The sequence below is a fragment of the Arvicola amphibius genome, chromosome 1 (assembly GCF_903992535.2).
Source record: "Arvicola amphibius chromosome 1, mArvAmp1.2, whole genome shotgun sequence".
NCBI classification, from domain to species: domain Eukaryota; kingdom Metazoa; phylum Chordata; class Mammalia; order Rodentia; family Cricetidae; genus Arvicola; species Arvicola amphibius.
Genome location: NC_052047.1, coordinates 198656211 through 198800389, shown reverse-complemented (window position 1 = coordinate 198800389; position 144179 = coordinate 198656211). Strand labels below are relative to the sequence as shown.

The window sequence follows — 144179 nt, the reverse complement described above, 5'->3', positions numbered from 1 at the left end:
CTGGGCATCGAGTCAGTTGCATCCTGTGGGTCGAGCAACTCACTAAGAAGGGCCATGTTGAAGGAGATAGGAACCAGCCCACACGTCTCACATGAGGGGCAGCATGTGAAAACAGAAAAGAAAGAAACTAATGGTTATATCCTTAGGGAGTTTCCCACAGCCTAGTAGAGTAACTCTTTAGTAAACATAAAACAGACAGATTCATTAATAGGAAAATGTATTAGTCCTACTGTTTTTACCCAGTTGGCAGAATAGATAAATGAAAATATAATCTCATTAAAATAATTTTGCAGCTATCAAATACCATGAAGAGATGGGGTCTGTGTTAGGAGGAAACTTACTCTAATTTATACAGGAATGGTTCCTTTGCCACTATCCCCTTCCACACAGAGGGCTGCGGTAGACATCACTAATCAACCGCTTAGGGCTGTGATAGACATCACTAATCCATCACGATGCTATACTCACTCTAAAAATCTTTCTCAACTCAGCATTCTAGTCTTCCGCCACTAATTGACCAAAGCTGACGAGAGACACGGGATGCCAGCTGGGTGTTTGAAATGCACTGCACAGACTCCGTGTGTTTGAACACTCCGTCCTCAGATGGTAGCACTGTTTGGGACATGGGCCGTGCTGGCAGTAGTAGCTCACTAGTTGGCAGAGCATTGAGGGTTACACCTCTTTCTGGTCCTGGTCTCCATCCTCTGCTCCTTGCCTGCCACCAAGATGTGAGGAGTCCCAGTCACATGCTCCCAATATCAACCTTTGCCAGACCTTCCCTGACAAAACCTGTAAAACTGTAAGCTAAGGCCAAGCCTTCCTCTCTTTAAGATTTTTTATCTGGTATTTTGTCACAGCTATAAGCAAAGTATCCAATGCATTCTTTTTGCTTAAATCCGTACTATTAAACCATCCTTCCAAAGCCCAAATTTTTGGATTAACATGTACATACATACACACAGTTGAAGCCCTAATGAAGATGACATGTCAGACATGGTCCTGCAAAATCAGATTTATAATGGAAACAGAAACTGACTGTGGCTGTGGCAGGGAGTTCTGCTGTTGTGGATTGTTTGAAAAGAAAGTAACTGCATGCGAGAGTTGGCATGTGGCATCTCATAAAAGAGAGACTCTGTCGCCCTTGACATAGTTTCCTCATGAAAACTCCAATTACTTGGTGAGATAAGATAAAACGTGTACAGCTGGAAGTGGGCTGCTATACTCTGCCTCGATGCATGTCAACCCCTCCCAAACCTCCCTACTGCCCAGTCTGTCTGCCATCCAACCGGTAACACAATCTGGGAAATGGATCTGTGCGTGTAGCATGTGTGTCTGTGTGTTTGTGTGTCTGTGTATGCCTGTGTGTCTGTATATGTCTGTGTGTCTGTGTATGCCTGTGTGTTTATCTGTGTGTCTGTGTATGTCTGTGTGTCTGTGTATGTCTATGCGTCTGTGTACGTCTATGTGTTATAGCGCATACATGTGAGTGTATATATATGGATGCCTTTCACACGTGTGCACATGCATAGGTAGGCAGAGGTTGATACCAGGTGTTTTCTGCTATTGTTCATCTTATTCGTTTGGGAGGAAGACTCACTGACCCCAGAGCTCGCACTCTGGCTACCCTAGATGGCCACTGAGCTCTGGCAAGGCTTGTCTGATTCCTCAGCACTAGAGTGACAGACCACACCCAGCTTTTACATCAGTGCTAGGGATTCACACTCAGATCCTGATGCTCACACAGAAGGGACTTCACTCCCTAAGCCATCTGCCCACCCCTGGTAAATACAGCTTCACAGCTCAATGGAAGCCTCCCAAGGAGAAGAAAAAGACAGAGGGAAGATAGAAACATATAAAATGGTTTCTGCTTCTGACTCTGGGCCGGCACCAGTCGTGCTCCACAGTGATCCCAGGAGCTGCTTCTCGTCCTTCCTACGCCCTGGAACTCCACTCCTGCCTGCAAGCAAGAGAAAAATATATTGGCTGGAAAAGACTGGAAGGAGCTGAGTAGACCAGAGGATGCTAACGGCCTCTGGATTTGGGATGTGCGGGGTTAAAAGTGTCTGGGAGCTACCTGCTGTCAGAGGTCCCTGCACATCCCTGAGCCTGTTTGTTTATGACGTGGGAGCAATAACAAGGGTGACCTTGACGAAATGATGAGGTCAAATGCACTGGAGGCTCCTGGTCACTGCCACCCCCACGCCAGGAGACGGCAGCACAGTGTGACACAGAACAAGACAACAATTAGTTTTCCAAATGCCAGCCTTCCAGTTCGCTCTAGTGTGAGTGAGCTATACAGCTGCCCACCTCTGAATGGCAGTGCCCAGGCCTTGGTGGCCGTAACTGGACTCCATGCCATCAGCTGGAAAAGCACTGTAACCCACCACACTCAGAGGATTTTTTTAAACGGTTTTATTTATTTGTGTGTGTATATATGTGTCAATCAGTCTGTCCGTGTCTGTGTGAGCATGTGCACATGGAAGGAGTGCACACAGAGGCCAAAAAGGGAGCCAGGGATGCATCTCTCGGATGTATCTGTGGGTTGCCCTGCTTGTTACCTGCGTGCTGGGGTCCTTGCCACTGTGCCACATGCGATCTTCAACACTGAGCCACCTCTTCAGTCCCACACTCAGGGTTTTGAAACAATTCTACAAAGAAAGCATGAAGCCATAGCATCTCGTGCTGCATACAAGGAAACAGAGACATGAGGTGAAGTAAGTGATGTGAAGTTTCTCGGCTAACAGCAGCTAATCCAAGACCCCAAGCCACAGAACTTGCCTCCCGTGGCTTTGACTACCAGGCTATTCTGTATCTCTAAGAATGGAGACGGCTAAGAAGAGGTCTCTCTCCCTGAGCTTCTTACACTGTGCAAGCAGGGTTTTCAGCCTCATGCTGCACTGGAATAATGAAGCAAAGCTGCTAAAAAAAATCCCACTGGTGAAACTCAACTCTAACATCATTGTGTCGAATGAAGAAAAGAGAAGAAAGATCCATTATCACTACCTAATGCTTCTTCCTTCCTTCCCCCCTTCCCTCTTTCCTTCCTCCCTTCCTCCCCCTCTTCCTTTTTGCTTTGTGTTGTTGCTGTTTCTCAAAACAGCGTTTCTATGCATAACAGAACTGTCCTGGAACTCCCTTTGTAGACCATACTGGCCTCGAATTCACACAGATTCACCTACCTCCACCTCCCGAGTGCTGGGATTGAAGGTGTGCGCCACCAGCACCCGGTCCTTTTTTGCTTTTTGAAACTGTCTCACTCTATAGCCCAAACTGGCTTAGAGCTCATCACTCTATAGCCTAGATTAGCCTCAGACTTGAGACAATGCCCTCATGCCCCCACTCCCCTGTGTAGGGATTGCAGGCTCAACTGTCCTGTCCACTCATTTACACGAACTTTTACAACACACAGAGGTGGTATTACGAAGAGTATCTTACTTGTAGAGATAGAGACAGCACCAAGACGTTCCTGGGCATGAGGAGCAGCACTGTCATGATTCATGCAAGCAGGAGAATGTACTATGATCTGAATGTGAACTGTTCCCTGCAGGCTCACTCTACCCTTGGTCCCCAGGATCTGAGGAGGTGGAGCCTTCCGCAAGAGAGTGGGCAGGCCTTGGGGGTTACTGGGCTCTATTTCCTATGCACCTTCTGCTTCCTGGTCCCTGGAGATGTGGGACACCCCAGATCCCATGCTTGGCCACCATGAAGTCTGCCTTCCCAAGCTCTGTGGGCTGTACCTTCTCAACACTCCTCTCCTAGTCATGGCAGTAAGAGTAGCAGATATGGGATAGTCCCAAAGGTTTCAAGGATCCCTGTAATTTTAGGTCAACTTGAATGGTAGGGGTGTGAATAGCTGGTAAATTTCTCTTTAGGCCTTTCTGTGTAACTGGAAACACTTATTAGAAAATACTTTTCTAATATTAATATTAATATTAACACTAATATTGTTAATATTGTTAATACTAATATTAACATCCCAGAGTTGACATCTGGCTCACCTGTCCTGATCTATATTACTTCCATCCTCGTATCAGGGTGTGGTGGTATTACACGTAATTCCCGCTCTCCAGAAGCTGAGGCAGGAGGATCACAGGTTAGAGGCCAGCAAGCAGCACAGACTACATAAAACAATCTTCTTGAAAATAAGTAATTAAACTAAATGGACTGTAGTGAAGGCTGACCCTGGGGTTACTCTAATACCTATCGTATATTATATTTTGAATAGAAATGTTGTACCATGTGTGGTCTCTATCTCGACAAAGCCGCTTTGTTAAAGGTGTAGCAAATGGAACTTTGGTGGTGGGAGAGGCTCTGAGCCGAGAAAGACCTGCAGCTGGAGGCTGCAGCCAGGTGAGGGCAGTGCACAGGTAGGAGGTTTGACTTCAAAGCTTGACTGGGAAGAGGGGGAAACGGGGTTTTAAGTCTGAATGGAAAGGATGGCAGGGAAAGTTAGGGGCCAGAAAGAAAGCCAGTAGGCTAGGGTGATGTTCTTATCACAGCAGTAACCATGTAATAACATCTCTCTCTCACTCCCCTCCCCCTCTTACTCCCCCTCCCTACTCTCTCCCTACTCTCTCTCTCCCCTTCTTTCTGTCCCCCTCCCCCCCTTCTGCCTCTCACTCTCCCTGTCCCTCTCCCTTCCTCACCCTCTCTCCCCCTCCTCCTCTCCCTCTCTCACACATACAGAGGAATTACGCTATTACTTGTCTTTCTCAACTTGTTGGCCTCGTTCCTATGTCTCCCTCTGATCTATCAGTCATCCACATAATTGCTATCATACTTCTGTTCCTGTGAAATTCTTTTGCCAGGACCCAAGCCTTTACCTGAAGATGGCTGTGAATGTGGAAGATTGCCCAACCTCTCTGTAAATGTGTCCATGTCTTTACCCGAAGACTTAAGCTCTCTGACCCACTGTCCAGGGAAGCCAAGGCTCTGTCACCACCCTCATCGTAAGAAAAGTCAAATAATGTGGCTGCTCAGGCCTAACTTAGCAGAAAAACAAAGTGCATTGAAGAAGAGTAGCTATGAAAGCCCCCCCCCAGGTTCTGTCTCCACATTTACCAGAAGAGGAAATGGGGGCTTTCTGCCTATCACTAGCTAGAAGAAGAACAGATGGTCGTCTCTCACCTGGGAGTTCCCCCCACATGATCCACTAGCAGTTTGATGAATCCATCCAGATCCACTCTGAAGACCTTTCCAGGTCCTAGAACAGCTGACTCAGAACTCACCAAGTGAGCATCCACCAGTCATAGACCACACTGCTTGGTCTCATTCGATGAGCATCAAGCCCCTGATGTTGTACATACCACACTGTAGGTCTGGGAAGCTTCCATAAGTCAAAAAAGCTCCCAAAAGAAAAGGCATGGAAAGGCAAGGCTCATATGCCAGTCTGGAGATATCTGGCTAAGTGCGACTCCTCCTAGTTCACAGTCCTGGTTGCACAGTTCCATGAGCTTGGGCAGAAACACCATGTCATTGGAAGAATGTGGCGGAGGAGATTCTTCACCTCCTAGAAGACAGCAGATATAAAAAGAGGAAATAGCCAAATCCGGAATAACCTTCAAAATCCCAGTGACCTACTTCTGACAGTCGGGCTCAACTCCTCAAGTTTCTGCAAACTCCTAAAATAGCATCACAATCTGAGGACCAAGCATCCAACAGCAAGCCTGTGGGTGACACTTCACGCTCACATCCTAGCATGCACCCCTAAAGATGGGGTCCAGAGAAGCAGAGGAGAGAGGGGGCCAGGGAAACCCAGAGGTTATTTAGAATATGTAACTGATGTGCACTTTGCCTCAGGTCAAGGCTCCTCTCGGATTCACTGGAAACCCTGGTACAATGGGCTCTGCCCACCCCACCAAGAGGTTCAATTATCAAGCACAGAGCAGTGCTGACATCCAGTGGTCATGGAGAGTTATCTGCTGGAAGCTGCATCTCCCTTCCAGGACAAGTGGGTGTTCAGATATGGAAGGAGCGGTGGGTGAGCCACTAGTGTTGTTTCCTTTAGAGAGCTTGCACGCCTGTGGCCCAAGGCCAACAAGCTCAGGTTTATGTCCTGACAGTTTACAAGATACCAAAGGTTATTTGAACACTGACCTCAGATTCACAGGGATGTACGGGGCCATTACTAACAAGGGAATAAGTGCATAAAGAACAAAATACAACCAGTTATGTAGCCCTGTGGGAGACACACTTAACTTGGAGTTAAAAACCTTTATTCAGAATGTGGGGCAAGAGCTACGCCTTACAAATCACTTACCTTTTCCTTCTGAGACAGGGCACCTGCTCCCTGGTCTCAGGGCTGTGGGGATAACAAACGAGAATGCACAGAAAGGGTATTGTAAACTGTGAAGTGCTGCACAGCACAGGCTTCAGGGATAAGATGCTGACAATGGGTGGGACAGGACAAAAGGGAGCTGGAAAAGGGGTGCTGAGAGGTCTTGTGAGTCTTGGGGCTTGGAAAGATGACAAATAACACATCCAGTTTCTGGGCTTATATTTGGACACCAAGAGCCTCACGTGTGCTCAGAATGTCCCCATTTCAAGCACACGCGACTCCCTGTCCCAGATTTTTGTGTTGTTGTCATTAGGACTCTCTCCATTCGAGGTTTTCTAAACTGCTTAATTCCTGATGTACTTGTTGGAGACCAGCTGTCCCCACAGTCACATCGATCGCTTAGGACAACTCTTACCTGTCCTGCTCATTGCAGGATCCCCAAACAGAGCTGGCGTGTGGTGACCCCTCAGCAACACTTATTAAATGGCACTGAACACAATCCAGCAACTGAAGAGCTGTCAGATCACGTGGTCTGCTTTCCCTCTGCCGCCGTCCCGGCACTTCAATTTAGAGCTTTGTTCCCAATAAACTCATGAGTCATGTATTAGCATTCTCCTCCCTTTATAGATGAGGAAATAAACTCCCAGACAAGGCTCAGAGATTTACCTGACGTCATGTGACCAGAAAGGGACAAAAGCAGGACTCCCAGTCCAGTGTTCCTCAATCTCAACTCAGTGCTCCCCATCCCAGCCTATGCTCCTCAAGTTAAGCCTAGTGCTCCTCTACACCACTCTAGTGTTCCCCAAGTCAGAACAGGCATGTCAAAGTCAGATGGAGGGCTGCAGAGCAAAGGCTGCAACAAGGAGGTTTTCAGAACAAGGCGGTTATGAAATATCCTCAAGTCGTACTTTGTTTCCTGTGAGCTTCATGGAATCTCAATGTGTATGGTTCAAAGAGGCTGAACCCCTGCAACCATTTCCTTCAGAAGCAAGGTCTCTCTTAAGGTCCAGGGGCAGGTAGTGGGACTGAAAGTCTATGACTCTTGGTCTCCCACGCGCTCAGGAAGGTTTTGTTTCCGTGAGTCAGCGCCGCATGGTGTGGCTGCTGCTGTTTAATGTGTATGGGTGTTTCACCTGTATGGACGCCTGGTGCCTGTGGAAAAGGCAAAAGGAGAACATTGGATCCCCTGAAAGCGGAGTCACAGACGGTTGTGAGTCACCATGTAGGTGCCAGGAATCTAACCTGGGTCCTCCGGAAGAGCCGCCGATGGCTCTTAAACACTGAGTCATGTCTCCAGACCCTGTGGTTGGATCTTAAATCCCCATCCCAAAAGTTCGTATGTTGAAAGCTTGATTCCCATCTGGTGGTGCTATTGGAGGCGGAAACTGGAGGTGGGTAGGATGAATCATGGGGTATGCCCCCAGGAGATTGGGACCCTAGTTTGTTCTCTCTCTCTCTCTCTCTCTCTCTCTCTCTCTCTCTCTCTCTCTCTCTCTCTTTCTTCTCTCTCTCTCTCCCTCCCTCCCTCTCCTCTCTCTCCCTCTCTCTCCTTCCCTCTCTCTCTCTTCATCATCCCCCCTCTCCTCCCTCCTTCCTTTTCTTACTATGTTTCTGCCTCATCCAGGCCCAAAACAATGGGGTCAAGGGACCATAGACTAAAACCTCTACAACCCTGAAACAAACCAGGCATTTTCTCCTTCTGGTTGACCTTCTGGCCTTCTGGGATGTCTTGTCATGACGGCAGAAAGATGACTAACATAGCGTACTTTGGTCTGAAGTAACAGAAGTTCAGTTTAAACAAGCTCGGACCAAAGGTGTCTCACCCACACACGAAAAGATGAGTGGCAGCTGGGTCAGAGAAGCAGATGAGAATGACTTCACAGCCTCTACCTGAAGACTTCCCCGATGTAGTTGAGAACATGCCAAGCCACGGCTTCCAACTCTCATCCCTGCTCCTCTTACCTCCAGATGTCCCAACATGAAAACTCAATAGGGGAAAACTCTGGCCGGTTCCACTCCAATTGGGTGCCCACCCGTGAGCCAGGCAGAAGCATTAGTGTGTCGTGAGAGTATGGGGTCACATATCCCAGCCTGAGCTCTGCTCTCGGGTGTCTGAGCCCCCCGAGAGAAAAGGGCGGGTGTTGTAATCTAGACATTCAGCCATCAGAATCCCTGCAGTCTGGCACCTGCTCATTCTGATTGCCTTGTCGTCTCTTAAATTACCTTCATGATGCTAAGAGGTTCTCACTCTTCATAAATGAAAACAGAGAGCATTGTGTGGTGAAGCAGAAATAGACCGACCAACCTCTCAAGTTCCTGTTAACGCCTGCTCAGCTCCAGTTTCCGGGTGGTGGCCTCTCCGCAGTTCCAGGACGAGCCTATCGCTGCTCTCCTTACACCCAGACGGTTGGCCCAGAGAACAAACTTGCCAGGTTGGTTGCACAATGGTCTGCAGGAGGAAACATCAGTACTACAAACACACCCTGAGCAAAGTTCAAGCCTCTGAACTCCATGCCACCAAGTCGTGCCCTTGTGAGCCCTGAGCCTGGGGCCTCTCTGTAGCAGAAGGAGACTTTTGCATGTGCAAAGCCCATCTCTTCTGCAGAGGCATTATGATCCACCTCTCCTGGAGGAACCCAGTTCTCCTCCACACACAATGCTTTCATTGGCTTGGGATGGACCTTGTGAAAGGTTTGGGCTCTACCTTTACTTCTGTCTTTGGCTCTGAGGAACAGAGACAGGACTGACACTAAGAAAGCAGTGGTGGCTTCCCACCAACAGGGGGCAGCACACAGAAGTCACTGTTGGGTCTTAAACTGAAAACAAATGAAACCAATTGTTCTCCCTGACTGTCTTGCTGTTCAGAGAGGCCATGCTGACCAATCAAAGACTGAAACTCATACTGGTGCCTCTGTGGCAGGATACCAAGGTCAGAAATGAACCCAGTACTCACCACTCCTGAGAACTGCCCACATCCCAAGCTCCTCACAATGGGCCTTGCTTTCTGTGGTTCATAGCACTAGTATAGGTTAAAAAGTAGATGCCTGGGGCTGGAGAGATGGCTCAGGGACTAAAAATACTGGCTGCTCTCCTGAAGGACCAAGGTTTGAATCTTAGCACCACATGGCAGCTAACAACTGTCTGTAACTCCAGTTCCGGGAGATCCAACACCTTCTTCTGGCCTCTTTATACACTCATACGGTGCACAAATATGCATGCAAACGAAACATCCACACATAAAAATAAATAAATAAAATAGTTTTACAGTAGATGCCAACAGATGAGCGATATGTACCTGGATTCCGTAGGGCAGACAAGGCAGGACGTGGGGATGAAACCAGAGAAGGCCTCCCCAGAGCAGGGAGGGAACGGGAGAGCTAAGGCTTACAGTAATTACTCAAAGAAAGGACAGGCAAGAGAAGATTTTGTATGGGCATGGAATATTCCAGAAAACTTACTCTTAACTTAGGCTGGAAGGTCAAAGGTCAGCTCATGGTGATCTGGATGTCTCCTGAGGATTTTATATCTGTGGCTCTGGGACAGGGCAAGATGGTGAAGAGATTCCTCCATCTTGTAGTCTTGATGAGGCCATTTTAGGTTTAACCGGAATCCAGTCTCCTTGATGGAGAATTACATATTACCCAACTGTGTTCAAGGAACCTGAGGTCAAGATGCCACAGTCAACATAACTTCTGCTAAACAGCTTGTTTGTGTAAAACATCCCTCTGCAACTGGCAAGCGAGATACCAGGATGGGGTTTTTGTCTTTAACAACCCCTTACCCAAAGCACTACATACACTTGGCCCCAAATACCTGAGTATAGTCCCAGCTAGGTAGAATATCAGGTGAGTATCAGCTGTGCCTGAATGGTCTCTCTGGTGGGCTTCCTGTAATAGATCTCTTTGCGTAGAAATGCGGGGACCTGAAAGATCCAGAGCTGGTGGGCCACACAGGTGGCCTAAACCACCCCTTTTCCTCAGAGCATCTAGCAAGCCCCATGGGTGCCCAGCCTGCTCATTCCCAGTTTCCCTACCACAATAGGCTGTGGCGGAAGTGAAATATCCAAAGCCCAGGGTGACAAACTGACCAGGGCATCCAGATAACAATATCAAAGCTGGCCCTACTGAGCTGCTGGTAGCAGACCAGGCCAAGATTAGAAAGAAAGATCTCTTTCTGTCCAGGAGGCACTGTGCGTCCTCAGCGAGTCACACAGGGAAAGCCACGGGGCCATAGTGTATCATATGTGGACCAGGGGAAGCCCCTCCTTTCCTGTCCTTGGGGAAGGTCTGGTGTGGATGAAAATCATGGAGAGCAGCAGCCTAGAAATTTCCTCCTTCTTGGGAGCCATGGGACAGCAAGAGAATTAGTCTCCAAACCAGAAGTCTCATACCCTGCCTCCACCCCTCTCTTTAGTAGCAGGCAGCTCTCCTGATTAATTTCTGGGTGCCTGTTATTGTCTCAGACTGGCAATCAATCCCCAGGTGTGCCAAGACGCTTCCTCTTTCCTTAGAATTACTTGCCTGGGCCTGCAGAGTCCGCAATCCTATTAGCAGGATTTGTTTTCACTGTGTTTGTGAAATGAAATACAATAAGCCTCTCTCCAGTTCTCTGGGCCCCTGTGTCTCGGAATGCCACCATTCTATGGGGGATGGTAAGTTCTTCCTGAGGGGCCAGAGGTACCACCTTCTGTCTCTTTGGTGTTGCATTGCTGGCTCCTCTACCAGGGACAGGCAAGCCAAAGTCCATCTTGCCTTCAGTGAAGAAAGAATTCTCGTGCCCCGGGGGAAAGAGGTCTGTGACAGGCCAAAGTAGAGACATCCTGCAGCTGAGCCACAGCCAAGAAACTGGGATACAGGTCAACAGAACCCAGGTAGAGAGAAGGGTTCGAGACAGAGTTCTGCCTCTTCCTGGTGACCTGGAGAAATGATTCAGGCTTTCCATTTGCAGAGTTGAGGGAACCGTTTCTTCCTAATGAGGGAGAATAGGATGAAATGAACTCTTGTATCTTCAGGACTGGAGCCTCAACTGTGCCCCTTCAGTCTCTCCGGTCCCACCCTAGCTCGTCCTCACAAGTCCTCTTTGTGCACGCAGAGAGGGGAGGTGGACATATATGCACACGGGTGCAGGTGCACTCATGTGGAGGCCAGAGGTCAACCTTCAGGCCCTTCTTCAGGTGCTGTCCAGCTGTTTTTTTTTTTTTCCTTCAGACAGGACCTGTAATAGGCCTGATTCTTGTTCACTAGGCTAAGCTAGGATAGCTGGCTAGCGAGCCCCAGAGGGTCTCTGCCTCCCTGGTACTGGGATTGCAAATGCCCCTTACCACACTCCCATCTTTTAGACTGACTGAATTCTAGGGATCAAACTCAAGCCCTTGTGCTTACAAAGGACTATCTGAATCATCTAAACCAGCTCCCCAGCCTGACTTCCTCCCTTTGTCTCTTTGTCTAGAAAGAAAAGCAGCTTGAAATCCTTGTAGCCAACCCATCATAGGCAGAACAGAAAAGTTATTTCTAAGTCATTAGGAGATACATAGTTTACTGAAAATCTGTTTCTTTACAAACATCCCAGTCCAGTGCTATTTTAGGAACAAGCTACAAAGACATCCTCACAGTCCTCTGGAGCAGGTATATGGTTTGATTTGTGACTACATTTAAGTCTTTGAATTATCCAGTGGCCGCACGAACCTTGCAGTGCTTAAATAGAAGCCTAATAGAAGGGCTTGATCAGAGCCTTGAAAGTCATCTGTTCCTGGAGAGTTCAATGATGGGCTTCCAAGGAGCAATCGGCTCTTTTAAGTTTGTTTCTTCCCATCTCCCACAGGAGCAGCTTGGTTGGGGGTTTTACTTCCCTCTCTTTTTGTTCAGATATGGACTTGTGTATTATTAGAACCCATCCGCAAACATGATCTGAAATATTAATGGCGTCTCTCGGCTCTGCACTCAAATGCATTGTCTCTGCAGGCTTCTGAAGTCGAGATCACGCTGAACGTGAAGTGCCCAGCAGCCTTCAAAACACTAGTCTGCAAGTCACCATCTGGGGGTTGAGGATGGCCTTCCTCCTGTCTGTAGAAAGGCAATCTGGAAGCACCAGGCAGCGTCCATTCAAAACACTGGTTTAACTGAGCAGTACAGAGCCAGGATGCCCCATGGGGTGCAGTAGAGAGCACCCCCAGGAGACAAAGGTTGGACCAGATGGGGCCTCTCCTATTCCTCTGCAGCCCAGCCCTGTCGGGAGCCTGAATAGAGAACCCCCACAGGCAGTAAACAGACCACAGGCTCTGCAGGCTCTCTCCAGACACCTCCTGGGTGACCTTAGGCAAGGAGTTCCGCTTGCTTGTTCTTCTGTAAGAGGGAAGGAGCTTGTTAGGAAAACGTTTTACACAATCACAGCAGAATGATGATTATGTAAGAAAATGCCTGTACCTTAGAGATACAGGGTACACAGAGATGAAAGAACTCAAAATCTGGGATCCACTTTAAAATAATTTAGCAAAAATAAAGTGGGTGATGATTCGTTAACATCGAGTTCAGGAACAGGCAAGACTAATCTATAGTGACAAAAATAAGTAAGAACACTGATTTCCTTTAGCAAACAGCACCAGAGAACTTTCTAGAATATGGAAGGTGTTCTACGACTCAAGTAAATTTGAATGATAACATGGCCGTAAACCTACAAAAGGCACAAAATAAATAACAGCTCTGTGTACTTAGAAACAATGTTAACAATTTCATGTCTGTAAAATGAGAAAACACGTGTAGTTAAAAATGTTAACATTGGGGGGAATTTTATTCTAAAAATATGAGAATTCTCTGTATCTTTTTTTTTAACTTCTAAATTTTAAATTATTTTGATGTAATAAATACTTTTAGAAGTCATCAATCCGGTCCACTCAGCTTGGCACATTTTGCTGTATATAGATTACACATAAGGGAGGGAAAGATGGGCCACCATAAAGGGTGGATGATTGGCAGGCGTGAGTGATAGACACGTGACGGTTCTGTCTGCCTTTTCTACCTTGTCTGACCATTTTCATTATGTGCAAGTGTTTTTGTTGGTTTTTGTTTTGCTTTGTTTTCGAGACAGGGTTTCTCTGTAGCTTTGGAGCCTGTCCTGGAACTAGCACTTGTAGACCAGGTTGGCCTCGAACTCACAGAGATCCGCCTGCCTCTACCTCCCAAGTGCTGGGATTAAAGGTGTGCACCACCACTGCCAGGCTGGTTTGTTTGTTTTTGAGATCGGTGTTATGATCTTCTGGCCTGGCCTGTCACCTGGGTACCCTGTCCCTTTAGAGACACTCCCAAAACTCCACTGAGTCAAGGGGGTCTCCCAATTCCTCCAGCTGTCCCTCTTCTGAAGAGGTAACTACTATCTCTCTCTCTTCCCCCCCTTTGCCTCTTTCTCTTCTTCCCCCTTCTCCTCTTCCCACCTTCCCTTTCCCCTCCATAAACCACTAAATAAACTCTATACCCAAACTCACTCTGCGTGGCGTATCTGTCTGTCTCTCACCCACTGTGGTCTCCGACCTGCCAAGGGGCCCACCAAGGCCTCTGGAGACCCGCCAATGCCTAGGGTGTCCCTGGCGGGGGAGGACTGCTACCCCTCGGACCGGTCTCCCACCACCTATATCTTTATAAAAAAGATTAACAATAGGGTCTTAGCAGCCCACTATAATGGTCCAAATGAGAATAACTCCCATAGGCTCATAAATTTGAATGTTTGGTCCTCAGCTGATAGAACTGTTTGGGAAGGATTAGGAGGTGTGATCTTGCTGGAGGAAGTGTGTTACTGGGGGTGGACTTTGATGTTTCAAAAGCCCATGGCATTGACATTCCTGGTTAGCTGTCTTGCCTTGTGCTTGTGGATCAGGGTGGACGCTCTCAGCTACTGTCCCGATGCCACCACGCTGGCCTCCTTGCTGTTGTGCTCTGTCTTGATGGGGTGAACTTGTACTCTGAAGCTGTAAGCTCTGGGGCCTAGGTCAGCCTGGCCACACATCACAAAGGGCCCAGGCCACACAGCTGCCATGGCAGGCAGCACCAGGTTCCAGGAAAAGTCCTAAACTGGCACCACCCAGGGAGGGCCGGCAACTGGGCAGTACCTGACATTCCAACCATTAGATAAGATTAGATAAGTTCACCAGACGTTCTGAGCTCAGGACTCACCTATTCCCCTTTTGCTAAGCCCCCTAGACAAATGTCAGCCAACCAGGGTCTTAAACCCTGGAAATCCCCTCACCCCAACCTCTACTATAATAAAAACCCTGTTTCAGCTGGGCTGGGCACTCTGTGCTCTCAACTGCTGTGTCAGACAGACCGAGAGTCCAAGCTTAAGTGTGAATAAAGGCTGTTTACTTTTTCATGTGAGCGCAGACATGGTGGTGGTTTTAGGGGGACCCGCCATCTGGGTGTAACATAAACCCCAACACCAACAAGTGTTCCTTCCATAAGCTCCCTTGGTCCTGGTATCTTAGCACAGGAATAGAAAAATGATTAAGACACCGGCTCTGACCCTTGAACTCATTACGTAGTCAAAGATGACCCTGAACTTCTGACCTTCCTACCTCTCTCCCTGAGTGCCAGGATTACAATGTGACCACTGTGTCCATTTTACGTAGTGTAAACGCTGGACAAGCACTTAACAAACTGAGCTATATCCCCAGTCCTGTGCAAATATTTGTTTGTTTTATGAAGCATTCATCTAATTAATCTTTACCAATAAAAATCAGGAGTCAGATATCAGGGTGAAAAGCTGGAAGATCCGAGAACAGGGAGCAGCTGCCTGTTGTTTCCTGCCCCTCCAGTTCAGAGATCCTGTCCCTACCCCACCTTGTCACCTCTTGTCTCCTCTCTGTGTGACCTCCAGACCTCTGTAGTCCACTAGTGGCTAGCTCTGCTCCAACCTCTAAGTCCAAGCAAGCTCTGACTTCAGAACACAAACAAAATACCACACAACAATAATCATAATTAAAACAAAACAAAAACATCAGCATGGCCCCTGGCTCCCAGCTGGCTCCCTACCACACTGGGAAAAGCACCCCCAGAGCTACCTACACCTTCTGTCTGGAACAGTCAAGATGTGACATACACGCCTTGCTACTGATGCTGGCGTTGCTGTGATCATTCTAGACCCAAGCTATTTTCCTCTAGCCTCCAACTATTGTAGAAACAGATATACTGGTTGGCTTTTTTTTTTTTTTTGAGGGTTTTTTTTTCCTCTTGACAGTGTCTTTTTCTCTAAGCAGCAGCCCTGGCTGTCTTGGAACTAGTTTTGTAGACCAGGCTGGCCTTGAACTCACAGAGATTTATCTGCCTTCGCCTGCAGCTATGTACCGTCACCACCTGGTGGCGATAAGGGTCTTTTCCAAATGCTCACTTCGGTGAGGCCCTTCGGCCCAGTATCTTCTTCCCATAGAAGCTCTACAGGAGGCAACTACACAGAAGTCACAGAGAATAGATACAATCCAATACTCTGCAAGACAGTTGGGAACCACTCAGGATGGAATTTCACTTTGGCCAAGAAAACATCTGCTCTGCCTGAGACCAGAGGGGAAAAGTTAAGGCTAGTAGTTTTTGTTCTTAAAAAGATAGTAGCTGGGCAGCTGCCCGTAGCTGCGGGGAGACTCGTGGAACACGTGTGACCAGGGCGGCGGGTGAACAGGCGGTGCAGCGGCCGGTTAACGGCACAGACACAGAAAATAGACATAAAGCTTTATTAAAGGAGAGAGAGAGAGAGAGAGAGAGAGAGAGAGAGAGAGAGAGAGAGAGAGAGAGAGAGAGAGAGAGAGAGAGGAGAGAGAGAGAGGAGAGGGGGGGAAGCAGAGAAGTGGGGAGAGAGTGAGAAGCGAAGCTGCCTCTCCCAGAGGAAGATGGAAAAGAGAGCAAGCTCAGGCCGGAAGCTGAAGCTGAAGATCAGCCTGCCTCAGCGGATGGGGAGGGAGTGGGTGTGGCTTGTCTCTTAAAGGGACAGGGACCAAAACCACAACAGTAGTGACCTTTCAAGTAAATTGAAGACTTTCTACCACAGCTGGTGTTGAAACAGGGGTCCCATTCCACAGACCAAGGCTCTTTCCTCACCTGCATGACTGGTGACCCCTGTGACCTTGGCCTCCTGTCTCTCCTGATGAATGAGTTGCTTACATCAAACGAACTCTTGAGGACAGTCTGTTTTTGTAGTTCCTTGAAGCAAGAGAGAAGTGTCTGGTGAGGAAGGATTCTAGGTCAAGGAGTGGTGAGTTTCAGTGACTTCCAGAACCAAGGGAGGATACAGGACAAACTGAGGCTGTGTGGCCAGAATCTCCAAATCCTGGAAAGAAGTTGAAAAATCTAGATTTATTCCCCCCATACAGTTTTCTCATTTTAAAAATGACAAAATTTATTTAAAAGTTTTTTTTGAAGTGTTATATGAGTCAGACAAAAATGTTTGTGTTAGTTCCCAGGCTGTCTTTGGTGTGGTGTCACTGCCCCCACCCACCTAAGGCCCCCGATCTTTTTAGAATCAGAATTGGGGGACCTTACTAAGTCTCTCAGAGACCTCAACCTCACAACTGAAAAGAAATGCTAATGATAAACACTTTAACCTATTAACTCATAGAGAAAGACTGCTGGGACCGTGTTTGAGGCTGCCGATGTCAGCGGCTGAAGATGTGTGCGCGTGCGCGTGCGCGTGTGCGCGTGCGTGCGTGTGTGTGTGTGTGTGTGTGTGTGTGTGTGTGTCACACAGAAGAGAGTGGCAGATCAGCGCTCCTGCTACACGCAATGAATGTCGAGCTTTTCCATTCTGTTTCTTTTGAACACTGGTGGTGACAGCCCAGGAAGCTGAGTTCTCAGACTGTGGTGGAAAACATTACTTTGGAATTTGTATTTCCTGACCTCCCATCTAGTCTCCTCTCACCTTCTCATGTAGGAATCTTCACCTCTGCTTCACAAAGAGATAAAGAAATCTTGAGCTTCAGCCTCTGGGCCCAGGCTTTCCTTCTCTAGCTCTATTGATTTATCTACTTAGTTATTGAGACAGGGTTTCAGAGAGCCCAAGCTGGCCTTGACCTTGATTCCTGAAGTGCTAGCACTCTAGGTGTGGACCACAGGCCTGACTTCTCCTGTTCTTCTCAGACAGAAAGGCAAGAAGGAAGGAAGGAGACTTCAAAGGGCCAAGTCCCAGAGGCAGCTCACTCAGTCAAGGAGAACCTTGAGGACTGAGACTGTAGCTCAGAGGTAGAACACTCGTCTAGTGTGCCTGAGGCCCTGAGTTTGATCTCTAGTCACTGAAGAGACAAGAAAGGGAAAGGAGGCTGGGGAAGGGAAAGAAAAGCTTTGGGAAGAACAAAAAAATTCAAACAATGGGACGCCAATGATAAATGACAAGGAGGACATAATCACTCAAGAAGAAGGTGGAGGAGAAGGTTGTTATTGTAGATAAGAGGGAGCTGCAGTCAGAGGCGTCAGGAAGAGTCCGGCCTTAATTGGGCCATGGGGCGGGGGTGTTGAGCAAGATAGGAAAAGAGAGAGGGAACAGAGAGCATACGAAAACCAAGAGACCCAAGAGGGTGCATAGCCAAAATGACCGAGCTGTATAGGAGTCAGAATAGCTAGGGGCATGGAAGTGAAGCTCTGGGGCTGGGAAGGTTTAAGGTGGGGGATGGGGTATGCCATCCGAGAGACAGATACTTGTGGGTAGGGAGTGGGGGGCCTAGAGGCTAGCACAGACCTTGAGATGCTAATAGGCACCATAGGCTAATGGAAGAGCTACAGGTCCCTTTGCCAGCAGGAAAATGGCTCCTCTTAGCATTTGTCTTATCTTCTTAAGTCCCTGAGGGAATGCTGACTTCTGTCTACACGCCAGACTTTGGGAAAAGGAATTTCTCAAGACCTAACAATGTATATTTATACTACAAACATTGGAACAGGGAATGTGGGGACCTCTCAGCCCTTTGTCTCTCTGCACGGTTCCTGTGAGGATTGTGATTGGAACCTTCAAGGAAGAGTCCAAGGTTATTCATGTGGACTAAGGATAGTTGGAGGGAGAAACAGTTGGGTCAAAAACTGAGAGGTTACAGATGCTCAGGTCAGTCATGAACTTGTATCTTTAGGTCCCAGACTTGTTGCTACAGGGGACTAGAGCTTACAGGGGAGAGGGAATGGGTAAGAGTCAAAGCCGAATCTATTTGACAGTCAAGGCTGGCCCAAGAAACCTTATCTCTGAACATGATGGTTCACTTCATTGTTGTTGAATGATAGCAGTCCAGAGCCTTCTCTGTGGGCAGAGATCACAGAGAACAGGCAGAGTTGCCTACAGGGGTATCAGTGTTGGGAGCTGTGAGACCCCAGATCCTGAATTTCTTGTAATCCCCTGATCTGAGTGCCTACAGCTGCTCTGAACACGAGACCTTCAGGAGTTCCTGATGGCAGAAGAGTGGTTTCTGGTGGGTTTGACTGGGGCGTGGCTATCTCTAATAATCTGCCCCTGAACTAAATAAAGGGGGCATTCTTGGGGAATTCAAGGATGACCTGTGTCTCTGTCTCTCTGTCTGTGTGTGAATGTGTATTTTAACCTCCTGCCCCTTGCCCGAATCTTGTGAACTGGGTGCCAGCGCACTGAACGCAGACACGGGGGCGCGGTGTGCAGCATTTCAGTGAACAGTGTTTACGGGGTATATTTGCTTTTTGTTTGCTTGCTTGTTTGTTGAGAAGGGCTCTCTCTATGTAGCCCTGACTGATCTGGAACTTGTTCTGTAAGAGAAGCTGGCCTAGAACTCACAGAGATCTGTCTGCCTCTGCCCTCAGAGTACAGAGAAGAAAACTGTGTCCCACCTTGCTAGAATATATGTTTTCTTTAAGATAAGTGAGTATAGCCCCTAATTGGGCCCAGTACAGAATCTAATGGTATTGTTTTTAACCAATCTCGCCATAGCCCTCAGTTCTGGGGCAAGGAGCCTTGCATCCCCAAGCAGGGCCTTCCCTGAGAGCGTATTTGGACTATTCTTCCATGGTCGAGTCTCTCCCTGTCTCTTTATTCTGTTCTTTGTCTCCAGATTCATAAAGAGAGACGAGGGAAGATGGGGTGGGTGTGTCTTAAAAGCCCCAGCAGTAATTTCAAGCCCCAACTCCGAAGCCTTTTGGCTTTCACTGTGGAATAAAGAGCTGCTGAGCCATGTGGAAAGCCTTAGATTAGCATCACAAAAGTCAATTAACAGAGACAATTTCTTCTTTGATTTGTATTTGTATATTATTAACAGCTCCAAGACCTCTTAGTGCAGTAAATTAGCCTAGGTAACCGGGGAGCAGAGTACAAACAATTTTCCCCCTTTAATGGCCCTAAAGATTTATCTCATACAGAGAAAACTATATCCAGGCCCAGGGAGGACTCGCTGCCCTTATACACAAGAAAACACATGGGAGCCGCTCTGATAAATATGATGTTTGTTTATCAAAACGTTACAGACCATCCTGGCTAGCTGCCACCCTCTCCCACCCTGGTGCTGTCTTAATGACAGGACTCATCATGCAAGAAGGAGATAGGGGAACCTCAGCTGCCTTTGCTAAAAGATTCGCAACCTTGGTTTTCTAAATGTTAACAATAGCAATAGTAATAATGAGAATGGGAAGGCTGAGGAGGGAACCAGCGTCTTAAGTCTTAATCTACAGGCGTTGGTTCCAATGATAGAAGCTGTGTCCTCCTTTAATGAAGGGCACTCTCTCTGCTCTTACATGCAGAGAGGACGGTAATTGGAGACTATCTTTTTCACTGAAATGACTATCTTAGGGAGGTCTGGATGCTACCCCTTGGTGCTGTGTTCTTCCGAAAGGAATGCCATTAAGAATGAAATAGTGCCACACATAAGTTCCAGAATATTAGCATGGGGCATTTATAACTGCTGTAAGAACTGTATGGTTAAGGGGGCGGTTTTATTGTAGATATTAGAGAGAGGGATCTGGAGCAGTCCAGGACAGAGAGAGGAAGTAGAAGACAGAACATGGCCAACAGACTGGACCTAGCCATGAGAGGAGCACGAACGGGGATGGGGGTGAGAAGAGAGTGAGAGATGAAGAGGAAGAGAAGCAAAGGGGAGGGCATAGGGGAAATAGCAGGGTTATAAGAATGAGTTAACTGGTCTTTCTCTGTAATCACATTGGTGAACACCCCAACTATCATCCTAGAGCCTTCATCCAGTAACTGATAGAGCCAGATGCAGAGATCCATAACCAAACATCAGGCCAAAGCTCTGGTAATCCAATCGAAGACAGGGAGGAGGGAATATATGAGCAAGGGAAGTCAAAATCATGATGGAGAAATCTACAGAGACAGCTGAACCATGCTTGTGCAAACTCATGAACTCTAGACCCATAGCTGTGGAATTTTCATAGGACCAAACTAGGCCCTCCATATTAGGGAGACAGTGGTGAAGCTTGGGCTATCTAAGAGGCCCTTGGCAGTAGGACCAGGATCTGTCCCTGGGGCATTAGCTAGCTGGTTGGAGCCCATTCCCTATAAGATGCCATGTTCAGCCTTAATGCAGTGGGGAGGGAGTTGGTCCCGCCCCAACTTAATGTGCCAGATTTGTTGACTCCCTATGGGAGCCCTTACCCATTGGGAAGAGTGGATAGGGGTAGGCTGGGCGGAAGTTAACTGTTGGGAGAAAAAACTCAAGAGCTGCAGAAGTTTAGGGTTGGGAAGGGGTGAAAAGAGCTAGGCACTTTTGGTACTGGAGTATCCAGGAGGCCCAGCATGCACTTTGGTTTGCTGATAGCCACCACATTTTTGTCCCTTCCACCAGTGATAAGAGAAATGGCTCCTTTTGGCAGAGGGGAACTGCCTTGTCAAGTTCCTGAGGAATGCTGGCTTTTATCTATCATAGAATTTGGGGTAGCAGAATTTCCTTTGACTCTGACAACTGCCCATTCAATAAGTTACCATGGACCTGACTATTCACAAAGCAGTGGGAAAATACCTGTAATCTAATAATTCTATTTACCTATTTCTAGGCAACTTGGTTCAGCCTCGAAAGGTTTGGAGATTAAAATAGGATGCAGATTAAAAAGGTCTCTGGGGCTGGGCAGATGGCTCAGTGGGTAAAGTGTTAGGCGTGCGGCTGGGGGTTCAGATCACTCGCATCTTTATGCTAGGTTGTGACACACACACACCTTTGATCCCAGCACAATGAGGGAAAAGTAAGAAGATCTCTGAGAATTTGGAGCCAGCCTGGTCTACATGGCAAATTCCAGGCTGGCCAGGGTCACATAGGAGAAAGCCTGTCTCAAATATAAATAATGTAAAAGACAGACTTGGTGACATTTGTCTGTAATTCCAGTGCTGGTTGCCCAGGGACAGGGAATGTGGGGCCCGGGGAAACGGTGAGTAGAGACAGGTGGTCTCCAGAACTCACAGGCCAGCCAGTCTAATCAAATCAGTGAGCTCTGGGTTCAATGACAGACTCTGTCTCCAAAACTAAGGTGGTGGTAGCACATGCCTTTAATCCCAGCACTCAGGAGGCAGAGGCAGGCGGATCTCTGTGAGTTCGAGGCCAGCCTGGTCTACAAGAGCTAGTTCCAGGGCAGGCACCAAAAACTACAGAGAAACCCCGTTTCAAAAATCCAAAACCAACCAAACAAACAAAAACTAAGGTGGAAAGCAATAGATTAAGACATTTGGTATGTCAGCCTCTGGCCTCCACACATAAGCATGTCAACACACATATGAACATGTACATATGCATATATCACACATACACATGATAAAAATGTGTGTTTATAATTGCAACAAATACTTATTGGATCCTTAACATGTATATGCCAGATGCTAAACATAAAATATAAACTGAAAAATACAGGTCCTTCTGATGGAGGAGTGTCTATGTGTTAATTTCATTGATTAATAAAGAAACTGCCTCGGCCCTTTAATAGGACAGAAAATTAGGTAGGCAGAGTAAACAGAACAGAATGCTGGGTAGAAGTTGGCAGACGCTTCAGGCAGTTGCCATAGGCAGTCACCATGCTTCTCCTCTCCGAGATGGACGCAGGTTAAGATCTCTCCTGGTAAGCGACCACCTCATGGTGCTACATGGATTACTAAATATGGGTTAAAGCAAGATGTGAGAATTAAATAAGAGGCTGAAACTAACGGGCCAGGCAGTGTTTAAAAGAATACAGTTTCCGTGTAATTATTTCGGGTGTAAAGCTAGCCGGGTGGCAGGACGCGGCCCCTGCCACTCCATCTACATCCTTCAAAGAACCCTGTACCCTTCTGGAGGGAGAAGGTAAGCTCATAAGACCTCAGAAGCTAAAGAGACACAAGGATCAGGATATTTAGGTTATAAGACTCAAGAGGCCCCTCCCCAAGGCTATATAAACAAACTATAAAAAGAAATAGTTACAAATGGAGGATACTATCTTCAATGGAACCGTCTGCAAGTTGAGCAAGGAACTCCAAAGATGTAATTGTGTGAGTGATCACTCATGTTGCAGTGACCTTTAGGTGATACAACTGCCTTTGCACCATCAGTGCTCCGATAACTCCGAGACACTCATGAGTTCTCTGGTCTAGACGTGGGTGGGGCCATTTGTTTGCTCTTTGTCGTTGTTTTATATGGGGTAAGTAGACATTAGTCCCAGCCCCTTAGGAAAAGTCACACATCAGATTGGGACATGCCCCCTAGGTTCCCTGAACAGAGGGAATGGTGTGGTCCGTCGGGAATGCCCAGGATGGTATCCTAGGGAGCCTTCTACTCTTGGTCTCTGCTTTCTCCACATTGGTTCCTGTGCCTGGGTGACAAACTTTGTCCTTCAGGTGGCTTTCTTGAATGACAGGCAGGCCTTAGCCGAGTGGGCTTCAGAGGGATAGAGGTCAGAGGTAAAAGCCTTAGTTGTACATTTCTCTATACTCAAAGAATCCCATCTATTTCCTTCATTGACAAGATAAAATAATATGAAAATTACTTTTCTCTCTGACAAAGCCTACTATATTCTGGTTGTTTGCCTCTCTAGACAGTCTCTTCATGCACCGTGGTTAAGGCTGACCAGAGAGAGCTCTTGGGACACTACCGGTCCCAGGATTCCAGGACCTCTTCAAATCTAGAAAGATCTACATGTTATTAGAGGCAGGTGGACAACTTCAAACAACCTCATCTACCTATAGAACCCAACTGTGGGCTGTCCCAACTTTCACAACTCCATGGGTCTGCAGGAGCATAGATGTACACATTATGGCTATCTGCCTGAATCGAATATCTGCATTCAGTGTTCCCTTGGCTGGAAAATCTTCCCAACCCCCACTTTCTTTCCTTCCCTCAGTGAAACACCCACTCAACCTTCGGATCTCCTTCCTGCCCCTGGAGCTGTTGCCTGTGGTGTTTGCTCTCACCACGTCCAGACACCTGTCTGCCATGACCTTCTACAGTTTGCAATTATGCATTCATTTGTGTCATTTCCTTTCATCTCTCCTTTCCTCTTCCAAGGTCATAAGCTCCATGTGGGAAATACAGCACAGAGCTGATTCATCTTTATGACCCTCACATGCTAGCTCCCTGCCTAGCACTTGGTAGGCGCTCAGCAAATTCTCCTTGGCTGGTGAATGAACACAGAGAAATACAGGACCCCTCCCTAGGCTCCGATTATGTCACACCCCCAGATGGCCTGGGTTCCTATTAGCCTGGAAGCTTTGTCAATGAAAGGCAGGATAGCCAAAGGTAAAGTCCTTTAAATTTCCAATAACTCAGGTACCACTGACCCACAAGGAGCTGAGGGAAAACAAGTGTGAAAAAAATAATGAACCAGAAATTGTATTAAAGTCTAAGTCTTAAAAACAAGGCAAGTATTAAATCAATAGTGGCACCCATGAGCTGTTTCAGGAGGACAGGAATAGGTAAGAATCAATACTGTTTGTTTTCCAATTCGCTTCATGTTTCAAAGAGGAAGAGAATCTGGACTTCTTTCTGTTGCTCTTTACCCATTGTTGATATGATATTGTTAAACCAGAGAAAAGAACTCAAGGCACGAAAACTTAGAAAGCCAAGGACTTCAGATTATTCATGAGAGAAGATTCAAGAAGGTTAGGCTCTTACCTGTCAAGCTGGAGGATAGAGGGAGCTTAGTGATTAGCTGGCTGCCCTTCAAAACTATCTTTAGCATTCAAGAAGAAACTGGAGATATCTACAGATAAAAGCGACTTGAGATGTTATTCCCTTTTGGAATAAAAAGCATGTAACTTGTTAGCTTACAGAAGCCCACAGGTATCCCTGGGCCATATAAGAAAGGTAACCAAGCATGAGCTTTCTCCTGAGTCATCAAGCACATTCCTCTGGTTTCTGCTATACTTTACTGGCTTTGAATAAGTTCCCTGGTCAGAGGTAATGTGTGTGGGAGAACATTGGACTGTCTTCCTGTTCCTGCCCAACTTGCCTCAACATTGTGCTGTGACCTGAAAGTATAAGTCAAACAAATCCTCTGCTCCCACAAGTTGCTTTTGGTCAGGATGCTGGTGTGTGCTACAGACCACATTACTGAAGACAATAGGAACTTTGGTGTCACCATGTGCTGCAGGTTTGAAGGCTGAGGTCAAGGTGTCCTCAGTCAGGACCCCCTCTCAAGCATCTAGGGGAAAATCCTTCCCTGCTTTCTTCAATATTAGTTGGCTCCCAGCATCCGTTGGCTTCATCATGCTAGTATTTGCCACGGACTCAGATGGCCCTGGGGGACGGCTTCTTACCCCTATCACCAGCAGTCTGGTGCAAGGGCTCAGAAGTTCATAGTCATCCTTGGATATAGCAAGGTTGAGGCCAGCCTGGGACATATGAGGCCCTGTCTTTAGAAAATAAAGTTGTATGGCTAAAGCAGAGAGAAAGGGATTCTTGTTTTCTCAGAACACTGTTCATATAAGCTTAGTGTATGATCTCTGAACTCGGAGATAAAGTCATTTATGCTGGTTTTTTGGTTAAAAAATAATAATAAGTAGTCCTCTGAAGGTCCTTGGCAAAGTAGAAGATTCATAATCTTCACATGCCACCGGAAGTGTGTTCATGAGAATAAACCAATTGTGTGTAAAGTATGGTAGCAATTGTCTAATCAGCCTTTGTCAAAAAGACAGACAGGAAAGGACTCCCTCTGTGTCATTGCCACGGACACTGAGGTCAATTGAAAAACATGGAGGAAGAAGATTCTGCCTTGCTAAGCACTGTTGTGGTCAGGCCCTAATACCTTCCAGCCTGGGAACACTTAATTACTCCCATGCTGACTGTGGGGATGCCTATAAAAAGACACCTGACATAAAGACAGCAGGATCAATCTCAGGCCAATGCCAGGTCTCTTTTTAGCCCAAAGATATTTTTGTCTAAGCCAGAAAGTGAGAAACCTGAAGTATCTTCAACTAATGACCCAGAGGTAGCAAAGGATGCAAAGAACCAAGCGTAGCTTGAGGAGCATGACTTTATGCAGAGGATACCAGAACTGTCCGGTGGATGCTCAAAATCCAGCTCAATCCCTATAGAGCTACAGGAGAAGAGTTTCAACAAACATGCATTTATCAGATCAATGAATCCAAACACTCCAATTCAGATCATGGGTTCCTTTTGAACATGCATTTGCTAAGCTTCACGTAGTTCCTAATAAACCAATGCCAGCCAATGATCATCAATTCTTCACTCCAGTTTGTAAGAGAAAATTTACTTGCCAAAGTGCCTCTTATGATTAATGTTTAGACATTTTGAGTTTCTCACTTCTGCAGCTCATGTATACCAAAGTGCCCAGATTATACACTCAACACTCTTTCTTTTATTGTGTGTTTCTTTATCTTGAAACAGTCTCCTGTATCCCAGGATGAATTCACAGGGCCTGGAGCAGATAAGGCTATAGTTCCTACTCTGAGAACCCCAATCTAGTTGAAGTGACACACATATTTGCACACTAAAGGGACATGTGGTGTGACAGAGGTAAGAAGAGAAGCACACAGAATGATGGGGACCACAGGAGGGGTGGTCAGAGTGCCTGGGTAAGAGGCCTAGCCTCTTCAGAAACAGGGAATATGGAGATGCCTGGTCAGTAAGGTGTTTGCTGTCCATAAATAAGGACCAGAGTTCTGATGCCCAGCACCCACATGAGAAGTTCAGCTTGGCAGCAAGAGTCTGTAATCCCTGAAACACAATGGACAGACAATGTAGCTGAATCAGTGAAGTGGACCCTGCTTCAGTGTCTCAAAAGATAAGTTCAAGAATGATAGAGGCCAAAGAGGTTCAAGAAAGATAGAGGTCGACCTCTGGCTTCCACACTTATATGTACATAGGTGCTCATCTGTGTGTCTGTGTGTCTGTCTGTCTTTCTGTCTCTGTCTCTCTTACACACACAACGTAGTAAAGGAGTCAGTGGGGGAGAAGGATAATGAAAAAGAAAGGCCTCCATTATAGTTATTCATATTTTGCTCTCTATTTTAAAAGTAGATGGTCATGAGATCTCTGGGTAAATATGGAAGATTGATCTCATTTACCTAATTATTTCTTCTTTGAATGCATAAACCAAATTGTATATTCACACATGATGGAGTATGATTGGACCATAAAATGAATCTGATACACATACAGCATAGTAAGCCTTGAAGACACTGAGCTAAACCCAAGAAGCCAGTTGCAAATGACCACATAGCTGGTGCATCCAGATTCAGAAAATCCACACAGACAGGAAGTGATGAAGTGCTTTCTGAGTTGAGAGAAACTGGGAAGTGTCTCGGTGTAAATGGGTTGCTTTTTAGGGTGTTGAATGTGTTTCTAAATTTAGACTGGGGTGACACGACTCTGAATATATTAAATACTAATGCATTGTACATGTTAGATGGGTAAGCTTTATGGTACAAAAAAGTCTTAACAAAACTGTTTATAAATCTCATTCATGAAAGAGATATTGGCAAAACAGAGCTGCTACTAATATTTCTGCAATGCCATGACACATTTCCTCATATTATGATGCAAGACCATTGGGTACCTTTTCAACTCGAAGTAACCCTGCAAGGCCTGTTGGCCTTCGAGAGATGAAAGAAGCCAGCACTTTGTAATTAGAGGTTCTCTGAAGTTCAGCAGCCAGTTTTTACTCAACTGAAGAAGTAGGTCAGCAAACATTGCTTTATGATGTCTTCTGGCCTGGCTCTGTCATGCAAGCTTATTAACCATTCACAAGGAGTTAATAAGACTCATTTGTCTCTTGGGATGAACTTGAAGAACGGGCAGGGGGAAGATGACTGGCCAGTGGTCCCGGGGAGATTTTGGTAATGTTGATCATCTGTATCCTTTGACAGTGATACTGTGCCACACTGCTGACAAGGCCAGTGTCTGCACAGGTAGACAGGGCACCAGGCTTAGAGCACTACCCTCACCACGTAGCTTGTGACCTTATGCAAGCCACCAAGCCTCTCTGTATATCCATTTCCTTCTCTGTAAAATGAGAATTCTATACTTTTTTAAAATGATAGCTTAGCCTGTTGTCACGTGCCTATAAAAGCCTATTTTTAAAAGGCTCACCATAGGTATTTATGAGTTATCTTGGTGACTTTTTTTCCTTGACTTTAAGAAAAAAGTTTGGGTTAGGAGATAGCTCAGTTGGTAAAGTGTTCAATGCACAATCATGAGGGCCCAAGTTAAACCCCTAGTACACATGTACACACATGTACATGCACACACACATGCATGTGCACACACACGCTGAGCTGGATATGGTAGCATTTTTTTTTTTTTTTTTTTGGTTTTTCGAGACAGGGTTTCTCTGCAGTTTTTTTAGAGCCTGTCCTGGAACTAGCTCTTGTAGACCAGGCTGGCCTCGAACTCACAGAGATCCGCCTGCCTCTGCCTCCCGAGTGCTGGGATTAAAGGCGTGTGCCACCACTGCCCGGCTGGTAGCATGTTTTTAACTCCAGTGCAGAGGAGCTGGAGACAGGTGGATCCCTGGGGCTGGCCTAGCTTGTTGGTGAACTCCAAGAGAAAGACTCTATCTCAAGCAAACATAATGGCTGGGTAGGTGAGATCACACAGTGGGCAAAGTACTCGCTGTATGAGTGTGAATAAATTCAGCTCAAATCCCCAGAAGCCACACAAAACCCCTGGGTCTTTTAGTGCATGTCCGTAATTCCAGAACTCCTACAGTAGAGACAGGAGAATCCCTGGGAGCCTGCAGACCAGCTGCCCTGGTGTGTGCAGCAGCGAACAGTAAGTGATTCCCCCTCAAGGTGGAAGGCCAGGACTAGCAAAGGTCCTCTGGTCACACATACAATCCTTTGTCCTTTGGGGGAATGCGTTCATAGACACACACACACACACACACACAACGTGGGGAGAGATTTTAAGGAAAACAGGGTGGACTGTGCCTTAAGAGGGATGGCAGAGAGTGTCCCCTAACATCAACACACACGTGTGTAAACACGCACACACACAGACTTGGCATTTCCTGGAGAATGGACTCTTTCAGTTTGTTTTCATTTTGATACATTTATTACCAAGTGGCTTGTAGAGTTCTCACCTGAAAGTGTCATCAATAGGCCAGGAATTTAGAGCCTCAAGTACTTGGTTTTCAACCAAGTGTGACTGGACTGCTTAGCTAGAGTATACCAAGTGCAGAGTCAGCGAGAACTGCCCAGCTGCTGAACTTCTCACCCGGGTGGGTGTCATGGCCAGCAGCAGAAGTCAGGGAAAGCAAGAAGCATCTCCTCAGCTCCAGTTCACCTTCAAAGGTCCTGTTCATCCCAGAGTCTCATTGGAGGCTCGGTAGTGTTTGCTCACAATGCAAACAGATACCTCAGTGACCACCTTCCATCACCCAAAGAGCTGCTGCTTATGTTTCCCACCCCTCTGATCCGCTGGTACTTTCTGCACCCCAGTCCCTCACATTTACATGCCTTGGAGATCACGAAGGTGCATTTATCTCTCGGCTCCTGCTAACACTGGCGTCCACTCCTGGATGCACCCCTGGTCAGGCCCCTAGAGGAAAGGTCTGTGTGTTAGTCCTGCTCCTGTCAGCACCGGACGCTGTGAGAGGGCACGGGGCTGAAGGATTAGGCGCCCTTTGTGAGAAGAGAGGCAAACCACACAGGCTGTTGGTTTTTCCCAAAGACCAACCAGGTGGATTTAGGTAAAGTCCGGTATTCGGCCTGTAACGCTGAGAAATTTTCCTCTTTATCTTTGCTCCTTTTGGGCTTCCTAAAATGCTTAGGAATTAGTATATCCACAAAAGTAGGGTGACTATGAGTAGCTGGAAAAAGTACAATACTATTTTAAAAATCATATATATATATATATGTATGTATGTATGTATGTATATACATATATGTATGTATTTATTTATTTATATGTCTAAGCATAGCACAAGGGAAGCACAATGCTGGTTATTTAAACTGGCAGCTAAATGAGGAAAATGCAGGCTAGAAATGGGGACGCTTTCTTTTTTTCTTTCTGGAGACTGAGTCTCATCACATAGTCCACAAAGGCTCCGAACTCGAAATCCTCCTGCATTCCGTCTCCTGAGTGTAAGGATTGCAGGCAAGTGCCATCATGCCCAGCCTTCTTAATAAAAGCATTTTAGTTTTTAATTCCACTGTTGGAAGCTTAAGTAATGGGCCCCCCTGGATGGCTCAGCAGGTAATGGCATCTGGCACATGAGCCTGGTGACCTGTGTTTGATTCCTAGTGCCCACGTTAAAGAGGAAAGAAAAAATTACTACACAAAATTGTCCTCTGGTCACCACAGTGTGTCATGGACAGCATGCCCACACACACATCATGGATATGTGCACAAAGAGTGCACATACACAACATAATAATACATAAAAATGTAAAAAAATTAAAAATTTTAAGTTTAACTAAAATCCACAGCTTTATTCAAATAACATATTTTGCATTTACTAATAATAATTTATACTTTGATTTTTTATAAGGATTTCACATTTAAAATTTTTTCTTCTTTCACATTTTTGATGGAAATATATTCAAATTTGATACTTATGAATATAATTACATTATTTTAAATCTCACAGGCAATTACTCTGAGAACCACATAAATTATTTATATACTTTGATCATAATTAGTATTTTTTTAAAATGACAAAAAATATGGGATGGGTATTCATGAAATACATCTTTATCTTTTCATTCATTCAAATACACCTGGGCATTATTCATAGGCACAGGAAAACTCAAATTCAATTGATTTGATACTGAATTTACAGACTTTCAATCATTTTAACTCTACAGCTTCTAATTTTAGAATATTTGCCTTTACAGAGTCATACTGTGCTGATGTAGAGAGAGAAGGTACCTCCTAAGTTTCATAGTTGGCACAGGGAAGTAACACCATCGCAGAGTGCTTGCCTTCCAAGTACAAAGGCCCAGCTGAGTTCAGTCCCCAGAAGCCACAATAACACAAAGCTAGGCATAGTGTCCCGTGTTTGTAATCACAGCACCAAGAAGGTTGAGACAGGTGGATCACTGGGGCTCACTGGCCAGCTCTAGTGTGACCTAAGTTCTAGGCTAGTGAAAAATTCTGTTTCAAAAAGAAAAAACAATCCATGAAGCCTGACATTGCCCTCCAGCCTCCACACGTGGGCACACAAACACACAACTATACAAAGCTTAGCGCTTTCATTTATAAATCCTTTTTTATTTATCTATTTTATTTTTTAAAACAATTTTTATTTTACATACGAATCCCAGGTCCCTCTCCCTCTCCTCTTTCCCCTCCTGCTTTTTTCCATCCACCTCCCTCCCCAGCCACTCCTCAGAGAGGGGGAGGCCTCCCACGGGGAGTCAACAAAGTCTATCACATCACTTGAGACAGGACCAAGCCCCCTGCCCCTGTATCTAGGCTGAGCAAGGTATCCCTTCATGGGGAATGAACTTCAAAAAGCCAGTTCATGCACTAGGGATAAATACTAGTTCCATGGCCAGGGGTCCCCACAAACTGCCCAAGCCACACAACTGTCCCCCACATTCAGAGGGCCTAGTTCGGTCCCATGCGAGTTCCCAGCTGTCAGTCTGGAGTCATTGAGCTCCCACTAGCTCAGGTCAGTTGTTTCTGTGGGTTTTTCCATCATAGTCTTGACCCCTTTGCTCATATTATCGCTCCTCCCTCTCTTCAAGGGAGTTTGGCCCAGTGCTTAGCTGAGGATTTCTGCATCTGCTTCTATCAGTTACTGGATGAGGGTTCTACGATGACAATTAAGGTAGTCGTCAATCTGCTTACAGGGGAACTCCAGTTAAGGCATCCTCTCCATTATTGCTTAGGGTCTTAGCTGGGGTCATCCTTGTGGATTCATGAAAATTTCCCTTGTGTCAGGTTTCTCGCTAACAACATAATGGCTCCCTCTACCAAGATATCTCTTTCCTTGCTCTCCCTCTCTGTCCTTCCCCCAACTCTTTCCAATCCCTTCCCAATCCCTCATGTTCTCTCCTTTCCACTCCCCTCCCCATTCTCCTCCCACTCCCATTTTACTAAGGAGATCTTGTTTATTTCCCCTTCCCAGGAGATCCATGTATGTCTGTCTTTCTTAGGGTCCTCCTTGTTTCCTGGCTTCCCTGGAGTTGTGGACTGTAGCCTGGTTATCCATTGCTTTATGCCTAATAGCCACTTATGAGCAAGTACATACTGTGTTTGTCTTTCTGGGTCTCGGTTACCTCACTCAGGGCGTTTTTTTTTCCCCTAGTACCATTGGTTTGACTGCACATTTCAATATGTCATTTTTTTTTATTGCTGAGCAGTATTCCATTGTGTAAATATGCATATATATTCATCCATTCATTCATTTTGGTTTTTCAAGTTTTGGCTGAACTGGAACTCACTTTGTAGACCAGGCTGTCTGGCGTAACTCACAGAGATCCGCCTGCCTCTGCCTCCCAAGTGCTGGGATTAAAGGCATGTGCCACCACAGCCCGAATTTTGTTTGTTTGTTTGTTTGTTTGTGTCTTTCAGTGCCACATTATCTTTATCCACTCTTCTGCTGAGGGACACCTAGCTTGTTTCCAGGTTCTGGCTATTAGGAATAATGCTGCTATGAACATGGTTGTGGTATGAGTGTGCATCCTTTGGGTATATGCCCAAGAGTGGTATTGTTGTGTCTTGAGATAGATTGATTCCCAATTTTCTGAGAAACAGTCATACTGATTTCCAAAGTGGCTGTACAAGTTTGCACTCCATCAGCAATGGAGGAGTGCTCCCCTTACTTCACAATCTCTCCAGCATAAGCTGTTTTTTGTTGTTTTTGATTTTAGCCATTCTGACAGATTTCTTTTGTATCTCAGAGTTCTTTTGATTTACATTTCACTGATGGATGATAAGGATGTTAAGCAATCCCTTAAGTGCCTTTTGGCTGTTTGAGAGTCTTCTGTTGAGAATTTTCTGTTTAGATCTGTACCCCGTTCTTTATTTGGATTATTTGCTATTTTGATGTCTAGTTTCTTGAGTTTTTGTATATTTTGGAGATCAGTCTTCTGTCAGATGTGGGTTTGGTGCTAATCTTTTCCCATTCTGTAAGATACTGTTTTGTCTTGCTGACTGAGTCCTTTGCCTTACAGAAGTTTCTTAGTTTTAGAAGGTATCATTTATTAATTTGACAATAAATATCTATTCTACTGGTATTATATTCAGGAGGTGATCCCCTGTGCCAATAAGTTCAAGGCTACTTCCCACTTCCTCTTCTATGAGGTTTAGTGTGGCTGGATTTATGTTGAGGTCTTTGATCCATTTTGACTTGAGTTTTGTGAATGGGGATAGATATGGATCTATTTGTATTCTTCTTACATGTTGACATCCAGTTATGCCAACATTATTAGTCAAATATGCTTTCTTTTTTCCATTGTAAAATTTTAGCTTCTTTGTCAAAAATCAGGTGTTCAGGCTGTGCAGTGATGGCACATGTCTTTAATCTTAGCACTTGGGAGGCAGAGGCCAACAGATCTCTGTGAGTTTGAGGCCAGCCTGGTCTACAAGACCTAGTTCCAGGACATCCTACAAAGCTACAGAAAAACCCTGTCTCAAAAAATAAAACAAAAACCATAGTGTTCATAGGTGTATGGGTTAATGTCAGGGTCTTTGATTTGATTCCATTGGTCCACCTATCTGGTTTTTTTGTTTTGTTTTGTTTTGTTTTGTTTTTTTCGAGACAGGGTTTCCCTGTGGTTTCTAGAGCCTGTTCTGGAACTAGCTCTTGTAGACCAGGCTGGCCTCGGACTCAGAGATCCGCCTGCCTCTGCCGTCAGAGTGCTGGGATTAAAGGCGCACCTATCTGTTTTTATGACAACAAGTTGTTTTCATTATTATAGCTTTATAGTAGAGCTTGAAGTAAGGGATGGTGATGCCTCCAGAAGTTCCTTTATTGTACAGGATTGTTTTGGCTATCCTGGATTTTTTGTTTTTCCATATGAAGTTGAAATTGTTCTTTCAAGGTCTGTGAAGAATTTTGTTGGGATTTTGATGGGCATTGCATTGAATCTGTAGATTGCTTTTGGTAAGATTTTTACTATGTGGATCCTACCTTGATCCACATAGTGGATCAAGAACATGGGAGATCTTTCTATTTTTTGATATCTTCTTCAATTTTTTTCTTCAAAGACTTAAAGGTCTTTCACTTGTTTGGTTAGAGTTATCCCAAGATATTTTATATTATTTGTGGCTATTGTGAATGATGATGTTTCTCTGGTTTCTTTCTCAGCCCATTTATCATCTGTATATGGGAGAGCTACTTTTTGTCATCTTTTTAAGTTAATCTTGTATCCTGCCACATTACTTAAGGTGTTTATTAGCTGTAGGAATTCCCTAATAGAATTTTTGGGGTCACTTATGTGAACTATCATATCATCTGCAAATAGTGAAAGTTTTACTTCTTCCTTTCCAATTTGTATTCCTTAATCTCCATTTATTGTCTTATTTCTCTAGTTAGAACTTTGAATGCTATAGTGAATAGGTATGGAGAGAGTGGACAATTTTGTCTTGTTCCTGATTTTAGTGGAATCACTTTGAGTTTCTCTCCATTTAGTTTGATGCTGGCTGATGGAGTACTCTCATTGGCTAATAAAGAAACTGCCTGGCCCATTTGATTGGCCAGCCCTTAGGTGGGCGGAGTAGACAGAACAGGAAGAAGGAAGTGAGGTAGATTGCACAGTCAGATGCCACGCCTCTCCTAAATTAGCAGACTGCAGTGCCTCTCCTCAGGGAGAGAGATGCCATGAAGCCAGCCGCCAGGACAGACGTGCTGAAACTTTCCTGGTAAGACACCGCTTGTGGTGTTACATAGATTATTAGATATGGGTTAAAGCAAGAGATATGAGAGTTAGCCAAGAAGAGGTTAGAAATAATGGGCCAGGCAGTGTTTAAAAGAATACAGTTTCCGTGTAATTATTTCGGGGCATAAGCTAGCCGGTGCCCAGGAACCGGGCGGCCTGCATGCAGCTCCTCACTACAGCTGGCTGTTGGCTTGCTATATATTGCTTTTATTATGTTTAGGTATGATCCTTGTATCCCTAATCTCTCCAATACCTTTATTATGAAGGAATGTTGGCTTTTGTTAAAGACTTTTTCAGCATCTAATGAGATGATCATGTGGAGTTTTTTCAGTTTTTTTTTACATGGTGGAATATATTGACAGATTTTTATATGTTGAACCACCCCTGCATCTCTGGGATGAAGCCTAGTTGATCATGGTGGATACTTTTTTCTGTTCTCAGTTTGTTTTCTTTATTGCCTCTACTTCAGTTTCAAGCCTTTCTTTCATCTGCTTGTTTTTCTTGGCTTTCTTTGCTTTCCTTAAATGATTTGTTGATTTTTTTCTATTTTTTGTCTTTTCCTCCATTTCTTTAAGGGAATTTTTCATTTCCCCTTTAAGGGCCTCTATCATCTTCCTATAGTTATTTTTAATATCGTTTCCTTCTGGTTTATCTGTGTTGGGAAGTTCAGGTCTTTACGATTTAGAACCACTAGTTTCTTTTGTTCTTTATGGTGTTGAGTGTATTCTTACACTGTTATCTGTCCATCTCTTCCTCAAGGTGTAGGTGGGGCCTGTGCTTCAGGGAGTAGTCCATCTGCCTCCAATTGGTGCAGGTATGGCCGTGTTTTAGGTGGTCACTCTTCCTCCAGGTGCAGGTGGGAGTGCCTCTGGTGGTCACAGGTGCGGCTCTGGGGGCTCCTCTCCAGGTGCAGTCATGCTAAGGCCCCTGTGGTGGTTGCAGATGCAGTGAGGATGGTTGGGGGTTTGGGAAGCTGTTCTGTCGTCTCTGGGGCTTTGGTGGGTGGAACCAGGCAGCAGAATGTGCCTCCAGGGCCTAGACAGCAGGGCCCTCTGGCTGGGAACCCAGACACTCACCTCTCCAGGGCAGTCAGGGCCAAGGCTTCAGTGATCACAGATGCAATGGGGGTTGTGGGTGTGGGGAGGCTGCTCCAGGGTCTCTGGGGCTCTCCAGGTGCAGTCAGGGCCAAGGCTCCAATGGTCGCTGATGCTGACTTATAAATTCTAAAACGTTCAGTCATATAAAATATGCCAGACTGAGGAGACTGCTCTGACTCCATAAATGTTAAACATGAGGCCAAATGCTTTACTCAAACAACGATGGCTCTGTTCCTAAACACTTAACCGACAGTAACCAACCTTTTGTCGGCTGACACATGCCAGGCCATATGTTAAGCAAAGTCTTTGTGTTACCAAATTCTTCCGAGAGCCCTATGTCAGTAGCCCACTTGGCATGAATTAACTGAACCTTGAGCATCTGTATACCTTGTCCCAGGTTGCACAGCCAGCAAGTCCTAGATCTGGCATCTGACCCCGGGAAAACTGTCTTTGAGCCAGGCCCTTGGGGAAAGATGACTTCAGTGGTCCCCTGAGAGGAGAACCACAACCCATGAGAGGAGACGTGTGAGGTCATGGTGTTGGGGGAAAAATGTTGCCAGGTAAGGCCTACACTTTGCTCTTGCCCCACAGTGTGACCAGAGATTTGCTCTCACCCCCAAAGAACACTGTCTGGGTCCTAACCTGAAGTGGCTCAGAAGGACGGCTAAGGGACACCTTGTGCCGTCCTTCATTTCCTCCTCACCTCTGTGGGCGGGCAGGAAACGCATCCCATTATTGCCGCTCTTGAACACTTAATCATCTCGGTCCTTTCAACTGGCAAAAGGACCTATGCCACCCTGTCCTCCTTTCCGTCTCTCAGCTCCCTCCCTCTCCTTCCTTCTTTCCTATAAATACCAGCTGAGTTAGCACTCTGCAGACTTCACTACAGGCAGGGAAGCTTACTAGCTAGTGAGGAGACAGCAAACAATACAAAACCTACAACCTGGCAGTGAAGGAGGGGAGAGAGTGCTTGGGGTGTGCTTTTGAGGGGAATTTGGCTGGGCTGTAGACATCACAGAAGAACTGGACTAGAATACGGCACAGGAACAGTGTTCTGGGTGCTGAGTTAGAGTTGACTGGACACAAGCTGAGGAATCCTCTCAGACTAAGCTTGGAGATTGAAGATTCTGAGAGGAGCCAGATCGAATAGTTGCCATGGAAATGTAGGGAACCACGAACCCAAAGAGCTTCCACCTCCCTTTCAGAAAACATCTGGGAGACCCCTGACCAAACAGTAGAAGCCAGATGTTGAAAGCCAGTCAAGGACCGTGGCCTTATCCTAATGACGGTGGGATCTACAGGAGTACTTGAAGACGGAAGAGGATAGGCATAATGTGGCCCAATTTCACAAGAAACATTCAAGAATCTGGTATGCACTTTTGTAGGAAGGATATCCCAGGTAAGATCCCTCAAAAACTCCTGCAAAGAAACCCTGTCACATTTCCTTGTAGGAATGGCCATTACGTGCTTTCTTGTGTGTGAAAGTGGTCTCAATCAACTTCTGCCTGACCTACCAAATCTGTAAGTCAGATTCATTTGGAAAGACATTTCAAGCAGGGAAAAGAACACTTTTGCTTGACAACAGAGCAGAAAAGAATGGGTGGAAAGTTGGAAGTGATTAGACCAGTTACAGAAGCCAGTAAGAATTTAGGGGCGTCACGGCAATTGCAGTACATTGAGCTCCGTAGAGACAGGGCAGGGGCAAGCAAGAGCCGGGTGGGCACTGGGCGACTCTGTGCTTCCCGGACAAAAGTCAACTAAACATGGGCAAAGGAGGTCCTAAGAAGCCTAGAGGCAAAATTGTCCTTGTATGCATTCTTTGTGCAAGCTTGCCAGGAGGAACACAAGAAGCAGCACCCGGATGCTTCTGTCAACTTCTCAGAGTTCTCCAAGAAGTGTTCAGAAAGGTGGAAGACCATGTCTGCTAAAGAAAAGGGGAAATTTGAAGACATGGCCAAGGCTGACAAGGCTTGTTATGAAAGAGACATGAAAGTCTACATCCCCTCCAAAGGGGAGACCAAAAAGAAGTTCAAGGACCCTAATGCACCCAAGAGGCCTCCTTCGGCCTTCTTGTTCTGTTCTGAGTATCACCCCAAAATCAAAGGAGAACACCCTGGCTTATCCATTGGTGATGTTGCAAAGAAACTGGGAGAGATGTGGAAGAACTGCTGCAGATGTCAAGCAGCCCTACGAAAAGATGGCTGCCAAGCTGAAGGAGAAGTACAAACAGGATATTGCTGCTTACAGAGCTAAAGGAAAACCCGATGCAGCGAAAAGGGGGTGGTCAAGGCAGAAAAGAGCAAGAAAATGGAAGAGGAAGATGGTGAGGAGGACGAGGAGGATGAAGAGGAAGAGGATGATGATGAATAAGTTGGTTCTAGTGCAGGTTTTTCTTGTCTATAAAGCATTTAACCCCCCTGTACACAACTCACTCCTTTTAAAGAAAATTGAAATGTAAGGTTGTGTAAGATTTGCTTTTAAACTGTACAGTGTCTTTTTCTGTATAGTTAACACACTACCGAATGTGTCTTTAGATAGCCCTGTCCTGGTGGTATTTTCAATAGCCACTACCCTTGCCTGGTGTCGTCTGAGGGTTATAAATTGGCATGCAAATTTAAAGCAGGTTCTTGTTGGTGCACAGCACAAATTAGTTATATATGGGGACGGTAGTTTTTTTCCGTTTTGTTTTTGTTTTTTTTAATCTTCAGTTGTCTCTGATGCAGCTTATACAAAGATAATTGCTGTTCTGTTAACTGAATACCACTCTGTAATTGCAAAAAAAAAAAAAAAATTGAAACTGTTTTGTTGGCATTCTGAATGCTTCTAAGTAAATACATTTTTTATTAAAAAAAAAAAAGAATTTAGGGGCAAAATGTAATGGCCCAGCCTGAACTGTCCTAGCTTCAGGGCATAGACAGAAGTGAACCTGCTTAGAGAGCAGTTGAAGAAATACACAAAAGCGAGTTAAGCCCTTGTCTGTTTAAAGAGGATTTGATTAGAGGTGTCTGAGAAAGGGGACAATCAAGTTGACTCTAAAAGTCTCAAAACTGAAGGATAATTTCTGTTTCTGAACAGTAATGAGAGAGTCCACAGCCTTAAATGAAAGATAAGAAGTTTGGAACTGGGCTTGTGCCGTGATTAAAGTGCAAAGCAGAAAGAATTTAGTGCTATTGTTAGACTTGAGATGTATTATTAGAAGCAGTTTTTCATTCCCACTAAAAAAGAGGAAACAATCAATCCTGTTTCCCTGCTGTTCCTTGAAGTGTCCTGTGGTTCCCAGGGAGAGGGGAACCACTCCATCCACAAAAGAATCTCCAATTGAAGGTGACAAACTTGGCCAGTTTGCCCAGAACTTTTTGATTTTACTGTTGAGGGTCTTACTCCCAGGCATTGTCTCAGCCCAGAGCACACTGGAAAGCTGGGCACCCCCACCCAGGGCTCTCCTCAGGGAAGAGTGTTTTCTGTTCCTATCTCTAGCCACAGAAATGGTCAGCAACTGCGAAGGGGCAGCTTCTCTTGTTGATAACCAAAATCGAGGAATAAGCTTGAAGCCTGACGTTACTTGGCATTCTGCACAGTCTTGTCAAGGGAAGGAAAGGATTCATGAAAAGGGGAACGTGACCCATATTGCCAGGGGGTCCTCAGAACTCTGATGAAAGATCTACAAAGGCATTGCCAAGAACGGGTTCCTGGAGGTGGGGTTCCTGGAGGTGGGGTGTCCTGTTTTCATTTCTGTTGCTATGAAAAGTCACCCTGACAAAAAATATTTCAGGGGAGGAAGGGTGGAGTTGACTTAAAATTCCAAGTCACAGTCCATCATTTTGAGGAAATCAAGGCAGGGCAGGAAATGGTCCCATGCATCCACAGTCAAGAGCTAAGAGAGTGAACTTGCTTTATTGCTTGCTGCTGCTCAGCTAGCCCAAGCTATACAGTTACACAGCCCAGGGTCCCAAACCAGGGCACGAACTTCACACAATGGGCTAGGACTTCTCACATTAACAATCAAGGACACCTCTTCTCCATCCCACAGCATGCCCACGGGCCAATCTCATGTAGATAATCGCTCGTGGAGACTCTCCTCGGTCTGGTGATTGTGGGTTTTGTCAGTTTAAAACTGGCAGCGCATGGGGGGGTATTGTTCAGACAGAAGTAGGACCTCTGTGGATGAAGGGACGAAGGAAAGCTGCAGTCAGAGTGAACTGGCTTTACTCTAGATAAGAGAGGCTAAGGAGGAAGTTGGGGAGCTGAAGGTAGGATGCTAGCGGGGATTTTGTTGCATTTTCTAAGCATGCAGGAAGTGGTGAATATGTGGAAGGAGAGGAGCTGGGCCTGCAGGAGCAGGTTCCACTGCATGAGCACAGTTTTGCTTTATTTTGTTTTGTCTGCTGTATTCTGGGGTGAGGGTTGGGTGGGTGGAGTATGTGGGCACGTTCTTGTATGTGCAGGTACAGGTATGTGTGCACACATGTAAAGGCCAGAAGTCCTCCACTTTTGTGCTGGGGAGGGAGCATAGGCATAGAAGTCAGAGAACATGAAAGGGTCAGTTTTCTCCTTCCACCATGTGAATTCAGGAGGCTGAACTCAGGACCACCTACTGAGCCATCTCCATCACTGGCCCTCTACCTTGTTTTTTGAGATAAGATCTTTCACAGTCCTGAAGTGGACCAAGTAGTCTAGGCTACCTGCCCAGTGAGCCCCAGGGAAGCACGCTATCCACTGAACTTCTCTATATTTTTTGCGGTGATTATTGTGGCCACAGAAGAGAGGCTTCTGTCAGCAAGTAGCTGTCAGGGAAGGAAGGACCATGGGCCAGGTTACCCGATAGGCCTCCTTTTTCTTCCCTGAAATGGAAGGCTTTGTCTTCCCTTGAGCATCGTGGGGAACAAGAGAGGGTCAGAGGTGAGAGACTGGTCAAAATCCGAGGGCGGGCACTTTGTGGGAAATGGAAGAGATGCTGACTACGATAATGGAGGTGTGGGAAGGGGATGATGAGGGCTCTCATGTGTGTAGCACCATTAGTGCACAGAAGCAGAGAGCGGAGGCCGTAATGAAGTTTGACGTTTTGTCAGTGGGGGTGGAAGAAAACGTGTTGTTATATTCTTGCTTAAAAAAACAAAACAAAACAAACAAAACAAAAACCTTTCAACACTACAAAGTTAGCAAAATAGAACTGGACCTCTCCCTAACTCAGCTCACATCCCGTCCCTTCTTTCACACTGGTCAGCCCCAACACTTACTCATTCCACCTTCTCCCCGGCATCCTGTCCCAATTTCCCTGAACTACATTGGATTTCCAACGTGGGAGGTTTTATTTTTTACTCTGGTAACTCCTCCAAGAAACCACCAAAGGGAATTCTATTTGCCCCAAAGCCTCCCATATTCCCCAGAGAGAATCCATTTCTTGTCTTGTTTCCTATTAAACTAGAATGACCCAACATTTTTTCCCTTTTTCTTTTTGATTTGGTTTTTTGAGACAGGGTTTCTCTGTGTAACAGAGCCTAGCTATTCTGGAACTGGATATGTAGAAGAGGCTTGCACAGAGATCCACCTGCTTCTGCCCCCTGAGTGCTAGTATTAAAGGTGTCTACCACTACACTGGACAACCCATCATTTTTTTAATTCCTCTTGGGAGAAATTGCCTCATTCTGTACTGGCAAGCCCAGGGGTACAAAGGATTGATTCAGTGTGGTTAATTATGGATTCCCTCCCAACATTTAAGATTGGGCTAGAGGTGCACGCTGGCGGCACCAGGTGCAGCAAGCACTCTCCAGATTTGGGTCCAGAGCTGATGCTTTCTCAGCTCCTTGCCTGAGTCCAGAGCGGGGACAGGGACAAAGAGCAGACATCTCGACAAGAGAACAAGGTGAGGGTGAAGGATGTGAGAAACAATCCTGTGCAGTGACGGTTCTGTGCAAGACCCAAAGGAACATCACGCAGCTGAGTCCTGGAGATCTTCCAGCACCGTTACCGTGAACTACGCGGCAGTGGAGTTAGCCCTAGGCAGTTTCTGTTCTTTGCCCCTGGACTAGAAGGCTCTGTTCCCACAGTTTCTGCAGTGGCCTCTGCTGGAGCAGCGACTGTGGGTGTCTGCATCTGCCAGGGCCTGCAGCCCTGAGGGCAGGAACTCTGCTCTGCTCATTCCTTACAGGTATATGTTGAATCCTCAAAAAATTACTGTTGGATTTTTTTATCTTCACAGTTCACAAAATGATTCCGTGTATTATTTCTTAGCAGATATTATAAACTTCTCGCTGCTTTGCCCTCAATTTTGCTATTGTATTGCTTTTCAAAGTTTGTGACAAATACCAGATATAAGAAATTTAAAAGAAGCCGGGCGGTGGTGGCGCACGCCTTTAATCCCAGCACTCGGGAGGCAGAGGCAGGCGGATCTCTGTGAGTTCGAGACCAGCCTGGTCTACAAGAGCTAGTTCCAGGACAGGCTCCAAAGCCACAGAGAAACCCTGTCTCGAAAAACCAAAAAAAAAAAAAAAAAAAAAAAAAAAAAAAAGAAATTTAAAAGGAGGATTAGTTTTAGCTTATGGCTTCAGAGGTATCTATCCATCATGTCGGGGAGGGCTCGGCACATCAGAGACAAGCTCATATCCCAACAAACAGAAATCAGAAGATTTGGGGGGGATGTTCAAAACAAGGTTTCTCTGTGCAGTTCTGGCTGTCCTGGAACTCTGTAGACCAGGTTGGCCTTGAACTCAGAGATCCACCTGCTTCCGCCTCCGGCGCTGGGATTAAAGGTGTGCTCCACTACCAACTAGCCAGGAGAATAATTTAGAAAGAGGCCAGGACCAACCCCCACTGACCCACTTCCTCCAGCCAGGTCTAACCTCCTGCTTCTCACTACCTTCCAATGATGTCATCATCTTATGAATCCATAAAGGGATGAAGGCAGAGTCCTCAGAACCTAAATCATTTCTGGAAATGCCTCACAGACACTCTTAGAGGCACTTCAGGCACTCTCTAGGTGTTTCTCAATCAATCTACTTGACAAGGTTTGCATTATTTTACGTAAGTTTCATTAAATTGACTTTCATATGGTTCCAACCCCTCACCCCCCCCCCCCCCGCTGATGTCAGATTTCATAGGCTTCGAGTCTCTCCTATTTGGAGTTCAACATAAAGGATTCAGAGTACCGTGACATTAGAAAGCTCTGCCTCTCTCTCGGTTGGTGAGGTTGTGTCTTTTAGTGGTCTTTAGCTCAAAATGGATACTTCCCAGGAAAGCTGCTGGGGCAGCTTCCTTCCTTTATTTTTCCTTTTATTGGAAATAGAGTTTCTCATATGCTGCATCTTGATTACAGTTTCCCCTCCCTACTTCCCCTCCCCCCTGGATCCACTCCCTCCCTGTCTCCCATTAGAAAAGAACAGGCTCCTATGAGACAGCAATCAAACACAACAAAATATAGAAGATAAAGCAAAAAGCATCATATTGAAGTTGGACACGGTCACCCAATATGAGGGAAAGAGCCTCTAGAGCAGGCACAAGAGTCAGAGATGTGCTCATTCTCACACTAAGGAGTCAAAGGACATGGTGCTGACCTGTGCAGGCCCTGTTCTTGCTGCTTCAGTCTCTGTGAGCTCAAACACACTTTGCTTAGTTGATTCAGAGGGCCTTGTTCTCCTGGTGTCCTCCATCACCTCTGGCTCGGATTCCCTGAGCTCTGAGGGTATTTGATGGAGTCGTCCTACTTAAAGTCTCTCCCCATGTAATGTCTGGCTGTGAATTTCTGCATCTTACCTCATCTGCTACCAGAGGAGGCTTCTATGATGACTAAAAAAGGCACTGATCTATGAGTATAACAGAATATCATCAGAAATCATTTGGATACTTTTTTTAAAGACCAGTAGGGTTTGGTTTTACCCTAGGTCTCTAGGCTATCTAGTCTCTGGTTCTTTGCTCTTGGGTAAGGGTTCCTTTTCATGGAGTGGACTTTAAGTCAAATCAGACATTGGTTGTTTACTCCCACAAGTTCTATGCCAACACTGGGCACCTTAACCTCAATGATGTCATCTGAGGCACATCAGTGGGTCATTAGTGCATCTCCTTCACATCCACTCAGAATCTCAGATCTCCAGAGTCAAGGACAGTGATCCCCAGACTTCAGATCAATTATAAACCAGCATTATTATTAAGATGAGGGCTGGTGGATTTATATTCTCCTAAGAATAGCATTTAAAAGCACCAAGCTTCTATTAACACAGCATAAGATAAAGGGCATACCACACCCAAATTATGTGAGCACTACCAACTAAATATCAAATACATATGGCTATAAAATCATTTTTATTTATAAACTTAAAGATACATTTTTTGGGTTTTTTTTTTTTTTTTTTTGGTTTTTCGAGACAGTGTTTCCCTGTAGTTTCTAGAGCCTGTCTTGGAACTAGCTCTTGTACACCAGGCTGACCTCGAACTCAGAGATCTGCCTGCCTCTGCCTCCCGAGTGCTGGGATTAAAGGCGTGTGCCACCACCACCCGGTTAGACCCAGTTTTTTTAAGTGGATGCTGGGGATCCAAACTCAGGATCACATGTTTGAATGGCAAGCACTCTGCTGATAGAGCCATCTGTCTATCCTCCCTTTTGGAAGTTTTAATATCTCACTGATGTGGAGAACTCCCCACTCCACCCCCTAGTGTAATGTTTGGTACAGTGGTGTAAGATTTCTGGTGAAAACTGAGAAAGGGCTTATAGCTCTCACTGGGGTTGAACTAATATATCTAAGAAGCCAGCCCAGAAGCAGAAGCAGAGGGTGACCATAAACATGGAAGTTGTCTGAAACTTCTAGAAATGTCAGCTAGGTTGCTCAGCAAACATCTGTCTTATAGACGTCTTCCCATTTCAAACACCATTCTGGTCTCAGACCTGCCTGGCCCAGGATAAGAAACATGAGATCAAATTGAGTCCAAAGCTCTATACCTGGCCCAGTTGGGTCAGAACTTTGGTTTAATTCCAGAATCACGCAGTCAAGACAATTTTTGCTCTAAAATGTTCAAGGGCCAGAAACAATACCTGCACTGGTGTCTCAGAGCCAACTTGAATCCTTGAGGCTTTCAAGTACTGGAAAAGTCTGACCTCACTAGAAAAGGCTGTGTCCACGCGGAAGGACATAAGCTATGATGTAATAATTGAGTAGTCAGAAAACACTGTTGCCAGGGAACACAAAGGTTTCCAGCTCTATTGGTTTGGCCCTGGTGCTACCCTGTGCAAAATCTCCCTCTTTCCTGTCTCTGTATCTCCAGTTCTCCTCTCTGGGGTACCATGGACCTGATCAGCTGCATTCTCAATGTTGTACGGACTGGAAACCAAGGGCTCAGTGCTCTGCCATGTGACCCCAACAACTTCTTTAGACTGTGTCAATGTAGTCAACCGCCTCAGTGATAACGCCAGGAAGGAGGGGGACGTACACTACAGTTTGAAGGGAATCCCTAAGACATCTTACAATCTGCTGGCGAATTCATTTCGGCCCCCCTACTCCTCTCAGACCTCTTAAGAATCTCCTTCTCACTTAAACTCGAATAAGCCCTGAGGTGGGAAAGTTAGTACCCTTCTTCCCGCGGTTCTCCTCGGTCCCTTCTCGGGGCCCACCCTCTGCGGACGCAGAGCCGCTGGCCCGTGCAGGCTATAGCTACGGCGGCGGCCTCTGATGCAGTCAGTCCTCTGGCCGGCTTGGGCAGCGTCCCAACCGCCCGCGCTCGGGCTGTCCGCCGCGATGCCCTGCTGGGGAGGCAGCGACACACTGCGGGACGAAGGGACGGACGGTCGCCGCAGCGGTACCCGGGCAGGGCTCACGGCCAGCGCGGGGGATGGGTGCGGAATAACGGACGGCCGCGCCAGGCCCCGTCCGCCCAGCTCCGGACTCCTCCGGGTCACCCCTCCGTCATCTCCCGCGCCCCCGGGAGGACGGAGCGCGGCGGACTGCGGGCGTGGGGGGCGCGGCGCTCGCTGGAAGCGCGCCGAGAGGCCGGAGACGGACACGCGTCCGCGTCCGCGAGCGCCCGGACGCCCGCCGGCGGGAGCGCGCCCGCTCTGACGTCGCGCGCCGCTCGCCCAATGAGCGCCGTCCCTGCGGGGAGGGCGCCGTTCCCGCCCTCGCCCGCCGCCGCCGCCGGTCGCCGGCGCTCGGGCCGCCCCCGGGGGGAGCGTCTGTGGAGGCGCGGGGCCGCGGCGGGCTAGGGCGCCGCACGGCAGCGGCGCCGAGCTGCGGACGACGCTCCGGACGGGCCCAAGGAGCCGCTCCTCCCCGACCGATGTCCGCAAGATGGAGGCGGCGGGGGCGACGGCGTGAGGAGGGAGGCGCGGAGAGCGCGGGAGCAGGCCGGCAGGCGGCGGGGGCGGCGGGATGGGGCTGCTGCTCATGATCCTGGCGTCGGCCGTGCTGGGCTCGTTCCTCACGCTGCTCGCACAGTTCCTGCTGCTCTACCGCAGACAGCCCGAGCCGCGGGCGGACGAGGCGGCCCGCGCGGGCGACGGCTTCCGCTATCTCAAGCCGGTGCCGGGCCTGCCCCTTAGGGAGTACCTCTATGGCGGCGGCTCGGAGGAGCCCGCGGCCGGGTCGTCCGAGGCCACCGCGACCCCCGACAGCCCTGCCCCGCCGACGCGGGAGACCTGCTACTTCCTCAACGCCACCATCCTGTTCCTGTTCCGGGAGCTGCGGGACACGGCGCTCGCCCGCCGCTGGGTCACTAAAAAGATCAAGGTGGAGTTCGAGGAGCTGCTGCAGACCAAGACGGCCGGCCGCCTGCTGGAGGGGCTGAGCCTGCGCGACGTGTTCCTGGGCGACACGGTGCCCTTCATCAAGACCATCCGCTTGGTGCGGCCCGTGGTGGCCTCGGGCACCGGCGAGCCCGACGGCCCCGACGGGGACGCGCTGCCCGCCACCTGCCCCGAGGAGCTGGCCTTCGAGGCGGAGGTGGAGTACGACGGCGGCTTCCACCTGGCCATCGACGTGGACCTGGTGTTCGGCAAGTCCGCCTACCTGTTCGTCAAGCTGTCGCGGGTGGTGGGCCGGCTGCGCTTCGTCCTCACCCGCGTGCCCTTCACCCACTGGTTCTTCTCCTTCGTGGAGGACCCGCTGATTGACTTCGAGGTGCGCTCCCAGTTCGAGGGGCGGCCCATGCCGCAGCTCACCTCCATCATCGTCAACCAGCTCAAGAAGATCATCAAGCGCAAGCACACCCTGCCCAGTTACAAGATCAGGTGAGGGACGAGCGGGCGGGATGAGGGGGTGGGGGCTGTCAGGGCAGCGGTGGCTGCCCGGGGGCGGTGGCCGGAGAAAGGCAAGGCCCAGCGCAGCCCTGGTCTGCAGTGCGCTTCCGTCCAGGACAGGGGGCCCCTAGGGAAGGACGATTGTGTAGTGGACGTTTCTCGTGCTGCCCAAGGTAGCGGTGGGAACTGGGAGTCCTACCGGCGCCCCTGGCCGCTCAGTGCCTCTTCTCGGCCTCCGGGGACTGTCGGGACACACTTGTCTGTGGTTGCTGCATCCTGGGAGTGGCTGCTGTGTCGCTGTCTTTTGCAGCATCTCCTGGACCACGTGGAGTTGTTGTTCCTGCACACACTGCAGGCCTGAAGGGTGTGCTCACAGCGCAGGTCTGGTCTGTGTGCACAGGCTTTAAGTTCCTTGGTAGCTCTCCGGGCAAAGACAGGGATTGCTACAGAAGGAGGTGACTTAAGAGTTGAGTTCTGTGCCTGGCGGTCTTCTCTGTGGATTTGGAGTATCTGTCATCTGCCTTTGGGGAGTAGGTTCTGCACCACAGACAGACCAGACTCCACTTCTCAGGTGTCTATTCCCTGGGGCTGGTTCTCACCCAAGTCATCTTGAGGGTCTTACTTTGACGATAGTCATTTTGATTTGTTTAAAGTCCCCCTCTGTGTTGTGACCTGATTTTATGTGATACATTGTTTTGAGTTTTCTTTTACTGACATGGAAGTGGAAGGGAAATGAAGATTTGGAGGATCAGAGGCTTCATATGTGGATCTTGAAAGGCTTGTTTGAGGAGAAAGGCTCATGTTTCTTTTTAAAAAGCCAACTTTTGAACTTCTCTTTCTATCCATTAATTTTGTGTTCACTGAGTTGAACGTTTAGGTTTTGGTCTGCCCTGTGAAGTTACCTAGTGTGGTCGTACGTGACTACGGCCCTTAGTGGACCGTGAATGGCCCTGAAGTTAGTGTTCTACCACAGTCTCCAGCCACGGAATCCCGAAGTAGTGCAGATTTGGAATGAATTTTTGATTTGTGAAGCTTCGACTTTACTGGTTATGGTTTTTTAAACTAATAGAATGAACGCGGTCTGAACTGTTGGGTGGTGAGAGAGCTACTGTGTGGGGCACATATTCTAGGGCATTTGCAGGGGTGGTGCCCTGGTCATCGACAGCGCAGGATGGCCAGTTGTTTAAAGCAGATACAGTTTACGAAACCTACTTTTACGTGGTTACATTATGAGTTGTAGTTTTTAAGCAGTGATATGTTTATAGCAGTGTGTTGCTAAGAAAGTCATAAACAAAAGTTACAAGTTCTGATAATTCATTGGTCAACCAGAAGCTACTACAGAGTGCATTGCTCATAGATAATTTTTGGACATTTATTATGTCCTCTTTACCATTCTCAGTGCTTGAGATTCAGTACTGATCAGAAATAAAGACTGCCACCACCTTCACCTTCATAAAATTTAGAGGTTAGTGAGAATTGAATTGTCCGCTCAATAACATTTACACTAGGGTGGAGTTGATAGAGGGTTGAAATGACTCTCTATTTTCTGTTAGTCAAAGGAGAATGGAAATGCGAGGGGAAGTGCTACATGTCTCGTGTGGCCACTTTTCCAGACGTGTGCTACACCGGTGATGTTGCGGGGCTGACCATCTAAGAGGATGAATTACAACCCATCTAGACGTACCATTCTTACAGAGAGGACATAACTAGTATTTATCCTGTTTATTGAAGGGAAGAAGCGCATAGTAGTTGGGCAACTCGCTTTACTTGCGTCAGCAGTCAGGTGAAGCTCAGCTTGGATAAAGTGAGGCTATCTTGTTAATTCTTTGTAATCTAAAGGAATTTATTTCGACTTCATTTACTCTTTACATTTCTTGGACTGGGAATGAGCCACCAATAAATGCTTATTAGTTTAAATTTTTGCTTTCTGCTTACAAAAACTTGTACATCATTCTGATTAAATGAACAGAAATATGCAAAAAGTTTCCTTTGTTTTAGGAATTAAAAATAACATTTTAACACAGCCCAAACCTTTAGCCCTAAATCCAGAACTAAGTCCCATAAGTGCATCAGAATCCCTCCATTTAATTATCTTGATTATTAGTAATGCCAAAAATATATAATGGCTCTCAAAGCAGGACAAATTAGCAAATGGAGAGGTTGTCTTCTTTGGGCACACAGAGTTTTGATCTTGATAACTGTTAATGGTGCTAGGGGCGGCAGCTGGAACCTGGAGTCTGCTAGGAAAGGATTCTGATAATGCACCTCAACCTCAGTAGTTCCACATACCCCCCTTTCTTGTTCTTAAATGATTTTTTTCCCCAAAGTATGATATCAGAACAGTAGGTTAGATATTTTTCTAAATTAATCCTGAACTCAGAATAAAATGTAGCTATGAAACTTCCTACCTGACTTAAACGGGAAGTTTTGAGAGGGTCTTTTAAAGTTATATTGTAAGGCTGCGTCTTCAGTTGTGGCTCCACACAGCATTTCTGTTTTAATCCCCCAGATTGTATGTATCCGTTTGAACGTTAATCTTCCTAATAAGAGCTAAAATAGTAAAGTATTTTGAGTCTGGTTCTTTGATGCCTTAATTATTATATAACAAGTGTCTTGTTGGTGAACATAGTTGCTCTTTCTAAACCTTTTTTTGTTTTCCTTTTTCATGTTGCTGAAATGAAGTAGACCCGCTGTTACAACTGCCAGGTCCCAGTGTTTGACCTGGAAATAATCAAGCTTCCCTAAGAACTCAGATGCTTAAATTTTACCCAACTAATGCAGTCAGTTTATAAAACACTAGAATTTTTTTTAAAAATGAATTGTAATATGCTGAAAAATATGTTTTCTATTGTATTAAAGTTAGGAGTTGTTTCTTAATTCATCCCCCTCATTTTAATTTTTTTCTCAAAACACATACTTTAAAATAGTGCATAAAGTAGAAATTTTTAAAACTTTTAATTTCTAAATTCATCTTATCATTGGTGCTCTCTGGTACATGGAGAGCCTGTGAAGTCAGGGTTACAGTCCAGGGTGGCAGGGCAGGGATATCTACGGCTTGGGAGTCACATATTTTAGATTCTTACTAATACATCTGCTTTTAGAGCAGTGGTTCTTCCTAATGCTTTAATGCAGTTCTTCATGTAGTGGGGACCCCCACCCATTAAAACTGTTTTTATTGCTGCTTCATAACTGTAATTTTGGCACTGTTGTGAATGGTGATGTATCTTGTGTTTGCCAATGATTTTAGGCAACCCTAGTGAAAAGGTTGATTCCTCAAAAGGGTCTCAACCCACAGGTTGAGTGTTGACAGAGGTTTTCTATCCGGCCCGGCCCTGCAGCATTTATAAACAAATATCTTTTAGCAGCTGTTGCTTCTTCTTCAGCATTCAAACAATTCAAAGAGCATAATAACACACAGTATCCAGACTCTCTGCGTATTTTTCATCTTTACGTGGCTTTACTTTAACCTCTATTTATTTTTATTTTTATTTTTTGGCTTTTTGAGACAGGGTTTCTCTGTTTATCTTTGGCTGTCCTGGAATTCACTTGTTAGACCAGGTTGTCCTTGAACTCACAGAGGTCCAGTGTTGGGATTAAAGGTATATGCCACCACTCCCAACTACTTTCTTTCTTATTTTAAGGACTTTATTTTTTCCTTTGTCTTCCAAGCCTACATATATTTTTAAACACACTGTAAACCATTTATAGATTTTCTTTGCCTTTGAATCTATCTTTACTGTATATCTTTTTCTGACTACACAAGTCTTTAATTTGCTAAGCAATAAGGCTAGGATTAAAGGCATGGTTTCGATGGCTGGATCCAGTCCATTCCTTAGCTTTCTGAGATTCCAGCCTCATGGTGGAGGTACCAGCTGGAGGAGCCGGGTTTATTGTCACAACTCTACAGCATTTAAAGGCCCCTGCCACCACCAAAAAGGATGCAGTCAGCTATCCATCAACACCATTTAAGTGTTTTGTGGCAGGACTTCTTAAAAGAGCTGCAAGGTTTTGCAGCTAAAGCTGAGTCAAGAAGCCTCTCTTGAGAGTGCTTGCCTCTAGCAAGCAGAGCAAACCAGAGAAATTGCTGCTACCAAGAAGCCATACTTAACTCTGTTCCAAGCTCTCAGGTTTTCTGTGGATGCACTTGTCCACACGTTGGGCACCATTCTGTTGGCCAAGGTTTCTGTTGACAGTTGAGAACTACTGTTTAGCGTGTTCTTGGCTTGTAACCAAAACTGGTTGCTTAAGGGAAGGATAAATTCAGTTTGTAGGCATCGTTTATTTGGCCTGTACTGGTTTCCTAATGTTAAAGGTAGAAGTTTTTTTGTTTTTGTTGTTTGTTTTTTTTTTTTTTAAGTCAATTTCTGGCTTCTGATTTTCACGATTTCCATATCTGTTTTCCTCGTCACAACAGAAGCAAAGGAAATGTAGTAGCTCCAGGGTGAAAGTTGTGTGTAAACTGTCCTGTACTTCCTAGTCCCTGCTCACCTGTCCCCACTGAGCTGGCGCCTGCCTGGTTTGGAATCCTGTGCTTGTGAGACACTTCCTGGAATGGTTGCTGGTGAGACTTGAAGGCGGGCAATGTTTTCACCCTTTCTAAACTTTTTGAAAGAGCTGCCATTGAGCAATTTTATTTTTATTAAAGAGTCTCTATAATGTTGAATTTTTAAAAGTCATTCTGCCGCAAATTAAAAACCTTGAAATATTTCCATTTGATGTGTTGAGTAGTAGTAGTAAATAGTAGTGTCTGCCTTTTGTTAGAGACTGTTTTACTTGAGTGGATTTGGTCAATAATTAAACAATTTTCAGCTACAAAAGAAGAAACAGATACTTAATTGGTATTATATTTTAATTTATTGTATATGGAACACATGGGGAAATCATTTATAGGTATAAAATATCTTTTGGAGTCTGACTGTTGTAACTGGTTATTTCGTCCTATTTTTTTTATTCCTGTAAACATTCTTGAAATATATTTGTAGAAAATTCTCACACATCCTTAGTGACTGGAAAGCAAAGAAGACCACTATATTATCTCTGCTAATGTTGAGGGACAGGGCAGTAAAATCTTTGTATTAATGTAGACACCATTGATTTCCAAGAACTAAATTAGGCTTGGTCTGTAAAATCTCCTACTTTAAAATGTAGTTTACACATAATTTTTTTTTGTTTTTTTGAGATGAAGAAGAAAAGCTTTATTCTTAATGTCAATTACATTTATTTTTTTCTCCTGATTATCTGAGGTAGAGATGACTTTAAGTAACTCATGCTCTCTTAAAAACTTCCAGAGTAGCCGGGCGGTGGTGGTGCACGCCTTTAATCCCAGCACTCGGGAGGCAGAGGCAGGCGGATCTCTGTGAGTTCGAGGCCAGCCTGGTCTACAAGAGCTAGTTCCAGGACAGGCTCTAAAAAAAAAAAGCTGCAGAGAAACCCTGTCTCGAAAAACCAAAAAAAAAAAAAAAAAAAAAAAAAACTTCCAGAGTAAATTCTCAGAAAACTGACAAAACTGTTTGGAAGGAGTACTGTACTTACTCTTTCAATATAACTTTAAAAGATTATGTTTTCTTTAAGGTGGCTACTAATTCCTCAGTGGTTATAATTGCTAGCTTTCTTTACTAATATTACTAGGAAACTAACCTTTGATACTTCAAGATATCTAGCAACAATATCATTAGTGTGTTATTGTAGCTATCCTGAAGTAATGTTGTATTATAATAGCTAATTTTCATCGGCTGTACTTTTTTTTCTTGTATTATGGCTCAGAGGAAATATGTCCTCATGTCTTTTGTAAATGGAATTTCAAAATCATTTTTCCAGAGATGAATCATGAAGTCATTTTAAAAAGTCATTTATTAGCCGGGCGGTGGTGGCGCACGCCTTTAATCCCAGCACTCGGGAGGCAGGCGGATCTCTGTGAGTTCGAGACCAGCCTGGTCTACAAGAGCTAGCTCCAGGACAGGCTCTAAAGCTGCAGAGAAACCCTGTCTCGAAAAACCAAAAAAAAAAAAAAAAGTCATTTATTTTTCAGTAAATGCTAATTATATACTACATATTCCTAGTTCTTTGTTGGGTGTTCAGGTGATAAAAATAGTTATAAGGTATTCATGTTCTCATGTTTGTTTTTGTAGGGCAAACAAATAATCAAGTTTTATAATAGCAACATTTGGATCTATCGAAGACCTTTAGTTTGTGAGTAACAGGAAGAGATCAATATCTCTGCTTAAGCAATCAGATGATTATTTGTTATATATAGTATAGTATGTCTAGGGAAAAGCTTTATAAGAGATTCAATACTATTCAGTTTCATAGATCCACTGGAGTTTTAGAGTGTTGTCACCATGGATCAGAGAGTTCTGTTGTGCAAGATATTAACCTACAAAAAGTAAAGTTCTCTGGTTTGATGGTAGTTTTATTTCAGGAACATCAGATTTCCTGAAGATGCTATTGTTATGGAAATGTATTGATGAATCTGCTTTAGAAATTTGAGGGTAAAAGTATGTATGAGGAGGAAGTTAGGTTATAATCAATAATTTGTGTATTGTATCCCAGAGCCACAGTTTATTCCTGAACTAAAGCATATCATGTTAGAGGAGTGGCCTGATCAGACATTGTATATTGATGTATAAGTATCACTGACAGTTGATTAGATGAGCTGGGCAGTAAAACACATTTCTTACATGTGTCTGCCTGGTATCCTGGGCAGTCCACAAGTGAGGCATCTTCTTTTGACAGGTGCAGAAACTCAGGCTTAGAAGGCATCAGTAATTTTCTCAGAATCTTAAATAAATAAATAGTAAAATTCCAGGAATCCCAAAGTCCCATGCTGTATTTCTGTAGCAGTAAAACATCATTACTCTAAGTTCAGAGGGCTGTGCCTGCTGGATTCTTTTAGGCCTGCCTGTAAGCTCCACCTTTTTGTGTGTGTTTTTAAATTTTAAAAGAAGATGAGGAAACTATCTGTACCTGAAATGACCGTTTTCAGGAGAGTCTTGCCCTCTTCACCCTCAAAAAACAAAGACAAAACTAACATGCTTTCCTCAGAACTGCTTCCTAGCCTTTTTAAGGGTCTTTGGGGGTTTTGTTTTATGAAAAGCTAATGGAGATTGTGGATAATTTCTGCAGAAGAATACAAAAACCAATTTTCGCTTATTTCATGAAGTTAGTTCATTCCCTTGAAGCATATGTAGGGTTCTTAGACTGAGCTGATAAGTAAACACTGACAGGAGACAGTTTTGTTGCTGTAAGTTAAACTAAAACTGATCAGATAGCACATAGAAAACACTTCATAGTCTAGCTTACCTTCTTAGAATGTGCATAAGATTGTGTGGCTTAGATATTTCTGAACAAACTTCTAAATAACTCAGTGTTCTTCCTCTCCCTCTTCCTCTCTTTTTCTTCTCTTCCTTTCTGTCTTTTCCCATCAGTGAAATTTTCCTATAGCTTGCTGAGGCATCAAATACAAGTTTCTACCCATCAACACAAATAATGATACCATTAACTTCCTTCTACCCGTCTCATTGGGTAAATGCTGAATTTTTTGACAGTATTTTGCCAGTCTTTTACAGATATTCAAATAGTGTTGAGTAATTAAAAAATACTTATAGTTAAAAATATTCCTGCTATCCAAATGTTATTTTGGAGTATAGTTAAATGATCAAACACACAGACACCCATTTATTTTGTACAGAGCAGATGCCTCTCAACTCTTCCTCTTTCTTCCTCTCTACACCTGCCTTCTTCTCCTTCCATTCTCCTTCATAAAGAAGTGCAGTATTCATGTGACCCTGCAGCTGCATCGTAAGAAACATGGGTTTCCTTTCCAACAGTATGTATGGATCCAACTCATTTACTCTGTTCTCTCTCTTTTTTTTAACTTAAGCAGTCTGTAATGAAAGTTGTGCATGAGATTCTTCTCGCATCTTCTCAATTGTTTCTTCCTTGTATTTGACCTCCGTTCCTACTTACTGAGTCTTGTCTTTCCTTTCCAGGTTCTTTTTGCAGTCCTTGTTCAGCGTTGGCCTGGTGATAACCACCTTGCTGGGGTGGATGCCCACGTGGATAATTGTGCAACTAAATGCCTTTTCTTACTGTACTTGTTTAATGTAGATGGCGTATTTCTTCCTGTCCACCTACCTGGACCACTTTGCCAATCTGCTGGCCTTTGTAGTGTCTTCGGACAACCCGAACTTCATCATCCTAACAGATTAAACGTTATTCTCTGTCTCAGCTCTTTGGAAAGAGGGAAGACATGATCTTCTCCTGAGTGTGAGAACGGTGCTGTTTATTTTGGCGGCTATGGATCCAGTGATGACCACAAAAAGGAAGAGAACTTAGTCTTTTCTCTTGATCATAATTAGTTCTTGATCATTCTCTTTCTTTGGATTTCTTAAATAGAATATTTGGAGTGTGCTTAACACCCCCCTTTTTTAGGTGTGAGTACACACATGGACTTGTGTTTGTGTATACATGCATGTGGATTCATATGACTGAGCACATGCAGTCCAGAGTTTGGTGTTGGGTTCTTTCTGACTCAGTCATTCTCCACATTATTTTCTGAGACAGGCTCTCCTACTTACAGATTTGCTAGACTGGCTGGCCAGCTAGCCATAGGGGTCGTCCTGTCTCTGTCTCCTAGCTTAGGATCTAGCCTAGTCCCTGGTCTTTAGTGTGTGGGCTCTAGGAAATTGATCTCCTTTCCCCATGCTTGCAGGAACACTTTACTGACTGAGTAATCTCTCCAGTCCTAACTTGATTTTTTTACCTTAATGGTTAAAGATTATTGTTGATTGATGGTTTATAAACAGTAAACTGTTATCAATCCAGTACAAGGACTTTGAAGTCTATCCTAGCCCCATATTGGATACAGGCCCCTCCTTTCCACACACAACGAAAAACCAAGCACAAAAGTGTTTTTGCAGCCTTCTCTAACATTCAAAAAGCCTTGGCTTTTAATTTTACTTTCCTAGAAAAGTCAATATTGATTAATTGTAGATTATTTTTCCCTGAACTGATATAGAATAACAAAATGTATTTTGGCTAATCTAGTGAGTAATTGCCAGGTTTTGTGAAATCAGCAGAATGTTTAGAACACATTTCTCTTTATTCTGTAGTCAGCACATTGGGCATCATGAATTCTTCATGCATTGTAGGAAGAATGAAGCTGATTTTATGGTGAGTGGGATACTGAAATAGCTGGGCTCTGATTTCCTTAACTCTAGTAAAAGAACAAGAAACTTCTCTCCAGCATAATTAGTTCTTGTTGTTGTATACTTAAAAATGCTGTGGTGACTGTAGTAAAAATAAACGAGCAAGTTTTATTGTTTTGCATTAAGTACTATCTATTGTTACAGTCTGTGTCCAGAGGCTCGCAGTCAGAGGGCTAGAGTCCATGACCATCATGGCAGGGAGCAGAGCAGAAATGAAACTAAAGCAGTAGCTGAGAGCTTACATCTTGTGATGTCATCACAAGAACCAGGAACACACACTCCAGCAAGGTCACATCTCCTGATTTGTCCCAAACAGTTCTATCAACTGAAAACCAGGAATTCTAAATATGAACCTATGGTGGCCATTCTCATTCAAAGCACCACAAGTACTTAAGTCATCGCTAAGATATGTACCAGTTAAACAGGCAATTGTGACTTAGCAATGATGTTGCTCCTAGGATCAATTCTATAGCTACCTCCTCAACCTATAATATGTAACCACAAGCTTTTACTGGAAAGCCTTTTGTAGCAGTAGTATCTCCATGACACGTTTGTAATCCTAGCACTTGGGAAATGGAGGAAGAAATCATCCTTGGCTACATAGTGAGCCTAGGCTACATGAGACTCTGCCTCAAAAAATAGGCAAATCAAGGTCTTAGGTAACAGTAATGAGCTAATCATTCCTGTTTGGGAGCTGAAAATGAGAGGGGGCTGAGAGGAGAGATTGTAGTATTAAGGACTAAGAGTCTATATCTTGTTAATGAACTTGTTTTCTTATTAGACAACTGTTGCATGCACATTTAAGTATCTAGTAAACCATGGGTCTGGTGTTTGTGTTGTATGCAGTCTTTTGTCTGATTCAAAAAATGTGTTTTTTTAAAGTCTATCTCTTTGTATGATCTGTGTCTCTCTCCCTCTCCTTCTCCTCCCCTGCCCCCATGTCTGTGTGCCTGTGTGCCATGGTGGGCACATGGAAGTCAGAGGACAGTATCCAGACTATTTTCACCTTCCACTTTGTTTTGAGACAGTCTTATTATTTCCAAGCTAGCTGGCCTGCAAGCTTCCAGGGATTCTCTTGTCTGCACTTCCCATGTGGGTACACTGGGGTCCTAGACAGATGCTACTGCATTCAGCTTTACATGAATGCTGGGGTTCCAAACTTGGGACCTTAGCCTTGCCCAGCAAGTGTTTTACTCAGCCATTGCAACTGCCTGATGAAATGATCACCTAATTTGCTCTAGTATAATAAAACCTTGGGAGTCAGAACTTGAGATAAAGATATGAAAAATCCAAGGAAAGTAGAGTGATTGGATGACCCCCTCTTGATAACCTTCTCTTCATGTTCTGTGGAAACTGCATCCCTGGAAATTCCCCTGAACTACTTCGGAGTCTTTCTGTCCTCTCTAGCCACCCTTGCAAAGTCCTCCAAGAACTTTATGGCTAATCCCAGTGCAAAGCTATATATAATGAAAACAATTACTAACTAAGAAATACATTTACAATGTCCAGTTCATTAGTATTTGGCAAATTAGAGAAAATATTCCATTATCTATGCTCTGTTGAGTCCAAAGTTTTGTACCTAATTTACTTTCTTTCATGACTAAGGAAAACTGTAACTGTAACTATCTAGTCTTAAACTACATCAGAGATCAGAGAAAGATATACTAATATATGAGTAAACAGGAAGTGCAGAACAAGCAACTTCCAGAACCATGAAACAACAGAGACATCTGGCTGCCTTGACAGTCACCCAAGGTTCCTCTGTAATGTTGGGGCATCTATCTTCAGCCTACAGGTCTAGAATATCTGACAAACTTTTCTGTGAAGCAGGAATTTTTGAAGAGTTCTCCTACCCTGTCTTGGCAAAGTTCAGCAGAAGCTTTCTTTTACATACTGCTTGTCTACTTTGGGCAGCCTTCTGTCAGCAGTTGAGGCAAAGACAGTTTCTTGCCCAAACCTTTTGCCACAAAGAAAGCAATCTCTATATGGCGGGTCTTCAATGCCCATCGTCCTGTTATGAAGTAGATGCCAGGAACTGTCTCACTGTCATGAAAAGCCCTATGTTATTAAAACATTTAAATGCTATATTTTGTTATCTCTGAAGTGTTTGAAGACCATCTGTCTATCTAAAATATCTGTTTGACCTTGAAAATATACTTTACATGACTACAAGTTTGAGTGTTACAGATGACTAACTATGAATCTCTATTTCTTTATTATACTAAAGGTCTTTCAAGGACTAAAACTTTACATTTTAAAATGAGCTACATAGGTACAATACCTTAATAAGAAATACAAGCAGTACAGTATAGCAAAAATAACCTTAAATTTGTATCAATATACAAAATTCCACACCAATATAAAATATTTGAGACAAGTGGTTGTTAAAAAGTAAACTCAACAATCTACCCTTTATCCCATCATTTCTATATTATATCTCCCTTCTACTTTTTAGAAAGAGATCCTTGAATCTAATTTCCTCTGTTCCTTTTTTTTTCTGACCTTGACTACTAACAACTTGTAACCAACCCCCTGCCTAAAAGATGACAAACATCCATAACCCACCGAATGACCAAAAACCATCCACCCCACCTCTAGAGAATATGGATGTCGTGTTCGCTAGACTGCTTCCTGTTGTCTGGGGGCACTGGCATCTTTAGGGGACCCTGGAAAAATTGGGATAATGGTCAAGTCCTGAGAGAGCTAGTTGTGTCTAGTCTTGGTGTGATGGGGAAATGTAGGGCTTATCTGAAGTTTTGGCTGGAATAGTCTGCGAGGCTGGACCATCTCAGCCAACAGTCTTAAAATTGTTCTGAATACAGAACTTTGGGAAACTGCAGCAAAGGCACTCTGAGAGGTTGGATCACCTGGGCCACTCGTTTTCATTGGTGTCTTGTCCCCTTGATCTGAAAACACACAGACTTTTAAAGGTAACATACATGTTTGCACTAACACAAGTATGGAATATGTGGTGTACACAAGTCAGTTAAAGATGATTTTTTTCTGTGTTTGAGCAGGTGAAAGGCATCTGTCAACTTTATAAGTCTGTTTGGACTGCATAACCAAGCTGTAATATAAATTTCTACCCATGCCATATGAAAGGATGGCATGTAGTAGTAAGTCATGAGGACTCTGAAGCCAACAAGGTTTATCATGTCTCATCTTGTCTCCGAGCTATTCCCATGCAGAGGGATCAGCTTACACGTCACCTTTCTTGTAGTCTTTCTTGATTTCTCCCCCATGTCTGTAACCAAGATACTCAGGAGGTCTGCCCTGATCAAATCTGATCTGTTAACCTGGAATAAATCTACAGCCCTTCGTTTCTTAATGGAAACAAAACTATAACCTCTCCTCCAAGGCAATACATTTTCCATTCTGAACTTCCATTCATAACCCACGACATGTCTATAGTATATAGGTTGGTTTAATTCAACAGTCCATTCCACAATCCCATGTCTCTTGGCAGCTGTTGTCTGTTTATTATCATTCAAAAACTTCAAAATTAACAAAGCACCATATTAGGTCCAAATTCCCTGTGTTATATTTCCCATCCTTAATGTGGCTTATTCTTTTTTTATTATTACTTCAGGTCTCTCCTTAAAGACTTTATTATTTTTTTTACAACTGTCTATGCTCTTTTTCTTCTTTTTTTCCCCCTTAAGCCTACTTTTTCTGTTCACATGAGCAAAATCTTCAACCGCTGCACAGCTTGCCTCATGGCATGCTGGTGGCTCAAGCCTGCAGGCAGTGGCCAGGAAATGATGTCTGTGTACCATGCTGCATGAGAGACTGCGGGACCAGAAAGCTGCATTTGGCTCCATTTTTGTGTGTTTGGAGTCTTTTTTTTTTTTTTTAAGCTTTCTCAGGTCTTATGCGGAAATATGTGGCCCCACATTGGATGCCATTTATAGCTGCCTGATGAAATGATTACCTAATTTGTTCAAGTATAATAAAACCTTGGAAGTCAAAAATTGAGATAAAGACGTGAAAAATCCAAGGAAAGCAGAGCAATTGGCTGACCCTCTCCTGTTTATCCTCGTCCCATGTTCTCTGGAACTTACACCCCCAGAAATTCCCCTGAACTCATTCCGATGCCCTCTTCTGGCCTCTACAGGCATCAGGCATGCGCACGAAGCATAGACATATCTGCAGACAAAATATCCATATACACACAATTAAAAAATTTCAAAAAAAGAGAAGGTGGAATGTGATAGAGGAAGACAACTAACATTGGCCTCTGGCTTCCACACTCATATATACCTGTACACAAACTCTAACACACTCAGAGTTAACAGTTTTAACTCTTTTCAACATGGCTCTTCTAGACCGTTATGAGGGGGCCCTACCAAGTCAAAACTGTACCAATAGTGATACAGAAATGTAATTTGCCTTTCCCATTTAGTACATTACAGTGGTTTTTTCCAGAAGTCAGATGATATGACATCATTACCCTGACAGCTAATGGAATGCAAGCTTAATTTCTCATGGGAATATTAATGGATATCATCCCCATAAACAACAGCTCTTTAGGGTCCTTGATAACGGAAAAACACATATGAGGATCCTAAGAACAAAGTATTTGCAAACCACTAGTTTAACCTGATGTTTATTTTCACTATATATAAAGGGAACTACTGTTCCTGTTTGTTCCTTTGTTACCTTTGACAACTATTCTATATAGACATTATTTTCAACTACTATTTAGTACTGATAGTCCCTGTCGATGGTGCTGCAGTGTTAGCTATGCCATTTATTGTGTCATGGCAAACAGGATACTTGAGTCTTAGTCTTCACGAACAGAATAAATAAAACTCATATATTGTTATGAGTTGTCAGAATCAAGGATACATGTGAACATACAGTGTGATTTACAGAAGTGCTAGGAATGTAACAAACGATACTTTTTGTATTCTCTTATTCTAAGATATTGCTGGAGCGACATGGTCCAGAGGAAGAGAAGTGTAGATTTACCAACTGTTTTGCTTTGTGAAAGCCAAAAATTTTAGACTGTAAATTTTATAGGGGACACATGTATACAGAGCTCCCTGTATGGAGGTCAGAGGATTACCTGTGGGAGTTCTACTGTGTGGGTCCCAGAGATTGAACTTGGATTGTCAAGCTTAGCAGCTGGTGCCTTTCCTTGGCAGGTCATCTTACTAACCCTAGATTGATTGATTTATTGCTTTTCTGTGTTAGTGGCCGGGAATGGAACCCAGAACCTTTCCTATGCTAGATAAGCATTTACCACTGCACTACATTCTCAAGACTAGATACAATCTTGATTTATGTTTCTGTAGAATTAAGAGTTTGAAAAATAAAACTAGGTAGAGAATATAGAGGCAATTAGTGAGGGAAGGACTTAGGACAGTATTTGTTTTTCTTGTTCTTAGTATCATAACTACTTAGGAGTGGTTTGTTCCCCTCCATAGATGTATAGAAATTAAACAATTTCTTGAAGTATAGACCTGGTCATCAATAGTACACACCAGGAAAGTCCATGAATAAAGCAATCCTCTGTGGGTTTCCTTAAGACAATTTTAAAATATAAATGTAGTTATAAAATTTAATGGCTAGGAATACTAAAATGGGGAGGCATACTTGGTATTGTTGATTTGTTCTTTTGCAATTGTTAGTTGATACTTACATGCAAGGTACTAATTACGGGCACTGAGATCAGGGTTATCTAAAGTTGAGGGAAGAGAACTAGCCATGATTGTAAAATCTTGAGTACATGGTGAAGTTCTGAAATGCTTCATTGTGGAGGAGGATGAATTTGCTCCCTGACATGCCTATAGAAGGCCAGCCTTAACATGGAAAGTTTGGTATCAAGTATTTCTGGAGCATATCACTGTGGCACATATTTTATGAGAAACTTCTAATTCCTAAAGTACTGGTACAAGATGAGCATTTTACTGTCTCTTACAAATAAAGAAACTTGGGCTCTCAAAAGTTGGACTTGCCTAAAACCTAGTAAATATTAGAGCCAAAGTGAAGAACAAGTAAATAGCACTACTTTAAATTGCCTTGTTAAAAACAAACAGAAAGGTCATGGGGAAATCAGAAAATCTAAGAAGGAATTCAAAGAGAAGACAAAGAGAGATTATGATTATTAAAACAGACATGGAATACAGCAGTGGGGAGTGAGGGTTAGCAATGAGTAGAAAACTGTTCTTCATTCAGGTGAACCTGATATGAAATCCTAATGAAAGATAGCTGAGTTGTATCTAAGTTTTCCCCTTCTTTTTTGTTCCTTCTTGATTCTTACCTTCTTCCCAGATCCCTGTCCTAAGAGTAGATGAACAATACAGTCCATATTATTTTATTAACACACTAGTCTTAGCTTTTGCCAGTGCCATTAAGAGTAAGGATAACATATCGTCCACCTAAAGTGGGGAAGGTCATCAGATTGGTAGGTTCAAATGTAGCTTTACTGGCCTTGAATATGAGTGTGCCTCTGCTTTCAGACTTGGTTGTATCTCTATTCTCTTTAGTTGCTAATTTTTCTCTTTTACATTATAGGATATTTTAAAATTATTTTTATGATACTCTTCTGACTGAATGTTACATATAATACATGCTACGATTTTAACCAGTTAAAAATTTAAAGGAGGAAATGCTGTTACATTTGTGTTTAAGGGTTAAATAGGTTAATAATATAGACAGAGCTCCTCGAACTGCCTCCCACGTAAAAGGTGGCTGGATAAGAAGGCTTAGCTGTTGAGATACAGTTCTGATCAACTAGGTGTTAGGCCCATCACTTTACTTTTCAGTGCCCTTGGTTCCCTCAAGAAAATGAGGCGGTTGCCCCAGATGTTTATAAACCTTAAACTTCTCTCCTGTTTATTGATTGACAGTGTTCATATTAGTTTTGGTTATCATGTAGTAGAAAAATGTCACTCTTGAAGAAATGTGCTTTCTTACGTCATGCGCTGAAATCTACATATGGGTGTAGAAGGCACCATGTATCTGTGCTTTATAAACACAGTGTTGGCAGGTACTTCAGAGGTGACATAGGTGCTTGAAGAATTCTGTGTTTAACAGATAGCATTTCTGTGCTACCTTGCAGTTTAGGAAGTGTTAGAATAAAAAAAAACCCTCATCTTCTCACAGATAGAGAGTACAGTCTCTCCCCCTCACACACATAAACTTTGGAACAAGACACAGGAGATGAAAAACCTTGAAATCATATGCTTTGTTACATAATGGAATCAAGCTGCCATCTCTGTTTGTATTGTTTAAACTTTGTGTTCTTTTCACAATACTTTGCCTCCTTGACAAATCCTCAGCTTGCTTTTGCCTGGGTATTTCTGGAGGGAGAATTCTTGCTCTGCATCGAGGGGCTGTGTCCTTTTTAAAACTAACTATAATTGTTAGGGTTTGACTTTTACTGGGCTGAAAACGCCAGTGAATTTGTTCTCCAGGAAAGAATACACAGGCTGACTAAGGTTGAGTAACTCTAGACCTCAGCATATTTTTATGCTGGGTTTGTGGTAAACCCATCTCTAAAGATCACAATGTTTGCAAACAGTTTTACTACTGCCATGTGATGGAGATGTCACCAGCTGGCATTCAGGGTGCTTTACAGAACAATCCTGAAAAGACATTTTAGAATAAAAATATATTTTAGATGTTACAAAAGATTCTGTCATCCATTTGAGAAGAAAGGTTAGCTCTTCTGTAGATTTAAACTATAAATTAAATATTTTAATATATATTTAATATATTAATGAAACACACACTTAAAAATCAAACTTGTTTTTGTCCTTAAACATTAATTGAAGATTTAACTCACTGTCTGAAAAGTCTGTAATTGTGACAATTTTGCCCAGAATTTTGACAAGATAAATAGCAATAAAATCTGTGTGAGGACCTGAGTTCAGTTCTGTAAACCCAGATTAAAATACTGGGCATGGTTACGGTATGCTTATAATCCAGTACTGGGAAGGTGGTCCAGGAGGATCCTTGGGGTTTGCTGAACATTCAGTGAAGCATGACTGATAAACTTCAAGACTGTGACAGACACTCTCGAAGGATGACACACGAGGTTGACCCCTGGTGTTCACACACATCACACATGCATACCTGCACAGAAGAACACACCCAAGTACACACACACACACACACACACACACATCAAACAAAGGAAGAAGCTTGACCTAAAGTAACTACTCTTCTGACCTCTAATTTTTTCTAATTTTTAACACTTTTTGTCCTGGTTTTTAACTTTAAAAATTGAATTATATTATGTTCACTCATTTCCCCTTTTGGTCTAGCTTCTTTGATTAAATGTTTGTGCATATAGTTATAATTTGTTTCATTTTATTTCCTGCAGATTGTATTTATGCCTCAGTGAAATGACGATGGACAGTTGCTTAGTGTTTTATGATGGTTTTACACGTGTCTTTTCATGAACCTTGTGAACATTTATTTTAGATACTATTTGGGCTAGGATTGCTGGGTCATAAGCTTGAATGTATTTTCAGTTTTAATACAGAACAATAATTTTCTAAGTGTCTAATCTAGCAGTTTCACATCCCCTAGTGTTTGGTCCTTTTAGTTAATGTGTATGAGTTAAAAATCAAATAGGATTTATTTGGGTGTTAAAAATTTAGCCCAGGACTTACTTTAACATCGAGCCACAGCCTAAACAGAAAGATTTTTATAAAATTTTCCAAGTTACTGCCCCAAGCTTCACTGTCTAGGAGTGACCGTTTGCTCCTGTTTCTCTTTTAGGGGCTGTTATGTGGAGGTCTAGCTTCAGTGATGTCACAGCTATTTTGATCCAGCTGTAGTGTTCTCTACTGTTTAACCTCTTAAGATAGATGATTTAGTTTGTGCCTTTTCTTACCATACTTCTGCCTTTTTCCCGATAGAATTACCAGTTTTAAATTGATGACATCTATAGTCTGTTAACTCTCATAAGCAGTTTGTTTTTCCTATTATTTTCATTTCCATGTTGGATGAATCACATTTTCCTGTTTGTCTGAAGTTTTGTAAAAAATTTTTTGGTACAGGGGCTGGAGAGATGGCTCAGTGGTTAAGAGCGCTGCCTGCTCTTCCAAAGGTCCTGAGTTCAATTCCCAGCAACCACATGGTGGCTCACAACCATCTGTATTGGGGTCTGGTGCCCTCTTCTGGCCTGCAGACACACGCACAGACAGAATATTGTATACATAATAAATAAATAAATGTTTTAAAAAAAATTTTTTGGTAGAAACCAGAAGTTTCAGGTAATACATTTTAGGAATTTGTGGGCACTACTCTCTTCTACCTCAGTGCTTGTAACTGCTTTGTTTTAGGACTGAATTTTTAATAATGATGTTTTCACTCATGCTCAGCTTTGGTTTACCCTCTCCCAGCTCCCCACCTCCCTGTGCTGCACCACTTCAATAAACTCGCCCTTCTACTTTGTTACCACACGTGATCTTTCAAACAGGATCTTATTATGTAGCCCAGGCTAACCCTCAGCTTAAGATTTGTGCTGGGTTTATAGGGGTGCACCAGCATGCCTAGGTGTTTGCTTGTTTTCTAGTTACTGTCTAGATTATTCTAGTGCCATCTGCGTCTCAGTCAGTGTTAAGCTTCTGATCTTGAGTCTGTTGTTGTGGCGAATAGAGTGCTGTTCTTCAGACCAATCCCCTAAAGTGTGACTCCTTCGGCAGCACTTTCTGTAGTAGGTGCTTGATATTTGTCTGGTCCTAGGAGAAATGCTCCTAGCTCTTTTAAAATATCGTGGTTCTCCTGTGGAAGCTCAGGAGCCTGTCTTAGGGTGTATGTTCCCCTAGCCCTTGAATCTTCAATGAGTTTCCATAGTCTGTTGTGCACCAAATTGGCTTTGTTAGAGAGATTTGCAGAGTTTTGACCTGCTCTGTGCCTCCTCCTCATCTCAGCACAGCATCTGTGCCAAGACTCTGAGAGTAGTGTGGAAAGGAAACATTGGTTCGGGTTTTCTCTGGGTGAAAAAGAAACCCCAACGTTAGGAACTGAGCACTGGGTTGCCACAGACAAGTCGATGAGCTTCAGCTGTTCTCCCTGTGGAACTCTGGACCAGGTAACAGGCAATTAGGGCCTCGGTGGTGTTTTCTCAGGGTGCTGTACCAAAGTAGACGCCTCTTCCCACAAATCAGAGGACAGAGTCGTCACCGCTCTACTGCCTTGTTGAGAACTTAGCCTAACAGGTAGGTAGGTAGCTGGGGGATGGGCTTACTTGGAGCTATCCTAGTCTGGAGCGGAGTCTGCCCCCCCCCGCCCCCCCCCCCCGACTTTATCGGGAAGAAAGGAGCCGGCCGCCTTGGTTCATTTATCAAACCTGGTTTTTTAACTAAGTTTTTATAGAATTATTTTGAATAGATGTTTCTTCATTTACTATTTACCCTTAAGGCTGTTTCAGAGATTTTTTTTTTTAATTTTCTTCAAAAAAATTCACAGATTTTACTGGGGAGCGGGTTAGATGATCTCACGCTGTCTTCCTTAATTCTAGCCTTTCTAAAATTAGTATTTAAGTTTTCTACAGTAGGAGGAAGTGCGGATAGCTTGCTAATTTTCTGCGAGCCCGAGTAGGAAAACTGCCATTTTTAATTGATAGGTTGGCAGGAGATGGTAGAGTGGAAGCAGCCGGCTCTGTTAGGCTTCCCTGTGGGGAGGGAAAGGCTTTGTCTTACGCAGTTTTGAAAGCCAAATGTCCTGTCCCATCCCTCCCACCCAACATCTACCCTATACATTTTTTTTTTGTTTATTTTACATCCTGGCTGCAGATTCCTTTCCCTCTTCTCTTCCCAGTCCCTTTCTTACCCCACCCCCACCCCCGTTTCTGTTTAGGAAGGGCAGGTCTTCCACGAGTACTAACAGGGCTTATTCTTCGACTGGCTTGCTGAATGACAGCTGTATTCGTCTTAAGTGGAATGCATACATTTTTCTGATTTTAATGTATTTTATGCATAAACATTCTTAGCAAAACACTGTAATTATTAATAAATTCAGATTAGACTATATATCATATACTGTTTAACTCATGCTCCTCTGAGAATTGTGATGTGTTTTGACAAGGAGATAGATTCTTAGAACAGCTGTAATTTAACTAAATAACTTAGAATATTAACATTAAGTTTCTAGAGAATGTAATGATATTTGTAATTTTTAAAGCATTAATAGATTTTTATATGTTCTTCAGAGGCTGGAAGGCTTATGTGTTCAAAGCTATCAGATACAACATTGTATTAATATGAAAAATCTTACTTCTGATCTTTTTTTAATCTCAAAGAATTTAGAGTATATCTAAGGCAAATGGCTTCAAAAGCAAATTTTGGAGAAACTTTTTGGAGGGACTTTCTGCTTCTTATTCTAGTTTAAAACCAGAAGAAAACAATGGGCATTGGCCATGTTCCTTCTTCTTCCTTCAGTAGATTTTTCCTTTATTCACATTTACTGGCAAATAAGACTTCCCCTCTTCTACCAGTGTCCTTCCAGATAAACCGTAGTACACTGTTGATAGCCTCCAAGTGTTTAATTTTTAGTGTTTGTGTTTTATAAATCAGCTCATGCTGAGTGCATGAGGCACTCTGGTTTGTGAGAGGCACAGGCAGTTGTGAGATGAGGCCATACTGGAGACTGCAAGGCTTAAGTGGCCAGCCAGCACTTCAAATGTCTGTCAGATAAAGAAAGAAACCAGTGTGTTTAGTCTGCTATGATCTGAGTTCGGAAGTCAAGTAGAAAAAAGAAGCATAAGAATTGATTCCCTTAAGGAACCAGGAAAATAAACCTCCAGTTGGAGCCAAAGGTCTAAAGTTATGTGCACGGTACCTTTTGGGAACACGCAGTGACTTCCTAGACAGAAAGACTTGCTACGTTAAGCGGATGCATGATTAGAAAGATGAATTGTGGCTGGGCAGGGTGGCATATGCTTGAGAGGTAGAGTCAGGTGTCTCTCTGTGAGTTTGAGGCCAGCCTTGTCTACAAAGAGAGTTCCAGGATAGCCAGAACTGTTACAAAGAGAAATCCTGTCTCTAAAAAACAAAAACAAACAAAAAACAAAAGAAGAAAGATGAATTGTGATGGTTTTTGTATGTGAGACTGGGAATCTCCGCGACAAAATCTCTTAGAATCAATCTTGCTATGTAACCTATGCTGGTTTTAACCTCTGGGTTCAAATGATCAAGAGGCCCTAACTTCTTTAGTAGGTAGGATTACAGATGTATGTTGCCACACCCAGATGGTTTTTTTTTTTTTGTTTTTTTTTTGTTTGTTTGTTTTTTTTTTTTTTCTGAACAGGTAAATGTCATGGCTAGTGTAAGTTGAAAATCACAGAGCTTCAAGCAAGTTTTTATCATCTTCTTTGTCCTGTGCTTTAGTGGAAGAGTATGAATTGTGGTTGAAGTTAATGTTCTGCTCTTTTTAAACTCCTCCAATTTCTAACTAAGATCAGGCATTTCCATAAGAAAAAGATTATTAATGATAACCACACAGTGTTCCAGTAAGTCATAGGTAGCTGAGATGTTTCATAGTTTGGGCTTTGATAAAGTCAGTTTAGCTTGAATTCTGGTTGGGTCCTCTGTGTGTGTAAAATTGGATCACACCTTTTGTAACCATTCTAAACTTCTCTATCTGGAGAGTGGAGTGTGTAGTAACGCCCAATATCGAGTGTGAGCATTAAGATAACTCATATAAAGCAATTCCCATTGGCAGCAAATAACAGGTTCAGTAATTACCGTTGCTGCTGTTTGCTACTATTATTTTATTATTATGTACCGATCACTATCATTTTGTGTTCAGTGACCGTACATTCTGGATTTTGACCATGTATTGTAGGAACTTCTCATCTGATCCAAAGAATCTGTCTCCATCAAAACTTTAGGGCCTCTTGGATTACCCTTTTCTGTATTCTAAGTGTCTTGGGCTTGTCAGTAAGGGTGTCCACAAAGCCACAACTCATGAGTGATACAGAGAAGTCACTATTGCTTCCAGGTGTTACACTATGGTTTTGTAGAGCTAATGCATTATTAAGTGTTTTGAGTCTTTTGTTAAACAGGCAGGTATTCATTATGCTCAAAGCTATGATTATTATTCAGAAATTTAGACTTATCTTTACTTTTGTCAGGTTCAAGCCATTTTTTCCATACCAAGCCTTGCAAGGATTTGAAGAAGATGAAGAACTTATCCATATTCAACAGTGGGCACTTATTGAAGGCCGGCTGAAAGTTACATTGTTAGAATGTAGCAGGTATGTTCCTTGTTTTCTCTTTACTACATGTGGGCAAGAAAGTATGATAGATATGTACTTAAGGACTGCTTATTCTGTGTTTATGTTAGTTTATATTGTATTTTTTTTTACATTAAATGGTTAAAGCATAAATTTAATGAAAATAGTCTTTTCCAGTTTGCAAAAATATGAATCATATTTTAGAAAGTGTCTTTAGAAAGACACTTAGAATATTTTTCAGTAATTCCTAAGTTTTTACATGCACATTCCTGTACTGACATTTTTATTCTTTCCTTTTGAAGAGCATTCCTAGCATAGTAGTTTTGAGAATTGTGATTATTAAAAATGCTCACTGAATTGACTAAACCAGACTTTGAACCAACCCTGCCTATTTGGAAGTAGTCTTTCCGAGCTTCAGTGTTTTACCAGGAGAGTCCAAGCTGTCTTCGTTTCTTGCCTAAATCAATGACTACACTAGCTTTACCATTCCTAACACTTGGTTCCCACTGTGACAGCCAGAATGACCTTTAAACTGCAAATCTATTATCACTCTCCTACTTAGAGCTCAGCTACTTTCTTGCTCCTAGATGGCATCCAGTTCTTCCCCTGATCCACGAACATCTCTTTATCCAGCTTCTTTTTCCTGTCTTCTGTTTAGCCCTCCTGAAAGTCAGGGTACTGTGATTTTCCCTGTGCCTGTCATATCTCCCCAACTCTGCTGTGCAGTGCAGAACCGGTCACAGGCAATGTATAAATGGATGGGCCTGACATGTACTGAAGCACTGTGATTGTTTTTTAACCAGTTAAAATTTTTATTTCTAACTCTTAATACAAATAAGTACTTGAGTAGTAGGGTTATATTTTGTACCTAATACATTTGAGTCTTTGCAAGTAGATTAATTCTGATTATATTAATTATATACTAACTCATTTTCTTAAGTCCTGTGGTGACTGAGGATTATGTTTCATTCTCTCAGAAAGTCTTTTTTTTTTTTTCTTTTTTTTTTTTTTTTTTTTTGGTTTTTCGAGACAGGGTTTCTCTTCAGCTTGTTTTTTTGAGCCTGTCCTGGAACTAGCTCTTGTAGACCAGGATGGCCTCGAACTCACAGAGATCCGCCTGCCTCTGCCTCCCGAGTGCTGGGATTAAAGGCGTGCGCCACCACCGCCCAGCTTCAGAAAGTCTTACCAAGAGTCTTTAACTGAAAAAAAAGGAGGTCAAAAATGCCATGTAATTCATAAAAAAAACTTAGTGTACAATAAACTTAGGGCACAGTAGGTATGAGGCTAGATATTTAGAAAAAATATTAGTTCTTCTGCCAGAATGTTCCTGGAAGGGCTTGAGGGTTGATTCTGTGTCTGTTAGCGTGTGGCCATTGACTCTTTGTGGACTATTTGCAACCCTCTGTATTTTAATAAGGGAACTGCTGGCTGAATTTCTGAAAATATAGAAGAAACCAGTAGACTTATTCAGGGAAGAGTGTGGGAACTGGGTTTATGATGATGTGACAGCCAAACTTTTCACTATAAATGTTTTTATATTTCATTTTTTTGTGACTATGTTACCTGTCAAAAATTAGATTAGATCTTTAAGAGTATAGAATTGTGTTTAAAAGGAAATTAGGGAGCCGGGCAGTGGTGGCGCACGCCTTTAATCCCAGCACTCAGGAGGCAGAGGCAAGAGGATCTCTGTGAGTTCAGGGCCAGCCTGGTCTACAAGAGCTAGTTCCAGGACAGGCTCCAAAGCCACAGAGAAACCCTGTCTCGAAAAACCAAAAGAAAAAAAAAAAAGAGGAAATTATGGTAAATAGTTTGCTTTATCAGATTTTTATATTAGCCCTACATGCTTGGAACAGTAGCTCATACTTTTAAGTAGGGGGCAACTTCATGTTTGGAATGGGTATACTATTAAAATAACTTTCTAGACATAGTTTTTAATAAATGCAAACAGATAAAAGCTGGCTTTATGATAAAAATGTCATCGTTCATATAATTTAAGAATTAATTACAAGTGTTTAGGGAGAAAATAAGTTGTTTTTCTCAACTCATCCTAACCTTTTTGGCTTCATAGTGAAGCCTTAGCATTTTTTCTATATTGTATTACTTAGTAATCTCTAGAAGAGGAGAACAGATAATATGACTGTATATTAGAAAGAGTACTTATTAAAAGGTTGACATACACAACAGGGACTAGTTAGTTCAACAACAGCTGGCTGTTCACTAGAGATTCTAAGACTTGGGTAGCTTCTCAGTCATGAGGCTAGCACTGAAGACCTGGAGAGCCACTGGTATTCAGTCTGTGTTGGAAGGCTAAAGGAGCTGGCTTCTGATGTTAGCAGGGATGATAGTCATAGGGTAGATGGATGTTCTCATCAGTAGGAAGTGCAGGCAGGCAGGCAAAAGCAGTGTTATTTTTTACTTGAATCTCTTTAGAACACATGGGCTGCTAGGGAAAGGTGTTTCCTGCTCCAAGGGAGGATCTTTTGTGGGAAATCACTTTACAAACCCACACAGAAGTGTGCATCTTAGAGGATCCCATATTTATTTGACAGCCAACATTAACCATCACGTATACTCTATTATTCTTTAAGATTTATTTATTTATTTTCATTTTATGTGTGTGAGGATTTTGCCTGCAGGTATGTTAGTGAACTGTGTGTGCCTGGTGCTGGCAGAAGCCACAAGAAGGTCCTGATCCCCTGGAACTGTAGTTATGGACACTAAGCTGCCACATGGTGCTGGGAAATGAACCCAGGTCCTCCACAAGAGCAGCAGTTTCTCTTAACCACTGAACTATTTCTCTGCCCACCTCCATTGTTCCTTAGTATAGAATTCTTTTTTTACTTAATATAAACATAGAACTTCCTATTCAGATAGGTTTTATGTGATTCAAACTGAGAAATTTTCATAGTATTATTTTAATTATCTTGTTTTGAATATAAAATTCTTAGTTTATTATCATCTCCAAAACAGAAAATGATAGCAGAAGGGGCAAAAAGGAAAGAAAAATAAAAGTGCATTTACTTATAATTTTGCATTTTGGAGATGACATAAAGGCCTAATACCTTTGAGATAATTTTCACCATTAATTACTTACTGATATGAAAATTTTTTAATAGAACATTCAAAAAAATTTTAAATGTAAGACAATTAAAAATGTTTCTGTAAATCATTTGAACATAGATAGTTAAAGTTCTGAATTGGCTTGCTGTGGTGAGCTGAAGTTTGATGGGGTTTTAGTAATTATACACACATGCACGCACACACACACGCACACACACTCCAATAAATAAATACTAAAAAAAAAAACTTCCAGTAATTTTCCTCCTACTCTATGAAATGGAATATGATACTCATTATCTGTGGTCAGCCATGGCTCCTATAAAAACTTTATTTTTTTAAACTGTTCAGTTTGAAATAATGAAAAATTGTGTGTGAATAGTGTTGAGTTTTCTGTCCTGCCAGTTCCTGTAATCATTAAATCCCAAAGAAATTACACAGAGGTCTACATTAGTTATAAACTGATTGGCCCAGTATCTCAGGCTTCTTATTAACTCTTATAACTTATATTAGCCTATTATTCTAGTATATCTTAGCCACATGGCTCAGTACTTATTACAGTGAGGCAGTCACATCTTGCTTCTTCTGTGGCAGGGCCAGGACTGCAGAGGAATGTGCTTCCTTCTTTCCAGAATTCTCCTGTTCTCATTGACCTGCCTCTACTTCCTGTCTGGTTGTCTGTCCTGCCTATACTTCCTGCCTGGCTCTGGCCAATCAGTGTTTATTTAAAATATAATTGGCAGAATATAGATTATTGTCCCACATCAGAATAGTTTTTAAACATTTTATATATTTATTTTGAAGTAATTGTAGACTTAAAAGCATGCATGAAGGTTTTTATCAAACTTATATGTTAAAAGATTTTGAGAATATATTTTCCCAATGAAATTTTAAGATATATATATATATATATATATATCTTAAACTGATATATATATATATCTTAAATTGATATATATAGTTTTTTTGAGACAGGGTTTCTCTGTAGTTTTGGAGCCTGTCCTGGAACTAGCTCTTGTAGACCAGGCTGGCCTTGAACTCACAGAGATCCGCCTGCCCCTGCCTCCCAAGTGCTGGGATTAAAGGCGTGCACCACCACCGCCCGGCAAGATATATTTATTTTTTATGTGTATGATTGGTTTGCTTGAAGTATGTATGTGTACCATGTGTGTCTGGTACCTGCAGAAGTCAGAAGAGGGCATCTGATCCCCTTAGGACTAGAGTTAGAGATGGTTGTAAAACTCAAGTGTAGCCGGGGGTTGGGTGGGGGGCGTGGGGTGGCACATGCTTTTAATCCCAGCATTTGGGAGGCAGAGGCAGAGGCAGAGGCAGGTGGTGTTGAGAGCCTAGGCCACAGCCCCTCGCATCTATCTCAGCCCCCAGGCCCGAGAGCTGTATTGGTCTGGACTCCCAATCCCAGCATGCAGGGTCAGGACCACTCTCACAGAGTATTTATGTGAGCACCCAAAGGAGGACCATGTGGTCCCGTTTCCTTTCTCCTGATGGTCTTGTTAACGGCCTCCTGGCTCCCACTCGGGGCCACTGGAGAGCGCAGGAATCCCATTAAACCTGGATATTTCTTGATTTGGCTTGTTTTGATTTGACTTGATTGGAAATTTGCGTTGGCAGAGAGCTCACATTAGGAAAAATTCCTAACAGGTGGTTCTCTGTGAGTTTGAGCCCTGTCTGGTCTACACGAACTAGTTCCAGGACAGGCTCCAAAGCCACAGAGAAAACCTGTCTCAGAAAAAGAAAAAGAGAGAGAGAGGGAGAGAGGGAGGAGAGGAGAGAGAGAGCTCAAGTGTATATGTTAAGAAGTTAAATTGCCTCAAAAACAGCTATACAGAGATCAGTTCCCCCACTACAAATGAAACTTAAAGAATTTCTTAGTTTACTTTTATTTTTTAACTTTAACTCTTTTAACTGGCAAAGTGTGTCTAACTTTTATGACATGCTTTAAAATGTGTATACATTATAGAGCTACTAAGTCAAGGTAGTTATTTTCCTAAAGTTCACATATTTTCTGATAAATTACACATGTTGAAGTAAAAATAATTCTGACTCTCAATTCTAAGAGGGATTTATCATATTGTTATGTGAAAGATATAGGGTGATGTAATAGATACATTGAGAGGCTAATTTTATCAACACTTTGAAAAACAAAAACATGATCAATAAAGCTTTGTTAGGAGGGTGCTGCACTTCAAGGCAGTCCATTCAGGGCAGTCTGTTGTTCTCCTTTCAGCTGGACAGTGCAGTGCAGGTCAGATCTGCTCTGCTCTAAGTCCTGTGTTCTCTCAGCAGCTTTTAGGGTGGTGTTTTCTTGGTTTCTAAAAATACGCCTTTAAAAGTCTGTTGTTTTCAATGTTAAGTATGATAGACATATAGAAACCCACAGGCGTTGCCCTTCTCTCTTCCTGTACCTCCCTTACCTGTTTATTTCTTGTTGCTGTGATCTGAAGACCTGTAGTCTTCAGCAATTATAATTCCTCTCTGTCTGTAGTAGTTACAGTTCTTGTTGCTGTGATCGAAGCCCAGCAAAGCATCTTAGAGAAGGAAGGGATCATTTTTGTTGACAGTCCATCATGATGAGGAAGACATGCATGTGGCAGGAGTGTGAAGCTACTAATCACATTGCATTAGCAGGTGAAAAGCAGAGAGAGAGGAATGAGAGTGCTCAACTCCCTTTCTCCTCTGGCCAGGACCCTTGGCCCATTGACTGGTGCTGCCCATATTTAGGGTGAGTGTTCTCCTATCAGTTAACCTAACCTAGGAACTCCTCATAGTCATGGCCATAGTTTGTTTGCATGGTGATTCTAAATTCCATCAAATCTAATGATCAAGAGTAAAAATCACAATCTACTTCTTGTCAATTTGACATTCAATCACAACACTATTAAGCTGTCTCCATTGGCTCCTGGTCATCTCACAATGCAAAATGTGTTCAGTCCAACTTCAGAAGTCCACCACCCCCAGTTTTTAACTTTAATCCAACACTGTCAAGATGTCCATGGTTAAAGTCTTTTTTTGAGTGATTGTTACGCAAGGAAAAAGACTTGAGTTTTAATTCATCCCAGCACCCACTTAGAAGGTGAGCATAGTTGCATGAGCCTATAACCCCTCATTGGCATGTGGGGGCAAGCAGATCCTGGGAGCTTGCTGCCTACTCAGCTCAGCTGAAAAAGAACTTCAGGTTCAATGAGAGTTTCTGTTTCAAAAACTAAGATGGAAGGCAATAGAGGATGACACCCAAAATATCCCCCGGCCTTCATGCGCATGCTTCAGAGTGTAAGGCCCTCTGCTAGACAGATTCGCCAAGTCCCAGATGCTAAACATATGTGGGGTATATGTTTTGATCAATCCTTACTATGTCTGGGCTTCAGAGGGCTTGGGTAGTTCTGTCCCCGAGTTTTGCTGCGTATAGCACACATAGTTTCTCTCTCAGGCCAACTTTGCTCCTTGCCTTCAGCTTTTCTCAGCAGATGACCTGTGATTCTGGCGTGTGCAGCATTCTGGAATGTTCACCTTCACAGCTTCAGGCAGTATCCTCGTTGCAGATACTCTGCCACATCTTGCCATTCCTGAGAAACCAGTGCCATGTGGATCACACTGCCAGGTTTTACATTCAGCTGGGATGAAGCCTGGTCCCCTTAGACCACAGTTCCAATTACCTTTTTGTCTGACCTGGTGAAATAGTTCCTTAGGCAGAGAACCCCTTTATCTGCATATCCCCATATTTTTACAAGACAGAGCCTTTGATGAGTGAGCCCCTTTCCTCCTGTCCCAGTGCAGAGCAGTGTTTCTCTTTAACGTGCTAGTAATAACTAGGTACATATAGCTAGTTTTGAATCTGTTTTATCTATAACTTCAAATTCACTCAAAATTTTCCTCACAAACTGCTCATTTTTTATAACTTTCTGCCCCACTCTTTGCTCTTTTTCACTGTAGACTTGGATGAGAGCAGAAAGCAATAACCATGACATAGCCTGAATGCTCTCCTGTCATGACATCTCCGATGTCAAACAAAACAGACTATTGTTTTGTAATTCGGCCTGGATCAAGTTCTCAGGATATTGGCAGAAGGCAGCCACATTCTTTACCAGGATGCAACACACAGGGTGTCTAGCCCATCCCTGATAGAGTTCTTGTTCCCTGTCTGAAACGTCATAATCTGGGCCTCTTACTGTCTACGTTTTCCTCAGTATTCTGGTCTCCAAGATTCCTAACACAGTGGTCCATTTAGCTCTGCTTATCACTTTCTAAGGCTTTTCTAACCCAGTGTTCGAGACTCCTCCACACTCCTCCTTTAAGCCAGGTCTAAAAGGCTGTGAACCACATAGGTTTGTCACAGCGACAGCCCTACTTCTTAGTACCAGTTTTCTCGAGTAGTTACTTTTGTTGTTACTCTGATAGAATACCTGATAAGTGACTTGACTCACAGTTTGAGGGTACAGTGCATTATACGGTATCATCCATGTGTAAGTGTAACATGTAAATATGAAGAATTTGGAAATCAGGAGTTACCTGATATGTCTAGTTCTAGTCTGTCCTCATGAAATTGTTCCTTTCCTAGGCTCTTCTCCCATTTTATATTTTATAACTCAACAGCATCAGCACGTTGATTTATTTGTTTAGTCTTATAATAGATCTCAAAGAGTTACAGGCTTGCTTTGTCATATAAATGGAAAAACACTACAACGAGTCCAGCGTCATTCTCTTGGCACTATCCAAGCTTGAGGGTGTGTAGTAGGTGCTGTGTTCATCAGTTCTCTCTGCTGGCTTTGCAGTGTCTCCTTTAACTTAATATCCTTAAAACTTCAGCTTCCTTCTGCTCACGCCCATCACTGTTTTCTGCAGCCACAGTCCTGAAATAGGATCAGGCTGAATGGTGTCAGTAGACTAGAAGAAAAAATAAATCACAAATTAACAATTTTTTAAGATTAATTATTTATGTCAACGCAGGCTTCTGTTTGCTTGCTGGTTTTTGTTGTCTGTAAGCATGGCTGCCACATTGTTTTTGCCCTGTTCTTGTCATTGCAGTATTGTGAGTCTCACCGCACTCACATAAAGGGCTTTGTCATAGCTATTGATGTGTTTGCTTTTGTTTCCTGGTTATATTGAGGGCTTTTATGGGGGAGATTTAGAGAGTCAAGTCATGCTTCCATTCTGACATCCTCCAAGAACAAGTGTTTAATTATGTGAAGAGAGTCTTAAAATTGTATTACTGTTTTTTGTTTCACATATTAGGGGAAGCAGTTTCCATATGAAAGTTTAATAGAAAGGGTATGTGCTTTTTTCCATTTATTTGCAAACTTTATAATAAGTTTTATGAAATAAATAAAAGAGCACATAAATATAAGCCCATTTTATCTTAAAAATAAAAAAATGATTCATTCTTTGAATAGCTTTATGTGCACATTTGTGGTAAAATATTTAGTTCCTCATGGAAGCCTGTTCATACAGAATTTTAAAATTCATTTATAAGAGGGAATAATTTAGGTGTTAAAATTCTTTTATATATATTTATTTATTCATTATGTATACAGTATTCTATCTGTGTGTATGCCTGCAAGCCAGAAGAGGGCACCAGACCTCACTACAGATGGCTGTGAGCCACCATGTGGTTGCAGGGAATTGACCTCAGGACCTCTGGAAGAGCAGGCAATGCTCTTAACCACTGAGCCATCTCTCCAGCCCCTAGGTGTTAAAATTCTACTTTGCATTTGTTTGTGAATCCTCCAAGACTATTGTATAGGAAAAGTAGCCCCTTTTATGATTTAATTTTTCATTTTTAAGAATGATGCTAAACACTTATGATAATACCTTTTAACATTTTATTTTCATTTGGCATTTATTTTGTTCTATACTTTTAATATAGTCTTTTACATCTATGTCAGATAATCACTTTATATTTTATTGAAATTTGTCTTGTCACAATATAATGGAACATAATAGTAAATCAAACATTTGTTATATTTTCAGTACTTGACACATCTTATTATCCTGTCTCAGAAAAGTAATTATTTATTGGTATAATTACCCATTATTTTTCTTTAAAACATCTTTTTTATTTAAAAAAAAGACTTTCGTTCTTCTTTCATGTATTAACTCCTAGCCATAGTTTCCCTTCCCTCCACTCCTGCTCTCAAGCCTCTCTCCCCCAGATCCACTTTTCCCTTTCCGATTAAAAAAAAAGCACACCTCCCAGGGGTATCCACTGAACATGGCCTAACAAGCTATAGTAAGACTGGGCCCAAACCCTCATGTCAGGGCTGGACAAAGCAACCCAGTAGGAGGAAAAGAGTTCTAAGTGCAGGCAAAAGAGTCAGAGACGCTTCCACTGTTAAGTCTCACAAGAACACCAAACTACACAATGCTAAGGCATATGCTGAGGACCTAGCTCAGACCTATACTGGGTCCGTGATTGTGTAATCCAGGGAGGACGCATCATTTTAAAGTGTCGGTCAGCCTCTTAATGTAGCTTCCATTATCTTCAGAAGCTCACCTTGTGCGTGCTCATAACCTCGTGCCCTTGTGCAGTCGACCTTCAATCTCTTCTAGTTTTACCCTGGTCAGAAAACAAAAGTGTGCTAAATGTAGTTAGAGACCTAATGATTAACCCCCAATCTGTAAAGGGCATGAGCATGCACACTGGACGCTAGCTTTTGTAAAGGAACAGAAAAACAATAGTGAGAAAAGCTCATCGGTTAACATCAGGTTACTTTTTAAGTTTTTTTCTTTTTTATGTTTGTGAGAGTGGGTGTGTGTTCCATGGAGACACAAAGAGAGTGTCAGATGTTCTGGAGTCGGCATTACCTGATGTGTGTGCTGGAAAATGAACTTGGGCCTCTTGAAGAAAAATAAGTGCTTGGAACTCCTGAACCATTTCTCTAGTTCGTTCGTCCATTTGTCCGTCCCTCCCTCCCTCCCTCCCTCCCTCCCTCCCTCCATTTATTCAAGGTTAAAGCAGAAGAGGTCAGCTGAAATCTGTTTTCAGGACAAATTGGTCTGTTTGGGGATCCATTTACTTCCTTAAAGTTTCAGTTTGATCCTGTGACATTGTGTAAAGCGTGTGGGATGGGGTAGGGTGAATGTCGCGTGTCTTTCTCTATCACTCAAGACTTAGTTTTTTAGACCTCTGTTATTCAACCTGGAGCTCATCCTTTATTTCACAGAGAGCCAGTGAACCCCAGGCTCTGCCTGTCTCCCCTTTTTACCCCTGCACTAGTGATAGAGGCACATGCCACCATCCCTGACTCTTCATGTGAATGATGGGAGTCCAAACTCAAATTCAAGCAACTTACTCCTGGAGCCATCTCTCTAGCTTAGATGATTGACATTTAACAGGAGTGACTTCATTTTGGTTTAGTAGTTTGTTCTTTGGGGGCCTAATAGAGGAACTCAGTCCAGAACCATGGCTTCCTATAATGATTCTGGGTTTTGTCTATAAGTTTTCTTATTCTAAAAATTTAGTGTGAATGAAATTATGTGTTCATTTTTGACTCGCTCCGTTGACTTAGCAACCTTCCATTGTATCCATATTGCAGAGTGCTCTAGTATTTATTTTGTTGTAATATAATATTTCTTTGGAGTAGAATTTCTAAGTCATATGTTAATTTTTTAATATTTATTTATTTATTTATTATGCATACAATGTTGTGTCTATGTGCATGCCTGAAGGCCAGAAGAGGGCACCAGACTTCATTATAGATGGTTGTGAGCCACAATGTGGTTGCTGGGAATTGAACTCAGGACCTTTGGAAGAGCAGGCAATACTCTTAACCACTGAGCCATCTCTCCAGCCCCATATGTTAATTTTTTTAAGCAACTGACAAACTTTTCTTCAAAGTCACTGTACCATTTTACATTTAAATAGTAATGTGTGAAGATTTAGGTTTTTCCATAACCCCACCAACGTCTCTTAAAAAACAGTTCTTTTTAAAGATTATAGCCACTCTAGTTGGCCTGAAATGGTTTGAGTTGTATTCTCCTGGCTAAGAACAAGTGGGCCATGTGCATGCAGTGTTCGTGGAGGCCAGAGAGGGTTGGTTGCTTTGAAATTGGAGTTACAAATAGTTGTAAGATGTAGGTGCTGGGAACCAAACCCAGGTATTCTTTCAAGAGATCAGCAAGTGGTTAATTTCTGAGCCCCCTCTCTTGCCTGTTCTTAAATTGTGTTATTTTAGTTTTTATTGTTATGTTGTAACTTTTTTCCTCCTAAATACTTATCTTTATCAAATTCATTTGAAAATATTTGCTCCTGTTCTGGGAATTGTCTCATTTATGTGATGGTACCCTTTGAAATATAAAAATAATTCACAATAGGTTTTGTTGTTTTATTTCTGTGTTAGGACCTATTTCAGGACCTTGTACCTGTTTTAGACAGTGCTCTGCCACTGAGCTAGATACCAGCCTTTTGTGAATCTAATTTTACGTCTTTTTCTTTTATGTTGATACTTACACTTTGTGTCATAATAAAGCATAGTGTAGTCTAGGGCAGGATTTTGTTTTTCTTTTGAGTTTTGTAGTTTTTGTATATCTCACATTTAATAATGTGACTGCTTTGAGTTAAATTTTTTGCTATATGTTATGTTATTTTAAAAACATTTTGAATTTACTGTGAAAAATGTAAAATAGCTTATGATCTGAGGAATAATTCCTAAGAGCTCCACTTTCTGGTTGGTGACTCGTGACCATTAGCATACCTGTCTGGAGCCTGGAGCTCTGCTTGCTGGAGAAGCGGGAGGCAGTTCGCTCTCTGAACAGATGGTGGCAGCAGAGCTTCAGTGAATGAAAATTGTGGTTGGTTTAAAAACTCAGCCTTTTTAAAGTTGGGAATTTCTTGATGTGTTTGACCTGTTTTCTTTCTGGTAACAGTTTATTAGGCACTAAGTTTAAAGTCTTTTTAAAAGATTCTCTAATATTTAAATTTAGGGATGTTGTTCCCCACTGTCAAAAATTATTCGGGATTCTCAGTTTATGAACCCAGTTTGTGAGATGTGACTGTGATCTGGTGAGCTTGCTCAGTGCCTCCAAACTTAGGACGCAATTTCCTCACATGTCCATGGTGTATTTTTCCACTTTTCTTTCATTATTTCATTCCTGCCTGTGCTCTTTACATAGTGATAAAATAATAGAGTAATGGCTAAAATGCTGGCAAATGCTAAAGCTATTCATAAGCTCATTCCAGAGACAAACTGGCAGGTTACAGTCTGATTATGAGGGTGCATACTGTAGAAGTTAGACTTAGGATAATACTCTTGTTTTACTCCAATAAGAAAAGTTTTATGTCATCTCAGAATTAGAGCTGTGTCTTTATAACTGAATATTAAGCATGGTTAGGTGTTTTCTTTATTCTGTGGCTGTTGTTTTCAAGGTAGGAAAAGAGTCTGAAGAGATGGCTCAGTGATTAAGGTCACTGGCTCATCTTCCAGAGGGCTCTGGTTTGATTCTCAGCACCCACAACTGTCTGTCACTCTACTTCTGGAGGCTTTGACTCTCTCTTGGCAGCAGGCGTACACATGGTGTACAGAAAGACATGCAGGCAAAACATTGATTCACATTTTTTAAAGGGAAGAAGTAACAAATACTGAGCACTTATTGTTTGTTTAGCCCTCGGCTAAGTACTTCATGTATTAAAAAACTAAGTATGCTTTATGTATATTCTTTTAATTTTAAAAATTGTTCTTCCTGAAAAGTAAGTAATGCTGTTTTTATTCTAAAATTTCCAGAGAGGGAAAGAGATTAGGAAAGCAAATTATTTAACTAGGGTCACATTAGGTGGTAAAATCAATATGCATGCAGATATTCAGTTGTAGTACCCTTCTGCATATTAAATTTTACAGAAATGATATGTACCTATATGCATCACTCTCCAACTTGTTTCGCTTTTAAATCCAAAAGTCTTTCTTGAAAGTCTCTGTCTTGTTTACTATAACATAGAGATATCTGGCCAATTGTTTTACCTCATGATTACATGGTTCTGTTTGTTTAAAACACCGAACACCAGCTGCCTAAGAAACCTCCAACTTGAGCCTTACTTACTTGGCTTTTCCACTAGAGGGTGTAACAAATGTTTCTTTTTTGTTATTGTTATTAAAATAGTAATGGAGTAATACGTTGCCTCTCCTTGTGTTTATGAGAAAGGAGATATTTATTGCATATGACTGGTACAGTACCCTGCCTGTTCTGTCTTTTTCTGCAGGTTGTTCATTTTTGGATCCTATGACAGAGAAGCAAATGTTCATTGCACACTTGAGTTGAGCAGTGGTGTTTGGGAAGAAAAACAAAGGAGTTCTATTAAGACGGTAAAATGGGTAGTTTTACATTTGTGTAAGATTTATTCTGTGAGCATGCCTTTATTAGTGCTTCTGTATTCCGAGATTTGTTGTTGGTCATAAGCAGACAGTTGTTACTATTTGTCTGGCTAACAGTGACCAGCAGCACCATCACTAATGAAATAGATCACCTGGAGCTGGTATTGGGCATGCAGAACAAGCAGCAATCTGTTCAGTTGTCTTTTAAAAATGTTAGTGCTGTTTCAGGTTGTAATTTGTGTATGTGTGTAGGGGTACATGTGAATTCACATGTAAAAGGCCAGAGCTCCATGAAATTCTTTAGATGCATCTATCTTTGTTTTTTTTCAATCAAGGTCTCACACTGGCCTGAAGTTCACCAAGTAGGTTAGGTTGGCTGACCAGTGAGCTCAGAAATCCACCTATCTTTTCCTCTCTCATGTTACCATGCCTGATTTAAAAAAATTAAACAAAACAAAAACCAAACAAACATGGATTCTTGGAAGTCTACCTTAGAGTCCTCATGCTGCAGAGGCAAAAACTTTACTGACTGAGCTATCGCCCCAGCCCCTAGAATGGTTTTACAGAATGCCTCAGAAGGCTTGTGAGTTCACATTTATTAACTCAGCAGTATTTTATGAACAGTATTGCTCTATGCTAGGCACTGTTTCTAATGCTGGAGAAACAGTGGAAGACAAGAAGAGGTACTGCTCCCGTGAGACTAGTGTCAGCTAAAGTGTGAGATCGTAGAAGACTGGGGTAGAGAAGGAGGAGCTGTCAGTAAACCAGAAAAGTGAAGGTGGCTGTCGCCAGAGCTTGACGACTGCTCCAAAGAAAACAGGGTTTTGAAAATGATGCTCTTTAGACTTACTATTGGGAACACCCTTAAATTTAAAAGTGGGTGGGATTGGAATGGAATAATTTTGACCTGAGTGGGAATTAAGCTAAGGAGGTTGGGGTGCTGGATTGTGAGAAAGTTGTAAGAGTTGTTGAAGATTGTGAATATGGTAGAATAGAAGACTACAAGTTCCGTGTGTGTGCGTGCGTGCGTGCGTGGTGTGTGTGCTTGTATGTGTGTGCGTGTGTAGGTGTAGGTATGTAGGCTAGAGCTCACTCTAAATTGTCTTTCTCTGTCACCCTCTACCTTATCCTGTTTTGAGACAGGGAATCTAACTGAATCTGGCGTTCATGTTTTGGCTATACTAATAGGCCAGGCAACTAAGGGATCTGATTCTCAGTGCCCCATCTTGCTCCCAACTCCTACCCCCAGCACTAGGGTTAAAAATTAGCATTGCCATGTCCAACATTTATTTAATTTACTTTTGTCTTTTTAGACAGTCTATGTTCCCCTGGCTGGCTTGAAACTCACTATATAGACAAGGCTGACTTGAACTCGTAGAGATTTGCTTGCCTCTGCCTTCCAAGTACTGGGATTAAAGGGTGCACCCACCACTCCCAGTCGGTACAGTGCTTATGTGGTTGCTGGGAACCTAAATTCAAGTCCTCAGGCTTGCTTATCTCTCCAGCTCAAGGCAGGCAGATACAGATCTCTCTCTCTCTCTCTCTCTCTCTCTCTCTCTCTCTCTCTCTCTCTCTCTCTCTCTCTCATATGTGTCTGCCTGTCTGTCTGTCTCTGTCTCCCTCCCTCTCTTTCTGGTCATTATTCCTGCCCCAACTTTTAAGTTTTCATTTTTAATCAATTTAAAGTAGCTTCTCCAAGGAATGAAATAACCAGTTTTAGAATTTGTGCTGAAATACATAACTGTATGAAAAAGCATTATTATTTTGTCTGGTTAAATTTTGACTTTGAGTTGCTCATAACTTGCCATTGCTTCTGGCATTTTCAATTTCCTTTATTTTCAAAGATATGAGATTAGACAGCTATAATATTTTGCAGCAAAGGTTAGTAAGACTTCTAAATTTGAATCATTATTTTAGGCCTTAGCATATGTCACAGGTAGTTTTCAAGAAAAAATTTTAGGTTACTAATTATGCCAGGTACTGAAAATGTCAACAATAGTATCTGCAACCAATAAACTGAAGTTTTTTAAGAAGAAAAATTGCTATTTTCCAAGGCAATATAAAACATTAGGAATAGACTTTGATACTTTCTGACATATTGGAAATTTGAATATTAAATCTCACATCATTAAAAACAGATATGCTAAATCATTTAATGGTCTACCTATGTATAAATCCAATTTTTAAGTTTAAGTACATTTTTAATGTTGAAATTTATTCAGTAAATTTGATCATTAGTGGAAGTGAATATGAAGAATGAAAGGAAGTCACCACCTCCCTGGCCCCAGCACTGGGGACTCTCAGGGGTCACAGATGTTGAGTTTTTATTTGTGGTGACATCTGTTTAAGGTTGGGCTTGAACTTGTGGTCCTCCTGCTTCAGCCTTCTGGAAAGCTGGGATTACAAGTCTGTTCCACTTTTCTCTTCCAGAGTTTAATGTGCTTTTGAGAGCTTTGCAATACTGTAACCAAGGATTCTGGCTGTCTCTTCATCCTTAGTATGAAGTCTTGTTTTCGTGATTGTATGATGTCTGATGTACTCCTAAGTATTCATTTTGCAAGAAAAATAATGAAGTCCAAGGGAGATCATTGATAGGCATCAGCCAACGTGGCGGTATAGTTGGGTTTCTTTATTTTGTTTGGGGTGTGTCAGGGGAGGAGAGAAGAGAGTGCACACTCGAGTGAGCATAAGTGGTAGTCCAGGCATATATGTGCCACAGGGTACAGGACAGTTTGGGATGTCATACTACCCATTCCCCCCTCCCACTACTGCTATATGTGCTAGAGTAAACCGCCTATGAGCTTCTGGGGGTTCTTCTGTCTCTGTCTTTCATCTCATGGGATTACAGAAGTTTGGTGCTACACCTGCTTTGTGCAGGTTCTGGGGCAAACTCAAGTCCTCCTGCTTTTGCAACAAGTACTTTACCTGTATCTCCTCCTTAAATGCTTTTCTAGGCACTATTTCCAGGGATTTTCATCTAAGAGCTTTTTGGCAGAACTGAGTCATATAGCATGGGAAACCTGACAGAGGGGGGAGGGGGGAGATAGAGGGGAGAGAGAGAATGTGTGCATGCAAGTGTTGGTATATATTCGTGTTGCGGCCAGAGGCTCACTTCTTGTTCTTCTAGGGATGTCCACTTTCATTTTTTCAAGTGGGATCTTTCACTGGCCTGGAACTCACTGAGTAGGCTAAACTGGTTGGTCATTGAGTAGTGAGCTCCAGGGAATCTACCTGTTGCTCCCTCCCCAGCACTGGGATTACAAGTGTGTGCCAACACATCCATGTCTTCTTGTATGTAGATAGAAATTTCTTTCCTGTCTGGTCCCACAGCCATTCAGTCCCAAATAAACACAGAGGCTTATAGTATTTATAAACTGTTTGGCCTATTTCTCAGGCTTATTATTAACTAGCTCTTACAACTTAAATTAACCCATAATTCTTTCATAATTGTTATCTATGTTTAGCCACGTAGCTTAACTACCTTTTCTTAGTAAGGCATTCTCATCTTCAGTCATGCTAGCCTTCAGTCCTTCTTACTAGCCTTATCCTGTGCAGTACATCTCTAGTAATTGTGCACCCTCCTAAATTGTCTTAAAATTTTTTCTTGAAAAGTGTGATACACGCTAACCCAGCTTCTTTTTCCATACACATTTATAGTCTTCAGAATTCTGCTCGTGCCAGCCAGGCCTTAGCTTGCTTGCCCTTGTTCAGATAGATTCCTGGACTTTTGTCCTATTTCATTCCTGGAAAGGGCTGACCTCAGACAGCTGTTAGTTCAAGTTTTCAATGTCAGTAGCTTTTACCTGTAGATGATGGATGTGAAATGTTTCTGGGGAATGAGCGTGGACCAGAGAAACGAGGGTATTCTTCCTCTGACCTTGAACCTGTCTGGCAGCTGGTTTATCTTCTTTGGCCCATGCTTCCCACAGTACCACCATTCCAGTTTCTACTTGATGCTCAATCCCCAATCTTACTTCTTACCTCTATCCTTCAGTCTAAGGTTGATAGTGACCTCCCTCTTTTGCTGGTATCTGAGTTTTATTCTGTTATCCTTTGGAGCTCAGTTCTTCTCTCACCAACTAGTCATTCCCTTTATAGATTGCCCTCGCTTTCCAGATTCCAGAACTTTCCCTCTTTGCGAGTCATCATGCCCTACCGCCACTATCACTTCTGCACAAACCTGTTTGCTAAATACTTGTCACCGCTGGAGTGTTATAGTTATATTTGTATGATAATTTTCAGTAAGTGCCTTGGTTGGTTTTGTTCTGCATATTCAGTGACTATTCTGGGAAGACTAAATGTAGCTCTCTGGACAGGAGCCTCCAAGTGCCCTTAGCAGTTTTTCTTCCAGACTGTTAGGGTTTCCGGATGACTTTTAGTCATACTTTGATCTTTCTTCTTCCCTGAATATTTCCCTTCTCTGTTAAGCAAATAAAAATCTTTAGGATGGGGAATTCTACCAGATGAGATTTACTACTCAATATTGCTTTTGTGAAGAGCTGTTTTTAACATGTGCAAATCTTACAAATATAGTACCTAGTGATGTAGTGTTTTCTTTCTGGCAGTACTAAAAGCATCAAAAGAACACCTCATGAGTGTATTCAGCATTGCTGAAATAAATAACTTGGCGTGATTTAACATTGAACTGTCTTCACTTCCTTTTTAGTTATGGAGACTTTCAGAAGCCTTGTTGGATAATAATGAATAAAAATCTACATTTCTAGATCTGTCTACACACTATTGACAATGCCTACAGAGGATTTAAAAGGACTCAGAAAAACTGTAATTTTTAAGTGAGAACATTTGAGCTGAGACAGACAGACTTCTGAATACATTAGGCCAGATGCCTAGGACTTGGCATTTTGGTGTGTTTACTTAAGACCACATGCCTGGCAGGTCGAATTTTGGTGTGCCTATTTAACCATTTGCCATTTGCAGTCTTAATCTTATCAAAAGGAAGAGAAAGATTAAAGCAAATAAAGCTTTTTTGAAAATGTCAGTCTTTTATGAAAACTTTGGTTTACTTCAGCTTGATAACATTTGAGAATACAGTGGGGAGTTGCTGAAATTTTAACCATATGTAACATTTTATAATTGGCTTCTTACATAAGTTAAATGTCTTTCAGCTCTAATAAATAGTAAACCCTCCATAATATTTTCACTCTTAAAAAGTTCATCTTAGTTAAAAATAAGGGACAAAATTCTCTGTCCCCGCTTTCTACACTCTGATATGATTGTGAAATTCGGTCAAGGAGTAAGAATTTATGTTAAAATATTGTTTACTTCAAATCAAGCTAATCTAAGCCACTAAAAATGAGGAGGAAGTAACAATATTAGGTATAATTCATTTTATGATCCTTCTTGTCAAGAGAAATAGACCAGCATTCCTGTGTGCATCATGTGTTGCTATTAGAATATGTCAGAGTTGCTGGGCGGTGGTGGCGCACGCCTTTAATCCCAGCACTCGGGAGGCAGAGGCAGGCGGATCTCTGAGTTCGAGGCCAGCCTGGTCTACAAGAGCTAGTTCCAGGACAGGCTCTAGAAACTACAAGGAAACCCTGTCTCGAAAAACCAAAAAAAAAAAAAAAAGAAAAAAAAAAAAGAATATGTCAGAGTTTCAGTGCAAAAGAATGGTGCACTTCTACTGAGGGAAAACCAGTAAGTAATGTGTTAAAGAGGTGACAAATGAAAAACTTTCAAGAATAAAAGCTTTAGAGAGCACCTGAGAAACAGGAGAGACTATGGAGGTTTTTGAACAAAAGCGTTCGTCAGAGTCTCTCTTTAAGGAGGCTAAGAGTGGGGTTTGAGTCTTAACCAGGCCTCCTTTTGGCAGCATAGCCACGTCAGGGTCTAAATCCGTCTCGGCTCCTCTACACATACTTTATTATTTTGTAAATAAGACTGATAATGCTTCTCACAATCTCATGAGAGGCAGGTGCTTCTTTATCTGTGTCTGGCATAGTTCCTGGCATGAAGTAGGTCATCAGCAATATATTGGAGCTGAGTAGATTCAAGGATGTGATCAGGCAAGGGGAAGACTTGAAATAGTAGAGAAGAATGGACAGCTAAACTAGTTAGTGATTATGGAGATAAAAAAATGGAATCAAATGGCTTTGGATATCTCTGCGAATGGAAGAGTTTTAGAGAGGTAGCCAGAAAGATGAGGAGGTAAACAGAAGAGAACGCAGCAGACACTCTGAACAACCTAGGTCTGAAGTGATGGGTGAGCAAAGGGCAGCCCAGAGATGGAGTTTCTCGGGACTGGATGTTGACTTTGTTCTTGTATTTTCAGTGCTATTGTCTCAGCTTCCCATGAACTTTCAAACTGAACATTTGTTTGGACTTCATGCCCTCTCTTTAAGTCTCTTCTTTCATATAGGATAGGGGAAATGGTAGTTTCATAATATAGTGGTTTAAAACTAAAATTCATTTTTTTTTTTTTTTTGGTTTTTCGAGACAGGGTTTCTCTGTAGCTTTGGAGCCTGTCCTGGAACTAGCTCTTGTAGACCAGGCTGGTCTCGAACTCACAGAGATCCGCCTGCCTCTGCCTCCTGAGTGCTGGGATTAAAGGCGTGCGCCACCACTGCCCGGCTCTAAAATTCATTTGATATTTTAGCAGTGCTAGGGAATAAAACCCAGAGCCTTAAACATGCTAAGCAAGTATTCTAGCAGTGACCTACATCCCCACCTCTAATTTATTTATTTGTTTGTTTGTTTTTTTTTGAGACAGGGTTTCTCTGTGTAATTTTGGAGCCTGTTCTGGAACTCACTCTGTAGACTAGGCTGCCTCGAACTCATAGAGATCAGCCTGCCTCTGCCTCTGCCTAAGTGCTGAGACGAAAGGCGTGTGCCACCACTGCATGGCCTTTACTTTTATTTTTAAGGGCTGTTGAAGGGGCTTGGGAAATGGCTCAGTGGGTAAAGGGTTTGCCATTAAGCATGAAAAAACTGAGTTTGCTCTACAGCATTGTGTAAAAGCCAAGAATGGTGGCGTGTTGACAGGCAGATTCCTAGAGCTCATTGGCCATCCTGTCTCTGGACAGGTGACTGAGATCCAGGTGTCTTGGGAAGTAAGGTGAAGATGGAGAACAGCAGAGGACACCTGGCGCTGACCTCTGGCCTACGCATACACAGACATGCACACAAACACATGACCTCTGGTCTGCGCATACACAGACATGCACACAAACACATGACCTCTGGTCTGCGCATGTGCACACATGTACACAATAACACATGCAAAAAATTGCTGTTGAGAAAACTAAAGAGGTAATAGTCACAGAACATAAGCATTACTTTTAGGTTCTATTTCTTAAGATGTTTTACTTTACAGTGAGCCAAGAACAACTCCAGAACTAACATGCTTTTCCAAGCGCGGTAGCACCTTCCCACAAAATCTTTTCTTTTTCTTTTCTTTTACCAGATGACTTTTTCTGAGTCATACACAGATGCTGGATGCAGAGCTGGGTCATGGGTGGTTCAGGAATGTATTAAAGGTACTGCCAGGGTTCATGCAATTAAGTGGTATCCACCTTACTACCCATATGTACTAAGTCAGAGAGAAAATACTGCCCAGTTTAGCAAACATCAGAGGCATTCTGCAAATTTTCTTTGTTTTTTAAGATAAGAAAGCCAGGATGATGAAGAGATGACTCAGTGATTAAAAGTATTAGCTGTTCTTGGAGAGAATCTGGGTTCAGTTCTCAGCAGCTGGGACTATATAGTGGCTTAGAACTATCCACAACTCTGCTTCCAGATTTCCAGTTATGAACTGGAGCCCTCTTCTGCTCTCCAAGGGCAACAGACATGCACATACATAGACACAGGAAACTATTCCTAAGATAAAATCTAGAGCCAAATGGTGACTCTGACATAAGCAGGTTTACTAAAAGAAGGAGGGTGGCTTATTTGAGAGAATGTCCTTGTTAGGGACTGTTTAAGTAGCCTGTGCATCTGTCCGATGATTCAGGACAACGGTGTGTAAGAGAAAGGCAAATGTGCTGAAACAGTGGTCGGGAGATATGGCTCAGGGTAAATAGGAAAAAGCTGTAACTTTTCTGTTATTTGTGAAATTATTTCAAAATAAATAGTTATTTTTTTAGAAAACGTTCCTTAAGTCTCCCACAGACGTTGTAGTATATGAATCACTTTCCACAAGTATACTGTTAATATGTAAAGGTGAAGATTGATTTGGTGACTCAGATTTAGAGCTGTCTCTCGGACGGAAATTTCAAAGGACATGAGTATTCCATGCTGTTGTTTCCATAACAACCTCAGCCTTCACCTACTTTTCTTAGCATTTTATTTCACTAGAATGGTTGCATAAAATTTACATTTGTTTCAAGTCAAAGCATTAATAAAGGCTTTAATCAAATTTAAAAAGAGGAAACCTTAAGTGTATTGATTATTTAGATGGAATTATTTTAGCAGCCTTTTGAACCTAAGCAGAAGACCATTTTTATTCCTTAGATCTCTTAGGTCATTTGTATTTATATAAGGATGTTTCTGTTCTCGTGCATTTCTGTGTCTTTATTGTATCTTTGTGACTGAAGGATACTGTCCTAATTGACCATTCAATTACTTTAGAAGCTAAGTTACCTGATGGCCAAACTGCCATTCTGTTTGGAGAAGCCTGTCCCGTGTCCCGTCCCGTTCCCCCCCCCCCCCCCCCCCCCCCCGCCGAAAAGAAAGTCTTTCTGAGGAAAGATTATGTAGGTATCTGGCCTGTATTTGACATTTATGCCCAGTTTCACTGAATCACAACAACAGCCCAGTGTACTAAGATAGTGGCCCCTTCACTGTGACTTGGATATGATTTGTTTCTCCTAAAGGTTAATGTGTTAGAAGCTTGACCCCAGTTTGGCAAAATAGGAGATGCTAGCACCTTTAAGGAAGTGAACCCTTAGGGCACATCCTTGGGTCACAGAGTTTTCTCAATAAAATTAAAGTAGCTTTCATTGGATACTTGATGCTCTCTAAAGAACAAGTTACAAAGGAGCCCAGCTGAACTACTCTGGCTTCCTGTAAATGGAAACTGTGCTTTCGTTTCCTGGCTGCCCAGACCCGAATAATCACACAGAAACTATGTTTATTACAATGGAGTGTTTGGCCAGTGGCTTAGGCGTATTCCTAGCTAGCTCTTACATCTTAAATTAACCCATTCCTATTAATCTGTATCGCCATGAGGCTGTAGCTTACAGGTAATGTTCTGGCATCTTTCTCCCTTAGTGGCTACATGGTGTCTCTTTGACTCTACCTACTCTCTTTGTTTGGATTTTCTGCCTGATTTTACACTTCTAAAATATTGGCTGAAACAACTTTATTCATTAAGCAATAAAAGCAACATATATACAGAAGGACTTTCCACACAGCTTTCTGCTCTATTGTGTTCCCATTGTAGTGAGTGAGACCACGTATTATGTAGTTCTCACAAGAGCTGACTGGTGCCATACCAGTGAACCTCCAGACAGCTAAGTAAACCTCTGCTCTTCACCAATATTCTGCATCAGGAATTTTTTGTTATGAAAAATATGAACTAGTATAGTCTTTTTATAAATAAATGCCATAAGCCAGACGTGACAGCGCCTGCATTTTAGTCCCAGCACTGAGCACTGGAGGCAGAGCAGGTGGACCCCATGAGTTGGAGGCCGTCTTGGTCTACACAGTGGACTCTAGGACAGCCAGGGCTGCTCAGTGAGAGCTGTCTCAAAATGGAAGTGGGGAGGGTGCAACCACAGAACAACACATCACGCTCCAAATTTTGTGAAACTAATGCTTAGAGCCAGAATTCAACCCAGCTGAATACAGAACTATTCCAAGTAACATTTTAGTTGTCCTTCAGAATTTTTTTTTAATTTGCTATAACTATTAGGGCTTAAGGGAGTAAGCTAATTTTTGTGGGATTTTAGCTATTCATTGAATATTAACCACTAAAAAGGTAAATACCATTCTGGTAAGGAAAATGTTTACCTCTATAGTTCATGTGAGAAAATATAATTTAGAATTCATTCTTATCCTATGCAGATCTACCCATTTAAGCACCGTGGAATGTGAGGGTGTGTGGACAGAGATGGGGGAGATTATTGTCATCATTGGGACAAGGACATAAAAATTTACTTCTGCAATTTCACCTCACAAAAATTTATGAATAGGTTAAACTGTAATGATAGATCTTTAAAACTATGGGCAATTTAATTCTGGGTATCAGGGGCTTAGACAATTATCATTATTATATTAAATATTTATTCCCAAGGTCTAAATTATAATTTAGATTTCTAAAAATTAGCGCTGACAAGATGGCTCTGTCACTAAAACCTGACAACCTAAGTTTGACCCCAGAACCTACATGGTGCAGAGAACCACCTCCCCTTGGGTTTGTTTCCTCCACACACATACAGTGAAAAAATGCAATAAGAACATGTTTTTAAGATTTCTAAAGCTAGAACAACTTCTATATTGCATAAATCTAACGATTTGCAAGGTAAACATTTATATAGTTGGCAGACAAATGTGTTAGAAATGTAACTGTTTCACAGAATACCAGTTGTCAATTCAGTTTGCTCAGATTACAGAGCACAGATTGCAGCCAGGCTGGAAACACTTCTGTCTGTCCAAATAGAAAGCACCAGGCCTGCTGAAAGTTCTAGATGGGTAGATTTTGTTTTGTTTTGTTTTGTCATCCACTGTCCTTAAAGATCACAACCATAATTTGTGAATCTACTATCTCCATTAGTACAAGTCATAAAGAGAAACATATTCTTGTCCATGTTTGAAGCACGGTTAATAAAAGCTCAGGGTCAGAAATTGGGATTCAACCTGAAGATCCGAAAAGTAAAAACAGCCGTCCACTGGCTCTTAACCTCGACCTCAGTCTGAAATGGCGATTCTGCCTCCAGTAATCTCAGAATGAGACTGTGTGTGTGAGAGAGTTGTCTGCCCCCATTTTGTATTCCCTTCTAGGGCTGGGATTAAAGGCATGCACCACTGGGATTAAAAGTGTGTGTTATTGTGGCTATTGGTATTAAAAGTGTGTATTATCATAATCTGGTCTATAAGACTGTAACATTAACACTTGATTAGGTAAGCATGTTCATGAAGAACTACCAGTAGCTAAGTTTGTACATTGGTAGCCAGGAGTTCATGGCTTGCTGCCTCTACATGCTTTGAACCCAGCTTGTGTTGCAAGAGACCCCGTCTCAAAAAATAAACAAATCTCTTAATAGTTTACAAAACCTATCAACACAAAAACTAAAGAACAGTTTCTAATAAGGTCTCTCTTACCAACTACCAGTCACCAATTAGGAAAAGTGAATTTCTAACTAAGCAGAATTTATATATTAAAGCCCTAAAAACAGAAACAGACATCCTTGGATATTAGCAGGAATTTTAAAAACAAATCCTTAAAAAGCATGACTGAGAGATGTTGTCTAGAGAATACTGCATCTCATTCATCAGATAAGTCTAGTAAAACATATCTGTTCTCTCTTCCTTTACATCCTTATGGAAAATTCAGCAGTGTGTTGTTTAAGAAATAATGATAAGGAAGAAAGTCTGTACATTGTACACTGTCCGTACATATGAAATGTTTTTCATAATATCTCCTTTCTCCTTCCCTTTTTTTTTCTTTTTTCTTCTTTCTCTTCTTTCTACAGTTTTATCTGTGTAGGCCTGGCTGTCTTGGAACTCATGTAGACCAGGCTGGCCTCAAACTCACAGAGATCTGCCTGCCTCTTCCTTCCAAGAGCTGTGATTATGTGTATGCCATCACACCCAGCTTTAAATTTCCTTAAAGATTTTATGTTATGATGTGTATAGGTGTTTTGCCTACACCTAGGTCTGTGTAACACATCTGTGCATTGTCTGTGGAAGACAGAAGGGGGCATCACGTCTCCTGGAACTGGAGTTTCCACCATAGGGTGCTAGGAGTTAAACCCTGGTTCTCTGGGATAACACCCAGGGCTCTTAAGTGCCGAGCCTATTCTCCAGACCCTTAATATTTTTGATGCATTGTTGCTTGAAAATAGAAGTCCAGTTCTATACATAAAAAGTAGAGTTCCAAAGCCCATCTAATGACATAGGTGATTCCCACTGAATTTGAGAAAATAAATATTCAGGATTGTATTCACCATGTCTCAGTTTTGAAACAATTCCCAATTTTGTATTAAAGTATAGGCAAATGCAAATTCTAACAGTAACTCTAGAGAGTATGATTAGGAGCGTTTTGTTGTTGTTGTTGTTGTTTATTCCAAATGTTTTACTATACGTATGGTTACTTTAAAAAGACATATTGATTACATTGTGTTATTTATTGTCTGGCAATTTCATGAAAGTATATATTTTGATATTTGATGTATATGTTTTGATCATATTCAATCAAAATTCTCTCTCCCACTTTCCCCAGGACCAGTGTCTCCCATACTTCCTTTCCTCTCCCACCTTCATATCTTCTTTTTTTTGATATACTTTTATTCTTTGAGAATTTCATACATGTATACCAGATATTTTGATCATGTTCTCTCCCCACTCCTTTCTCCAATTTTCTCAGACCGTCCTCAACACATCCTCTCTCCCAACTTCATGTCCTCTTAATTTTTAATAACTCACTGAGTCCAGTTACTGCTTATCAAAAGTGCATGGGTGTGGGGTTTTCCACTAGAGCATGGGCAAACTACTAGTGATGGCCACACAACCAAAGAAAATAACTCTCTCCCTCCACAGCCAATAGCTCCTCACCCAGACCACCCCACAACATGTTCCTCTCTAAGTTCATTATCATCTTCTGTTCCACCTCCTCCCTTTAAAGATAATCTACTTGGTCGAGCTGGTGTTGCTAGCATGCGCATGGGTATGAGGCCATATACCGGAGCATAGGCAACTTTCAAGTTATCATAATCTGGAAGTGTGCTAATTTATACTGTTATAGGAATGGTGTCAACTCTCATTTATCTGTAAATACAGTCACCATGTTTCATAAACTGACTGACTGCTACGTTCTCTTACTGTTATCTTAATGTTTTCTTTCTTTTTTTAACCATTTATCAAAGGTTGAATTAATAAAAGGGAATTTACAGAGTGTGGGACTTACACTTCGTCTTGTTCAGTCAACTGATGGGTATGCTGGGCATGTCATAATTGAAACCGTGGCCCCAAACTCACCTGCTGCAATTGCAGATCTTCAGCGAGGAGATCGGCTCATTGCAATTGGAGGTAATTACACACTGTGAAGTATGACTTAGTGTTACAGAGAAACTACAAAAGAGGGCGGAGGGCTTTTCTCTCTTCCTTCTCCCTATATTTGAAACAAGCATTTGATAGTTTTATAACAGAAAAGCATCATTATAAACAGAATTGTAAAATATATCTTAATGTACTTGTAAAATGTTTGCCAGATTAGCCCTAATCTCTAAGTGTTTAACATAATTTATCTTGAAACCACCTTACTAGAACTTCTCTAATTTGCTCTCCCTTCTCACCTCCTCCTCTGTGTGTATTATTGAATGTGAAATGAAGAGCTGGTTATCCCTTCTTGTACATCTGTCACTTCTGTGACTGCATTTGCTGATATTAGCAACACTCACATCTTGTTGTAGGACTAGAAAATTAGTAGGAGAGAAACTAATATTCCTTGTTTAAGAGGAAGGGTACATCCAATACTATTCTGAGGCTCTACTGCCAGTGGTGTGTTAGTATGCTGTTTTTCAGAACCCATCCCAAATCTGTGGTAAATATGTAACCTACATACTGCATACCTTCCTGTCAGCTGGATTGTTGTAAATAATAAAAATAAAAATTGAGGCAAGTTATTTGCCTGAGTGTATATACCTAACAATAGAACTCATCTGTGCACAGTAGCACAGAATAATCCAGGCCTTTTCAGACTTCATAGTACCTGGCCCACATATTGTAGGCTTTGAACACATAAAACTGGATATAACTATTCTTTTAAGAATATTGTGAGCCGGGCGGTGGTGGCGCACGCCTTTAATCCCAGCACTCGGGAGGCAGAGGCAGGCGGATCTCTGTGAGTTCGAGACCAGCCTGGTCTACAAGAGCTAGTTCCAGGACAGGCTCCAAAGCCACAGAGAAACCCTGTCTCGAAAAACCAAAAAAAAAAAAAAAAAAAAAAAAAAAAAAGAATATTGTGTTCTTTCAGGCTAAGACAATAAAGTAAAGCAGGTCGCAGTAAAAAAGTAGTTATCCTTGGTTATAGTAGGGAAACTCTGCTTTGATTCAAATCCATCTTGACATTGAGATAATGAAAACAATTTAGTTACATACCTGGAGGTCAGTGAAGTAAGCATTTTCACGTGGAAATCCCTCTGATCATGGCATGCACAGTGCCCTTCATACCACAGTCACCAAGCACTAGTATTTAGAAGTCATTCTGATTCAGAAAACTTGGTGTAGGGTCTAAGAATCTGCTTTTCTCTCTACTTTTTGATTATTTGGTTTGTGTTTTGCTTTTTTGTTTTGTTTGTTTTTCAAGACGGAGTTTCTCTGTGTAGCCCTCGCTGTCCTGAGTGGCTGTCCTGGAACTTGCTCTGTACACCAGGCTGACTTTGAATTCAGAGACACACCTTCTGCCTCCCAAATGCTGGTGTAAAGGCATGCACCACCACCACCTGCAGGTTGTTTTAGTGCTCCTGGCTCATGGACACTTGGGACATAGAATAGACTCATCCATTACATAGCTGTCTGTATAAATATGAAAAGTTTGACTCCTTCAGCCAAAACCATGGTTCAGTATAAAAGCTTTTGCATTAATACAGATTCTGTTTTATTCTGTTTTGGGCTTACCTACAGGTTTTATTTAATTATTTCTTTAACTTTTAAATGTGCCTTTTAAGTTCTGTTTTTAATTGCACAAGCAACAAACACCTATTATCCAAAATAAAAAGTCCAAGCCATATAAATATTTAGGAAGAAAAAGCAAAAATTACCTTTTTAAGATATCTAACATTCATAAAAGTACAAACAAATTTTATTGATTGAAAAGTCAGGTATGCACATTTGCTGCTAAAGTTTCAAACGTAACAAAAAACTTTATTTTTTATTTAATGTGTATGCATGTTTTATGTGCATGTATATCCATGCACCACATGCATGTAGCATCTGCAGAAGCCAATAGGAGTCGTCACCTTTCCTGGAATGAGAGGTACAGAGGTTATGTACCACAATGTGGATATTAGGAATCAAATCCCATCCTCTGAAAGAGAAGCACTCATAACTGCTGAAGCCCTCTCTCTAGTGCCATAGAAACCGTTTTAGTGCCCCTCCCCATGTAAATAAATACATTCCTTGTCCCAACCACTGCACACAAATTCAAGTCCTACAGTATATTTTAGTAACTCTTATTTCTTTTAAAAGTCATAAACTTGTCATAAACATTGCCCTATGTTAATTGGTATTTCTTGAATAAATTAATTATAATTCATTTGAATTTATGATAGTTTTAATAATAGGATAATGGTAGTAGTCGGAATAAGATTGGCAGAATGCTATGTTTAGGTTCAGTAATAGAGTTAATTTTCCTGCTTTGTAAATTTCTGAGCATGTTTGAAATATCCTGGAAGATATTTGAAATATCCTGAAAGAAGAATTCAGATTCCATATGAGCAAACCCTGGTTTAGTGAACACCTTCACAAAGCACCCAAGATGAAATGAGGGAAGTTTTCCCAAAGCACAGATAAAGAAGTGAGATTGGGGTGAAACTTCTGTGTCCTTACTAGAGAGCACATCAGGTGATGCTTCATTTGTGCATGTGACAAGCTGCCATACTTCTGGGACATAGTATTCCTGGATGAAAGTAGTCAAGTTATTAAGCTGAGTTGGGATGATCCCCGTGAGGAAGCTCAGGGAAATTCAGAATTGCACTGGAAAACCTGGCAGTATGGGCATCAGAGCAGAAAGGTCAGACGAGACGTTGCAGTTCAAGGCTGTTTATGACTGTAGCTGAGGCCAGTGGTCAAGAGTGGGAGATAGAACTCCAAAGGCCAAGGGTCCAGAGCTCTGAGTTGGGATTGACAGCTCAGAGAACATGGAAGTCAGCTGTCTCTAGGAACGGGTTAAGAGGGCAGTAGCAAGTTGATTTGAGTCAGGATAGGACAATGTGCATTGTAATCAACTTGTTTACCTTGAATGCTTCTTACCTCTTCTCTTCCCTTAGAGAGGTTGATCAACATGTATATGGCTAATCAACAGGATCTGTGAAAGAGTCTGTTATTTATAGTATAGTATTTTGTTTCTTATATTTACTTCAGACATTGGTTTCTAAATTTGAATCATTTGCTTACAATTCCTGGAGTTATTTGAGAATTTTCTTCAGTAAAATGAATGCTTTCCATCATTCAAAGTGTGGTTTATCACTTACTAAACCTGTTTAAATAGGCCTCTGCTCACTTCAGCAATTCAACTGGGACATATTATTGTTGAAGCCAAGAGGGAATGGGAAGCTGCCAGGAATTAGCAGCTGCTCAGGATTTTTGTATCATCCAGGAAACAGTTCCGGTACCCTGTGCTGATTAATTCAAAATTTAAGTGAAATATTTTTTGAGGTTTTCTTATTGCTCTTTTATTTATTAAATAATCATGAGGTAAAGGCAGTGTAGGTAAAGTCTTATTTCAATAATTTATTAAATAATCATGAGGTAAAGACAGTGTAGGTAAGTCTTATTTCAGTAATTTGCATGTTTTTTCCCCCTTTGAATCTTAACCAGGTGTGAAAATCACATCGACACTGCAGGTGTTGAAGCTTATCAAGCAGGCTGGTGACCGTGTACTGGTGTACTACCAAAGACCTGTCGGCCAGAGTAACCAAGGGGCTGTGCTGCAAGACAGTTTGGGCCAGTTGGAAGAAAACTTTTTGTCAAGTTCCTGCCAGCCAGGTTATGAAGAAGAAGCTGCTGGGTTGCCAGTGGATACTGAAAACAGAGACCTTGATTCGGAATTTGAAGACTTGGCAACTGATGTCAGAGTACAAACAGAGTTCAAAGAGGAGGCACAACCCTTGAGTCCCAGTCCCAAGCGCACTCCAACAACGCTTTCTATTAAACCTCTTGGCGCTATATCCCCAGTTTTAAATCGTAAATTAGTTTCAGGAATCCATCCACCACCACAAAAACTTCCATCTAAAGAAGGAAATAAACCATCAGCTCTAAAAACTTCAGAGGCCACAGAAGCAGCACCAGTGTCCAAACCCCAGGGATCCACTTTCAAACCACCTGTGCCACCACGACCACAAGTGAAAATTCCTTTGCCTTCCGCTGACACTCCAACTCAGGCAGACCCGGATGCTGTTGAAAAGCCAGAGAAGGTGTTGCTCCCTCCTCCTGCAGAGAAACCTGCTGAAAAGCAAGTGAAGAGCGTGGATCACGGAGAAGATGGGGCAGCAGGTAAGCAGTCTTCAGCAAAGCAAGAAGTAGTAAAAGATGTTACTTCAGAAAGTTCTGGTCCTACTAAGGACACTTCAGATGACCATCAGATGTGGGAATCATCAGAGGTTCTTTATCGTAATAAGGTAGGAAAGTGGTCAAGAACCAGAGCATCCTGTTTGTTTGACATAGAAGCCTGCCACAGGTACCTGAACATTGCACTGTGGTGCAGGGATCCTTTCAAGTTAGGAGGCCTCATCTGTTTGGGGCATGTTAGTTTAAAACTTGAAGAGGTGGCTTTAGGTTGCCTAGCTACATCAAACATGGAATACCTTTCAAAGTTCAGACTGGAAGCCCCTGCTCCTAAGGCCATGGTCACTAGAACTGCACTGCGCAATCTGAGTATGCAAAAGGGCTTCAACGACAAATTTTGTTTTGGTGACATTACTATTCATTTCAAATATTTGAAGGAAGGAGAACCAGACCACCACATAGTTCCTAACATAGAGAAAGAAAAAGAACTCCATTTGATTGAGGAAGTTTCGTCACTCCCTAAAGAGGAACATTTTGTGGGACAGATGAGTTTGTCAGAAAATAAACATAGTTTCCAGGATACTCAGTTCCAAAACCCAACTTGGTGTGATTACTGTAAGAAAAAAGTCTGGACAAAAGCTGCTTCCCAGTGTATGTTCTGTGCTTATGTTTGTCATAAAAAATGTCAAGAAAAGTGTCTAGCTGAGACACCTCTTTGTGGAGCAACTGAGAGGCGAGTAGACCGGACCCTGAAAAACCTCAGGTTGGAGGGACAGGAACCACTCATGGGCCTTCCCCCTCGTGTGGAGATGGAAGCTAACAAGTCAGTCCATAAAACAACAGGCTTGACAAGGCACATTATTAATACTAGCTCTCGTTTACTAAATTTGCGTCAAGTCTCTAAAACTCGTGTTTCTGAACCAGGAACAGATCTTGTGGAACCATCACCAAAGCACACACCCAACACGTCAGACAATGAAGGGAGCGACACAGAGGTGTGTGGTCCAAACAGTCCTTCCAAACGAGGGCACAGTGCAGGAATAAAGCTGGTGAGAAAGGAAGGTGGGCTGGATGACAGTGTTTTCATTGCAGTGAAAGAAATCGGCCGTGATCTGTATAGAGGCTTGCCAACAGAAGAAAGGATCCAAAAGCTAGAGTTCATGCTGGATAAACTGCAGAATGAAATTGATCAGGAGTTGGAACACAATAATTCCCTTGTTAGAGAAGAAAAAGAAACAACTGATACAAGGAAAAAATCACTTCTTTCTGCTGCCTTGGCTAAATCAGGTGAAAGACTACAAGCTCTGACACTCCTGATGATCCACTACAGGGCAGGCATTGAAGATATCGAGACCTTAGAGAGCCTGTCTTTAGACCAGCACTCGAAAAAGGTGAACAAGTACACAGACGATACAGAAGAAGACCTTGATAGTGAAATAAGCCAACTGATCGACTCTCAGCCGTTCAGCAGCATCTCGGATGACTTGTTTGGCCCATCAGAGTCTGTGTAGCAGACAAACTAAACTTTGAAGTGATTGGGGACAAAATGCATCTGGCGTGCCACGAACACAGCTGTGCTTCAGTTCTCTCGTGGTGCGCTTTGGCCTGCTTCTACAGTTGCTTGCTTGTATAAGAATGAAAGGTGGTTTTCCAGCAGAAACATGACGAGCTCACCAAACTGGTTGTTTTGGATTGTGCTTATTCTTAATGGTTTTGGGGTTTATACTGGGAATTGGGTTTTATTAATTTATTTTTAACCTTTTCTAATTATGTAAGCTAACTTTGTGTTTATGTATTGTGATGTCTCACTGTCCTTTTTTTTTCTTTCCTCCTGGTTATTGAATTAATGTTACGTAAGATCCTGTCCAGATTCCTGAAATATTTTCATTCTCATTCATCACGGTTATAACAGCAAATTTGTTGCATGCCTAAATTGACAGCAGTAATCACTGAGGGAACAGAATTGAATCTTCTTTCTTCTATGTTTTGAGGTTTGTCAGCCGTACTTACGTGAGGTTTTTGTTATATGGGGTTTGGGAGGATTTTTGTTTTGTTTTATTTTGTTTTGTTGTTGTTGCCAAATACAAATGAAAGCAAACCATACAGCTTTAAAATGTTATGCTGATTGAGTTTTTTTACGTATATTGCTTGCTTCTTATGCTTCTGTGATATTTTTTAAAGCTTTTATGCAGTTGAAGTATAGTAAAATTATAGTAATTAGCTAGAAGAAGTTGCATTGAATAGAGGATAAATGCAAAATCTAGTTGGTGAAGAATTTTGTAGAGAGGATAACAAGATTTTATTACTGAAGAACAGTTACCAGTAGGATTTTGAAATATCTTTCAAATGTTGATTCTTTCCTTTTAAATGGAAGTTATGAACATTCATGATGATTTTTCATCTTTGGTTGTCCCATAGGAAATAAAGCATGTATAAGGATATTTAAAATTTCACAGGACTTGTTCGGAAAATGGCTGCATTGATAACTGGCTTCTTTTGAAAAAAAATTTAAAGTAGGACTATGCTTTGGAGGGCAATTATACAGAATATGTTTACTACATACATACTTTGGTGACTGTGGCCTTAAAGAAATGTCAGTCATTCTGAATTCTTTAATAATTCAGACCATCATCATTCATTGTAAAGAAAAACAAAAATAGACAGTATGCATAGGATTTGGGACTAGTTCTCTAAAAATGAAGGCCTGCCGTGGTACTGGGTTCATCCAATGGATGCTAATAACACAACTGAGAGAAATATGGGAGCTTGATCCCTATTGACATATCTTTAAAAGTCTGAGTCTGTTATACCTATAGAATAGAAAAGCGTTTTCCCCTTTCACAGTAACACTATGATAACACATAAACCAACTTAATTTAAAACTATGGAACAGCTCTTTGGCTACAGGTAAATTTGTAGTATGATATAGTAAAGAGAATGGTCCAGTCTGTAGCTCAAACTCCAACAGGAGTTTAAGGCCAAGCTCTTGAGTGAGCGCTGCAGCACAGGCTTGTCCCAGAGGGTCACACAGCTTCTCTATCTCCGAAGGTACTTCTCTACCTCACGGGGCTGCTGTGAGACAGACAGGAGCATAACTGCAAAAGCGGTGAACATGAAAGGTGTTCTTACGTGAGAAAAGCATTGTTGAGTGTGGGAGGTTATTCCAGCTTTAAATTCAATAGCTAACTCTTGTTATTAAGTGAACACTAGGACACAAACTTTTCTATCTGTGTAATCAATCCCCACCCACCCCTGCTTTCCACAACAAACCCCAGAAGCTAAAATGTTACTCCACATCTTATGCTTGAAGCAATCTGCCTGACGTTTAGCCCTGTTTCATCTTGAACACAATAACTTGCCGTTGCTCCCTGAAGGTGACGCGTCTGTAAGTGGCTGGTATGTATACAGATAAATTGTGAAGTTTTAGCGATGCCCAAGCATGCTCCTGCACTGACTTATTTGAAAGAGCTATAGAAGTTATGCAAAGCTTTAGTTCTAAGAATCTACTCATGCTTCAAAGTATTTATCTCTGTAGAACCACAATCATGGAAAGCTCGACAGTGCTGCTAATGGTGTTTGTAAAATAGACCTTTAATGTCGTGCAATATTTTTCTATTAGGAGAGACAGTAGAAGCATCACAGTTGTGCTTTAGAGCAGGGAAGGAGGGGAAACTCCAGATACCCTAGAGCATAGGAAGGGATAAGGCCTCACTTAAAAGGTTGTGTTATATTACATTACTCATGTAATCCTGCTGCCATGCTATGTTATCAATAGCTAAAATAATAATAAAGACTACCACGGAAAATAAGAATATCTTCATTTGATGACATTTGAAAACAAGGTGATTGGTTCATCTCTGTGGCATTATACCTGATGTAATTGGCCATGCAGACAAGCCAACAATCCATTTTTACTAAACAAATTTGCAAAAGCATTCAAACTTTTACTGTTGCTACCTTACCTTTTGAAACAGATATATCGATTTTTTTTCTAATGCTATAATATGTGGTAATAAGCATAGTGAGACCTGTCTCAGGAAAGAAAAATTGGACCATTTAAAGTGTGTTCTCTTCATTGGTATTTAGATGAATGACTGGGTTAGACAAAATGAACATCTTAGTATTTTCCAATCACAATATGTATGTTGCTTTTTTATTTATTGTGTTGGCTTTTTGAGACAGTCTTTCTCTATAGGCCTGGCTGTCCTGGAACTCATTGTATAGATCAAGCTGGCCTCGAACTCAACAGATATCTGCCTGCCTCTGCCTCTGGAGTGCTGAGATTAAAGACATGTACCACCACATCCAGCTGTGCTATATTTTTAGTATCAAAGTTTATTCAACAATACTAGAACTTATTGGGTAGATACTTTCTCATTCTAAGAAAAAGAACAGCCTAAAACGTTGAGAGTAAAATCTATCTAAAAAAATTTTTATAACATTTTGAATATATTTGATTGTAATAGTAAGAAAATAAAGTTTAAAAATTTTAAGTTCTCTAAAGTAAGTTTAAAATCACTTCAATTTTTAAAAGATGCATTAATTTCTAAATTGAGGTGATAGTTTTCCTTATCCCCTCCCTCCAAAAAAAGCAAAGAACAGTGGAAAGGGGGATTACCTTCATCCTTTGTGATTACTTCATGTTTCTTAAGGTCTGAGCAAAACAGCATGCCACCCAATCCTGGAAACCACCGTGGCCACCCCATCCAAAAGTATCCTGATTTCTAGATCTGCCAGAGCCTGTTCCTTCAAATGACTTGATGTTATAGCTCTCTTCACCAGATAATTTATCTGTTCACAGCAATTAGAACAATTTTTTGACAGCTCACTGTTTTTCCACACTGATAGGCCACAACAAGTCCTATGTTTCATTTAAAACAGACTGTGGAAAGACAAAGAGGACGGTTCCCCCTAGCCTGGAGTGATTTTTTTTGCTTTATGCCTGCAAATACAGAGAATGCTTTTTAATTAAATATCTACAGCTGAAACAATGTGTATGTATTTTATTCCAGCAGAAATGTTGATGAAATGGTTTATGAAAGAATACAGGCAGGCACAGCACAGTGTTCGAGAAGATTTATTAAGTAACCTAGCTAAAGTGCAACTAGGACAGAGAGATACACTTAACAGTCAAAAGAAGTTTCATAGCCATTGCTACCTCACTAAGATTTGTGAGTCTGAATTACCAAGTACAAACAAAAGCAACCTCTACTTTGTGAAAATGTTCAGAGATATAAGTTCTTTTTCTGGAACATGCACAGTATTTTTAAACACCCTATTTTCAGACTTATGTACCCAGGATATTAGTCATATAAATGTATTTACTTTCTCCTTGGAAACAAGTTATCTTTTGCTCTCTAAAACGTTCTAAATGTTTTATCTTTTCCCTGGAGTTGAGTAACTGGCATGCCTTTGCTAGTCATCCTTGATGACCCCTCAGAAGCAGAAACAACACCAGCATTAATTATTGTATGTGGTACTGTGGGCAAGGAGAACTACAAGCCTTCTCTGACCACAGTACTTCTATAGCTGTCCTGATGAAGTGCAAGGCCCACCTTTTGATTTCAGTCACGTGAGAGTTCCTCTCCAGCCATCTTTCAGAGCTGCAGACCTTGTGACTATCCAGCAGTTTAATGAGTAGGAACCTGTTTCCCACAAACACATGACTTCAAAGCACCAAGGTCCCACAGAAAGATTCATAAAGCAAAAGAAGTATTAGCCACTTTCCTAACAGATGTGTAAAGCCAATAAGGTTGAGGGGTTGTTGTCCTAAAGTTCTCTTAATGTCCAAGGTCACACAAACACAATTCAGATTAACAAAACTGACAGGTATATTTTTTTTTAACAACTGCAGAGTTGACATGTACTATTTGAGACATATTCTACACTGTGTTTATATTCTGGGAGGCTGTAATCTCATACAAAGCACTACAGATAAGGTTCACTAATGCTGGCACACTGAAAAGGTACATCAGTTTTGGCATGCTTAGAAAAACTATTCTACTCCACACACAAGATGACACAGCAACACATACACATTTGTAGATGGGTTTTCTGCTCCAGAAAGGGAAAGTGCCCTGATCACCCTATTATCTTTCTTAACATACTAATGTTAGACATGAACAATTTCATTCCTTCATTCTTGTTTGAAATTCATTTCTACGTTGATAGGAACAACTTTTAGGAGTCTAAAAAATAAAAGCAACTCAAAATTAATAAGTCTCTAGAAAAACACTTGGATAACCTACAAGTAGTTAAAGATGTGATAGTCTGATTGTTCACATAGAAGCTCAATAGCCTTTGTTTCCTTTCCCAAAACAGGAACTGGGTTTGGTAAATCATACCATGCTTAACCTTACCAGTGTACAAATACATACTTTATTTTCACCCAGTAAGACCATCAAGTCTTTATCTTTCAAAGAAAGCAACATTTGAAGTTCTTTACTTTCAGAACATTTACCCCTTGTTGGCTTTAATGATTGTTGCCAATGATATGACACAGAAAACAGAATTTACAACCATCCATTTCCAGGTAGGTGGTTATAGCAGAAAACCAATGCCAGCAAAGGTTTATGAATAAGTCTGAAAGATGGCTGACACAATTTCTTGTCCTTTGTGCTTGAAATGACTAGCTTTTAACTCAAAAACATTGATACTAATTACAAGTTAAATAGCAACTCATTCAGTGTTGCTACGTAACGATGCTGTCTTGCATGATTGTTTCTCAGACCTCTAGTTTCTTGTTGGAGAATCTCAGATAATGTGTGCTTTAAACACTCATTACCAGTATTCAGAAAAAATACAAGATTTTTTTTGTCCAAGTGTTTGTGAATGTAAGTTAAAAAATTATATTTGATTTGGATTCAAATATTTATACATTTACAATATACCTATTTCGTCAAAATATATTGTATAATATTTAATAAAACCAAATACATAAAATAAAGTTTTCAACAATATTTATACAAACCCCTAGAAAAGCTGCTTTTTCTTTATAAGGCTGTTGGCAGTCGGCCATAACCATGGAAAAGAAAGTATCACCTTTGGTTGTTTTACTCTTTGCCAGGAATGGGTGATGTGATCAAGACAGCTCTGCACGCATCATTTCCCTGGAAACTCTGGTACACAATTAAGCAGTTGCCAACTTAGAGGAGCTCAGTCACTTTCAGATTCTTCATCCTCACCGATGGGATACGACTGGACATTATTCTGAGTGTACATTTTTGTTTTAATGGGGCAGTTGTGGTCCATGAGGATAGCCTGAAAGCAAAAGGCAAGTACACGAATTTCTCGCTTTGTAAAGATATGATGGTTTTAACCCACTGCTGTTAATTGTTACTGTTTTGAAAGCAATTGCCATTTCTTGACCTTCAAATCTCAAATTCTCCATTTAGTGAAAAGTTTTAGGTAATAGGCAAGAAATAGTCTCTGGGTTGTGTTCATTGTACCTGTTGTAGGTGGAAGTTGAGTTTTGTGAAACAAAGGATGGGTGGATTAGGTTCAATAAAAGTTAAACTGAGTCTTTTAAGGGTTGGGAGCTGGAGACTGCATTGCAACTTCCATTTTATAGACTGCCACTACAGGGAACTTCATGAAGATGTTTGAAGGGAACTCTTGTAAGAAATGGAGGGAATCGGAACTGAAATCCACTCTTCCTCAACTCCGGCTTGTTCTGATGGTAACCATTTACACAGATTGTCTTACATTTGTTAAGACTACATTTTGCCATGGCCCTTTATTTTTCCAGGTCAAACATCCCAGGGCTTTGTTCACAAATGTGATGCTCAGACCATCTCTCTCCAGATCCTCGCTGCCCTCTTTTAGCACAAATGTATTTATAAAAGGCCTTTGCCCATAACTGCAAAAGGAAAAATATCCACAAAAACAATGCTTTTTTTCCAAAGCATCCTCAGCAAGAAGTACTGGAATCATTATTCCTGCTGACAGTGGGCCAAGCCTGACATCCTGTCAGGACCATGACTACAAGTAGATGAAAGGTGAGAAGTTGAGAAAGTAGGCACACAGGCTTAAAGACCTTCACCAACAGATAGTCACCTCCCAGCCACTGCAGCTGGTCAGATCCTTTATGTAGAACATAGAACAGTGTTTGCATAGACTATATCTTCATGTATATTTCAATTTAACTTTATGGTACCCAACACAATACAATGCAAATGTGTAGTATAACTAGGGGATGGTTTTTTAAATGTACAATTCGTACAGATAATTGTTTTTTAGACACTTTGACTTCACATTTGCTGAGTCTACAGACCAGAACTTGTGGGTGCAGACAGCAGCAGTGTGGCATAATGGTGCAGAGCAAGAGGCCAGGCAGCTCCAAGACAAATTCCGGTTTTTAAGAATCCCACAGCAGCTGGAGAAGTGCAGTGGGAGTCTATGTACAAACCAATTGAATCAGTCTCCCTCTATAGGAACCATTTCCCTAAGGTGTGTGTGTTGCACACGCACGTGTGTGCAGTCTGCAAAGCTGAGTGGATTAAAATGTTCTGAGTCTGCCTGTGGCAGTCTATCTTGGTGTCTTCGTTATCCCTAGCTCTTGTCCTGCAGATGTGATAAGACGCCACTCAGTGCTTAGCCCTTTTATCATTTCCCTAGACCTCAAGCGATCAGATGTGTGACACAAAGATAAGGACTTATGTGACCCTAGTCAGGCTGTCATCTCAAGCCGCCAGCTTCAAACTCGGCTCCCCTTCCAATTATGCTGCTTACTGAGTGAACTGATAGTTATGCTTAAAGGATTTGATTATTAAAATAGTTGAGGTAACAGACATTGCATGTTTGAACCATTCTCCCTGTGTTATACAGAGGTTTAGCCTTTGGTAGCTGAAGGTAATCTACCCCAGTTTGTGTGCCCAGAGGTCACTGTGGAGATGGCCTGGGGGCAAAGGTTAAAAGTGAAATCCCAGGTTCCTTCCTTTACAGTGACTGCTATCCGCAACCCCCAGAGCACTGCCTTGGTTACAATACATGGTGTAAGACTAGCAGTCATCAGCTGACATGGATTTCTAGGGCACCTACTGTATTTCTGACCTTACCCTGAAGGTCCTATACCAGTGACAACTCCAGAGGTATGGACAGGTTCCCCAGGGTCACAGATGGAGGACTCCCTGGAGCCTAAGGCTTAGCAAAAGTTCTTCAGAGGAGATGGGAACTTTAGTGAATCCTGAAACACGGGAAGGTTTGCAGAAGACAGGCTTGAATGAGCACATCATGGGTAATGGAGGGTAGTAGGTAAAGCACTAAATCACCAGGGCCAGGAGGTCTTAGGAGGCAATGGAGACAGCAGTTGGGAAGCACCACCAAAGTCAGGAGTACCAGGCATGAGCCTTGATCTTTATCTGGTCCACAGGTAGCAAAGCTACATCAAAGAGAGAGTGACTAGCACTGCCCTATTCACGACCACCGTCATCTCTGCACTCACCATTCACTTCTATAGGTAATCTTGAGAACTCCAGGACTGGAACACAGAATGTATACTCAATAAAAACTGTTCTGGGGGTTGCTGGGCGTGGTAGCACCCTTTCATCTCAGCATTCAGGAAGCAAGGCAGATGGATCTCTGAGTTTGAGGCCAGCCTGATCTACACAGAGTTCTAGACCAGCCAGGATCCTGTCTTAAAAAGCTGCACTGGGATTAGGGAGATATCTTAATGGGTAAAGAAGTGTTTGCCTCGCAAGCATGAGGACCTGAGTTCAGTCTCTAAAACTCACATTTTAAAAACTCCAGTGATGGTGTACACTTGTTATCCCTGCATTAGAGAAATGAAACAGCCAACAAGATTTGGTGAGCTCTAGGCCAGCAGGAAACTCAAAAACCAAGGTAGACACACATCCTGAGGAACAACACCCAAAGTTGTCCTTGGGCCTCTATATGCATGGATTACTTGAACGTGCACACTTCATGCGAACCCACAGATACACAGCAATGTACTGCAGAGTTCATTCCGACTGATTATTTCTATCATGAAAATACGGTGATCAGAACTTTTCAATACAGCTGATAGCCTGTGTGTTTCGGGCAGCTTTTATTTCATGAATATTATTTCATGGCATCTACAACCTAGCTTCATGTCTTCCCCCAAAATCTTAACTGGGCAGTAGTTTTACTTTTTAAAAAAATTATACATGGTTAAATATGCCAGATAGTGTACCATGAAAAAAGAAGACAGCATTGAACAGGTAACACAGGTACATGAGGGACAAGTGCCCAGTGGCCCATGAAGCTGGCAGGGGATTTAGGCTAGCACTCCACATACCACAGGGGAGCAGAAGTGGAGAGAGGAGGGGTTGGCACCAAAGGCACGGCAAAGCCTTGATATACCCAAGCCTCTTCCATATACCTAACTCCCATCACTGTACACAGAGCAAAGCTGGGGTCTCCAAGGTGGGGGGGGGGGAACAGACCAAATGAAGTAGAAAAATTCAGTGCTGGGCTGGTGAATCAGTAAATGCACTTAGAAGGTGGGTGCTCCAATCTCAGACTTGAGAGCATTCCAGTAGAATCATTCTGTTTTTCTTAACTAGAAAAAAATTCACTATGTACAAAGCAAAGGGACAGGTGTCTCCAAGTAGATAATAATGTACACCCCGTGTATATCCTCATCTAGCCCATGGACAAGAATCCTTTTTAAGTGTATTTTATGTGTAATGGAGTGCTGTGCATGCATACGTGTGTAGACTTTCACATGTGTGGGGTGTGTGTGTATGCATGCACTTGTAAAGACCAGAAGTTGACATCAGGTATATTCATGCTTCACTTTATATAATGAGGAAGGGTTTCTCATTCGAACTCTGAGATTGCCAGTTTGGCTAGTGTAGCTAGCCAGGTTGCTCCAGGGATCCTCTGCTCTGTCTTCCTCACTGAGGTTACAAGTGGGCCACCACATCTGACATTTACATAGGTGCTGGGGATATGAACTTGGATCCTCTGTGGAAAGCAGTTTTATCTATTGAACTATCTCCTCAGCACTGAATTGGGGTCTGAGCTAGAAGGACATTACACACCTTATACACTTAAAGGTGTTTGCTATCCATAGACCACTTTCCTGCCTTAGCAGCAGAAACTTAATAAGACTAAAAGGCATGCATCCTACCCTTTAAAAATACTTCTTTAAACTTGAAAACCAAAACCCATCTCAGAACTCAGCTAGTCTCCCTGGGTATTTTGAGAAGTCAGGGTCCTGTGTCGCTGTCTTATTATGGGCGTGTTCCTCAAGTGGCAGTGTTGATACGCCTTACATTTTACAGAGACTGAGCAACAGGGGGACTTTCTCCTTTGCCTTCATCAGAACATTTTTTTTAAAAAAGTAAAAGCTGTGGTGCTCACAACCAATTCACAGCCTGCTGTGACTTACAAGCCTACAAAACACAATTGCATAGATGGCTCTCACACACGACTGCAGGGTGAGTGCCTGCAAAAATTACTTAAAGAATATTTTGCTTGGGGCGGAATGCCTTCTGGCCCCCATGTCTCTGACACTTGGTGGTTTATGATCTTGTACCTCAGCACTTGTGTGTGCTGGGGTTTCTCGAGTGAGTGGTGGTCTATTCCCCCTCATGGCACACGCCCTGCCACATTCCCCCTTATCATTAGAGGCTGCCGGCTTCCACCCACTCTTCAGCTCTGCTTGCACAATCAACAAACATCACCTGCTGGGCACCATCTCAGATGTTACCACTGCCAGTCAAATGGCATTCCTCCAATTACAGGCATTAATTATAGACAGAGAAATGCACATCGTAAGACTTAGTGATTTATTTCAATGGGCACTGGTTAAGAATTTTGACATTTTATAGTGAAGTGACCCTGAAACCTGTCATTCTTACTGCTTTGCCTTTCAAAATTGTCTCCTCCACTTCCTTCAGTATTTTTTTTAAATGAGCTAAAGCACTGGTTTAAGTGAATAAAAAAAAAACTGGCTTTCTACCACCATTTTTTCAAAACACTATGGTGACTGGCTAGACAAATGCTTCTCACCTCCTACCATGCTTCATTTCCTCTACTAGCACATGCAGGAAGCCACAGATAGATAACACAACAGCCACTAACGTCTGCTGTCTTGGTGTGGGTCGCCCACCAGCAGAAAGGAAGGTCTTGCCTTGAAGAACGAAGATGCTTGGGTGCTGCCGGGTGAGCAGAGTACAACGCGCGTTGCTTTCAATGCCGCAGGAATGGTGCATGGGTGACCCTGGGGACAGTCTCTGCTGAGACTCTCGTCTAACAACACTTCTGTGAGATGTTATCCTTTCCCAGTGCCGTGGAGAAAACTGGGGAGCCAGTGCAGCTGCCCCCAGGCCCATGCCAGCCCTTCACCATCCCTAAGAGTCGTAACTGTCTCCCGGGTGACAGAAACATTTACTGATAATTCAATTTCTTTAGTCAAAAAGGTTTGGGAGTAACCGTCATTCAGCCTTAATCAAATTATTGATAATGTGGCCACAGAAAGACAGGTTTCCAGCATTGTGTGGGGAGTCTTCTATCCACTCTGAAGGATATGGGCTCAGGTCAGCAACCAGAAGTGCCACAGTGATGCACACAACCAGGGTGGAAGCTTCCACCCAACAGTCTCCACATCAACCCCCACCTTTCCTACAAGTGTGGAGCATCTTGTGTTTTAACAAATAAAGCTTGCCTGAAGATCAGAGTACAGAACCAAGCCACTAGAGGCCAGGCAGCGATGACACACACCTTTAATCCCAGGACTCGGGAGACAGAGGCAGGTGGATCTCTGAGTTCAAAGCCACCCTGGGCGACACAAGATTGATCCAGTCTAAAAGAGAAACAGTCAGGCGGTGGTGGCTCACACCTTTAATCCCAGCACCAGAAAGGCTGAGATGGGAAGTAATAAGGCTGAGAGGAGAGAGGAATATAAAGTGGGAGGAGAAGGGAGCTCAGATGTAGTCTGAGCATGCAGTCTGAGGATGAGTAGAGACAGGATCACCCCTTCAGTCTGAGTATTCAGGAGAGGTAAAAGGTTTCCCTAGTGGCTGGCTGCACTGCTTCTCTGTCCTTCCTCTTTCACCCCCTAATATCTGACTCTGGATCTTTATTAAGAACAATTAGAGTTCATGCTACATAGGAGCCATCCATGAGAAACTAGCCTCTAGTCAAAGCCTGTATAGTTCCTGGCACAAAGTCAGCGGCTAGAGATCAATGTATGTTTAAGCTACAGCAAATGGATAGGTGAATGTGGAATGCCTCAGACAAACATAGGTTACACAATCTAAATTTTGGTTCTGTCTTTAAATTTACTTTTGGAGGAAACCATCAAGAGTCATTCAAGAAATGATAACATACTAAGACCTGTTCTTGTCAGAAAGCTCTTCTATGCTGGGCTTAGTGGCACAGGCCTGTCGTGCCAACTGTTCCTGGACTGAAGCAGGAAAGATCCTAACTTCCCGGCCTGTCTTGTCACCTACAGAGTAAACTCAGGCCAGCCTGGGCAACTTAATGAGACCCTATCTCAAGACGAAACATTTTTAAACGTGGAAAGAGGGCTAGAAACGAAACACAAAAGTACAGTGTTGGCCTGGCGCACACTAAGCCCCAGATTCAATCGACAATATTGGAGAAAGGAAACCTACAGAAATCTTGTCTGATCCACTCCAAAGAACATAACAAAGAAGTCTTAGATCTGTCCCTGGACACAACACTACCGCCTCCCATGGGCTTCTCCTTCATCCCTGGTCTAGTCTCCTTTCAGCTAAACAATACCAGCATCTGATACTTTAGTCTGGGTCTCCCCCAACCCCCGCCAGGACAGATGATGAGAGATAAACACCTTAGAAAGGGCACGAGACTAACACACCTCCCACTTTAGATTTGGAGCCAATAATTTGAACTTGTTCGAAAGAGAAGCACATTATTCTCTATAGCTTGACCATGGCTATGTTTCTAGCCACGAAGATAAGAACTAAATAGTTCTTTGCGCTCAGATGTGTGCCCCAGGGTGTAAAAATGACCATCTTTCACAAAGACTAAAGACATTTCCAGACTCTCATGCTGGACCAAGATACCAGCTATCGCCAAATGCTATAAAGACAGAAGAAAAGCAGCTAGAACCACATCCTAAGAACCATAGCCAATGAGATTGAATTATCCTAGGGTTATATTTAATTGGCGAGAATTATACAATGTTAATCTAAATACAAAGCTAATCTTATTCTTAATCATGTTCCAATTCACGAACACGAAGCTTAAAAGCAATAACTGTGAAAATAATATGAATGAAAGTAGTTACTGTGTTAGTGACTGAAAAGGAACTCTCACTGCTTCCGCTTGGAGCCCTCTATTGGAAAGGAGCAGAAATGTAGTTTAGAATTGAACTATGCAGAAACTATGCAGATAGGCTTACCAAAACTATCAAAAAAAAAAAAAAGCCAAAGAAACCAAAAAAAAAACAGCTTTCTTACCATTTTTTCTTCCTTAGCAGGTGGACTTCGAAGAAAAAAGCAGAGTGGAGCAAAAACAATATCAATTATCCCGATAATTGTCATGAGCCAAGGAAAGCCGATTGCCTTTGCAATGGCACCACCAGCAGAAGGACCTTTGGGGAAAGAGAAAATTAGCATTTTCTCCAAATGTCTTATTGCCAGAAAATGTAAACATTTCTTTATTTCTAGGAGGTTTTATCTGTCCTGCATTAAGGTAAAAGGTATCTTGAAAGCCAGCATATTCTTACCGATGGCATAGCCCATACAAAAGGCCACATCCGCAATGGCATATACGCTTCCATAGACAGACACGTGCCGTAGGTCCACCAGGTAGCCCATGATAGGCATCATGGAGGAATCCACCATCCCTGTGGATAGGCAAGGAGCAGCGTATGGAAAAGTGGTATAAACCAGATACAAGCTGAATGCTAGGGACTGTGTCCTGAACTCAGTCCATTGCCAACTCCTTCCTTCTGTTATTGCTACTTGTTCCTCTGTGCCACGCTCCTAACAGCAAACCTTTCATTGTGGATAGCAAGCAGAAGGATTCAGAGAGAGGAGTGGAATTCAGGATTCTGTGTCTTTATTAGGCCACCGTTTGTAGGCTGTCTGACCTCACGTTATAATCTCTTGTAAGGGGTCATCTTTTGGGTAAAGGGAAGTTACCCAATCCTCTGGCAACTCACCTTTTACTATTCTCCAGGTGTAGTAAATTCTTTTTACTGGAACTTGGCCTACTAGGTTATGCCTTCCTGACCCACTGTTTTCTCAGTCACTTTTCCCTTGCCAGTTAGCACACGTACATCTATCAGCCAACCTCTTGCCAGCCCGCCTCCAACACCAGCCTTAGACCACGTGAGTTCCCAAACTGTAAAGTGCCTGTGTACTAGAACTCAGTGGAGGCTGAGAGGGCGTCTCTTCCCGCTCAGAAAACTAAAACCTGAAGAGTTTGGCTCATTTGTTGGCTACAGCCGACAACAAGGACCAGTGTGACAAGCTGGGCCTCTTGACTAGCAAATGCACAAGTATCAGAAAGAGCACCTGAATGAAAGTTCTGGGTGCAAATCCTAGCTGAATGAGCACGGTCATACCTAGCCTCTGAGCATCTCTTCCCGTCTACATGGGCTGCTTTGGAAGTGGTTATGGTGACTGACTGGTGAGCCGGTGCCTGTGAGCACATGCCGAGGGGCTGGCCCACAGCGGCAGGTGGATGGGAGCAATGGCCTTGCTTTGTTTCCTGTTTGCTGATCATCTGGTGTGTGCAGCCTGCTACAGAGAAAGAGTGGAGCGAAACCTAAGAGGCGGATATTAAACAAGAGTTGAACGAATTACAACAGGACTGGTGTGTAAGTCCATGGGGAGACATAAGATGCCAGGGCCACCCAACCTCCTCTAGAGGGTCGGGAGATATCCCATTCATTCTTTCTGCCAACACTACAGTGTAACAGATTTGGCCTTTACTTTTATCATGGTAATCGGTATTTATAAATGAGAAACAAAAGCATACCATTAGTCCAGATGTACCCTAATGTTTTATTCTCCTTTGCCTCTGAAAATCCCTGCAGTGCACAGCATGGTTCCTCAGTAGCCTGCATTTTCCTTACCAAGCCTCAGAAGCGAAGTACATGGGAAGGTCTGCTCTCAGATTCCAACTAGATCAGGAGGCACGCGTTTGCCAGCGCACAGCAGCGAAGCATCAGTTTGCTTCTGCCAACACCACCTGATCCTCAACAGGAATCTCCATGCATCTGGACTAGGGGTTGTTCCTGAGCTGACCCCATGGCAGCCTCCACATCAGCTTCTGGAAATCTGAGCTTTGGAGCCCAACTACAGTCTGTTCACTCTTCAAGGAGAGAATCTCGGCCAGAGAGGAGGCAGTTCCAAGTTGAGGCACAAGGCCCGTGTGACTTACCAATTGCAAAGCCAACTCCAAAGTTGGGAGCGATGAGTCCATAGATATTTTTCGCAAAGGGAATCTGTAAGAGGAAGTTAATGTGCTAAAATAAAAGATATTGACGCTAACAAAACATCTTTTACAAAAAGTACTTTTTACATAGGAATGAGAACAGAGAAAGGAAGGGGGTTGCCATTCTTGTCTTTAAATCCAAAGCCTACAGTGAGGGTGTGTCTCAGTGCATGACACACTGGGATCAATCTCCAGTGCAATCAATCAATAACTATATGTCAAAGCCCGAAATGTAAATCCTGACTCTGAAAACTTAAGTACACGGCTCCTCAGAAGGGCAGTCCCATTCACCCTCCAGTTTATCACAGAAGACAGCCATGTTTGCGGAGTACTGGCCACTAAGATGCGTTTATTCTGGAGTAATCTTGCTATTGTTCAGAGTAGCTGCCATAAAGTATTTAAGACATTGTCATGTTTGGTGGTTCATGCCTGTAAACTCAGCATTTGCAAGAACAAGGCAGAGAAGACTGTCGTCAGTTCTAGGCCATCCTGGGCTACATATGAGGCCTTAAGAAAAAAACTACAAAAGAATAAAAACAATAATAGAAAAATAACTTTGTAAACTGCATAATAAAACAGTTTGAATAACATCTAACTTAAAATTACATAATATACCCACTGGAATCTTTCCAGAAATGTTTGAAAGGACCTTTAAAAGTTCAAGTTTTAAAATGAAAAATGTAAAAATGAAGAACATAATAAAACCAAATATTAGCAAACAAACTGTTATTAAATATTGCCTAGCGAGTCTCACCCAAAACAAGTTTCAGTCCCATGTGCTCCCAGCCCCCGACTGCCTGTCAAATGCAGTCTTTCACTCACACATAAAATGCTGATTCCAACAATTATCATTCCCAGAAGAGCACAAAGCCACCTATCGAAAGAAAAAAGCACGTCAATAAATAAACACTTACGGTGTTTTCCCAAGACACATCTTCAATGAAAATCACAGCAGTTACTTGTAATAGCGAAGACAGACATTGAATTTCTTCAAAACCACATTGTTGTCAAAACAATAGAACGAATGCTTTCATTTAATCTTACCTTCCCATTTTGTGTGCAAGTATTCCAAAAATATTGGTTCCAAGGAGATAAGAGATACTTGCTGGTAGGAAAGCAATGCCTGCGGGTTTATGAAAAGGATACCTTATCAGTGCTGCTACAAGTCACACGTCAGAAAAACTAATAATCACAGGCAGTGCAGCGATGATTCGAGAAGATGAAGTCTGGGGCCTGCACCCACGCAGCTAATATCCGGTTTCAGTCTGGACCCCACATGGCTTATCCGTCCCAGGAAGCTGCCGAGACGATCCAGAAATGGAAACCATTTCTCTATCAGTGGCTCCATCTCACCTCCACCTGAGTTGGTGGCAGCATTACATGCGGACCAACAGAGACAATCCCCAGCTGTGGGAGCTCAGCAATGGCTATCCGTGTGGTCTAGGCATTTACATATGTGTGCTCACTTTTGCAATTCTTGGCAAAAGGCACAGCCATTGAAAGAATTAGGGGAAACTAGGACCAAGAGAAAAGAAAGCAGTAGAAACAAGCCAGAGCCCACCGTTACTTTGCCTTGTAAGAGTACACACATGTATGTGTACACACAAGGCTTTCTCACACAAAGAGGGCCATATAACACCTACTGCTCCATGCCCTCTTTTTCTCAATTAACTGTGAACATCTTCCTTTCTTAAGGAAAAAAAAAAACACTACTTGATCATTTTTTTCAAGGCAAAATCGTGATTGACAGATACTTTATGTCTAAGACTTAATGGCTCTCCAAGGGGAGACAATGAACCAGGAGCAACTTCCAGCAGGCAAGGGCAGAAGTTGCCTTGAACATGGCCAGCACTGAACAAAAGGCCCGTCAAGTGAAGCCATGAGGATCTGCCCACTTCAGCTCTACAGTTCATACTAGGGCAATCTCTTGATAAGAGACCGCTGTGCAGTTTCTTAATTTCAGTATTTTCCCCTTAAAATCAGATATACTGGACTTGATTCCAAGTCTTGCCCTCCAACCGTCAGAGCTGCTTTGTTCTCCACCATCTCTGTGTATACTAGGTACGCGAGTGGTCAACAGTGCTGTCTACCCAAGCACGATTCTGTCCCGCTAAGGATAAGACCCTAAGCCATTAAAACCCTGGGAGAAGCTGGCAGAAGGCTGAGCCTCTAACACAGTAGGAATCTCAGGTTAACGGGTACTATGATCAAAACGCAAAACAGAATCGTGCCAGGACTAGGATTCTGGGAAATCATAGAGGAGGGCAATCACATGTTCCTGGAAATCCCTTCCATCACACCTAGCAATATGCAGAGGCCAAACAGTCATGCAGTGTAATCTGATTGGGCAAACATTTACTGACAGCCTTGTGCACAGCACACCACCAGCTTACAGCGAAGGCAATGAAAACATGAGTCCTGTCACCATGGAAGTGTCTTTGATGGAAAGAATCAGACGGCGTTTGATCTGTGATATGGCTTGCCGAGAACATCGTAAGATAGAGTTCTGAGAACCCCAGACCTGCAGCTGGTCACACTCTCCGAAGCAGACGGTATTGAAGCCTGACCCTAGAAAGCCTGTGACAAACCTCCCACACTCTGAAGACCAGGTTGGGCTGGGTAATAGAAATCATGTTGACTTTGCCTCAGGGTTAGTTGGAACCAAGAGCCGTGGGTTTTATATACCCATGCAAACGGTGAGAAAAATAACAGCAGGGCAAACAGCTATTGGCATAGAGCCTCAGCCCCAAGCAGCAAAACAGGGAAAGGCTTGTACTATATCATGAAGCATTGAGGAGTAGATGCTGGACATGGGACCTGAGAGGTGACAGTCGTGAGTCCTTGAGACTCTTCTGAGCTCAGATTGTTTCTAATGGCTGATCCTGGAACCAGAGCCCGACAGCAGGCCTTGTTAACCTGACCTAAGTAAGAGAGGCCTGCAGGCTCAAATCCTGGCATCCCCAAAGCGCACACAGTCAGCAAACCAGGCTAGCACAGGATGTCCTATGACGTCACAACTGGTTAGGACAGAATGGGATCCCCGCCTGGCAAACCCATGCCCACCACCCCCCACCCATGACTGTATCACCATCACATTCAAAACAAACATGGCAGAATGACCGGCAAGAAGCGTGGCTCCAACCTTTTCTCGTGCAGGGCCTAAGTTTCCTTTTGGGGAGTTACAGGCCTCCCCTTAAACTCAGCCCTAAGCATCGAGCTGTCTAGAAGGCATTTGGCTTTGAACTTGAGGTGAAAAGGAAACAGGGAGTCTGTCCTCAACAGCTCCAGCTCAGGACCTGCTCAACATGGGACAGAGGAAGTACTGGGAACAGGCTCACACTGAAGCCTTCTGGAATAGGCACCTGCTGTCTCTTCTGTCCCTAAAAGTATAGCCAAAGCCCTTTCACGAGAGAAATCACCTGTCACATAACTAATAGGTATGCTTGTCTCTGACTTCCAGTGTCCCCAAAGATGACTGGGAAACAGAGTGAGTCTGAGGCCAGACTTCTGGGCCAGCTCCAGGGCAAGGGCCACTGGCTCCAGGCTCACTATCCTCCTCATCCCACAGTACCCTTGGTTCAGGGGCTGGTGGTTGCAGGAGCTACTAGTCCCAATCTCTAGAGACCACTAAGAGAATCTTTCCTCTCACACTGAAGATGAGGCAAAGTTAGATTCTCTCCAAGAGACAACCCTACCTCTGAGGCGAATGGCAGGCAGAGCCTCAGGGTGGGTCAGCTAAACACCAGGCAATGGCAAGCCTGCCTCAAATGATCTTTCACTGGCATCTGGGAGCCTGAGTTCTAGCTCATGGTGGCCCTGGGGCTCCTTGCTGACCTTAAAGACTTTAAAGAGAAAGCCGCGGGCTCTGTCTGGTGACAGAGCAGCCTAAGTGCCCTGCACATGGCCAGGACACATTCAATTAGGGTCATAAGGCAGTTAAGTGGAGACACTGGCAGCATCAACAAGCTTCCCGGTGGAGATGTAAACGTGTGGGGTTTGACTGAGCCATGCCATCCCCGAGTGCCTCCTGAGAAGACTTCAGCTGCAGGGTGCCACAGACCCGAGGGAAGGAGAAGTCAGAGCCTCCTAAAAGGATCAGCTGTGGTCTCCACACATGACAGCCCATTCACGCTGAGTGGGGGTGGGGAGTGCACCTAGCAGTGACTTTCTCCAGGAGCCTGAAAGCTTGGGCATCTTCTGCTTTGGCCCTGATGGGGAAGGTCCGAACTGTAGTTTCTGAGCTCTGAGAACCCATCTGCCACTGACTAGCTCATGTGGCCTGTGTTTGGTTTTGCCACAGAATTCACATCCTATAAAATCTTGGTGTTTCCAGATGGGTGGTTTTCAGTTATCTTCACAAGGCTGTGGCACCCATTGTCATGAGCAGGATCCAAAAGGCTGCCACCTTCCTCAAGAGAAACCTCCCACCTGCGAGAAGCCCCTCACCCATATCCTACCCTGGGTTGTTTGAGGCCTTTCAGGGACCGTCTGACAGACAAACACAGCAATCATTACAGAACCTAAAGGGGCTGTTTTTTTGTTGAGAACACATCCAAGGCAAGCAGAGCAGGGTAGGTCCGAGCTACCCTTGGGGGTAGATGGGGTTGGGGGATAGATGGGTTTGAGCTGAGTTTGATCCCATGGGCTTACATGGTGGAAGGAGGCAAGTTGACCTCTGACTTTCTCATGTGCACTGTGGTGCACACACACACACACACACACACACACACACACACACACACTTGAGAGAGTGAGAGAGAGACAGAGACAGAGAGAGGTAAATGAAGTCAGAACTAAGCATCTCCATATGAAGATATCCAAGATATCCATGTGAACTGAAGGAACTAAGAAAATAAATTTCTAACACAGATAATACATATTTAAATACAATTGTATATGTATGGGGACTAGCTTTTCATAACACTTTAGAGTTTCAGAGATTCAAGAAGAGGTCATGACATGGGGGACAATGGCAGATCTGTGAAAGAGAAGAGCAAATCCAGAAATGAGCCACTCACAGAGAAATGGAGTTGGGGGATCACATGCTCCCCTGGAGACATGGCCTGGGGATGATAGCTGGCCACATGGGGAAAAAAAACTCATTCCTATCCCTAAATTAGAGCAAAATTAGTTCCATACAAAATGCATTAAAGGAAAACAAAGGCTACTTAATTTTTAAATGATCTTGGTAAGGGAATGGCCCCTTTGAGCTAAACTATGACATGGAAAGAGAAGCCTGTCAAGTCTGACACGTAGCCTCTTAGATGTTCTGAGACATGAAACATGCCTTGGGCAAAGTGAGGACAATATTTGCAAAGTTTCCTACAAAATGTTAATGCCTGATACACAAGGGATATGTTATAAGTAGGAAAAGAACAAACAGCTCAGTACAAAAGTTGACAGGGATTATCAGCAGGAATCCCACACTAACCAAGTGTGGTACACACCTCTGATCCTGGTATCCAGCAGGTTGAGGCAGGATGATCAAGGTTTTGAGGGCAGCTTTGGTTACATAGTGAAATCTCTCCCTCTCTCTCTCTCTCTCTCTCTCTCTCTCTCTCTCTCTCTCTCTCTCTCTCTCCTCTCTTGTTTGTGTCTGTCTGTCTGTCTTTCTCTCACACATGTGTGCCTGAACACACACACACACACACACACACCACACCCACATACACACACACTTAAAATTAAATCTATGAAAAGAGGCTCCGTTCTTGCCTATTGGATTCAAGTACCTGTGTTGGTGCAAAAACTACGTCAGTTTGACTTGGGGAAGATGCCCTACAGATATCTGTCTAACCATGAAGAAAGAGGGAAAGGATGAATATTCTGCTGTATGAATCGGTGGCAGAAGTGAACTGTGACACCTTTCAATTGGGATTGCTTGAAAATACATAGCACTGGATTGGGGTCACAAACCAAGCCATAGGATGCACACACAAGAGGACCTGGATTCAGTCACCAGGATCCACATTAGGGCATGGTGGGCTATAGCTGTAATCTCGGCACCGGGGAGGAGGAAACAGAAGCTCCTCTGAGATCGCTGTTGAGTCAGTTTAGCTGGGTTTATGAGCTCCAGGGTCAGTGAGCTATATCTCAAGTGGCATTGACCTCTTGCCTTCACATGCATATACAGGGGTACAAGCATCTGTCCAGGGAAGAAGGACAAGAAAGGGCGTCAGAAAGGATGCCCAGATGGTGGGAAGGAAAGTCCCCATGTGGCTCAGACTGTACCGTGTTTAGAGTGGATAGCTAGGACAGATATTCATAATGAGCAAAAACACAGCAAACTCTGCTTGGGTCATAGACCTAGCCACACTGAAAGGCTCATTCCTCTCTGCCAGAGAGTTCAAGGAACACATTCATAAATGCTACACAGAAAACCGAGAAAAGAAAAAAACGGGGCAACGACTAACTGAAGGAAAAATGAATTGAAGAAAAGATAATTAATCATAGTGCAATACAGAGTTCATCTTGGGACAATATTTACAATGTCAATAATAAATCCCAGGCTAACGAAGACAAGCAATGCAACTGTAAAAGTCTACTAGGATCTGTGGACAGTACACCCCAAGACCTCAGTAGATACCTGAAGCTGGAGAGAAAACCAAACTTGATGCATATGTACCCATGATACAATGTAGTTTATGAAACAGACACTAAGAGATTAATAATGACAATGAAATACAATTCTAACAATGTCCTGTAATAAGATTAGTGTGGATGTTTCCTCTCCCTCCTCAATATCTCACTGTACTTTCCCCTTTTCACTTGAAGCATCTGTCAAGAATGATTTTTTAAAAACCACTGGAGCTGAAAGTGACCCCAAAGCCCATTTGAGGCAAGCAGTAGCGATCACTCCATCTTGCTGTGGGTGGTTCTGCAGGGCAGTCACACAGACAGACAGGACACACCCTAGTCCTTACCCAGCTGCCACTTTCGGGAACACATGGTCTCCATCATCCAGATGGGCAGGGCAGGCTCCAGCATGGCTATCCCCATGTTTGCAAAGCAGATGGAGCCTGCAGAGAGGGAGGAGTGTTAGTGTCCTTCTGCCTTCATAGTAAGTGTCTGTGATCACTTCAAACACAGACCCCACGGGCCCCAGCTCAGAGACCGTACTTCCATGAGATAAAAGCCAAACAGCGAGCCAAGAGGATAACAATGACTATTAGCTTTAATTTTAAGCAAGCCCATCCCCAGAGTGACAAAGTCTGTAACTGGAGAGAGTCTGTAACTGTAACTCTTTTGACTTAGCCCATCCACCTTTCAAATGAAGATAAAATGTTGCAGTTCACTAAGGAGGAGAGCTGCATGTAGCCGCTGGCAGACCACACACAACATGGGCCATGCTGGGGCTCTTCTGACTAGTTTTCATCTGCAATGGGCTTGGATAGTTTTCATTATCCCTGAGGTGTCAGAAGATCTAAGGGTCATGGTGCACTGGGGACACGCGTGCTGGGGACAGGTGTTTGCAGAGCCATATACACATAGAGAATCCATGCAGATCTTCATCATTTGTTAACCAAGCTCTGTAAACACAGAACCGCCTGGGAAAAGACACACAGAATGGCCCTCCATCATTCTAGAAGCGTCCTGTGCTGTGCTCTGTGGAACCTGTAATTTGCTAGAACAAATTCAAAGAAAGCTGTGCAAGTATAATGACCGTGTGCACAACTCATTCCTGGTGACATTTAACGGCGGAACATCTGAACGATCGGACTTCTCTTCCCACTCACCTCACTCCTCGCTCCCTCCACCACCACCACATGTAACATAGGAACTGTGCCTAGTTTAGCAGTGTTACTACATCTTTGATTTTCCTTCCATCACTGAGATTCCAAGAAGCAGTCACTGCCTGGCCTCAATTCAGGGAGTTTACATCTCTAGGGCCCCACTCTTCCAAACCCCTATTTTCCACCTAACCTTGACTCTGGAATGTTTCCTGTACCCTGTAGAGCCCGGGGCATGAAGAGACTGGTGCATCGACTTCCTAGCTCATACCCTAGGTGCCACCCTGGCTAATCACACAGAAGAAGGGTTCAACGAAAAACAGTCCAAAGCTTGGTTGACTGATTTTTCTTTTTCTTTCTTTTTTTGACAAAGTTTCATGTAGCCTAGGCAGGTCTTTCCTAGTACAGCCAAGGATGTCGCTGTACTGGGATTACAGGTAGGCGTTACCGTGCCAAGTTTAAGCAGTGTTAGGGAATGGACCAGGTTTTGTGCACACTAGAAAAGCTCTTTTCACTGAGCTATATTAGCAGCCCCCAACTTGTAGCATTGAAAAAGGCAGAATATAAATATTCTACAGAAGGCAAGACCTAGTTCTCTCAAACATTCTCAGTTGTCTTGTACGTCATGCCTTGCTTAGACAAATCATCCCCTCTCAGGCTGAGCCATACTGCAAGGCTGCCCAGAGGGCTACTTGCTGTTAGCAGCCTTATATCTGGGAAGAGAAGCCTAGGCCCAGCGAGAAAATAAGCTGTCTCCCCTGGGACAGACACACCAGAACCTCAGAGTGTTCTTTTAATCCATCTAGGCTCTATGTCCAAAGGTATAACTTCTCATGCTACAGGCAGAGAGGTCCCCTCCAGGGCTCAGTTCTCAGGCCAGACATGTACCCGAGACCAGCAAGCCCTTTCAAGGAAGTTCAAGGCCAAGTAGTGAGCCTTTAACATGAAGACAAGAAACAGGCAAGTATAATGCAGAATATCCCATGTCTCTGACCTCATATTCCCATCAGGCAAGGGAAAATCATCCCCACTGCCCACCCACCCCCTAAGAACTATCCTTAATTTTCAGAACCCAGGAGGCCCACCTGCAGCGATGAGGATATACGGGTCCTTCAGCAGGGTAGTTAGGGGTGTCCCCTTCTGACTCTGTCAGGCAAAAAGAGGGGTTAGAAAGAGTTCCCTGGGCCACCCTTTGGCCTTCACCGCCCAGTTGCTTACCTCTGGCTGCACCCGGGATGGCTGGAGCACGAAGAGCTGAACAGCTACAAAGGGAAAAGCACGGATGACCCCCTTGGAAAGCAGTTATGGCCCAAGCACATGCCATTACACAGGCCAAAGCCACAGCCACTCACCTCCATCCAAGAGCACCAGGGCAGCCAGAACCAGGAAGGGAGCTGTCTTCCCCACAAACTCATAGAGTATACTCCCAAAGGGGGGTCCCACTACAGAAAGAGAGATCCACAAGACAGCCATGGTAGGTGGTTCCTTACCCATAGGAGAAACACCCAGTTGGTTCTTACATTTTGTTCCCTAAAAGATCTGGGATACACACCCTACATACAGCTTAGCATCATGTTGAACTGCTCCCTAGGTTGGTTTTCGCCTAAGAAATGGGAAGAACACACAAAAGCATCCCCAAGACCAAGGGTCTAGAGTTGTGTGGGTTCTGTAGCACAGGACGCTCTACAGACTCATTTGCTACCAGCAGACATGGGAAACACCGGCTCCAGAGAGAAAGAAAATATCAAAGGCAGAGGAAAAGATCCAACTCTCCTTCAGGAAAAGTGTCTGTCCCCTGGCCTAGGATGTCAACTAGGGCAGGTGTAATGGCAGATACAGAAGGTTGGAAGTTTCTCTCAGATTATAACTCAGAATTATTATTATTGTTGTTATTATTATTTTGGCTTTTCAAGACAGTATTTCTCTGTAGCTTTGGGTCCTGTCCTGGAACTAGTTCTTATACACCAGGCTAGCCTTGAACTCACAGAGATCTGCCTGCCTCTGCCTCTCATGTGCTGGGATTAAAGGTATGTACGACCACCACCCGGCAATAACTCAGAATTTTTGAAAAGAAGGGATCTGACAGACTATCCTACTCAATTCTTTGTTTTATACTAGAGCCTAGTACAAGGTTTGGGGACAGAGGCCAGGGAAGCCCAGATCCTTCCTGAGAGGGACTCTGCTGCCCATTTCCCAAAGACTCTGTGGAGGTAAAAAAAAAAATAGAAATAGGAGGGCTGAATGCCTGTTCACAGGAGTGTGGACGTGGACTTGGTGTGGCCAGGACCAATGAGCAAGGAAAATTGTAACCCAGTGCCAAGAAGGTCCCAGCTGCAAGTGACTATTACCTACCTAAGACCCCCATGGCCAGGCCCCCCAAAGCGATCCCCATGGCGTTACCCCTCTCTTCGTCATCTGTGTACACGCTGGCCAGCATGCCCATTCCTAAGCAGAAGAAGATCCGGTTAGCGACCATGTTCTGGGAGTACCAAAAACATCATCCATGGCATTCTCCCTCCCAGCAGGCTAACCATCTTCCTGAGCCAACGAGACTGATGGAAGATAAGATTAGGCAGAATCCAGCAGGAAGGTTGGGCACCTTCTCCAAAATCTCCTCTACCCCTCTCTACCTCCAGTCCCAACATCAGTCTGCACAAGTGGCAGACAGGCTCCCCGCCCACCAGTGTTTTCACGCCTACCAGCCACGGATGAGCAAGAGGAGCCGATTCCCTGCAGAGACCTGGCAATCAGCAGGAAAGCGTAGCTGCTGGAGAAGGCAAACACTGCCAAGAGAAGAGGCCCAAGCCTCACGTCAAGGTCAGGCCCCTGCCCACAAGACAGGGATGTCGCAACATTGCGTGACCTGGAACACACCCTTAAACTAACGGATCTATCCATACTTGAGGCTGTGGGCTGCTCCATGAAGCGCTTTCTTCCTGTACTATTGCTAGTACAGCATCCCTCCTCCCCCAGTCTAGTCTGCTTCCCGGCTCACAAGAGACAGGACTTCTTCCAAGATCCATATGCAGAAGGCAAACAGCAGATACTTACTAACTGTTGAGATAAACATAATACAGAATCCAGCAAACATGGGAATCGGATAGCCAATTCTGAAAGACACAGACATGAAGAGTCCGATGACGGCTGGCTCTTTTTGTAAGGCTTTATATTGATTTTTCCAGGCGTTATCTGTTGGGGATCAGCTGGATAAGTGGTCTGTCGACTTGTCTGAAAATTCATATACTCAGGTTTCCTTCGTGACCTTTTCATGTTTGACTGTCTTAGAATATGAATACACTTATGGGCTGCCACTGTGAATGAAAATTCCTCTGGAATAAATGTTAACACAATATTGTCAAGTAACCCCAAACATATCTAAAAGATGAAGGGCCTGTTTCTGTCATCATCGTTATTATTATCATTAGTGTAGTCTTTGCAAGAACTTCCCCAAAGGGACATCTGTGGTCAGTAAAGCAGCTTCCCAGCCACCCCTGCCTGGAGGAAATGTCGCCCTGCTTTGATAAAAAGTTCATCAGATGAGTCACCTGGCAAGAGAAACAGCAACACCATGTCTAACAGGCATTAGAAATCAAGATGCTAAGATCTGCCTTTATGCTGACCACCCTGAGAGGCCATGTATCTCAAGCAAAAAGTCTAAGTCCAAGTTGTTTGTTAGGACCGACATCCACAGAGGATTCAGGACCTATGTCCACTGAACATCCTGGTACCAGTTCACATTGTATCAGAATGGCATATGTCTGCTCTAATACCTACCCCCTTCCCCACAACACATCCCAAGGCTAGTCTCCTTTGGTCTCCACAGACAGAAAAGGCTATCACCTTAAACCCAAATACAGAGAGGCTTTTATAGGCAACTGTCTACCAGGAAACCTGAAACAGAAAAGATTCTTGAGAAACTTTATCTGCTCCTCACTCGTGTGTGTGTGTGTGTGTGTGTGTGTGTGTGTGTGTGTGTGTGATGTTGGTCAGAAGTGACAACCTCCAGTGTCATCCACGAGAAGACCATCTCCCTCCTTTGAAATATCCCCTACTGCTCAGGAACTCCCCAAGCAAGCTAGACTTGCTGCCCAGCACGCCCCAGGAGTCCTCCTGGACCTGCTTCTCCAGGCCTGGGATTACAGCTGCATGTCACCAGGCCAAGCACAGGTTCTAGGGACCAAACTCAGGTCTTCATGCTATTAAGGCAAGTGCTTTACTGACTGAGCCATTTCTACACCCTCTCTCCCCTCCATTCCTGCTGAGCCATCTCTCCAGCCTCTCCCCTCCATTCCCGCTGAGCCATCTCTCCAGCCTCTCCCCTCCATTCCCGCTGAGCCATCTCTCCAGCCTCTCCCCTCCATTCCCGCTGAGCCATCTCTCCACCCTCTCCCCTCCATTCCCGCTGAGCCATCTCTCCAGCCTCTCCCCTCCATTCCCGCTGAGCCATCTCTCCACCCTCTCCCCTCCATTCCCACTGAGCCATCCCTCCACCCTCTCCCCTCCATTCTGCTCCATTTTCTCCTTTCCTCTGCTGTGTGGGCAGGAACATGGCAGCGGCCACCAAGAACCTCTGCCCTGGAGGTAATGCCAACTCTGCCTAAGCTACTGCCCTGTGTTTGGTTCTTCCATCCTAGGAAACTCATAGCTTCCCAGGCCTCTTCTCCCTCCAGCCTGGAAGCCCAGGGACCTGGAGAGGGACCAAATGAACCTCAGAAAGAAGGAAGTCAAGCATGCCATGTCCAGGCCTGCCGAGAAGGGTTCTTCTAGTCCAGACCATCATGCAGAGTGTCCTATCAGCACCTTCCTCTGAAGGATTTATACCCAGTCCCATGAGCGGCCACACAGCCACCCCAATGGCTTCCAAAAAGTACCACCTCCTCATTTCACAGATGGGGAAACCAAGACATGAAGAAGCAATATGTCAAATGTCATCTGGGCCAACTGCTCTTGCCCTCCAGGCCAGAGCTTTTCCTTGTGAATTTGGCAACCTCACTGGGTAAGCAGAGGCCATAGATGTGGTTTTGAATGGGATCTTTCAAACAGTTCTGTTGTGATAGATTGTGTGCCTGTGTGCAGGTGCGCGCCCACAGAGAGCCCAGAGGAAGATGCCAGCTGTCCTGTTACATCATTTTCTGCTGTATTCCCCTGAGACAGAGCCTCTCACCAAACTCGGTGCCCACCACCTCTGCTAAGGTAGCAAAGTGGTCAAGCGGTCACCTTCACAACACTGGTGCTCAGCCCCAAGTTAAAGAAGATTAAATGGGAACCTGTGGGACTCCACCCTCAGACTCTCTTAGCTCTTTGTATGCCCCCCCTTAGAGCACTGAGAGGTGAAGGGGACTCAACAACCTTCCTCCTTCCCCACAATGTCTCTGAAATGGGCAGCTACTCAAGCGACATTAGTCACCACCAACCGAGTTTTCTCTCTTGTCTCAACTCAATGCCATCTCAATTAAAGTATTGTTAGCAAAGCTAGATCTGATTCAGCAAGCCTGTATCCAAATGGCCTGTTATCAACCACTTGTGAGTCATGCTGGACCACGGTCATTCTCTACACAGTACCAGGGAACAATTGATCTGATTTGAATGTGACCAAAAATCACATATTGACTCCCCCAGAAAACATCTAGAATAATAGATGTTATACTGGCTGCAAAAACTAAAGAGTGGAGAAACCTTATGCCCTAGTTTGCTATCTAGTGCTATAGTGAACACCATGATCAAAAGCAGCTCGGGGAGGAAAGGGTTCGCTTGGCTTACAGGTCTCAATCACTGAGGGAAGCAGGAGCAGAGGCAGGAACTATGGAGGAATGATGCTTACTGACTTGCTGTCCGTGGCTTGTTCAGCCTGCTTTCTTATACAACCCAGGTCAGCGGTGGCATGACCCCGGGTCCCTCCCACATCAACCATTTGTCAGGAAAATGTCGGCAAAGGCTTGCCTAAGGGCCAGTCTGATGAAGACAATCTAACCAAGGTTCCCCTTTCCAAGGTAACTCTAGTTGGTGTCAAACAGACACTGACCAGCAGGCCCTCTAACAACTGATACTTCTGTAATGCTAAATGATCCTTTCTACAGACTCTTCTCAACCCCCTGAGACCACACTAGAGTCCCTTTAATCACTGTAAATGACAGAGAAGGATGTAAATGAGAACCCGGTAGAGTGTGACCTGTCACCGACAGAGGCCCCATCTTCCTTTCAATAATCTCTGCGACAGGAAATGAATGTCAAGAGACAGGAATATGTTAAAGTTGGTTCAGCGTTTAGGAAGTGAAAGCCTTAAGTCCAGCCTTGGGTCTGCTAGAGGATTATGCACCACACACCTGCCTGAGCCAGTCCTTGTGCTCTCAGGCGAATGCGCTAATTCTATTCCTGGTTCCTTCTGGCTTCAGTGTGAGAAGCCCTTTGTGAGCCCACTGTCCCCTCCCTACCCATCCCAGTAAAGTCGAGGATGGGAGATCCCTCCCTCAAACAGCTGGTTTCCCTGTCTGCCGATTGTCTGAAAAGGTCACCGCTTCTTTCTACAAAGCGTACTTCAGAACAAGCGGCCTAAGCTGGAGGGGGAAGAAAAACCCAGAAGATTCCGAAAAGCTTTCATGCCCTGCGGCTTCCAGCTTGTCATTCAGATGTTAGCTAAAGTCTGCAAGGAAAAACAACTGCTTTCAAATATACTAGGTAACTATGGAAATAAATTAAGCCACCGACACCAGCTTGATAAAAAGCAGACCACCCGGACAATGCCAGGCTACGAAGGAAGTGAAGGGAGTCGGCTCCCAGTGATGGAGTGGCCGCTCCTAGGCCATCTGCTAGCTCGAAACAGCACTTGGTTCTAAAGATGCAGCTACTATTTAAAGTGGATGCTGAACAAGTGAGAACAGGGCATCTACGTGCCGGGCTGGGGACCAAAGGTTGCTCATGCTTAGCGTCTGAACCTTAACCTTTTCACTATAAGGAGAGGGGAGGAGAGTGAGTGGGAGGGGAAGAGAGAGGCGGACAGAGCATACCTTTACCTGCTTTATAAGAGAGAAAGGTAGCCATATTTTAATATTGTTTGGCTTCACACATACATGCCTTTTATGTACAAACAATGTTGGGGTCACTAGCAGAGTCCTTCTGTCTCTTTTGATATATAGTTACCATTAAGAAATAAACAGTTCAACTAGAATTATAAAACAGATCGCTTCAGCAACCATTTTGGGCAAGCCTTGGCTACCTTTCAGTTTTCCTGTTTCATTTATACTTGGGCTACTGAATATTCCTGGCCACTGTGTGACAGGAAAGAGAAGGAAGGACACCTCACTTTGGAACATGTACTTACTTTCACGTATCTAAGCAGCATGGTTGCTTTGTGTTCTCAAAATTCAGTATGAGATAGTACCCCAATATTTCAAACAACAGACAAGGCGCCCATTATCGCTGTCACCGCATAAAAGCCACCGTGCTGATGCCGCCTTGGTCATGAATAGTAAAGTGGGAGTGGAGACGGCGATGTGGGGTGTCTGGGCTCACAGTGGACTCCTCTGAAGCTAACACAAGACAGGTATTAGAGAGGGGGTTCCTCTGGACAGATTTCTCCGTTTAGACTTAGGTGTGTCTAAGCCTGGGCCAGCTCACCTATGGAGCTGGGTGGGAAAGACTCAGACTGTCTTAGTATCTAAGTTCCCCACACAAGGATTAAAAAGTATGCTTTTACCCATTTCGTTTGGCCCAGAAGGAGCCCAAGGAGATGTTAAAGAGTAACAATTTTAAACCTGTGCTGAAACTGCAAACTGTATCCTATGGAGCAGGAAAGGATGGAGGGGAAATTAGAAACAAAGTGTGACTGCTCTGTTACACGATGAATGTGAGCGCTTCTTCCTCCCATGCCATACATTCCTAAAAATTTACCTCTAACATTCTAGGACTGGCTTCTTATAAAGCCGACAAGGTCTTCTTACGGCTCTGTCACCAGGAATCTCGGCGCCGCAATTCGCTCCCATTTAGGCAGGCGTGTTTACGGCACAAAATGTGAGTTACCCTCAACACGTTCAGCTCCTCGTGTCTGTCAGCGTTAAAACGCTGTTTACAGCACGGAAGACGTGAGTCATACCTCTTGTTGGTGACTGAAAGTGGGATCGGAACAAATTACATCAAGACTGTTTGCGGTGCCTCTCGTGAAGACTGGAAGGGCTACCCGGATGAACTTGTCCTTCATTGTTAGTCACTATCAGAACAAAGGTGGGGAGCAGGGCCTGTGAGTGGCCAGAGGAGCAGCAAGTCTCTAATCTGCATCTCCTGTGCTCGGAAAGTGATTTTAAAAATTTACAAACTACAGTAATTTTGAAGGGATAACAGAGTTCACCTGATCGCTCTGCATCAGTCAATACGAAAATGTTTGCATTTCTGCATTTCCAGGCAGCACAAGAAACCAAAAAGATAAAAATCATGTTTTAAACTTAATGCAATGCCCGGGCAAGCAGTTAGGGTTTGCTCTGTCTCATTTGCAGAGTAGATCGCTCACCATGAGATTAGACTGCAGTTCACAAGCTCAAAGTAAAATTGGGATTTTCTTGGAAGACAGTCTGAGACACAGACATAAGTAGCTTCAATCCTAAGCTTTAGGGCAGTGGTTCTCAACCTTTCTAATGCCGCGGTGCTGAGACCCTTTAATACCTTTCTTTATGTTGTGGTGCCCCCCCAAACCATAAAATTATTTTGTTGCTACTTCATAACAATAATTTTGCTGCTGTTATGAGGTGTAATGTAAATATCCCGGTTTCTGGATGTTCTTAGTTGACCCTGTGAAAGAGTTGTTTGATCCCAGGATCACGACCCACACGATGAGAACCTCACCTTTAGGGGATGGTTAAGAGGGGAAAGTCTCACTGGCTTTAAACAGCTGCTTCTTAAAGACATGAGTAAAATTTAATGTTTTCATTTAATAGGTTTTAATACCTATATTGGGATTCTGAAAGCGGTTTGTTTGTGACTCTTGTTTGGAGGATTGGAATTTTCACCTCATTTCAGCAAGCTGGCTAAGTATTACCCAGTGCCTAGTCGTGTTCCTGCCTAAGTGATTGGAAGGGCATTATTGTGATAATGTCCTCAATTTTCCCATATAGTATTCGAGCTGCTTGCTCTGTCAGAACACCGAACCCTGAGCCATTTTTCTGTAATTATACCAGACGCATTTAAAGAACTGCTCTTAGTCTCGAGAAAGAAAGGAAACAAACCTGTGACTCCGAAGCTCTGTTTGGTTTTGTCCTGGAGGACAGAGGAGGGGCAGAATGTCACATCCATAATGGGGCCTCTCAGTGGGTGCACACTCAGCCATGCCCAGGATTATTTGCTTAGCACGCTTTGTATGGAAGCCGCGCGGTATTGCTCGGAAGCCAGGAGGGCTGGCTGGAGCCTGGGTGGTTAACACAGGCTCGGTAGCAGGAGCTGGTCCACAATATCACACTACAACAGAAGTGAGCTCTCTCTGTGTGAGTGTGTGTGTGTGTGTGTGTGTGTGTGTGTGCAACAGCAGCAGCCTATGTGCCTAAGCACAGCTGGTGCTGGGGGAAGCAAACCTCTGTGATCCCTCTGGAGGTCACCCCAGGCCTTCTTAGCTCACAGACCTTGAAACCCAGAGAAGCACAGGGTTTCTACTCTTACTGGGCCTTTGTTTAGCTCTCTACTGTAGTTGGTATTGTCAATGCTCTATAGCATTTGAGTATGGGGCCCACACTTTCACTTTGCACTGTACCCCACAAACTGTCTGGACACTCTTGCTCCCTACTGCTTGGCTCACAGATTCTTCATTCTGTGACTCCAGGACCTGAAATAATTCACTTCTCCTATAGTAAAACCTGTGTCTCTGGTCTAGCACTTGGGGCCTTGTAGCTTCACCTAGGGACCCCTTCTTGATCTCTCCCCAGCATCACCTCATCTCTCTCCCTGTTAGCATCACCCCATTCTCTAAGCTCTTGCCTTTGCCTTTTCTTGTCTGTGTTACAGCTATGGACTTGAAATGATGGTCACTCCCCTCTCCACCACTGTAAAAAGAAGAGACAGAATCTTGCTTATGTAGCTCAGGCGAGACTACTATTTACTATGTAACCTAGACTGGCCTTTAACTCAAGGTGGTCCTCCTGGATGGGTCTCCTCTATGACGGAATCATAACCTAACTCCACTAACTCTCACTCCTCACAGCTGACATCTTCAGGATGTCACTGTCCTGGGCTTTGAGTCTCCAAGTACAAGACAGAACCAGGCTACCTCGGCTGTAGAAGGACGCTTGCTGATGGCTGCCCACAATGGAGACAAAGATGCCAAAGAATTCATAACTTCTAGGTTAACTCAAAACCAACTTCAGCAGCTTGGGTTCTCAGACAATAGTCTCCATTCTCTTCCAGGGGAGTGTGGGGGAAAATGGAGTGTACCGCCTCCCCTCCTGAAAGCTAGGATTAGTCACGGGTTAGCCATGCCCATTTACGCAGAACTGGAGACTGAACCCAGGGCTTCGTGTATACTAGGTGAGCACTCCACCTGCTGGGCTGCAGCCCCAGCCCTAACCTTAGCTTTCTCTGTCTAATCACAGAGGTGGGAATCCACCTGACCACAATGACCCTGCAATCCAAGAGTTTGACAGAATCAAACTGAGCATTTAGAAGAACCGATGTTTTCTTCCCTCCTCTGACATGTTTCCTATATTAGTACTTTTGAGGCAACAGGTGCAAAGACAGGTGGAGTCAATATGGAATCCTGGTTACTGAGGATGAAGTCACCGTGCTCAGGTGTTTGGTTTCCCTGGTCCATCATCCCCCAATTCTCCACATTCTGACAAATGAGCGAGCAGCAGGACGCAGCAGCTAGAATGAGCATAATCTCACTCTTCGTCTGAGGCACACAGCTTACCTGTTGGTCAGCAATCCTATGAATGGGTTGGTAAGGAGCTGGACAGTAGCTTTGGAGGCAAACAGCAACCCAACTTGTACATTTTCGTTCAGGAGGTCTTTGTCTTCGCTTGGACAGTCAGAAGGGACAGTGGATGTGTTGGTCACCATGTGCTGTGTGGCAATGGTCTTGTATGGCTGCTCCCCTGGGAAGCCCCCGGTGGCATTCCCAGTGGAATTCCCGGTGAATGAAATGGTAGAGTTGTCATAGTAGGAGAATATGCCCTGGATGCTTCCCAAGGTGGAGGCTGTGAGTGCTGGCTTAGTGGTCTGGATTTCTGTAGTGTTTTTCTCATGCTTAATGCTGTACAGGTAACTGGGAATGATGGGAACTGGGTGGGGACAAGGGTGGGGAGAGAAATAATTATCACATCAGAACCTTTTCTGAGACAAAAGCCATCAAAATTCAGGTCGTGTGAAAAGCCAAATGAAACCCAGAAAAGTGGGCCATGTACCCCAGAAAAGGAAACCATGTTCAGAGGACATGCTGGAACAGTTTCATATTGCTTAGTCTGGGGGAGGGGAATAGATAGATAGATAGATAGATAGATGATAGATAGATAGATAGATGATAGATAGATAGATAGATAGATAGATAGATAGATAGATAGATAGATATCTCTGGATACAGAGATGTCTGTCATTACAGCATTCCTTCAGAGGACTATGCTGGAAAGACGGAACACTCTCTGAAGTAAGTCAGTGCTGACCTTGGGTCAGAGAGGTTGGACAGACTTTGAAATGGACAAAGCAAGGAAACGGACATCTAAAGTCCATTACGTACTTGGGTGTAGGGGAGAAAACCAACCCTTTCAGACAGTGGTAAAATGGACGTTCTCAACAGACCAACTCTACCATGTGTTTGGGGATCTTCAGGTTTTCATGGCCCTCACTGAGAATCCCTTAGACTTCTATCATGGAAAAGCAAAGCTGCTTAACATTCTAGAAGCTCTGAGCACACCAGGAACGTGGGGGCATTGGAGGCAAAGGGCAGCTGAAACCCTGATGCCCTGAGATGAAAATACCATGGAGATCCTCTCAGAGCCTGCAAGTCGGGGGCGGGGGGGGGGGGGGGGGGGGGGGGGATGACTCACCACCGGAGAGTCTGAATGAAAACCTAATGTTTCTGTTTCATTGAAAGTTGGTTTTCGAAAAGCCCATTAGGTCTTTGGCCATGCTAACCCTCGAGCAAAGCACCTGGCTTTCAGCTTTCTTTTCTCCTTTGTTGTGTATTCGTTTTGGCTTTTCTGTTTTAAGATGGGCCACGTGTAGCCCAGGTTGGCCTTAGTCTGAGGGGCGAAGAGGCCTGGTTTTGAACCATTCAGTCTGAACCTGTCATTTTAGGAGGGGGTATCACACCCACACATTGGCAGCCGCTCCCTCACACACCTAAATATCGCTTGCTTTACTTCAGAGCTAGACAGCGACGTGCTCACCCGGTCCTCCACCAACTGCTCACCCACCTTTCAGTAGCCTAGTAACTAGAGGGCGGCTGCAGCTCAGCACATTGCTTCACTTAGACAGAAATCTTTTTCATCGCAGTCAAAGTGGGCAAAGGGAAGCAGGCAGTTATCAGGAGGAAACACAACTTCTGCTGCTTATCGGGTGTCATGGGTTTTGACCTGCCCTCCAGGAAAGTGAAGCCACAAGTGCAGCTCCCGGGAGCAGGGGGCGAGGCAGGCTGGTATTCAAGGATGGGTTTTTGTTTTGTTTTATACAGCTCCTTCAACTTTTGGGGCCGGCAAAGCTGCTCAGATAAACTGGGGTATGTGGGGTGTGGAGGACAGGTTGCCGGGGACGAGCTGCCTGGACCCGGACTAGGGGTGCCGGGGAGCAGGGGCTAGATGATGAGGATGAGGTATTGGGGACGCAGTGCCAGAGCCAGGGTTGCTGAGGACCGATGCCAGGGACCCAGTATCACGGACAGGGATGCGGGGGATCGGATGGTTGGGACGCGAGGGCCGTACGTACCCACGACGGTGAGCAGCATGTTGTCCAGCAGCAGCGCGAGGAACACGATGAACAGGATCAGCTTGCGCGAGTGGCGGCTGTCCCGCAGCCATCGCAGCAGAGCCATCTCGCTCAGGGCCATGGCTCTGCTGTGCTGCAGGTGCGGGTGCGGTCAGTGACTGGGACAGCCAAGGTCCCGCGCCACACGAAGCCCAAGGAGTCGCGTCTACCAGCGGTGGCGCGGGACGACCGGGAGCACCTGGCTCCGCTCACGCGTCCATCCGGATAAACGTCCCTAGGAGAGCCTCCAGAGCCGTCGGGGACCCGACCTGGGACCCGGGGACGCTGCCCCTCACAGCCGCGCCCAAGACCCCCCTGCTCAGCTTGGGTCCCGGGATCCCTAGACCCCGCCCACTGCCTTAGAGGACCCCAGAGGGGGGTCTCTGTCCTCCCGGGTCTCGCGTACCTCCCGGTCGCCTGCGAATGCCTGCTGGGTTCTTGCGCCACACTGTCCGGCCTCGGTCCGTGTGTCCCTGCGGCTCCAGGTCGCCTTCTCCGCCCCAGCGCCCCAGAGCCCTGCTCAGTTTACCCAGTCCAGCTCTGACGTCACGGACAGCGCGGAGCGGGGGCGGGGGGCTGGGGCGCTGGCCTCCGCCCACCCAGAGCCGCCTCTTGTCCCCAGCCTGGACTCCGTCACGCGCCCATCCTGACGGACCTCGGGGACTTGTGTAGGGAAGGAGTGGGGAGGGGAGTCGAGAAGGGAGCTGCAGGGGCTTCAGAGGACAGCGTCAGGAGTTCAGAACAAGGAGTCAAGGGTCCCTGGAGAAAGAGTCATGGTCAAGGGTGTGCAGGTACTCGGACTTTCTTCCATCTCTAGGAGAGGCCAGAAGAAATTGTGTGGGTCTTTGAGCCACCATGTCCATGAAGTGGCCGCAGATGGCGGGAATGAAGGCTGTGGGATGTGCCCAGGGTCAGAGTGCAGCTGGGAGGCTAGAGCTCTGGGCAGCGAGATGAAAACAAAGGGAAGGAGGACAAGGAGGGGATGAAGGCAAGTGAAGACCCCAGGGTGGAGGCCATGTTTAAGAAAGTGGGGCAGCCGGTTTGGGACTCAGGGGCCACCAAGAGCATCCGTGGGTGGGCAGGAGAGACTGGAACTAGGAGAGCATGAGGCTAAGGGTGCTTGACACCTTGATAAAGGAGCCTTCTGCCTTCTGTGCTATGCCTGGGGTATGATTTGGATGGTTAAGCGTGGCAGAGCCCCTGAGCCACCGACTTGCTCCACATGCAAGCCTGCAATATTTGGTACTGTGATAGACAGTAGAGAAACACACACACACACACACACACACACACACACACACACACACACGGCGGGTTGGTTTCTGATGCTCCTCTGTGAGGCCAGAGGGTGAGAGCATCCCTGTTACCATCACAGCTCTCTCTCAGCAGAGGAGTCTGGCCGTGTTTTGTTCATGTTCATCGGTTGTCAGCAGGAGCCTGTGTGGAGCAACCTTGTGATGTCTGGTCCTCCCTACTCTCTCCACTTCTCTTTCTTTTGGAGAAAGACCCTCTGCGCTCCCCACTGTTACCCTCCCCCCATGATGAAAGATGTATGGAAGGGAAAAGTAGGTCGGTGACACGGGCCTCTGGAAAATCTCAGAATGTGTGAAACTTAAATATTAAACAGGGAGGGAGATGGAGACGTACTCAGGAGGAGAAAGCAGATGGCAGGAAACTAAACTGTGGAGAGACCGAATTTATGGAGCCCCCACTGTGTTGGCTCTGGAGCTGCTGGGCTCTGACCTGGGCCCCAGGGTCCGTGATGGAAGGCATGTAAACACTCACCAGGTGCTGGGACCCCAACCTGATAGTTCCTGGATTATTGAACTATGGCAGATTATATAGCTCTGGAATGAGGCTATCCACTGAACCTCCTGCTTGGTGGTAGTGAGAATTAGTGTCACAGGATGTCTGATTAATAGCCCCCAGCCCAGCGTGTGGCACACACACAGAGCCCAGTCATCCATTCAGCCAGTTGAGTGCAGCCAACAGCAGCACCATGGTGGATTCTGGAGAGACATTAATGACCAGAGGAGACCAAGTCTTCCCATTCAGATATTTATGAAGTAGCCACTTCTCAATGAGGGGAGGGTTGACATGCAAAAAGAAACAGAAAAGTCCAGCCCAGCTACCTGGAGGAATGTGGTTCCTGGGAACATTCCAGATCCACAGCACTCGACCTACATGGGGGATTCACACTTTTTGATACCCCTCAAAATTTCTTTGTTAAGATTGAAAAATGGCAGGGCTGTGGTGGCACACACCTTTAATCCCAGCACTTAGGAGGCAGAGGCAGGTGGATCTCTGTAAGTTTGAGGCCAGCCTAGTCTACAAGAGCTAGTTCCAAGACAAGCTCCAAAGCCACAGAGAAACCCTGTCTCAAAAAAACAAAAAAAAAGATTTAAAAATGTTTTCTTCTCTGTGTGAGTGTTTTGCCTACATGTAAGTATGTAAGTATGTACTCCACTCACACCCGTGGTACCATAGGTGGCCAGAAGAGGACATCAGACCTCCTGGAATCCTAGTTAGTGAGCCTTCATGTGGGTCCTGCGAGCCACACCATGTGCTGAGCTTAACTGCTCTTCTGAACTTTATCCAAAGTGCTCCAGGAAAATCCTTTAAAAAAAGAAAATCCTTTAAAAAAATAAAAGTTAGGTTGGTGGTATCTGAAATAGTCTCTTTAATCACAGATTAAAATATTTTGGGATATATTATAAATATTAGCATTATATATAAAACTATCATAGTGCTTTTTAAAAAAATGTATCCAGCAGAGTATAAATATGAAAATGTAAAACCACCCTATTGACTTAAATAGGCAGACATGTTTCTCTTTAACAGTTAAAAAATTTACATTGTGTCCTGTCCTGGTTACTTTTATAAGCTTGAGACAATGTAAAATCATTCTAGAAGGGAATCTCGGTAAAAATATCTAAGTTAGATTGGCCTTATTGAGACCAATTTTGAGGATTATTTTGTTATGTTGTTATCTGAGGTGGGAAGACTCCCCCAGTGTGGGTTTCACCATTCTCTATGCAGGGGATCCTGGATTCAGAGCTCTTCACTCTTCACTGAGGACGCCATGTGACAGCCGATTCAAGTTCAGTGAACTTCCCCACAGTATAGACTATCACCTGCGGTGGAGAACAAAACAGACCTTTGTACAATACTATTTTAAGGTACGTTACACTTGTTTACACTGTGGAACATTTGTTTAATGATGCAAAGATGTGCTGCATTCCTTTCTGTGGTAGTTGTTTGACTCTGTGAAGCTGTGTTACTTTGCCTGTTTAAAACACCTGATTGGCCTAACAAAGAGCTGAGCGGACAATAGCAAGGCTGGAGAAATGATTGGCGGGAATGGCAGACAGAGAGAATAAATAGGAAGAGAGATCTGGGAGGAGCAAGATCAAGGGGCAAGGAAAGAAGGGACCAGCCACACACCTATACAACCAGAAATGGAATAAGAAGGAAAAAGATATACAGAAACAGATAAAGGAAAAAGTCCAGAGGCAAAAGGTAGTTAGGGTAAGTTAAAAAAAAGCTGGCTAGAAACAAGCCAAGCTAAGAGCAGACATTTATTAAAAAAATAAAAATAAAAAAGAATAAGCCTCCATGTGTATTTATTTGGGAGCTGGATGCCGGGCCCCAAGAGAGTAAGAAAACACCTGCAAACCCCTACATTGCCTTTGCCATGGTAACTTATTAAGATGACAGCAAATGCTTTACAACTTCAAAGTGTTCTTGCTTTCTTTCAACAAAATTGTATCCTCCTTTGATGTTTCTGAAGTTTAATTCCTTTGTTCATCACCTCATGTATTATGTGAACTGAAATACATGAATAATGCATTAACTTTTAATTTTTTTCTTATGGCCATAAGGCTCTAAACATCTCTGTTCCATCCAGGATGGTGTGATTGTAATTACTAATGATTATCAATGGTATCCCACATATATTATGAATTTAATTAATAATTACCAAACATGGCAAAAAAACTGAACTAGACTTGATTGCTCTAGACATGTGTGATGCTACAACTCAAACTCCCAACATCTGGGAGACTGGAGGAGGAGGATGGAGAGTTCAGTCACAGCCCTTGCTAATTTGTGAGATTTGTGAGATTGTTGTGTATGTGATGTTTCCAGACAGGTTTCTAACTAAGAAGGGATGATACACCCTGAATACGGGTGATACTAACCCATGGGTTGGAACCATAAACTAAATGAAAAGAAGAAAGTGAATGGAACATCAGCATCCATTTATCTCTACTTCCCATCTGTGTGCACACCATGACCAAGACCAACTGCCTGATGCTACTGCCCCCATGCCTTTCCCACCATGACAGACTGCATCCCTTTCAACTGTGAGCCAAGATAACCCTTCCTTCCTTCAGTTGCTGCTGTCAGGGATCTGATCGCTGTAATGTGAAAAGCAAATACTACAGAAAATTGGTACCAGAAGTGGGTTCATTTCTGCTATAAACCGGATTATGTGATTCTTAAGTTTTGGAACTCTTTGCAGAAATAAAATAATGTAAAAGAGTTTGGAATTTCAAACTAGTAAAGCCCTAGAATCCTGTCAGCAGAACTTAATAGGCCATCCTGATGGGAGCCCAGAAACCAGAATGTTGAAAGAAATTTATACGGTGGGGGGATGGCTCAGGGACTGTTTGAGGGAACAGCAACTCTGCTGGAAAATAGGCTAGAGACCACTGATGTTATATTCTGGCAAAGAATCTGACAATATTCCTCCCATCTTCTGAGAAATTGAGTGAGGCCAGATTCTATCACAATGGGCTAATTTCTCATGATTACTCTCCCTGACCTTACCCAGGTTTCTATGCGTGAGGAGGGCAAGAGAGGCAGACAGTTCTGGAGAAGGAAAGCTTAGCAAGGAAAGGAGCATGAGATAATTTAAAGTCCCTGACGGGTTCAAAAGCATCACAGAGAAACCCTACCTCAAAAACCAAGCTAGTTCATTTCAAAGGAGAGCATCAAAGCCAAAACTGAAGGGTTCCCTGTTCCAAAAGGGCCACTTAGGCAGATGTTTTCCCAGCCTCAGCCACTCCAAGCCATCTTGAGGCACACAGAGGTTAGAACTGTAGTAGAAGGGGGCCAGATAGCATCTTACACCAGCAATACAATGTGTTAGTGGTCATAGCATGGTACTGATGTAGTGAGAACCACAAAGATTGTGTGTGTGTGTGTGTGTGTGTGTGTGTGAAAGAGAGAGAGAGAGAGAGAGAGAGAGAGAGAGAGAGAGAGAGAGAGAGAGAGAGAGAGAGAGAGAGAGAGAGAGAGAATTTCCACAATGTGCTTGTTTTGTCAGGTATACAAAATGCAAGAGTGAAAAGATCCTGAAACAAGTTTCCAGAAATCTGCTAGGGGAAGACAACATGTAGTCTCCAACAAGGCCCTGGAAGGATACTGGGTGAAGCCTAAGTTGTGATGGAGATCCCAGGATATTGAAGATGCCAGGACAATGTCCACCACAGAAAGCTGCAAACACAGAGTTGAGCTGGCTTAAGAGAGTCACATGTGCTGCAGGAGATAGAGATAGACAGGAGGGATCACTCAAGGCTTTTGGAGGCCGGATGACACCAGCAAGTGCTCCAGATATTGATCATTGATCATGGAGCCACAGAGTTTAGTGTTTGCCACATTTTTGGCTCATGGCTCAGAGGAATACAGTTCATCATGGTGGAAAAGGCGTGGACTTGTCTTGTTTTGGACTAATCTTTCCTTTCCACCCCCACTCATCTCTTGTGGGATAGCAATGATGATTCTATGCCATGTACATTGGATGTATGCAATTTGTTTCACATGGTGTTTTTGAGGGCAAGGTCCCACTATTGAATTCTGTCTGGTCTGGAACTTGCTATGTTGACCACACTGGTTTTGAAATCTGTCTCTGCCTCCCAAGTGCTGGTATTTAAGGCATGTACTACCATGCCCACACGTTTGTTTGCTTGTTTTTTTTTTTTTTTTTTTTTTATTGGTTTTTCGAGACAGGGTTTCTCTGTAGCTTTGGAGCCTGTCCTGGACCTAGCTCTTGTAGACCAGGCTGGTCTCGAACTCACAGAGATCCGCCTGCCTCTGCCTCCCGAGTGCTGGGATTAAAGGCGTGCGCCACCACCGCCCGACTGTTTGCTTGTTTTTTTACATTGTATTTAGTTAACTGTTGTGTGTGTAGAAGTACAGCATATATGAGGATTGAAGACAGACGCTTAAAAGAAATCCCACATTAGCTCAGAATTGAGTAAAATAGTGGGTTATTTATTTAGGGGTAGACTCACAGATTACAGTCCTCTGCTGGAACAGGGAACAGCAACCAAATCCTGCAGCCGGAAGAAAGGCCGGACATGCACTTTATATGGGCATATAAGTATAAGAGGCTGCATCCAAGTGGGCGGGTAACTTAAAGGCTACTGAATATAGGAATTCCTACAGCACACCCCGCTTTTGTTTAAATAAGAGAGTCCTAAGCCTAATACAAAATTATATACAATTAGAACAAATATTAGGTATAAAAATTAGAATTACAACAAGCATAAACAATATCAAGCAAGAAACATGTGATAAATGTTTCAATAATTAATCCTATCCTAATGAGTTTATGTATCCTATAATAAATAGCTTGGCCAAGTCAGGAAAGGAAAGTAACTACAACTATCTAGTCTTCAACCCCATTGAAGCCCCGAGAAGGGAAATAATATTACTTGAGTAAACAGGAAGTGCAATCAAGCAACTTCCAAAATGTGCAACTAATGACAGACACCTGGGCAATCACTCAAAGTCTGGTTTACAATGTTGGAGCAACCAACTTTGGCTAAGGCCTAGAGTAACTGACAGAGCATTTTCAGAGGGAGGAAAATTTTTCAAAACTCTTACCCTGTCTTGGCAAGATATGACAGTCTTTTTCTTGTATTCTGCTTGTTCTGTCTGGACATCGTGCATTTTGTCAGTGGTTGAAGCATGGGCAGTTCCTTGAACAAGGTCTTTGGTGCTCAACATTCTCTCGGGAATAATCAGTGCTGCCAGTAGCAATCGTGTCTCATGTCAACAGAACCCTAAGTTATTTAAATGCCATATTCTCTTAAA

The 144179-nt window shown here is 43.4% G+C and overlaps 2 protein-coding genes, 1 long non-coding RNA gene and 1 pseudogene across 5 annotated transcripts in view; 2 read left to right on the top strand and 2 right to left on the bottom strand.

Annotated features, from left to right (window-relative positions):
• The window catches only part of LOC119802469, a 9309-nt gene extending 649 nt beyond the window's left edge, over positions 1–8660 (bottom strand). The window contains exons 1-6 of one of the 3 annotated variants that reach the window (XR_005283450.1): positions 7961–8660; positions 7520–7646; positions 6693–7429; positions 5128–5509; positions 2559–2682; positions 1–1957 (exon numbers count right to left, since the gene is read on the bottom strand). The exon at positions 1–1957 is cut by the window's left edge and continues 649 nt beyond it. This is a non-coding gene — a long non-coding RNA (uncharacterized LOC119802469). Of the gene's footprint in view, positions 1958–2558; positions 2683–5127; positions 7430–7519; positions 7647–7960 lie in introns of all 3 variants that reach the window. The other 2 variants (XR_005283449.1, XR_005283451.1) reach the window with 2 other exon arrangements.
• Positions 8661–37367: 28707 nt separating this feature from the next.
• Positions 37368–37974, top strand: LOC119799992 (annotated as a pseudogene).
• Positions 37975–45773: 7799 nt separating this feature from the next.
• Positions 45774–103811, top strand: Pdzd8 (PDZ domain containing 8). The gene is made up of 5 exons (XM_038324947.1): positions 45774–46813; positions 69122–69244; positions 82485–82587; positions 95640–95802; positions 99313–103811. Exons 1-5 carry the CDS (start codon positions 45957–45959, stop codon positions 101508–101510), a joined length of 3444 nt encoding a protein of 1147 aa, XP_038180875.1. The 5' UTR covers positions 45774–45956; the 3' UTR covers positions 101511–103811.
• A 3343-nt stretch (positions 103812–107154) lies between these two features.
• Positions 107155–137160, bottom strand: Slc18a2 (solute carrier family 18 member A2). Its single transcript, XM_038324959.1, has 15 exons — positions 137040–137160; positions 135031–135400; positions 127200–127258; positions 126848–126931; positions 126501–126593; positions 125501–125590; positions 125367–125410; positions 125234–125294; positions 123342–123437; positions 117463–117541; positions 117241–117292; positions 116365–116428; positions 114701–114820; positions 114432–114565; positions 107155–107259 (listed from the first exon to the last, which is right to left on the bottom strand). Exons 1-15 carry the CDS (start codon positions 137158–137160, stop codon positions 107155–107157), a joined length of 1572 nt encoding a protein of 523 aa, XP_038180887.1.
• Positions 137161–144179: the final 7019 nt, after the last annotated feature.

Excerpts from the sequence above, each read along its gene's own strand:
- Pdzd8 (XM_038324947.1), top strand. The coding sequence starts at position 45,957 with ATGGGGCTGCTGCTCATGATCCTGGCGTCGGCCGTGCTGGGCTCGTTC. Across the intron at positions 46,814-69,121 it reads CTGCCCAGTTACAAGATCAG|GTTCAAGCCATTTTTTCCAT; the intron begins GTGAGGGACGAG and ends TACTTTTGTCAG. Across the intron at positions 69,245-82,484 it reads ACATTGTTAGAATGTAGCAG|GTTGTTCATTTTTGGATCCT; the intron begins GTATGTTCCTTG and ends CTTTTTCTGCAG.
- Slc18a2 (XM_038324959.1), bottom strand. The coding sequence starts at position 137,160 with ATGGCCCTGAGCGAGATGGCTCTGCTGCGATGGCTGCGGGACAGCCGC. Across the intron at positions 117,542-123,341 it reads TTCCCGAAAGTGGCAGCTGG|GCATTGCTTTCCTACCAGCA; the intron begins GTAAGGACTAGG and ends ATAAACCCGCAG. Across the intron at positions 114,566-114,700 it reads TTGTATGGGCTATGCCATCG|GTCCTTCTGCTGGTGGTGCC; the intron begins GTAAGAATATGC and ends CTTTCCCCAAAG.